General features: G+C 37.6%; 1 long non-coding RNA gene across 3 annotated transcripts; it reads right to left on the minus strand.

Annotated features, from left to right (window-relative positions):
• Positions 1-1,660: 1,660 nt before the first annotated feature.
• On the minus strand, positions 1,661-91,672 carry LOC109027654 (uncharacterized). 3 transcript variants are annotated; one of them, XR_010134608.1, is made up of 10 exons: positions 91,605-91,650; positions 70,097-70,154; positions 50,103-50,231; positions 49,345-49,489; positions 31,841-31,897; positions 29,785-30,030; positions 27,170-27,232; positions 23,947-24,242; positions 23,345-23,429; positions 1,661-2,711 (listed from the first exon to the last, which is right to left on the minus strand). It is a non-coding gene; the product is annotated as an uncharacterized lncRNA (long non-coding RNA). The 3 variants fall into 3 exon arrangements; XR_002006682.4 differs by lacking the exon at positions 70,097-70,154 and having other exon boundaries at positions 91,605-91,672; XR_010134609.1 differs by lacking the exon at positions 27,170-27,232.
• Positions 91,673-144,179: the final 52,507 nt, after the last annotated feature.

Consider the following 144,179-nt stretch of genomic DNA (forward strand, 5'->3'; position numbering starts at 1 on the left):
CTGTTTAGATTGTCAATGATGGGCATGTGGATTTCCATTCATGACATTTGGTATCTGTTGGACTCCAGCTATAAATAGCTAAAAGGCCAATGAGCATACATTCTAAATTCTAGTCCAATTCTTATTTTGTAAGAATTCATATTGTTTTGATTGAATATGTCAAGTAGTATCCTTGTAGGGATATTGTCTGTATTGAGATGATTTGGGATATTTTCCTTCAAGATTATGATTTCTGAAAAGAGTTAATAAATATAAACTTATAATGCCCAATTAGCACTGCTGCAAAGGCTTCTGTGTCTTGGCCTCAGCCTACAACATTTTTATTTTTAAGGTCTGTATCTCCATGATGCATTGTAATAATATATTCTCTATTTTCGCCCTTCCTCAAATTGCCAAGTTAAGTATAGAATGCCCAGTTAAGTTTCAATCTCAGATAAATGACAAATAATTTGTTAGTGTGAGTATGTCCCAAATACTTATGGGCATACTCACACTAACAAATTATTTGTAGTCCTCTTTTAAGACTTGGGACATACTTATATTAAAAATTACTTGTAGTTTGTATGAAATTCAAGTTCAACTGGGCATCCTTGTATTTTTATTTGCTAAACCTGACAATCATAAGTTTCTCTACATTCCTTTCAAGTTGTTTTCTGGGAGCCTCAGTTTCTAATTTGTATAGAAGGAGCTGTTTTAGTGGGAGTGAGTGTATGTGAGGAGGGTTTGGTAACACAGAAGTCTCCCGGATCACTTCACAAGGCGGTACACCTGTGCAGGACAGTGATAGCTGCACAGTTTTGTCTTGGTATAATTCTGGCGTTCTTGAGTCAGTGGACAAATGGTTTGGGGATTCCTCTAGTTTCTTCCAGCTGGACAGCTTGTTCTGTGGCAAGGACTTGGCATTTGTGGGTCTTGGTTGCATTTTTCAATCCAAGTGTATCCATCTTGCTCTTGGATGTAAGAGTTCCCAGATTCTGAAAATTGTAGTTTGAGGTGGCTTTTGTTAATTGTAAACATTTTGCATGAGAAATTGGGAAAGGCTGACTCTGAGGCTTTTAGCCAGAAGTTATTGGAAACTCGACTCCTGGCACTATTTGTGTGTGCTTGGACTACAACTTCTGAAGCATTGTCAGAGGCCCAAAATGAAAGGGGCAATCGTTATTTTTGGCCAAATGAATCCTGCCAAAATGGGATCAACTGAGATGTCTAAATCTACGTTTACAACAGCAAGGCATATTCTTTGGGAAAAGGCCATGGAGTTGCTGGATGCAGGATTGTCACCTAAGGATGTATTTCAAGTGATGCTGTAGCTTTTGAGCTTTTGCGTGTCTACAGACGTATGTTGGAATGCCTCAGGGTTGTTGGACCCAGTGTTGGTTTTGTCCCAATAAGGGACAGATTGTTGAAGGTCTACTCACCTCTTGCCTGTTTTACAGCCACTTGATACAACAGAGGCATTTTTAACAAGAATTCCTTCTTTTATGCTCCTCTGAGTAAATGGTCAATCATGCCATCCCTCACACCACTTAGCATTGCACTTAGATACAGGACCATCTGCTGCTGGTTGTTTGGCAATCTTCAGAGCATGTAAAAACAGGCAAAGTACAAGAAAACATCATCAGAATTGGTCTTGACACTCTTAGTTCAACCAGTTCCCAGCTACCAGCTCTTCTTAAATAAGTCATGCATTTAGCTCAGTTCAAAGCATAAGGTTATAGATCTTGCTTTTGTGTAAATGTGCAAATGCTTCATGCTGTGTTTTATCTTCCCAAACACAAGCCACCCCACCTGCTTTGCCTGTTTGATTTCTTCCAGCTGGTTTCCCATTTGTCTTAATTTACTCTCAAGGTTTTTGCCTTATTGACTTATCAAGGAAGCCTAGTCATTTATTTTACAAAGATTATCTCTTTATGGCTGTACAATTTGATGAGCAGAACACACATTTGGTGTTAATTATATTTACTTGGGTTTAGTAGAACAAGATGATGGATTTTTTTATAAACTCCCTAAGAGACAGGGACTGCCGAGGAACTCATGTGGAAAGAGTCCTTTCTTCTGCTACTGTTCATCAGAGGTGTTGAGACAAGCTGGGATGATGCCACACAACCTGCAACCTGCAACCTGCAACCCCAAAAGTTCTTTTTGAACTTCTTACCCTGTTGACAAGCTGTTGTGGGAAAGCAAACCTCTGGAGGAGAACTGCTAGACAAAAAGGTGTTCATTTGAGATCCAGAAATGGGAGCATTAAAGAGTTTTGACCTGGATCCTGTGTAGCTGAACTTTCTCTTGTTCCAGGCCCACCCCATTTTGTTTTGTCCCATTCCAAATGGGTTCATTGTGTTTGAGTGGAAATATACTCTGCTGGGCAAGAAGGGAGAGCTGGAAAATTTCTAATACATTAGTGACTTGTACCCCAGAACTTCATTTTTCTTGACCTGTAAGATAAGGTCAGTAAGTGTTTAGGTGGGGACTAAACAGCTGAAAGAAAGAGATCTCAAACTACAATGCTCTTTAAAAGACAGTGGCTTAAATTAGAGGTTTGTTTCTTCTCATGTCATTGTTTTGAGGTGGGCGTTTCAAGCTGGTTGGGGGTCTCTGAATCTCTAAGCTATTCAAGAGCACAGTTTCTTTCCATCTTGCCATGGGGTCATACTTGAGGCCATTTTTCACACATGCAAGGGCAGAGCCGGGTCTTGGCAAATTCAGCCAGCCTGCAAGAAGGATGAAAAGAAGTCCAGGATGAGCAGTTGTTTTTCAATAAGTCTCACACACAGGAGCTTTTGTTCTTTCCCTCAGATCCCATTAGTGAGAACTGAGTCACATGACTGTCGCCACATGGGAAGCTGAGAAACATAATCTTGAATAGGGAAGACATGCCCAGGAAAAAAGGGAGAATGGAATTTTGAGGACAAATAGCTATTAACCAGAAATATCATTATCTATAGTTGTAAAAGTCAAATAAGATAATAAGTGCTAAGCACCTGCTGATGTAGAGTATTACTGAGGATGTAATACTCAATAAAAAGCTTTTTCCTGCCCTCATTTATGTTCTTCTTTAGAGATTGATAATTATTAGAAGAAGAGGAGGGGCAATTAGAAACATGATGCACAGCTCTAAATACAGACAGGAGAGGAATGGGAAGAACTGAGCTGGGTCTGGTATCATTTGAAATTTAAATAACTTTCATTCCTGAATGATTTAATTAACTGGTTACACAGTGGAGGCTGAGTACAAAACAATTCTCCTAAAGAGCCTCTCTAAAAACATAACAGGAGTCATCCATTTTTAGTTATAGGACCATGAATTGTCTTACAAATAAACTTTCCAACATAGTTCTTTGGAAATTATAGGTGTTAGATAATTGCTAGCTCAATATTTATTGTTCAACCATATTCAACATTGAAAGTCCTAAGATAAAAAGCTTAAGTGTGGATTAGACTCTGGCTGGAGCTTTGTCCATTGAAAAAATTCATATGTGAATTTCTGAGTAAGGCACTATCCCAAGTACTTTGATTTCTTTTTCTGTAACTTTGGAACAATCCAAGGATTTGGATGATACAAGCTCAATAATACATGTGAAATGTCTAAGTCATACAAAGTCCATTTAAAAATTTTAAAGTATTACTATGCTTTAAGGTCAGAAAAAATAAAAATTAGGGTGTTTGGCAAAAACAAAGTTTTGTGGAAAGTAAAATACATAATAGACTTCTATTTTAATAACTGTGCTTAATAAACTAATCCCCTTTGTTATAACACAAAACTCTTTAATTCTTTGAGAAAATATATACATACTTATATGACTTGAAGGATATATATTGAGATTATTTCTGGTTGATGTATTTATGAAGGGCTATTATTTTCTTATTTGTTTTTCTAATATTCTCTGTCCCCAAGAAAATTAATGTGGGGAATTGGAGGGCAGAAGGAACAAGACTTGATATAATCATGCATTTTAATAGATCTTCTAACTACAAATGTTCCAAAAGCCTTTTCATATTGTCTGGAATCACAACAATCCAATATCCCCATTAGGTGACCAAGGAAAGGAGGGTTGGGATGATGTTGGGTGTTTTTTCAAATGTAAATCTATTATGTATGGCTCCCCAAGATAGTTGTGGGAACAAAATTGGAACCTGTAACGCATCCATTAAAGGCCTCAAAACTCATGAAATTCATTGTTCATAGAAACATAATGAGTGCAAAAGGCTGACATTTCCTTTGCCATTGTTTCTTTCTTTAATGCTCCCTAGTGCCCCATATTCCTACAGGAAACAGCTCCCCACTCCTTCCTCTTAATGGACATCAAAAGGCTTAGAAGCTATTTGTACATACACCATATGTGCATTGTAGAGACTGAAATCAAATCTTATTTCAAGTTCCCAAGTGGGAATTATGGGGGGGACTTGTCAGGGTTACTCCAGGAAATGAAGGTGAAGGTTATCACATTTATTTTCCATATCCAGAAAAATCTCATGTAGCCTATCTCCAATAAGAGATTTGCCTTTCAAAGTTAACTCTATATTTCCCAGAGAGAGTTCATTACATTTCTTCAAATGCCTTCACACTACAGGAACTTGAGGGTGGAAGAGGAGGATGGAAATTACCAGGTATAAATGAAAAACATTTATTTATGTAGTCCTACTTCAAATAATGTTGCTATTCTAATCTGGGGTTCTGGCCTCACTCTTTACCATAGCATTTGTTCTTTTCTAAATCTCATTTTCTCATTTTCCCTAAGTTGGTAGCAAAAACAAATTTGGCCATACAAAGCTCAATAGTAATACTGGCTCACAAGTAGAAAAATGTGTATCTTCTTGTCCTTTATATGGTTTCATTTACCTAAGGGAGGGTGTGTGGAAAGAGTGGGGTAGAGGGATTCTAATAAGTCTACAACTTTATTTATTCTACCTTGTTTGAGAAGTCGTTCTTTAAGACTTTAGGTGAAAAGTGTTTGATATCCTCTTTCTGCTTACTTGTCTATGACTCAAAAATATAGTAAGGGAAGATAAATGTGTATTCCTGGTAATTCTTTCTGTGAGGTCCATTTGAATCCATATTTATGGGGGTTCACTGGTGACAAGAAAGTTTGATCTTGATGAGATCAAATCTAACTAAGAAATCTCAATGTTTTTGGTCAATGTAAATAAATTTATGTCATTGTTGTCCAAAGTGTATTTCATAAAACACTAGTTCAGAGGCATTATTAATAGGTATCACACAAAAACTAGCTAGTCTCATTTTTTCAGATGTCCAAGAATTACTTGTGAACATACTCCAGTAAGTAAAATACGAATCCAGATAAGAGAGATAAAAAACAAGAAAAAATGTTGAGTGAGAAACCAGTAAAACTAATAATCTTCTTAATTGTTAAGAGGCCATGCAGCCTAATGCCTGAGTTTAAGAAAGGATCTTTTAGAAAGGAGGGTGTATTAGTCTGGACTCATGTTGATAATAAAGACATACCCAAGACTGGGTAACTTATAAAGGAAAGAGGTTTAATTGACTCACAATTCCACATGGCTGAGGGGGCCCCACAATCATGGCAGAAGGCAAATGAGGAGCAAAGTCATATCTTACATGGCAGCAGGCAAGAGAGCATGTGCAGGGGAACTCCCTTTTTTACAAAACCATCAGCTCTAGCAAGACTTATTCACTATCACGAGAACAGCACAGGAAAACCCCACCCCCGTGATTCAATTACCTCCTGCTGGGTTCCTCCCATGACATGGGGGGATTATTACAATGCAAGGTGAGATTTTGGTGGGGACACAGAGCCAAATCATATCATTCCACCCCTGGCCCCTTCCAAATCTCATGTCCTCACATTTCAAAACCAATAATGCCTTACCAACAGTCCCCCAAATTCTTAATTCATTTCAGCATTAACTCAAAGGTCCATAGTCCAAAATCTTATCTAAGACAGGGCAAGTTCCTTCCGCCTATGAGCCTATAAAATCAAAAGCAAGTTAGTTATTTGCTAGATACAATGGGGGTAAAGGCATTAGATAAATACAGCTGTTCCAAATAGGAGAAATTGGCCAAAACAAAGGGGTTACAGGCCCCATGCAGGTCTGAAATTCCTGCAGGGCAGTCAAATCTTAAAGCTCCAAAATGATCTCCTTTGACTCCATGTCTCACATCCAGGTCACAATGATGCAAGAGGTGGGTTCCGACGGCCTTGGGCAGCTCCGCCCCTATGGATTTGCAAGGTACAGTTCCCTTCCCAGGTGCTTTCACAGGCTGGTGTTGCCTGAGGCTTTTCCAGACACACAGCGCAAGCTGTCAGTTGATCTACCATTTTGGTGTCTGGAGGACAGTGGCCCCTCTTCTCACAGCTCCACTGGGCAGTACCCCAGTGGGGACTCTGTGTAGGGGCTCCAACCCCACATTTCCCTTTTGTACCGCCCTAGCAGAGGATCTCCATGAGGGCTCCATGCCTGCAGTAAACTTTTTCCTGGATATCCAGGTGTTTTCATATATCTTCTGAAATCTAGGCAGAGGTTCCCAAACCTCAATTACTGACTTCTGTGTACTCATAGGCTCAACACCATGTGGAAGCTGCCAAGACTTGGGGCTTGCACCCTCCAAAACCATGGCCTGAACTGTACCTTGACCCCTTTTAGCCACAGCTGGAGCAGCTGGGATGCAGGGCACTAAGTCCCTATGCTCACACAGCAGGGGGGGCCATGGGCCTGGCGCAGGAAACCATCCCCCACCCCCTGCCCGTGGGCCTGTGATGGGAGGGGCTGCCACAAAGGTCTCTGACATACCCTGGAAACATTTTCCCCATTGTCTTGGTGATTAACATTCAGCTCCTTGTTGCTTATGCAAAGTTCTGCAGCAGGCTTGAATTTCTCCCCAGAAAATGGGTTTTTCTTTTCTATCGCATTGTCAGGCTGCAAATTTTCCAAGCTTTTATGCTCTGTTTCTGCTTGAATGCTTTGCCACTTAGAAATTTCTTGTGCCAGATACCCTAAATCATCTCTCTCAAGTTCAAAGTTCCACAGATCTCCAGGGCAGGGGCAAAATGCCTCCAGTCTCTTTGGATAGGGAAGAGTGACCTTTGCTCTAGTTCCCAACAAGTTCCTCAATTTCATCTGAGAGCACTTCAGCCTGAACTTTATTGTCCATATCACTACCAGCATTTTGGTCAAAGCCATTCAACAAGTCTCTAGGAAGTTCCAAACTTTCCAAAATCTTCCTGTCTTCTGAGCCCTACAGTCTCTAGAAAATTCCAAAATTTCCCAAATTTTCCTTTCTTCTCCTGAGCCCTCCAAACTGTTCCAACCTCTGCCTGTTACCCAGTTCCAAAGTCACTTCCAGATTTTCAGGTAATTTTATAGCAGCACCCCACTCTACCAGTACCAATTTACTGTATTAGTCCATGCTCACACTGCTAATATATACCTGAGACTGGGTAATTTTTAAAGGAAAGAGTTTTAACTGACTCACAGTTCCGCTGGGGAAGCCTCATAATCATGGCAGAAAGCAAAGGAGGAGCAAAGTCACGTCTTACATGGCAGCAGGCAAGAACGCATGTGGAGGGGAACTCCCTTTTATAAAATCATCAGATCTCGTGAGATTTATTCACTATTATGAGAACAGCACAGGAAATACCCGCCCCCATGATTTAATTACCTCCCACCAAGTCCCTTCCATGACACATGGGGATTATTACAATTCAAGGTGAGATTTGGATGGGGACACAGAGACAAACCATATCAAAGGGTATACAGGAGCTTATTCTAGTACAGGATATAATCAGTAGCCTCTGTCTAGAAAAGGAAATGCAAACCAAAAACCTGTGAGTCTCCTTAGATTTAAGTATAAAACAATCTTGTGGGGGAATCGTCTCTAGAATGAAAATAAGACCTGGAACCTGGGAATCAGGCCCCAATTAGGAGAGAGGTTGCTGCCAGGTCACTATGGAGTCATCTATGAGCTATGAATATGCAAAATCATGCAGACTGTTTGGAAAATTGAAGTCATTTTTTATACTATCTATAATTTAAAGAATTACTTCATTGTGCCTGATTTTCTAGAGATGGGATTATTACTTTGTAGGGTGGGTAGAATTTCTATTTTGGTTTTGGAACTACAGACTTAAGATAATACAGCCATCACAGTGGGTTTCCTAGACCACACTTCTCTTAGAGGCAATGAGTCCCAGAGAGCAAGAAGAGCACATGTCTTGATCTTGGCTGCCTGAGAATCCTATAGAAGCTTATCATCCTTCTCCATTCCAAGACACACACAAAGCCCTATAGGAAATATCAAGATTGCTGTCTTTGGATGGTGACATTTCCTCTTTGGTTTTGTGTTTTTTGTGTTTTTTTTTTTTTCTGAAAGGGTGAAAATGATGCCTTACTTTTTATATTAATAAGAACTCATGAAATACATGTATATTGTAAAAAATATAATTTACTACCAATACATCAAGGAAAGTGACCAAAAAGAGTTTTACTCTAGAAATGTTTGAAATGTAAATTGAAGACACTTAGCTAATTTTTTAGTGGTAACTTTGATAAAATAGGCTTAGGCATGGTTCAGACATGTTAAGATATTTTAAGAAATGTGGTTTAAAAACATGCAACTTTTATTTTGCCTTCTATTTAATGCTACCTAGGGTTTCATGCTTAACTGCCCCTTCCTACAGCTATGCTATTTCACAGAAGCCCTCCACTTGAGAATACATCTGATCAAAACCTCCAAACACTTCAGGTTTTCTCTAATTTTAAATGTTTTTTTTTTTTTTTTTGGGAGATGGACTCTTGCTCCGTCACCCAGGCTGGAGTGCAGTGGCTCGATCTCTGCTCACTGCAAGCTTCACCTACTGGGCTCATGCCATTCTCCTGCCTCAGCCTCCCAAGTAGCTGGGACTACAGGCACCCGCCACCATGCCCAGCTAAGTTTTTTGTATTTTTAGTAGAGACAGGGTTTCACCGTGTTAGCCAGGATGGTCTCAATCTCCTGACCTCGTGATCCACCCACCTCAGCCTCCCAAAGTGCTGGGATTACAGGCATGAGCCACTGCGCCCAGCCCCTGTTATCTGTTTCTTTAAAGAAACATTCAACAGCATCATGAATGCTCTTAAATTTTTTCAGTGTATCAGGAAAACAAGGGAAAGCTTATTACAATATGATGTTAAAAATTCAGATTGTAATGTTGACAAAAAAAGCCTACCATGACCTACAGTAGGCATGAGAAAAGACAAGGAACCAAAAAATCACTTTCTTCTCTTACACTAATCCTTGCAAACAAGTTAACACAGAAACAGCTTTAAGTTTAACAAAAGTAAATGACAAAACAAGCAATTGTAAGGTGTGTGTGTATATATAGGTATATATATCTTGCAATTGCCTGTGTCTATACCTATCTATATATATACATACTTATTCCCCTACATATATAGCCATATATATATTTTATATATATATGTATTTTTTTTAACATATTTGGGATTTCAAAAGTTTGGGAGAGTATATATTTTATATATACACACACATATAGAAAATATATATATATAGAATATAATATATTCTAATCCCAAATATTTAAATGCTTTGCCTATCTTGCATGAGCAAAGGGATAAAAATGCCTTCTCTTTGGAGTCCTAGAGACCATGTCTCCAACTTTCATGTCCTGATGGGGTGATGTTCTTCCACTCCTGTAAGAACCCTAGCTCTGGCACAACCTCAGCTGTGTATGCTTCCCTCCATTTCTTTGAAATTTTGGCTTTCACACAGATCCCTGTAAACTTCAAAGGAAAAGGAGAATCTTCCTACTTAACCAACTATTTGTCTATCCTATGCCTGACTTCTTTCTCCTCTTTGTTTTCCATCAACATGACCATACATTGAACACCTACAATATGCCAAGCATTGTGCTAGGTGTTTACAACATGCACTCTGTTTTCCATGCTATCATCTTAAATACTCTTATTTAACCCTCTCTCCTGAGGAGTACTGCCTTTAGTTTCCATGTCATTAGAAGCCTTTCTCTACCTCATCAAGCTGTAGATACCCCAGAGTAAGATGGAGGTGAAAGAGTGTGGCATAGTAGAAAGAGCATGAACTCTGAGAGAATTATCCTTAGGCTTAAGCCTTGGCTTCTCTATTTCCTACCCATGTGTCCTTGGATGAGTTATTACTCTCTTTCAGCCTCAGTTTTCTCATCTACTATCTATCTGAGGGTAACAATACTTCAGAGCTGCTAGAGGAATTCAATGAAATAACATGTAAATTTCCTTAAAATATGCCCACAGCATGGGAAGCATTTAATGAATATTAGCAATTCTAATGTCTAAGTGATAGCTGCCAATTCATTAGATATGGGCATGCTCAGAATGGTCCATTGACTTATACTTGCCCCATTATGTATATATGAGGACAATAAAAAGTTGCCCAGTTGATTTTTTATTGCTCTCTTATATGTACATGCATTATGTAGACAGCCTGCTCAATAGGTCTTTATTATAATAATGAAGTATGCAGTCTAATGTTTCTCTTCATTTGTATAAGCTTTAAGAAAGCCCTGTTTTTTCAGCTTTTTTGGTACATAAATTCATGGCAGTTTTGTTATAATCCCCATCATTTTGTTTGATTTTCCCTGCATTTCTTAAATTAAGAAATATCCATAAATTGATATTAGCTGTAACTAACTCATGGTGTTCCTTCCTTTTGCCATTTCCTCCCTTTCCATCTTCTTGTAATTTAAACTTTCCACATCCTAGAGTGAGAAATATGAGTCCCCAGTTTTTCCACAGCTTCAATAAGCAGGCTGGAAAATGTTTTAATGGACTGCTAGAACCAATGACTATTAGTGGTTTTCCCCCAACTTCCTGAAGGTTTTCCTGTCCAACCCTTCTCTCCCTTTCATGTCCTCCACATCTTATCAGTTGTAATGAATTGAACCCGTAGTAGCAGTGCTAGAAGAGCTGTTTCTTAGTTTAAATGGTAGTCATACTATTTTGCAACTAAAATTAATTTTATACTCTTTTAATGAATTCTTTATTTTCCTTGTTCTGTTTATTTTGAAATGAAAACTCCTAAAATATTTTTCTCTGTACACTTAGTTGTACCCAGAGGAGACAAGAGATCTAGAAATATCCTTAATGCGTACCTGGAAATTCTTTCTATCCCAATATGTACCCAGTTTTTAAAACATTTTTCCCATATGTAAGTGTTACTCAAAAGTTTTCCTAGAAAAGTCATATTCTGGGCATGCTATGTTTTTGCTGAAGTGTCTAGGCTTTGTTTTTGTCCTGTCAGGGATATGACTTGTGAGTTTTCCTTTATCTGTGAGAGAAAGTTGACCTTTTGTGCTAATTCCATTTCCTGGTGAGTCAGCCTTCTTTCTTTTGGGCTTGCCTATTGCTCAGTGCCAACTCTTACATTCCACTAATTCAGCACCTGTCCCTTCTTAAACAGGTTGTTCAAACCCCCATACTAGCCCCATCTTTGACCCAGTGACTTCTTTGTGTGGCCAGTTATTTAATTTTTCAAAGCCTCTGTTTTGACATGTGAAGAAAAATAAAAATAACATTATCCTAGCAGGGCATATTAAATAATGCAAATGAGGGTAACTACCAATGATAAATTTTACTAGGAAGGAGGTAATGCTGAAACAATGAGAATTTATCTTATCATAAAAATTTAACTTGTGGGCAGCTCCAAATAAGTAGCAATTTCCCTTTTCTTACTATTTTCCTCCAGGAATTTGGGCTGAAATTATTCAGGATCCATTTTCCTTCACGTATTTCCATTTCAAAAACGGTAGAATGGAAAGGAATAGAAGTAAATTTGAAGGATTTTCAAAGCTTACTTAGGAGTTTGGCATGGAGAGGGGAAAGCTGTCACAGCTATTGATGAATTTATTCAGTAAATACTGAGTGCCTGCTCAGTGCTGCATCACTGTTTCTATATGAAAAGGAACTATCCCTCTGGGACAGTGTTTCCTTAGTGGGGTTAGCAGTCCAAGGAGCAAAGCATATGTGTGTTTCTATAAGCAATGGAAAAAGGATACTCCAAGAATCCTATATATGTAGCTGTTCGCTGATTCCAAGAGGGCAGCTAAGACTTTTTGGAAATAGGAATAGGAATCAACCTAGCACAGAGCTTGGCATATTGTAGGTGTTCAATATGTGGTCATATTGAGGGAAAACAAGAAGACAGGCATAGGATGGACAGATGGACAAATGATTAGTTAAGTAGGAAGATTCTCCCTTAAAGGTATGTCTCTACTCTGCCAACCTTTGTTAAAAAAAAAAAAAAAAGGAAGATATTTAAAAGTAAAGAGTTTATATGAAGTCTAATTAGAAGGTCTTGTTACACTCTGAAAGAGTGCCAGAATATCAGAATATGAACCATAAGATCATTATTTTCTTTTTCTTAACTTTTTTTTTTCGTTTATGTCTTTTTTTTTTTTTTTTTTTTTGAGATGGAGTCTTGCATTGTTGCCCAGGCTGGAGTGCAGTGGCACAATCTTGGCTCACTACAACCTCCACCTCCCAGGTTCAAGAAATTCTCCTGCCTCAGCCTCCCTAGTAGCTTGGATTACAGGTGCACACCACCATGCCCAGTTAATTTTTGTATTCTTAGTAGAGACAAGGTTTCACCATGGTGGCCAGGCTGGTCTCGAACTCCTGAAATTAGGTGATCTGCCTACCTTGGCCTCCCAGAGTGCTGAGACTGAATTGTATTGAAAGCCGTTTCTGCATTTATTGAGGTAATCATGTGTTTTTCATCTTTAGTTCTGTTTATGTGATGAATTACATTTATTGATTTGCACATGTTAAACCAACCTTGCATCCCAGGGATGAAGCCTACTTGACTGCTGTGGATTAGCTTTTTGGTATGCTGCTGGATTCGGCTTGCACGTATTTTGTTGAGAATTTTTGCATCAATGTTCAGCAAGGATATTGGCCTGATGTTTTTTTTGTTGTGTCTCTGCCAAGTTTTGGTATCAAGATAATGCTCGCTTCATAGAATGAGTGGGGGAGGAGTCCCCGCCCTGCAACCGACCCAGTTTTTTGGAATAGTTTCTGTAGGAATGGTATGAACTCTTCTTTGTACATCTGGTAGAATTTGGCTGTGAATCCATCAGGCTCTGGGCTTTTTTTTTTTTTTTTTTTTTGGTTGGTTGGTTGGTTGGTAGGCTATTTATTATTGATTCAATTTTGGAGCTCATTATTGGTCTGTTCAGGAAACCAATTTCTTCCTGGCTCAGTCTTGGGAGGGTGTATATGTCCAGGAATCTGTCCATCTCTTCTAGGTTTTCTAGTTTGTGTGTGGAGAGGTATCTATAGTAGTTTCTGATGGTTGTTTTCATTTCTGTGGGGTCAGTAATATCTCTTTCATCATTTCTAATTGTCTTAATTTTTTTATTAGTCTATTTAGTGGCCTATCTACTTTAATTTTTTTAAAAAAACAACTCCTAGATTTGTTGATCTTTTAAATGGTTTGTCTCTGAATTTCCTTCAGTTCAGCTCTGATTTCTGTTATTTCTTGTCTTCTGCTAGCTTTGGGGTTGACTTATCCTTGCTTATTTAATTCTTTCCATTTAATTTAGGTTGTTAATTTGAGATCTTTCTAACTTCTTGATGTGGGCATTTAGTGCTATGAATTTCCCTCTCCACACTTTCTTAGCTGTGTCCCAGAGATTCTGGTATGTTGTATCTTTATTTTCATGATATGCAAAGAACTTCTTGATTTCTGCCTTAATTTCATTATTTACCCAAAAGTCATTCAGAAGAATATTGTTTAATTTTCATGTAATTGCATGGTTTTGAGCGATTTTCATAGTCTTGACTTCTATTTTTATTGTACTGTGGTCCAAGAGAGTGTTTGGTATGATTTTGATTCTTTTTACATTTGCCGAGGATTGTTTTAATTATGTGGCCAATTTTAGAGTATGTGTCATGTGGTGATGAGAGAGTGTATATTCTGTTACTTTCCAGTGGAGAGTTCTTTAAAGGTCTATCAGATCCATTGGTACAATGTTGAGTTTAGGTTCTAAATATCTATTAATTTTCTGCCTTGATGATCTAATATTGTCAGTGGAATGTTAGACTCCCACAGAATAATAGTGGGAGACTTTATGTCTCTTTGTATAGGAGGTCTCTAAGAACTTGCTTTATGAATCTCGGTGCTCCTGTTTGGTGCATATATATTTAGGACAACTATGTCTCTTAGTAGAATTGAACCCTTTACCATTATATACTTTGTCTTTATCTTTGTTAGTTTGAAATCTGTTTTGTCTGAAATTATAATTGTAACCCCTGCTTTTTGCCGTTTTCCATTTGCTTGGTATGTTTTCCTCCATCCCCTTTATTTTGAGCTTATGAGTGTCATTACACATGAGATGGGTCTCTTGAAGACAGCAATACCATTGGATCTTGCTTTTTTATCCAGCTTGCCACTCTGTGCCTTTTAAATGGAGCATTTAACCCACTTACATTCAAGGCCAGTATTGATAAGTGTGGATTTGATCCTGTCTTTGTGCTGTTAATTGGTTATTATGGTGGCTTGTTTGCTTTACAGTGACACTGGTCTGTGTGTCTTTGTATTAGCTGGTAGCAGTCTTTCCTTTCTATATTTAGTGTTATTTTCAAGATCTCTTGTAAGGCAGGTCTGGTGGTAATGAATTCCCCCAACATTTGCTTATCTGGAAAGGATCTTATTTCTTCACTGAGGAAGCTTAGTTTGGCTGGATATGAAATTCTTGAAGATGATGTTTTTCTTTAAGAATGTTGAGTATAGGCCCCCACTCTCTTCTGGGTTGTAGGGTTTTAGCTGAAAGTTGCACTGTCTGATGGGGTTCCCTTTGTAGGTGACCTGCCCTTTCTCTTTAGCTGCCTTTAACATTCTTTTATTTTGACCTTGAAAATCTGACAATTATGTGTTTTGGGGATGATCTTCTTGTGGAGAATCTTGCAGGAGTTCTATTTCCTGATTTTGACTGTTTGCCTCTCTAGAAGGTTGGGGAAGTTTTCATAGATCATATCCTAAGATATGCTTTTCAACTTGTTTGCTTTCTCCCCATCCCTTATAGGGATGCCAGTGATTCATAGATTTGGCCTCTTTACATAATCCCATACTTCTCAGAGGTTTTGTTTATTCTTTTTCTTTTTTATTTATTTTTGTCTGACTGCTTTGTTTCAGAGAACCAGTCTTCAAGTTCTGAGATTCATTCCCCAGCTTGGTTTATTCTGCTGTTAATACTTGTGATTGCACTGTGAAATTCTTGTATTGTGTTATTCAGCTCTGTCAGACTTGTTACGTTCTTTTTTATACTGGCTATTTCATTCTTTAGCTCCTGGAAAGAAGTCTATGGACTATACTCAACCTACACTCCAGTTAAAGGAACATCTACACACAGAGGTGAGAAAGAACGAATACAAAAACTTTGGTAACTCAAATGGTTAGAGTGTCATATGTCCTCCAAATGACTGCATCAGTTCTCCAACAAGAGTTCTTAACCTGGTTGAAATGACAGAAATATAATTCAGAATATGGATAAGAAGATCATTGAGATTCAGGAGGGAAGCAAACTCCAATCCAAGGAGAATAAGAATCAAAATAAAGCAATACAGGAGAAGCTTTCAGTTGACTCAGGGTGCTCTGTCCAGGGAGTTGCCAAGTTGCTATGGGCTTGATAGCTCTGGTGGGGGATGGCTAGAGGCCCGGGCCTGAAAGACCTGGAGATATGGGATATGGGAACAAGCACCCATGTAGCAGTCTGGCCACTTTTCTGTAGGTCTGCTTCAGTCTGCTTGGGCCCGCTCCAATCCCTAGTCACATCAGATTTTCCAGTACCTGGAGGTATCACCAATGAAGGCTGCGAAGCAGCAAAATGGCAATCTGGCCCTCTCTCTGGGAGCTCTGACCCAGAGAGGTATGTGCCTGCTGCTGGCCCAAAGGCACCTGTAGGAGGTGGCTGGAGACCCCGGCTGGGAGATCCTGCCTAGTGAGGAGGAACAGGATCAGGGACCTGCTTTAAAAAGACATCTGGCCACATTTTGGTAGAGTAGATATGCTTTGCTGGGCATTTGCTTCAGCCCCTGGTTGCCTAGACACTCCAAAGCCCGATGGCTGGAATGGCTAAGTCACCCAAACAGCAGTGATGGTGGCCCACCCCCTCCGTGAGCTCCATCCCTGGGAAGTTACTAATCTCTGTTGGCCAGAGAACACCTTTGTGGGAGAGGTGGCTGGAGGCGCCCCAGTTGGGAGTTCCTGTCCAGTGAAAAGGAATGAGATTGGGGACCCGCTTAAAGTAGTAGTCTGGCCATGTTTGGTACAGCAGTTGTGCTGTATTGGGGGATCCCTTCTGCCCCTGGTTGGCCTGGATTCTGCAAAGCCTGAAGGCTGGAACAGCTAATGTACCTGAACAGTAAAGATGGAGGCCTGCCTGTTCCCCTGGGAGCTCTTCCTTAGGGAGTTACAGTGCTGGTACCAGTGGCTGGCCAGAATTCTAAGCTGTGGGTCTTATCTTGTGAGGTAGCATGGACGTGGGGCCTGCAGGCTGTTGCTTCTCAGCCCCCTGGATTCAGCCTCTTTTCTATGGGTATGTACAGGGGTCTAACCTCCCACTTTGCTGGAGCTGCAGCTACTTTTGCTGGAAAGCCCAAGTATCTAAGGCTCCAGTGATTCCACGCATGTCTGACTGGTTGCTCTGCCAAGACTCCATGTAGCTCTGTCAGACTGAAGTCCCTGGTAGACTGGGTTCACAAGGATATCTCCTGTCCCAAGGGTTGCAAAGATCTGTCGAAGAAGCATGGATTCCTCAGGTGGGGGAGGGTCCCCTGTCTCTGTTTTTCTCCCAGATGGGCTTTGTCCTGTCTTGGTTTTCTTTGTTCTCCATGAGTCAAGTTGTTTCCTTGATTACTCCCTTTGTGAATACCGGGATGTTTCAGTTGAAGGTGTTGTATTTACTCACCCCTCCCGTTTCTCTCCATGAGAGCTACACACAGTAGCTGCTTCTAGACAGCCATATTGGCCATTTCCATCCATTGTTTTCATCTAGAATCCACCTTCTTTAAAAAATGAGTTTTCCTTCAACTGTGCATCATTTTATTTTCGAATTGAGCCTATTTTGAGCACTTAATATTTAATTTCTAGCACTTAATATTTACACAATTACAGTTCATTTGACCTATGAGTCATTATATTTATCTCTTATGTGTATTTATACCCGTTCTAAAGCTTGGTTTTATGGTCTAATTAAATTAATGGGATATACTTTATAAATAATACTTAGTGAAGATGATACAGTTAGAGGACCAGGATTCTAGGTCTAGCCACTAACTAGCTGTGTGAACTTAGACAAACCATTTAATTTTATTTAATTCAGAAAAATGTATGAAAACAAAGTAGCTCAATCTCACTGCTCACATAACTACTTGTAAAGAAATACATGTACAGAGTTTGTTCTTCTTTTTTATCATTTCAGGAAATGAATAACATGAAGTGAAGTCTTCATCTCCATTCCCAACAGTCCCCATTCTACTTCCAGAAAGAGTCCCCATTCTACTTCCAGAAAGGTAAACATTGTTCATATTTTGTTATGAATTCATTTTGCTATGAATTCTTTACAAATCAGCATACTAAAAGATGTTTGAGTATTTCCTAGTAGATGCAGATCCTACCATAAAACTGTATGCATATAATATTTTTAAAGAGAAATCATTGTTTTAGAGAACATTTAGGGAGTAAAGAGTACGTGTTAAAATTTCTTTGAAATGCTTATCTATGACTAGAAGCATTGCTTTCTTCTACTCTATACAGATAGTAAATTCAAAGGCACATTTGGGGACAGGATTGTGGGTTTTCTCAAATAACCTTCTTAAATAGGTAGAGAAAGCACCTCTAGTCTTGGTTTTTTAGAGAAATTTTTAATATTATGTTCAATTTTTTAAGGCAAATAAAGTAAGCTGGGATATGATTTTTATTTATCAAGGTAATTATTTTCCCTAAAGTTTAAAGAAAACTTTAAGGAACAAATAGGTGTAGCTGGAGCAAGTTTATTGAGGTATAGATACACCACACCACTAATTTCATAGTGTAGACAGTCCTCTCAGAATGGTATCAAGAGTTCTTTGAAAGGGCAATACAGTTTCCGAAAGCCCCACAGGAAGACCTGGGTAGTGACAATAGTACCATCTCTTCTGGAAACCTGACTCTGAAATGAATTATACTCAGGGCAAAAAGCATTCTTCTGTATTTGTAGGTAGCCTAAAATGTACATCACAGCTGCCTGGGCTAATTTTATAGGGCTCGTGGAGGCTCCTACATTTGCTATTCACAATGGCAAGATGAGCTCAATATTTGAACAAAAAAAGTTAAATTTACCAACTGTAGGATTTATATTCTCAGAACAAAAAAATAAATGAAACCTTTAAGGGAGCTTAGAAAGTACAACCATAAAGAAATAGTCATGAGTCATTTCTTCAGTTAAACCAGCATCAGTACTCAAGTATGATTACTATATTAGAAAAATCATCTTTAAACTTCTGCTTGTGTATATTCGTGATCACCAATAAAAAGGTTCTACCAAAGGGCCAGTGCACCCAGGTGTTCATGTACATACAACAGCATATCATGATGGACACTAGAAGCCTCGCCCTACAGTCTCTGCTCTTAGGTTCCACCTCTGACCCTCACTTGTTGGGCTTATCTTCAGCAAATCTTTAGCCTCTCTCTCCCTAAACTGCATCATCTGAAAAATAGAGATGACAATAGTACTTGGCTCACTGAGTTGTTATGAAAATTAAGTTAGTACATGTAAAACCCTTTTCTGGCACATGGTAAGTGCATGTAACACTGTTCTTTTTCTTATTCAATGGGTATATACCAAGGGAAAGGTTTAAATAAAAACATTAAGTTAAATAATTTATTCAAAAGCCATGCCACTGTTAAATTAATACAGTCAAAACTACAAATAAAAAAAGAACATGCAAAATATTTTAAAATATTGTATAAAGGCTTATATGTACAAGCTTAAAAACCATTTATGAATCAATTTGTGCATAAAAATTGTATACATGCAGAGACTTGGGCCAGAATGGATATTGTTGAATTAATTTCAAAAATACGTTTTACAGCTTTTCCAAAACTCTTTAATGAAAAGTCAGCAAGAAGATAATGAGAAAGGACCAAACAGATGTTGGCTTCTGCTGAAATTTGCCAAACTTTTACAGCATCATTATGATAGCTTTCCGTTTAGGTCACCACAGTTTAAAAGTAAGTGGGACATTTGGATCTAGAAGAGAGCAGTGATGATTAAAGAGTTGGAAACCCAGGCTTAAGAGGAAGGGACCATGGAAATGATGTTGGTTGGCCAAAAGAGGAGAAGGCTGTGGGTGCCTTAATTACAGTCTCAGTATATATAATACACCATGTAAATGAACAGATGTTGTTCTGCAATGAAAATAGAACAAGATGGGAGCACTGTGGCTCTGATTTGAGAACCATCTTTGTCTATAAAGAGTTTTTGAATAACTAAACCCTGGTTCACTCAACCAATATCTATTCATTTCCTCTATTTTGTGTACCATATTAAGTATAACAATTGATAATTCACATATTTAGACATATTGGGTGGAATATGCTCTATAATTGAATTGTATTGCAGGAGACTTGGTGACCTATACGCATTAGAGCATGGGAAAGACAGGAAACTAGGTTGGGGCAGTGACGCATTTTGGATTCCCACTTCTGTTTCACAAGGATGCATTAGTATCCTGACACCACCACAGAAGATAGCTAGGTGGGAGTCTGCTTGTTGATACATCAACCAGAAGGACTGCCCTGGGGGCAAGTAGAGTGCTTCTTCCAGCTCAAGGAATTATGCAGTGAGCAGGCTTTCCTTGCAGGCCCACCTAGCTCCCCAAGGGAGGACATTCTCTTTTAGAGCCACAAATAACCAGTTTTGGATTACCCCAAAAGACATCTATCTATTTAAATGGTCTTTCCTGTAAATAACACTTCACTTCTGATACCAAATGTGTAGGGTTTATTACCAGTTCCTAGCAGACACCAACTTGGTGTCCTAAAATGCAATTAAATTCTAACACTATCTATCTATCTATCAGAAATTAGATCCCACAAGATTGTCCACACTTCACATGCCAATAGCAAGTCCCAGCCTCCTGTACTTCTGACTGACCAGCTATACACTGGGAGTTTCCATAACTCTCATCTCAGTTTCAGTAATTTGCTAGAATAGCTTACAGAACTCAAACATTTACTCAATTTACCAGTCTATTAAAAATAGTATTTTGTTGAGAATGTTTGCCTCTGTGTTCATCAGGGATATTGGTCTGTAGTTTTCATTTTTTATGTCCTTTCCTGGTTTTGGTATTAGGGTAAAACTGGCTTCATAGAATGATTTAGGGAGGATTCCCTCTTTATCTTTTGGAAATTGGTACCAATTCTTTGAACGTCTGGTAGAATTTAGCTGTAAATCTGTCTTTTTCGGTTGGCAATTTTTAAATTACCATTTCAATCTTGCTGCTTGTTATTGGTCTGTTCAGAGTTTCTATTTCTTTCTGGTTTAATCTAGGAGGGTTGTATATTTCTAGGAATTTAACCAACTCCTCTAGGTGTTCACAGTAGCCTTGAATGATCTTTTGCATTTCTTGGTATCAGTGATAATGTCTCCCATTTCTAATTGAGCTTATTTGGAACTTCATTCTTTTCTTGGTTAATCTCACTAATCTCACTAATGGTCTATCAATTTTGTTTATCTTCAAAGAACAAGCTTTTTCATTCATTTAGTTCTGTTCTGATCTTTGTTATTTCTTCTGCTGAGTTTGGGTTTGTTCTTGTTTCTCTAGTTCCTTGAGGTTTCTTGTTTCTCTAGTTCCTTGAGGTATGTGACCTTAGATTGTCTGTGCATAAAGGGTATCCAAATTAGTAAAGAGGAAGTCAAACTAGCACTGTTTGCTGATGATATGATCATATACGTAGAAAACCCTAAAGACCCCTCCAAAAAGCTCCTAGAACTGATAAATGAATTTAGGAAAGTTTCCAGATACAAAATCAATGTACACAATCAGTAGCAATGCTATATACCAACAATGACCAAGCTGAGAATCAGATCAAGAACTTAACTCCTTTTATAATAGTGCAAAACAAATAAGAATACACCTAAGCAAGGAGATGAAGGACCTCTATAAGGAAAACTACAAAACACTGCTGAAAGAAATCACAGATGACACAAACAAGTGGAAACACATCCCATGCTCATGGATGGGTAGAATCAATATTGTGAAAGTGACCATACGTCCAAAAGCAATCTACAAATTTAACGCAATTCCCATCAAAAAACCACCATCATTCTTCACAGAACTAGAAAAAAAAGCTAAAATTCATGTGGAACCAAAAAAGAGCCCATATAGCCAAAGAAAGACTAAGCAAAAAGAGCAAATCTGAAGGTATCACATTACCTGACTTCAAACTATACTATAAGGCTATAGTCACCAAAACAACATGGTATTCGTAAAAAATAGGCACATAGATCAATGGAACAGAATAGAGAACCCAGAAATAAAGCCAAATACTTACAGCCAACTGATCTTTGACAAAGCAACACAAAAACAAAGTGGAGAAGGGATACTGTATTCAACAAATGGTGCTGAGTTAATTGGCAAGCCAAAGGTGGAAAAATGAAACTGGATCCTCATCTCTCACCTTATACAAAACTCAATTCAAGATGGATCAAAGACTTAAATCTAAGACCTGAAGCCATAAAGATTATAGAAGATAACATGGAAAAAACCGTTCTAGACATTGTCTTAGGCAAAGACTTCATGAACCCAAAAACAAAGATAAATAGGTGGGACTTAAACTAAAAAGCTTCTGCATGGCAAAATAATAATATCAGCAGAGTTAACAGACAACACACAGATAAACTAAAAAGCTTCTGCATGGCAAAATAATAATAATCAGCAGAGTTAACAGACAACACACAGAGTGGGAGAAAATCTGCACAAACTATACATCTAACAAAGGACTAATATCCAGAATCTACATGAAATTCAAGTCAGCAAGAAAAAAAAAATCCCATCAAAAAGTGGGCTAAGGACCTGAACAGACAATTCTCAAAAGAAGATGTAAAAGAAGATGTACAGATGGCCAATAAATATATGGAAAAACGTTCAACACCACTGATTATCAGGGAAATGCAAATCAAACCACAATGTGATATCACCTTACTCCTGCAAGAATGGACATAATCAAAAAATGATAGATGTTGGCATGGATGTGGTAAAAGGGAGCACTTTTACACTGTTACACTGTTGTTGAGAATGTAAACTAGTACAACCATTACGGGAAACAGTGTGGAGATTCCTTAAAGAACTATAAGTAGATCTACCATTTGATTCAGCAACCCCACTCCTGGGTATCTACCTAGAGGAAAAGAAGTCATTATTTTATTATTATGTGTATACAAGTATCTTTTAAAAGATACTTTTAAAAGATACTTGTATACACATGTTTATAGCAGCACGATTTGCAATTGCAAAAACATGGAACCACCCCAAATGTCCATCAATCAACAAATGGATACAGAACATGTAAATATATATGATGAAATACTAATCAGCCATACATGTAAATATATATGGTGAAATACTAATCAGCCATAAAAGGAACTAATTTTAAGGTGGATCTATGTCACAGTTCAAATTCAGTGTTCAGTGACTTATTGCCTAAATGTACAATGATCTATCTAACTCTTAAATGAGGCCAGAAGAGTGAGCTGGTAAAAAGAGGGCTAAGATCCTCCAAGAACTGAGTTCCTGTTCCAACTCTGTCACTTACTATTTGATTATCAATGGGCAATTTGTGGAATCTGTTTTAAATCATGGGCACTCAGGGAATAAGTGTTGGGCACCAATAGCATCTACTATAGAAGTTACTCAATATCTTCCCTGAAAGCCTTTGAACATAGCTAGGCCTCTAAATAGTCTGCTTAAACTCCAGTTCTTTTGGAAAATGGCAGAGAAAATGATTATCAGATTTTAAGTCTATCAAAATTCCATTCAGCATTGAATACATATAAAGTATAAGGTGAGTTACGAATATATGCAAAAATTTGTATTCAAAATATAAGACAGAAAATGTTCATTTTTATAATTTACTCTTATAAATCAGTCTCAGTAAGGCAGCTGGGGTTCTCTTCCTGTCTCAAATATTGAGCCCAAAATTTTCCCAGCTTTGTGACAGTATTAGGTTCACACCAACTCTTTTGGATGCCTTCCTCTCAAAATCAAATTCAATATAGAGGGTCAGAGACTGAGAAGCCTAGGATGAGCCAGAAAGTTTGTGATTGGCACATACTTGCCTGGGGCCCAAGTCACCAGAAGTCAAAAGTTTCCTCAGGAAATAATGTGTTGTCAAATGGCCATCCTCCAGTCAACGGGGCCTGTTAAGTCAAAAACACATCAGTATTATAAAGCACCACACACACTGACTCATTTAGTCTCAAGATATGCAGGATCTAAATTATTATATCCCTTTTACTGGTAAGGAAACCACGATTTAAAACAGATTACATAAATTGCCCATTGATAATCAAATAGTAAGTGACAGAGCTGGAACACAAACTCAGTTCTTGGAGGATCTCAGCCCTCTTTTTACCAGATCACTCTTCTTTTCTTCTGGCTTCCTTTAGGAGACTAGATAGATCATTATACAGTCAGGCAATAAGTCATTGAACACTGAATTTGAACTATGGCATAGATCTACCTTAAAATGAAGCTAAGGTAAAATTGCAAAGTACCCACTTTTTATTAGAAAAATAATTTGATTGTAATTTCTTTTGTTTTCTAAACCTGAGTGTTCACCTTTCTTTTCTCCTGTATCCCTATGGCCCTCAATCAAATAACATTGGAATAACATTTGCTAAGTGTTTTGTTATCTGTTGCTGCATAACAAATTACCTCCAAACTGAGAAGCTTAAAATCATCATAATTATCTCACAGTTACTCTGAGTTAAGATGCCAGGGGTAGTTTGACTGGGTGGTTCTGACTCAGGGTAGGTATCTCTTGAGGTTGCAGTTAAGTTGTTGGCCAGGGCAACAGTCACATGGGGCTAGAGGACCCACTTTCAGGATCACGCAAGCTGTTGTTGGCAAGCCTGTTTCTTGCTGGCCCGTGTCTGTCCATCTCCATTCCTTGCCATGTGCTGCTTGAGTGTTCTCAAGACATGGCAGGTGGCTTGCCCTGAGCAAGAAATCTGAGAAAGAGAGGTCAAGGTGTTAGTCGCTAGCGTTCTTTTACAACCTCATCTCAGAAGTAACATACCATCACTTTCGCCATATTATTTGATCCCACAGACCGACGCTGGTATGATATAGGAGGTGACTTCACAAGGGTGTGAATTCTAGGAGGTGGGGATCATTGGGAGTGCCTTGGAGGCTGGCTATCACACTAAGAAGCATACAAATGTAGGGGCATTTTATTCCCTCTGTTGCTTCTCAGAGGCAGAACAGGGGATATGGAAAGGGGATGTGAAAAGGGATGTTTTTTCCATGTGTATAGGTACCCAATTCAATATACTTATTATGTCATCTTTATTAGACTGAGCTCAAAACAGATTCTAACATAGATTTGATAAGACATTAAGATCCCATCTCTATACTCAAAGAGCTCAATCTAAAAGACCAAATATACCAAAATATATAAATCAAGAGAAGTTCAGTAAGAGCTCAAAAGAGTATAAGGGGTGTTCATATAATGATGGTAAGCTGCTGTACACTTGGGGAAGAACAAGACACAATACCTAGGAGAAGTGGCATTTCAAATGAGTAGAATTTCAGAGTAAAGATCAGGGCAAAGAGAAATCAAGAGAAAGGAGATAAAAGACTCCAAGGAGCGAAACTCACTAAGAATCTTTGAATCAGAAATTCTGGTAATCATGGCTTAACAACTATGGAAGTCCATCAGGGAAAACTAGTTGCATGTAGTTTGATATAAAAGTAGCTATTTGTAAAGCCTCTGACAGGAGCATACCCAAAAACAAGGAAGAAAAAGATGTTAGATAGACTCAGCTTCCTGCTGAGTTTCTCCAGTGGCTTCCCATTGTCTGCAATAAGTTAATGCATACTCCCTAGCATTAAGACCTTCAGTCTGGCCTGAACCTTGGGAGCCTTATTCCTAACCAGCATCCTGCCTCCAGGCCCCCAGTGATGCCCCAGCCTAATCAGGCAAACCCACCCCCAATATTTCAACGTAGTTTCTTTCTGTTTTCCATAAATGTCGGCCGGCTGAGAAATAAAGTGAAAGAGTACAAAGAGAGGAATTTTACAGCTGGGCCTCTGGGGATGGCATCACATATTGGTAGGTCCGTGAAGCCCACCTGAGCTGTAAAACCAGCAAGTTTTTATTAAGGATTTCAAAAGGGGAGGGGGTGTAAGAACAGGGAGTAGGTCACAAAGATCACATGCTTCAAAGGGCAAAAAGGAGAACAAAGATCACATATTTCTGAGGAAACAGGACAAGGGCAAAACCAGAAACTGATAAGGGTCCAACAAAGATCACAAGGCAAAGGGCAAAAGCAGAATTACTGATAAGGGTCTATGTTCAGCAGTGCACGTATTGTCTTGATAAACATCTTAAGCAACAGATAACAGGGTTTGAGAGCAGAAAACCGGTCTGACCTCAAATCAGGGTGGGGGTTTTTTCCCCACCCTAATAAGCCTGAGGGTACTGCAGGAGACCAGGGCATATTTCAATCCTTATCCCAACTGCATAAGACAGACACTCCCAGAGCGGCCATTTATAGACCTCTCCCCAGGAATGCATTCCTTCCCCATGGTATTAATTATTAATATTCCTTGCTAGGAAAATAATTTAGCAATATCTTCCCTACTTGCATGTCCATTTATAGGCTCTCTGCAAGATGAAAAATATGACTATTTTGCCCAACCCAGCAGGCAGTCAGACCCTATGGTTGTCTTCCCTTGTTCCCTTAAAACCGCTGTTATTCTGTTCTTTTTCAAGGTGCACTGATTTCATATTGTTCAAACACACATGTTTTACAATCAATTTGTACAGTTAACACAAATATCATAGTGGTCCTGAGGTGACGTACATCCTCACCTTATGAAGACAACAGGATTAAGAGATTAAAGTAAGACAGGCATCAGAAATTATAAGAGTATTATTTGGAAACTGATAAATGTCCACGAAATCTTCACAATTTAGGTTCCTCTGCTGTGGCTCCAGCCGGTCCCTCCTTTTGGGGTCCCTGACTTCCCGCAACACAGCCTCCCCATTTCCTTATCATCCCAGGACACACCAGGCTGGGTCCCAGCTAGAAAGGCATACTTCTTTACCCATTCTGTTTATTCTGCATGGAATAGCCTGCACATCTCTTCTTCACACCACTTCCTCCTTACCTTTCCACATTCAAAGGTCACTTGGCCTAGAAAGATTTTTCTGACTCTCTTCTGGGCCCATCCTCATCCCAGCTGTAACATCATCACTATAAATGCATTGACATCTGGCATGGCATATACTCTACATAATTGATTCTAAAAGGAATATTCAAATCCTACAACTGAAGGCATGATATAGTTTGACATCTTTTTTCCCTTGGAAAGGAAAGTAAGAGATAAGTTAATGGTGCCTTAAACTTGATGGAATTTACTCATTTGCATATTTACTCCTTCCTTAAGACTAAAAACACCTTCTGGTATGAAATCATTTATTTTATATCCCCATTGCCTGTCACATTGCCCTGTATAATAAGCTCCCCATGACCATGAATGTAGGAGGCTGATCCTTACATAGCTAAAGGAAACATCACTTCTTTCTACCTAGTTCCAGGAATGGTGACCCTGATTACCCATGTCATTTCATTTAAAAAGGTCAGCATAAGGTGAATGAAAATTGTGTGGTATGTTGACTTCGTTACATCATTTGACCTAAAAACTATGACCTCCTTCCTTTCATGTCATATATCTCCAAATCTTTCTGGAATTAATCTCAAGTTTTCAACAATGGACTTAGAACTCTAAATATATACAGTTGATAAAATGCCCAATCAATGAAGTCAGGCCTGAAGTCTAAGCTTTAATATTTATTAGCATGTGACCTTTGTTGGTTAACCATCCTGAACCTTAGTTTCATCTTCTGTAAAATGAGGGTAGTACAACTCACCTGTCAGGGTAGTTGTGATACAGCTGCAATGACTGGAGGAGCCCCAGGGTCCTTGGTCTCACACTGATTTAGATAAAACAACACAGACACACATGGAGTAGTTTTAAGGAGCAGAAAGTTTAACAAGCAAGCAAGAAAGCAACAGCTCCCCTATACAGAGACAGAGGGAGGGAGGCTCCAAGAGAGACACCCTGTGTGCAGCAGAAAAATGGTCAGTTATATTGGAGGCTGGAGGAGGCAGTGTCTGATTTGCATAGGGCCCAGGGGATTGGTCTGACCAGGTGCATCATTCACGTAGCCCACGGAAAAACCTGGTCCTCCCACCTTAGTCTTTTAATATGTAAATGTGGGCTGCCATGATGTCCTGAACATGTTGAGTTATCTGGAGGTGGCCATGACACTGGGCACACCTTGTGATAAGAGGAAGGTGGGAATTGCCATATTGGGTAGACCCAGTTTCTAATGGCCTGCATTTGCATATCAAAGCTTGCTGGTCTGGGCCTTCAAGCTGCCTTTCTGTTAGAAAAGAAATGGTTTGGGGGTTGCTTCTTCTTACAGGAAAATTACCACTGAGAACCTTTACCCTTTCTAGCTGCCTAAAAATTATTTCTTAATAAATCCTGTATTAGTTGTAAAGATTAACTCTATTAACAAATATAAAACATCTAAGATGGGGCCTGGGTATAGTAAGATATTCAGTTAATTTTAGACCACTGCCTGGCACATAACAGAATGAACAACAAAAATAATGAGAAGAGTCTACAGGGTTAGGTGAGCAATGTAGGCTTAGAAATCCATTCCAACATCATATTAATTGGGCACTGAGGTAATTGCCCAAGTTAATGATGTCAAAATGCAATGGACAACAATCCTTGTGGAGGATTTATTCTGCTTAAGTTTCTCTTTCTCTCCATGTATGAAGTTTGAATCTAGTTTTACCTATTGTTTTCCTATTGACCACAACATTTTTACCACGAAAACATGGAATTTATAACAATTTGACCATATATTTTTCCTCATATTATTTTGGGGACCAGACTGTTGCTTTGCTTCCAGGCGTTGTAATTTGACATGTACTCTACAACAATCTTTAGCCCCCATTAGCTCTTAGTGAGACTATTTCCTCTAAACCTTTCCCATAGGTTTCACAACTTTCTTTTGAATGTTCTCCAAAAACTAAATCCTTACTTTGTTTAACCATATTTCCCCTTCTCTTCTATTGCGCATTTCTCTATGTTGAGAAGTCTTTGAGAAAGCAGGGAGTCCCTCTGCCAACTGATCCTATACTAGGATAGGCGTGGGTGATGAAGGCCTTCTACAGGTCATTTAGAACTATGGGAGCAGGGCAGTAGGTAGAGCACAGAAGAAAGGAATTACGACATGTCAGAGAATTAGGGGAAAAGAGGAGCAACAATTCTGATTTGTTGCCATGCAAAGACGGAGAGATTAAGATCAGAGGGGATGTTCCATATCAAGAGGATGAAGTGAAGGGATAAAGGTCCAGTTTACACAAAGAAGTTTAAAAGCCAGATGCAAAATCCCAAATCTTCATCATATACTGATAAGCCTTACCACACTAGTTGGAAAGGAGGTTCTAGACATCAACATGGGAAGAGGTGGAAAACCCCTTTGATCTTTCATAATGTAGAAACAGAATCCCAGAACAATAAAACAGACAACTAATCCTACTATTTTCTGATCTTTTGGCTCCTCTGAATCATTTTATAAACTTAGCTACTCTGTGGGGGCCTAATCCTTGTCCCAATAGTCCACGTGGTTGAATGGCTGCCTGATCCAAATGCTTTGATCATACCGGAGTCTTGGAGTCTTTTCTACCCTTTTTATAGGCACAACTTTCAGAAATACTTTCTTCAAAAGTCCTGTGCTTTGATAAACAGGTTTAAGTGCTATAATCACCAGGCATTTGAATGCAGATTAATTCATAAACCCAGATAATAGGTCTTGTTCTGTCATGTTGTTTTTAGACAAAAGTTGAAAGCTTTGAAGAATGTGGAGAAACTATGAAATTTTAATAGCCTTGGGGCACAGAAACTTAACACAAAGAAAGAATCGTCATTCATTCAAAGAGTATTCATGGCCTTGGTGGAAAGATTGATGACAAATTCTGTGATTAATTACAGTTGTTGAAGAAAGCTAGAAGAAAAAAGGCACCAAGAGTTCTTGAGTTAATCAAAGACAGCAATTTGAATAAATGGTCCTAAAGTCCACAGTAATTATTTGGTTAAATGAACCACATTGTTACTTTGAATTGTAAGATTTTACCTTCATCCTGAAAAATAAAAATAAAAAATAAATGCCTGGCTGAACATTATTGATTTGATAGGGAAAGTATCAGTTATTTTCCTACATAAAAGGGACTCATAAAATCTGAGGGTTGTGATATTTAGGTTTTCTTGCCTGAGGGAAGGTCATTTCACAGTAACCTCTGGAAAAAATGACTATATATTATGATTAGTAACTTATCCATAAAAAGGATAATGATATGGTTTTGCTGTCTGTCCTCATCCAAATCTCATCTTGTATCTCCCATAATTCCCATGTGTTATGGGAGTGACCCAGTGGGAGATAATTGAATCATGGGGGCGGGTCTTTACCTTGCTGTTCTACTGATAGTGAGGAAGTCTCACGAGATCTGATGGTTTTAAAAATGGGAGTCTCCTTGCACAAGCTTGCTGTCTCTTTGCCTGCTGCCATCCACATAAGATGTGACTTGCTCCTCCTTGCCTTCTGCCATGATCGTGAGGCCTCCCCGGCCATGTGGAACTGTAAGTCCAAGAAATCTCTTTCTTTTGTAAATTGCCCAGTCTCAGGTATGTCTTTATCAGCAGCATGAAAACAGACTAATACAAATAACATAACAAGAACAAGAATGAAATAATTGACATGAAGGACTCACCTGAACAATTACACCAAAAGAGCATCTTCTTCTTTCTCTAATCTACACAAAGCCCGTCCACAACAGGCCAATTCTATCAGAGACAAGGCTGATGGGAAGGTTCAGAAATAATTGCCAATTTTCCTCCTCACGTTTCTACGGAATCTTTTGGAGAATAGAAAAATAAATTCTTTATGACAAGGCAGGGGTTCTCAAGCCCTAGACCAGTACCTGTCCGTGGCCTGTTAGGAGCAGGGTCACATAGCAGAAGGTAAGTGGCAGGCAAGCCAGCATTACTGCCCAAGCTCCGCCTATTGGCAGATCAGTGGCAGCATTAGATTCTCATAAAAGCATGAACCCTATCGTGATCTCTGCATTCAAGTTATCTAGGTTGCGCACTCCTTATGAGAATCTAATGCCATCCCCCATCCACCCTGGTCCTTGGAAAAATTATCTGCCATGAAACCGGTCCCTGGTGCCAAAAAGGTTGGGAACCGCTGTTGTAGTAAGTTTTCAATAGGTAACTTGCATTCAACAGCTTGTGGTTATAGCTTCCTGTTTGGCAGAGGAAAAGGATATCTCTATATATAGATATACATATCACAGATCTTAGAACTTTAAATATCAACTGTATAGAACTTGACTACTGAGCTTGAGCTTGCCACCATTCTTAAAATCATCAGCTCTACTGCCATGCTGTTTTTTACATTTATATATTATAACTTCATCTTTAACAAAATACATATATTAGCTATTTTTCAGTGTGGATTTTATGTGGTAAGTGTTGAGATCTAAGAATGTTATCTGTTTCCCAAGTAGCTTGTTTTTCCTGAGTGAAAATTTATGAACCCTACTTATGTTCATTAAAATTATACTTTAACCTTATTAGATCTCTGCTATGACTAGAAAATAATTGTTAACATAAAATTTCTCCCAAAGTAAATGGATAGTTTAAAAAAAATACTCCAGTAAAGTACTAAGTCATGAAAACTATATTTTCTCAACACTTTTTTCTAAGATGCATAACATGCTTTAATCTTTTATAAAATATAAACATTCTTTCATAATATATGAAAGAATTAAAACAGTGCATTTTATGCGCTTGAAACCAAAAGTTCCCAATCTTCCTGCTCGTTAAAGAATGGAAATTAGACTGCTAGTTTTTCTTACTTTTTTAGCAACGTAACTAAACATGATTTGGATATTAAGTCTCATTTTGGATAATCAAAATACATAAGCATGTGTGTGTGTGTATATATATAAAATAAAACTTAAAAAATATGTATGTGTGTGTGTATATATTAAGCTTGTGAAGTCCTAAAAGCCTGGCAGAGTGGGAGAGACATGTAGCTCCAGTCCCAGTAAAACAAACCACATGGCTAATTAAATGTGTTCTACTGATCTCTCCACTAACTGCTGAAAAATACATATACAGATTTTCAGTTAATCAGCTAATAGTTTGGCATTCTGCGTGCTATATCTTTCTCACCTATTGTTGTGATTAACTCTATGATTTTAAGCTTTTATTTGTAGATTTGCACTTTACAGACTTCTAAGTCCTTGAAGCAAGCAAATAAAAAAATGTAGCTCAATGAGAACACTGCAAGTTATTGAGAACACTGCAAGTTATAAAAGTGGTCCAAGGAGTTTCACTATTTTTTCCTTGCAATGTCAGAACAGGATGAAAAGCAAATTTGAGGCTATGTTTCTTTCCCTGGAAGAACTATATATATAGTTGACAGGGACCTACTCTCTTTTCACCCTTGCTGACTTACCACACTGTCCATCCAAGACTTGCTCTCTTTCCCAATCACTTCTTCACGAAACTCTCCCTGAAAAAGTAGAGGTGAAATATAGATATTCAAATTTTCCCACCATTTCAGAAATCACAACTCTTCCTAAGAGAAGGAAGGAAACATGAAAAATGGACAAAAGGCTGATCTAGATGTGCTTAATTTAGCAGTCATAGAATGGGAACTCCATATTTGTATATTTTATATAGTTATGAATATTACATAGTATAGGATGAAAATTCAATAAATAAATGTATTTATTTATTAAATAATTAATTTAATAAATAAATGTATTTATTTATTAAATAATTATTTAATAAATAAATGTATTTATTTATTAAATAATTAATTAATAAATAAATATATTAGCCAGTTCACTTATTATCAACTAAATATTGAACCATGGTGAATTGATTTAGGACAAATACAGAAATAAGGATATTTAAGCCAAACTTCATTCAGCTCTGTTGTTTAGTACAGAAATATCATGATTTGATGAAACAAGTTGTTTTCAAATATAGTTTTACATGATGGGAAAGGTATATCAATAAAATATAAACTCTGGGTTTATTATTTTTGACTTATGAATGCTAAATAATAATTTATCTTTTTACTTAAGTAATAATAATTTTATTAAAAGGCCTGGTTTGGCTGTAGGCAAAGAATTGATTACTTGGAGCAAAAAAAAAGTGACGTGTTGGCTCTCATCACTTTCCTATAACTCATGAATATTCACATTTTCCAGAAGATTACTGCCCTTGGTGATTTGGGCTCTTCCTTTTCAAATCTATTGTTATATGTATTTTTCTTTTAATTAAAAGAAGGCAATCAAGACTGTTTAACTTAGTTTAAGAAAAAAAAAAACTCTTGCCAAGTTTCTTGAACCCCATTGCATACATGCAAGCTTAAGTTAGAACAAAGACATGACATTATTGTATGGAGTCTAGTAAATGCTTCTATTGTGTCCTCAATTCTCTTCCTAAATGTCATTCTCATTTACTTATATTTGTCTCTGTCTTCACAGGTTGCTCACACGGAAAATCAGTTTATTTTCCCCTGGTGCAAAGAACAGTAGTTTCTCCAAAACTGAAGCTGGAAATTATCTGAAATATCAGGTCCGCCGGAAAAGGGACGTGAAGCCCCCTTTGTAATTTCTGCATTAGCGTGCTCTCCTGGCAAGCAGGAAACTTCATCAGAGAAGTCAGCCAAGGAACGTCTTTAAATGGAAATTGTGCAAACGAGGAGCAAATGCATTAAAAAGTTGCTGACGGGCATGAAATGCTTTGATGTGAAGACGGAAAACTCCAAGCAGGAAGGATTTTAACATTTTGAATCTGATTGACTCTGTGGTTTCTCAGCACAGTTATTCCATGGGCTAAAATAAATGCAGAAATGGTACTTTCAGACCACAGCTGCAGAGGGGATCGTGGTGAATTTCAATGAAAATCTATTTGAATCTTGAGGTTCAGATCTTAAAAAAGCAAAGGACATGAGAGAAGTAATATTGTTACTTGAAATTTCATTGCTTATATCTAAAAGAAACTCCTATTTTTAGGAGAAATGTTGAATCTTTGCAACATGGTAGATGCTCCCACAAAACTTTCTCCTGAAATAGGAGATAAATGTTGGAAAGAGGCAATTTATTGAGTATGCTGATAGAGGTGGAGTTCAGAGACAGGCAAGCATACATAAGAGTCATGATGTTTTTCATTATTATCTTTACAAATGAGTTTCTTACAGTGGTCAATGACAAACCAATTTCGTTCAAAGCTTGCTTCAATAGGCAATGGTTTGATGCCAATATGTTAGCTATTTACTTTGACCACCGTATGCATTAAAAAGAAGAAAAATTAAGAATACTCAAGCAGAACCTCCAACTTAGATAGCACTTTCCACAAAAAGTGATGGAGGGATAGACTGAAGTTAAATGGGATCAGGTATGTGATGAGATCTCAGAAGTGTTTGCACAATAATGCAGATACTCATTTTAAACAGAGTCATAAGGATTGGAACTAATAAAAATAATAGAATAAAATACCGATCAAGAATGTGTCCTCCTGAGTATCTGGGTTTTGAATTCTGGCTCCACAGAACTTGTCAGATATATGACATTAAACAAGATACTTCAACATGCTGTGCCTTCATTTTCTTAGCTGTAAATGGAGATTTTACTAGAACTCTATAAGATTATCATGAGAATTATATTAATATATGTAAAGCTTTAGACATAGTAAGTATATGGCACCTAGTAAGCACTCAATTAAATGTTAGTTACCATTAGTAGCAGTGTAGAATTAAAAAACAAAAACTGCAAACTGTAAGTTAGGCATCTGGCTCTGCAAACCAGTTAAATTCCCCAGACCTTATTCTGGCCATCTGTAAAATGAAAGGGTTGGGCTAGATTATCTCTAAATTTCCTTCCAACTTAAAAAACATTGTTCAAAAACACGTTTTAGGAGTACGCAAAGTGTTTCAGCAGAAGGCGATGTTTTAGCAGAATATTTTTAAAGGCACTTAATCACTTTCACAAAAAATGTGTTTCATGGCTTGTACTTCCTCCTCAATCAATTCCTGTTGGGACTTCACTTGCTGCTATTCCACCGAAGTGGCTCCTGTCAGGGTCACAGGATTTCTATGTTGTCAAGTCCAATGGTCACTTCTTTAAACCCTTGGTACACCCAGTAGCACCTGACACATCTGAATCTGATTTTTTCCTTCTTTCTCCAGTCACCAGCCTTTTTTTTTTTTTTTTTTGAGTCTTTGTCTTCTAGGCTGGAGTGCAGTGGCGCAATCTCGGCTTACTGCACCCTCCACCTCCCAGATTTAAGGGATTCTTGTGCTTCAGCCGGGCGCCACCACACCAGACTAATTTTTGTATTTTTAGTAGAGATGGGGTTTCTCCATGTTGGCCAGTCTGGTCTTGAAATCCTGACCTCAGGTGATCCACCTGCCTCAGCCTCCCAAAGTGCTGGGATTACAGGCTTGAGCCACCCCGCATGGCCGAGATTGTCTTTTTAATAAACATTTTATTTTACTCCTCTACTTAAAATCCTGAAATGGCTTTCCATGACATTTGTGATCTAGACACTTTTGATCTTATTTTCTACCATCTCTTCTTGTTCTTTGCAATCCCTTCAGCCACAATGGCCTTCTTTCTGAACTTCAAACACTCCAGGCTTATTCCTTGGATTGGTTGGTACCTTTGCTTAGAATTTTCACCTTAAATCATGGCTGGCTCCTTCTTGGCATTGTTTCAGTATATATGTCTCCTCCTCAGAGAGGCCTCCCTGATTAAATAGTACCCACTTCACTTAGTCTACCTTGCCCTGTTTCATATTCGTAATGAAACGGTCTTATTTTTACCATGTCTATCTCCCTCAAAGAAAGTAAGCCCCATAAGAACAGGGATATTATCTGGCTCAATGCCAAGGACAGGTCCTCAATAAAGTTATGAATGAAAAGATAAAGAAGCCAGTTCCCCTTGCATCATGTTCAAAGTGTTCTCTGCCTTCCCTAAATTTTAATCACCCTTATTGTCAGTTCCACTTATTTGATATCACACATCATCCTGTATTATTTTTTCCTACATATATGTCTTTTTTCTCCAATCATATGATACTTGTGGGATGAGACTATGAGACATTTCAGGTGTCTCACAAGTGATGGGCCCTTGTTCACAATTATTCACTAAATGTATGTTAAAATATTTAAAGGGAGACAAATTGACTAGTAATTTACAAAAACCTAAATTATGACTGGTCAAAAGGAAGAAAACAAAAAAGTGCTTAAATGTTTCAATAAAAACATGTCCATCCAATGGTTTACATTTTCATAGGCAGTGGGAAAAGAATGAGAGTTGGACTTCAGTTTTTAAGTGGGCAACCCAAATTGTTTTGGTTCTTTAAAAAAATGGATTTGTTACTTATGTTAGGAACAATCTCTCTCTAGTCTAAATAGAGATCTAAGGAAATGCAATCTAAAGAAAATCTAGTCTTGGTTGAATATATTTTACTTTATATTTTACATACCTTATTACAGCGAGTACTCACAGGCAAAAGTTCCATTGTATACATTGAAGTCAACAATCATTTGTCTTTTCTGGACTTGACACTCTGCCATGACTCCCCACCATTGTACTTACTGGTTCAAACTCCTTAGCAGGTCGTACCAGACTGTCCAGGATTAAGTCTTTATTCACACCTTAGTCTTACCTCTTATTCTGTCTCCCTTCAAGATCCTCTTTTGTCCAATCCCCAACAGACACACATTCAGCTCTAGACACAACAAAAAAGGCAGGCCCCATGATGAACTCTATCACTATCCCCTCTACACTGTTTTCTCTTATACATCCTGATCTCTTACCCACCTACCTAGTTAGCCTGGTTTACTCTCCTCTATTAGGTTTTTGCCAAACTGCAATTACTTTTGCACCAACCTAATCATCTTCTCTAGCAGGCCTTCCCTACTGCTGCCTACCTTCTTGCCCAGATTGAATCAGGCCCCATCTATGGATTCTCATAGTACCTGTGCTTACCCACCATAGAGCACATATCACATGACTGAAATTTCCTTACCCAAGATCAAATAAATGAATAGCCCAATTCATTTTTTAATACTATGCTATAATATGAAGGTTTATGCTCCCCCCTCAAATTCATATCCTGACATTCTGATGCCCAAGGTGATACTATTAGGAGACAAGGACTTCTAGTGCTCTGTTGTTCCTGATCTTAGAAGGAAAGCATTAGCTTTTTACCACTAAGTATAATATTAAGTATAGATTTTTAGTACATACTCTTTATCAATTTTAGAAAGTTCCTTTCCATTCCTATTTTTCTTAAAGTTTTAATCATGAATGGGTATAAAATTTCATCAAATGCTTTTTCTGCATTGATTAGTATAGTTATATGATTTTTCTCTTTTAGCCTATTAATATGGCCAGCTATCTTAGCTGATTTTCAAATATTGAACCAGCCTTGTGTTCCTGGAGGAAGCCCATGGTTCTGCCCTCAATAATAAAATCAGTGACCTTAGAAAAACAGCCTGATAGAGCATGTTTGCCCTTTTCACCATGTGAGTACACAGTTAAAGGGCCCCATCCATGAGGGGTGGGCCCTCAAGCAGACACCACTAGCACCTTGTCTTGGTCTTTCCAAGCCTCCAGAACAGTGAGAAATAAATTTCTGTTGTTTCTAAGTTACCCCATCAAAGACATTTTGTTTCAGCAGCCAGAACATACAAAGACACCCTATAATACCAAAAACAGGCAAAAATGTACAAAAAATGAAAGCTTTAGGCCAATATCCTTCATGAATATGCATACAGAAATTATTAGCAAAATATTAGCATATAGAATTTACAATATATAAAGAGAATTATACTCCATGACTCCGTGACCAAGTGAGGCTTATTCTAGGGATGCAAGGCTGGTTCAACATTTGAAAATCAATGAATGTAATCAACCATATTAACAGGCTAAAGAAAATAAATCATATGATTAATCAATGCAGAGAAAGTATTCAACAAAAATTTTATACCCCTTCATAATAAAAACTCTTAAAAAAACAGGAACAGAAGAGAACTTCCCAAAATTGATAAAAAACATTTACTAAAAACCTACAGCTAACATTATGCTTAATGGTAGAAAGCTGAATGCTTTCCTCCAAAGATCAGGAAGAGTACAAGGAGGTGACTCTTGCCACTCTTATTCAAAATGGTGATAGAAGTGCTAGTCGGTACAATAAGTCAAGAAAAAGAAAAGGCAGGCAGATTGAAAAGATCCTAAATTAAAACATAAAACTATGAAACTTGCAGGGAAAAAGCACAGAAAATCTTTGCATCTAGGGCTAGACAACTTTTAGATTTGATACCAAAAGCATGGTCCAAATCAGGAAAATTGATAAATTGTGCTTCATCAAAATTAAAAATCTTTTGCTCTGTAAGGACAATGAAAAGATAAGCTATAGCCTGAGATAAAATATTTTCAAATTACATATCTGATAAATGAGTGCATAAAGAAGTCTTAAAAACTCAATAGTCAAAAAATTAAAAATCCAATTAGAAAATGGGCAAAAATCATGAAGAATAATTTTGCTGCAGATGGTGTACAGATGACAAATAAGCATCTGGAAAGATGCTCAACATGATTAACCATTAGGGAAATCCAAATTAATACCACAGTATAATTACAAAGCTCTCAGAATGGCTAAAATAAAAAATAGTTGACTACACCAAATGCTGGTGAGAATGTGGAAAAATTGGATCACTCATATGTTTCTGGTGGTAAGATAAAATAGCCTGGACACTGTGGAAAACTGTTTTGCAGTTTCTTAAAAAGCTAAGCATGCAAACACCATACAACTGCACTCCTGGGCATTTGTCCCAGAAAAATTAAAATATTCACAAAGAAACATGTACATGAATGTTTATAGCAGTTTCATTCATAATAGCCACAAACAGAAAAAAAAACATGTGTTTCTTAATTAGTGAATAAACTATGGTACATCTATACCTTGGAATACTACTTGTCAATAAAAAACAAACAATTGCTAAATAAAACAACCTGAGAAAATCTCCAGAGAACTATACTGAGTGAAGGAAGAAAAATCCCCAAAGATTACACACTGTATGTCATTTATATAACATTCTTGAAATGACACAATCACAGAAATGGAGAATACTGGTCACTAGGCATTAAGGAAGGTGTGGAAGGACGTGGTGATGGAAGGAAATGTGTATGGCTGTAACAGGGTAACAGAGGCATCATTGTGATGATGGAAGTGTTCTGTATCTTGTGTTTTTGAATGTCAATATCCTGGTTGTGATATTGTACTCAGTAGTTTTGCAAGATATTACCACTGAAGAAAACTAGTTAAGGGTACACAGGATTTTTCTGTATGATTTCTTATAAGTGCATGGGAATCTACATTTATCTCAACGTAAGTTTCATTTTAAGAATTATATATTTTCTGAATCTTTAATAATGTGTCAACTAGAATTTAACTGGGTATATTTTTAAGATAGAAATCTACCTTACCGTGCCCTTTGTCACTTGAGTAATCATATATTACATGACTCAAAGGCACAGAAATCCAGTAAGTAAAGAAAAATGGTGTCTATTTATCTGGAGACAGGGTCTCACTCTGTTGCCCCAGCTGGAGTGCAGTGGTGCTATCATAGCTCACTGCAGCCTCAATCACCTGGGCTCGATCTCCTCCTGCCTGAGCCTCCCCAGTAGCTGGGACTACAGGTGCCACCACATCCAGCTAATTTTTTATTTTCAGTAGAAATTAGGTCTCACTCTGTTGCTCAGGCAGGTCTCAAACTCCTGAGCTCAAGCAATCCTCCTGCTTCAGCTTCTGAAGTGCCAGGATTACAAGTGTGAACCACTGTGCCCAGTCATGGCTTTTTCTGTTGTCGTTGGGTTTTTTTGGTTGTTGTTTTGTTTTTGTTTTTAAGACTTGCACTGTCACCCAGGCTGGAGTACAGTAGCATGATCCTGAGACACTGCAACCTTTGCTTCCCAGGTTCAAGTGATTCTTGTGCCTTGCCACCTGAGTAGCTGGGACTACAGGTGTGTGCCACCACGCCAGGCTAATTTTTGTACTTTTAGTAGAGATGGGGTTTTACCGTGCTGGCTAGGCTGGTCTTGAACTCCTGCCAGCCTCATTTTAAAACAAATTTTCTAACCAAAAGTATACTCACAGGTTGAATTCAATGGCCCAGAAAAAAGTGAAAGTATAATTGCCTTTATAATACAGTGCAATAGACCATAGAATATTTAAATCTTTAAATGGTTTGGCATTTCCATTGAATTGTTTACATTCTATGCAGACTTGTATTAGTGTTAATCCATTAGCAAACACTAAAATTATATAAGTGCTATTAATTTTATTAGGAAAGAAAGAAGTGTACTTCTTTCTTCTGATATGAATCATGGTAGCGCTTGGATGAACATTAGAGCCTATCCAGCACAATTTTTTCACCTTAAGAGGAAATGGAAGTAGTTGAAATTTAAATGTTGCATCAAAGATGATACAGCTAATATCCAGCACGCAAAGCCTCCTACATTGATTCTTAGATATACTTAGAAGTCACAAATGCAAAAGCCTTTTACTATTGTTACGAAACACAGCAAGGAGACATTTATATTCTGTATTGTGTAAAGTCATCCTGGAGTTGGGGATCCAGCCTAGAATTGCTGGGCATCAGGGACAGTGAAGTTGCGCAAGCATGTACATTGTCTAACACATGCTTGAAGTTATATTTATCTTCAGGACATCCGATTTGACTCCCGTTCATTGGCCCTATATTTTTATTGGTTTTAATTAACTATGTCCTTTAGCAATACTTACCTCTATCTTTCCCTTTTGCATGTGTCAGGGTAATCTCAAGTATAAGTCACCCAGAGAGGAAGAAAATATTTTTTGTTTGATCTTATGTTTGTGGCTACTAATAGCAGTATTAAAAATTAAAGTACAACAAAATATATAAGATTACAGAATCCTAGGAAAGTAAAATAGGAATGTGAAAACAGATCTAATGAGGTATTATACCTCTAGCAGAGAGCCCCCAATCTCTTATCATGTTTCTTTAAGTCATTAGAATTGTCCTGCAGGCTAAAAAAGAGCTTCGTTCTGATGATGGCCCCAAATGCTTTTTTCTCCCAATGATGTCAACTTGCAAAGTTTGGCACATTCTCTTACAACATTCTAATGTCCATTAATGACCTCTTAATGCTAATTGGTACACATTATACCATCTGTAAATTTTAACACATCCATGTTATTTTCAACAATACTTGTGTCTTCATCCTATTCTGGTATCAGATAAAGCCACCCAGGCAAAGGAAGCCTTCTTAAAGCAACACTGGTGTGATTTTGCTCAGTCTGAGCAAGATATTCTTTGCTGAAAAAAACTACACCTAGATGGGTCGTTTAATTCAACTGTGTGAAGACACTAAAGGATTGATAATGGCAAAGCAGGTTACACAAAGTTTACTGCCTATTTGATTTAAACAATTATTTAGGTGTAGATAAGAAAATACAACTTACAATGGGTTTGTGGGATATAGTTTAGAATTTGCTCTAAAGAATCTGGGATGACTATAACCAGGGCCTTGGTTCCAGTCTAGCCTGGAGTCCCTTCCTTGTGTCATCCAAGTTCACAATTTGTCTTTGTGTGTTTGGTGCAGCTTCAGTCACAGTTGGGGATAAATTGGGATTCACTGTTCACATTCTGAATATGGGTCCTTGTTATATACAAAAATGTTTCTAAATATGTTATTGGTTACATAGTAAATGAATTGGATTAGGAGGTCATTATTAACAGGTCTGACATCTGTGGGCCTGTCTAGCAGACAGGATGCAAACAGACAACAGAGAGCCTCAAGGAAACAACAAACAAAAATCAAAATGAAACAAAAATATCTGGCCATAAAGATGCACAAGATGAAGACTTTCGGAGTAGACTTGTAAATTGGAGCGAACAGTGGGTCCAGGCACAGTGGGAGCCCCACCCACACCCCGTAACAGTCCTTCTAACCTTCCCCATCCAACATTCTTGCCTACTCTGACAGGGAAAGGACTGCAGTTAAGGGCCCAGTCCTACTGTGGGATTTCTCCTGGGAGCGCGCTGGTCATGAGAAGTGAATGGAGTTTCTCTTCATTCCCTACGAAGAGAGAAGAGCCCCAGGGGTCGGTGAATCTGAAGGATCAGCTGCAGCGGTCGGGGGAGAAGGTAGAGAAGGGCGAGGCTGACCTACACCTAGACAGAGGTGCCCAGCTCTTATGCGAGCAGCAACAGGGACCTAGAGCCAGCCTGACGCTCACCCCAATGCACACACACCAATCACCTGCGGAGGCTTTCTCCTGGACTTCCTCCTAATCCAAGATGCAAGGCTCAAATGTTAAAATATTAGGTATTGCTCCAAAGTTGTCTCACTGCTTAGAAATGCCTGAGACATCCTGCAGGGGGCCGACCTCCTCTCTCATCGGTGCTCTCAGCCCCTCTGCTCTCTCCTTCCGGTTGGTGCTCTTTGAGCAGCTATCTCCACTTTCTGATTATCCTGAAGTGAATTCCTAGTTGGAATCCAGGTGGAAAAAAAATCTAACAGCCAAAACGTGGACTCCTTAAGGTTTTGTGCATACAAGTGATGTGAGGATGAATGAAAAGAAAAACATTTATCTGGTAACTAATGTTTTTATTTGTTTTTGTTTTTTGAGATCGAGTCTCACTCTGTCGCCCAGGCTGGAGTGCAGTGGTGCAGTCTCAGCTCACTGCAACCTCCTCCTTCCCAGGTTGAAGTGATTCTTCTGCCTCAGCCTCCCAAGTAGCTGGGACTACGGGCACATGCCACCACGCCCAGCTAATTTTTGTATTTTTAGTAAAGATGGAGTTTCTCCATATGGGCCAGGCTGGTCTCAAACTCCTGACCTCGTGATCTGCCCACCTTGGCCTCCCAAAGTGCTGGGATTACAGGCGTGAGCCACCGTGCCCAGCCACTAACGGTTATTTTTGTAAGAGATAAATAGCAACGACTATTTTTTGTGAGAAGCTGTACTTGATGAGTTCTTACTAAATTTAAATATAGAAAGTATTAGCTCATCCAATATAGTAAATCTCATGTGGACAATAAGTAGTTCAGAAACAGATTAATCACATTGAAATAATTATTAACCTAATTCTTTTAAAATTATTAATAACCATTAATATTCTCTTTTAAAAATTCATGGTCAGGCGCGGTGGCTCACGCCTGTAATCCCAGTACTTTGGGAGGCCAAGGTGGGTGGATCACTTGAGGTTAGGAGTTTGAGACCAGCCTGGCCAACATGGTGAAACCCCATCTCCACTAAAAATACAAAAATTAGCCAGGCATGGTGGCATGCGCCTGTAATCCCAGCTACTCAGGAGGCTGGGGCATGAGAATTGCTTGAACCCAGGAAGTGGAGGTTGCAGTGGGCAGAGATCATGCCACTGCACTCCAGCCTGGGCAACAGAGCAAGACCCTGTCTCAAAACAAAACAAAAAAAAAATGCACTAAACTCTTTCATAACCATTCTATACTTAATTCTGATAGCAATACCACTAGGCAAATATTTCTATTCTTACCGATACTTTCTACCTCAGGAAACTGTGAGTTCTGTGAAAGTAAAGATCTTGGAAAACTTTTTGTAAGTCTAGACTGGGTGCCTAGGCTTAGTAGAGCATTCAGCAGGTAGTTGGTAGAACCAGTAGCTGAACCAAGGACTTGAAAGTTTATTATTCAGTTTGGAGATTGGAAAATTTATCAGCTACAAATACTGTGAAGACTAATTAGTAATAAGCTTGACATTTTACTAAATGCCATAATTCTTTGTATTTCAACTTCCACTTTTATTCTTATCAGCTGAATAAAAAATTTTTGATTCCTTAAAGAGAAAACTAATGAATATTTCTATATTAACCATAAAAATATTAACATTCTGCAAAGTAAGGTTTAGAATGGCATTTCATCAGAAATTAAATTGAGCCAATTAATGTGAGAAGACTTTTATTTATTCTGTATGTATTTTTTTTTATGTAGGAAACAATTCAGTTAGCTTAAACTCTTATTCAGAAAAGTAGAAGAACATTGCCTGGTAGATCCAGACCAGAGTTTATTTCTTAGGGAAATATGTAGGTGTAAGGGTTGGGATATCTGATTAACAATTCATAAACCTTTTGCAGAAATCCCTATCACTTAAACATAGGAATACATTTGTCATTCCTTAGGACTTAATATTTACATTAAATGAAATACATTTGTCTGTTTTTCCTTGTTTTTAATTATTATTAATCTCTTGGTTCTAGAGAGACAATATGGCACAACTATTTCACATTGACCTAGGATGGCTGTGCCTTTGGACTTCATACCAGGCTGTCCTATGATTCACTAAGCATTCTCAGCCATTCTCAGGAAAGGATTTTCTGCTTCTCCATAACCAAGCATTCAAAAGATGCTGACATGCCACAGTCCTCACACTTAGATTCCATATCTATATCACTGATGTGGTCCTAGAAACTTACTAATAACCAAAATTTACGGATCTAAATATTTGTTACCTTTGGCCACAATGCTGCTCTCTACCCAGATCTGTCACTGTCAGGACCTGAGAGTTTATTCAAATAGTTGAACAGCTAGAAAGGTGGTACCACTTGTTAGATTGCTTTATAGCCTCCAAGACTATGGATGAATAGTTTTGAAGGAATGAACCATGAGTCTCCTCCTGGCAAATCTTAAACTCTTATATAGTTGAATGGTATTTTTATATTGGCCATAAAAGTGTCGTCTAAGTAGTTTTTAAAAACTTTATTGGAGGAAGTCGTATTTTAGGAAGTATTTGAATAATAGAGACTGTTTTCAAACTGGAAGACCAAAGAAGGACATAAAGAAAAAAATGGTTCCAAGCACAGATGTAACTTGAAAAAAGCATCTGAAGCTGGAGTCGAATTATCAGGCAAGGACTGTAAATATATTTATCTAAGACAAGTGGTCTTTGATGAAGATGAGGAATTTATAAATTAATAGAGATAAAAAATTAGTTAAAACACTCTAAACCCTTAGTACTTTGAATAAGCTATATGCATTCCTTTTAGTTTTGTTATGCATAGCATTGAAAAGAATGGAATGAAAGGAGACATTTGAATGTATTTAAGTTTCATGAAATGATACTTGTAGTGCTTCTAAAATAGATAATTGTTTTACAGTATAAGTGACAGAAAACAAACTCCCCAAATAGAAGCATGAAATCCATTTGAAATAGCTAAATCAGCCAAAATTTGTATTACTAACTTGCAGTACGTTCAATCATTTTGTCAAGCACATATTCTCTTTATTTTCTTGACTTGGATATTTGAAGGAAGATGTAATCCATATGGTTTTTATTCTTTTACACTTGAGATATTAAAATGGGGCTCAAACTAAGTATTCACATATCAAGAGCCAGTTATTTCTCTTAAAACATCTCTTTTCTGGGTGAAAGTAATTCACATTATATTATAGCCCAAAGTTGTTAATTCATACGTCCACTCCTAGTCCAGAATACACATGTTCTCTTAACATATCAGAAGATGTTTCAAGTTTTACAAACAGCCATCCAGCACAATTAAAGATAAGTTCTTGCCTTGTCTGTCACTATTAATGACCACTACAAGCCATGAAAAAAATCATAAACAATCATTCCTATTTGGCTCTGAATTTCAAGGCTCAGTACATTTTATTATATATATCCTAGGAGATTTCAGATTTAGAAGTTCCTTTATGCCTCTTATTCAGTTTTTATAATTTTATTTTTATCAAATATAGAGGATGCTACCATGTGCTCTAAAAGGCAAACAAAATAAAAAACAACACAAAACCAAAACACAGAACTATTTATGAGTATAAAGCCTCATCTAACATTATAGTATCCCTTGATTTCCAGATCATCTTGTCTTGTTCATTAAATTTATTTTATTTGCAATGGTTTATGTCATTTCCCTCCTCAATAGATGTCTTCATTGCCATTTTTTGTAGAAAAAAAAAAACAAAGAGAAAAGAAGAAAGATCACGTTGCAGCACTGGGAGCAGATATCACAGGCTTCCTTGCCAACAGACTTCCCGAAGGCACAGTTGGCACATTGTCTGAGATGACAGACAAGATGCAAGGGACTCCTGTGACCCTTACTCCTTCCCCTTACAGGGGAAGCTTCTGCTGTGGCTGGTAGGATGGTAGCTTTAACTCATCCTCCATAATACCAAATGTCACTTTGTGGGGGTAGCCTTCTGGCACTGACACTTGTTTTTGTATGCCATAGTTCAAAGTACCACACTACGAAATAGCTGCAGAATGTGCCTTGTAACATTTAGTCACAATAAGGGCATTTACATTCTTCCCAAATATCCTTTCAAAAAAAAAAAATCAGTAGATTCACACTCTTGAGTGAGATGCAAAATTGCATAGGGTTCAAGATATGTTCTTGGTCCTTAGAACAGAAAACATATTCTTCTTGTACTCTGTTTAGTGAGTTCAGTTAAGGCTATTACTTTCTGAGCTGTTTTATGAGCCAGGAGTCGGCCCACTGCTGTCTCCCTTGACTATACATTCAATAAACAGAATGTGATTATACAAAACTAAATTTTCCAGAACCATTATTGAAAGTGCCATAGGAACGTCTAATTAATAAGAATACTATAGAGGAATAATCAGGATATTATGAATTAAATCCTGTCCCTCCAAAAGATACATTCAAGTACTAAGTCCTGGTACCTGTGAATGTAACCTAATTTGGAAATACAGCCTTTGCAAAGGTATTTAATTTAAGGCTGTACTAAATTGGGGGAAGATGCTAATCCACTATGACTAGTGTCTTTATAAAAGGAAAAAATTTGTACATAGACGTGGAAACAGAGACACAGAAGAAAGAACATTATGCGAAGACAGAAGTGGAGATTGGGGTTGATGCTGCCACAAGTGAAGGAACACCTGGGCTATGAGAAGCTGGAAAAGGCAGGGAAGGATTCTCATCTCAAAGTCTTTGAGGCAGCAAGGCCCTCCCAACAACTTGATTTTGGACTTCTACCCTCCAGAACTCAGAGAGAACAAATCTCTCGTTTTAAGCTACACAGTTTGTGGTATTTTGTGGCACTCCAGGCAGCTAGAGGAATAAGTCTTCGAAGCTTGCAAGGGAGTTCTGGAGGCGTATCACAGCGTCCACCTCAATGGATTAATTTGTAGTCATCAACACAAATAAATCTGGATTTTCAAAAGGGATTAAGCATGTTTTCTGATAAACTAAAATCTCTATGTTATACAGAAGATGCACAATCACTAATGAAGTTACACTTACACAACCTAAGTGCCACAAAGAATCCTCTTCCAGAAATATCCTTCCAGGAGAGGCCATCTCTCAAGCCTACTATTTGTTACACTCTTCACTGTAAGGATTGCATAACCTATAGCGCACTGAATGTGAAGAACATGTGCAAAATCCTGGTATTTCAATGGTTAGCGCTTTTCAGGTATGGCTTTATAAGATAAGCACTGACGACAACCGCTTATATTCAATACAAAGAGTTTTGTGTTTAGCCACTTGAGAACAGGGATTACTTTAGATAGATCTTAGTATTCCAATAAACTGGCACAGTATCCGCCACATAGTGAGTGCCAAAAATGGTTGAGGAAGTTATAGACATTAAATATGTGTAAGTGGTTGGTTAAACATGAGGGAGATAACCTGTAACTGAAAACTGAGTAAAAGTATCAGGTTGGTGAAAAAGTAATTGTGGTTTTTACAATTACTTTTAATTTACGTGACTTTATATGTATGCAAACAACATAGTTTGCAAGGATATTCACATACATTATTTAATTTTCAAAACAACAGTGTCAAATAGATATTATTGTGTTTCATGGACAGGAAATTGAGGCTCAGGTAATTTCAAGTGAAATCCCCAAGATCATATAATTAATAAATACTGTAAAAACGGTAGAAGTGACTCACATTTCCAATCTCCATGCTATCTCATATACTCTAATTGCCTCTTGGGGAAACATAGGCTGGAAGAAGACCAGGCCTCACTGTAAACTGTCAAGTGCCCAGAAATTATTTACTTCAACTGTTTCTATCACAGTTTGTCCACTTTAAATGGGGTAGAGATTTTCCGAAACCTCCTTTCTCATTTGAACAATCTGAGAATACATGTGTTTATGCTTAAATCATACCAGAAACTGTCAGGCAGAACAGTTCCTTTGTAAGCCCAAGGATTATACAACTTTAGTTGTATAATTTAGTTGGATGATTATACAACTAAAATTTTAACCAGATACAGTCCCAAATGAATTATGTTAATTCACTCTATTATTTCTCTTTTTAAGATTACAGAAATTTTATGCCAATTTTATCTACATTATGCTGCAATATTCTAAATATCCCTAATTAAATACCAACTATTTTGATGAAATATTTTCTTTAAAGTCATCATTTATGATCATCTGATATGAAAACCATTCCTACTAGACACCGGATGCTTTAACTGCCCAGCATTTCTCTAATATGAAGTAACAGGTCCTGAACTCTGCCCCTACCAGCATGTCCTTCAAAACCATCACTATGGGAGGAAGCATAAGAACAATGCAGCTGTGTCTTCTGGGCCCAAGCTTGGTGAATCCCAGTACTTTCCTAGGAATCTGGAATTTGGACCTGAGAATCAGAGAGATGTCAGGGGTCATTCAAGCTGCATCACATAACTGCAGTGTTCTAGGAAGGAGGTCCAGGATGCCTGGCTACCAAATTCCCTAAAGCTCGTCGTCTTAATATAAAGTTGCTTGTAAGATATTCTGAAAGACTAGCCAGAAATAAATCAGCCAAAAACTAATTCTGAGAGCATGAGCCTGACCAGAATAAAATTTAACTACCTCATTACAAACGAAATTTCAAAACTCATTTGGACATTTCATAATGAAACCCATCATCTATAGTACAAGCCATGCTATGGATGACAAAAAAAATTAATAAGTCACACTTAACACTATTGAACTGTATACTTAAAAATCGTTAAGACAGTAAATTTCATGTTATGTGTTTTTTATCGCAATAAAAATTTCTTTAAAACCATCCCCCAAAAGTAATATAGAATTAACATACTGGTTATGAATATAGTATTTATCCAGTTGAAGTTTCCTCTTTCCAGTTGATGAGGATTTAAATTTGTTGGTCATGACAAAGAGATGAGGCTCCAAATGTGGCCCTGAATAACAATAAATTGTACTCTCGAAGAAATTGATATACACTAGCAGTGATGTGCCGGTCAAAGTTTAACAATCAGCTCTCAGACAATAAAAAAGCTCTGATTTTGTAGCATTGGTCAGTTTCCATGATATAAATATTCCCATCATGGCCTATTTCAAGCTACTTGTGTGGCATCAGTCAACACAGAGTTGTGAAGAGATGCAGACAACTGGCTCTCCTGAGAGGGCTTCAGCATACCACGGGGGTCATGGAAAACAAAACCACCCCAGATATCTCCTGTGTCATTTCATTTATTTCAGGCTCAAAATGTATTGACGTAAGGAAATGAGCCTAACAAGTATGACATGGCTACTGTGTGCCAGACCCATTAAAAATGATCTAATTTTATTATGTTATGTATACCACTGAATTGTACATTTAAAGGGTGAATTTTATGCTATGTGAATTATATCTCAATTTAAACAAATGTTCTGTATAATTCCTCATCATACAATTGACTACATTTCAGGAAAGATTTTTTTCCTTATTAAAAAAAATCCTTTTAAGTTCGCCCAAATGAAAGATTGCAGACAATGAAAAGTCATTATCTTTTTCATCATGGGCACTGTTGTTACCTGAATGCTTACCTAAACTGCATGCTGTAGCAATTTATAGTGTTCACCTCTGGGGCACAAGTAACAAGAGGGTAACTTGGAAGTTTCTCCTGGTAGCTTAATGTTGGGGTGCAGTCTGTATACCTGTCAGCAATTTGCCTTTCATGGAAACTGATGTTGGTATTTGTAGAAGGTTATTGGTCCCAGCAAGAATCACAGTCGATAAGTGTTCCAGTTGTGCTTCAAAAGTACCAATGATGTTATAGAAGATGAGAGCTTCAATTTTTATCTGTATGACAATTTAAATATATTTAACAATTCTTTTAGAAAATTATGTTCTCATTATTAAAACTGATGCAAGTTACAATACTAAAATCATAAAATTCTGGACTGAAGAATGCCTACAAATTTATTCTGACATATTTCTTTTATAGATGAAAAGAGACGCCGGGCGTGGTGGCTCACGCCTGTAATCCCAGCACTTTGGGAGGCCGAGGCAGGTGGATCATGAGGTCAGAAGATCAAGACCATCCTGGCTAACACGGTGAAACCTCATCTCTACTAAAAATACAAAAAATTAGCCGGGCGTGGTGGTGGGCACCTGTAGTCCCAGCTACTCGGGAGGCTGAGGCAGAATGGCGTGAACCCAGGAGGTGGAGCTTGCAGTGAGCAGAGATCGCGCCACTGCACTCCAGCCTGGGCGACAGAGTGAGACTCCATCTCAAAAAAATAAAAATAAAAATGATAGATGAGAATTATCTAATAATAACTCTTTTTTCTTCAAAAGAGAACTAGAACTAGCAACTAGAGAACACATTAGTTACTTGAACCCTGGCTCCAGCTTCCTCCTCACCACCCTGCCATGTGGCATTGAAATTCAGAACGTTTTTCTAAATTCCTACCTTAATTTCCCATTCCAGAAACAGCAGACTTCTTCAATGAAATCTTCTCTGTTTTGTACATTTTCCGTATAGTAGTTCCCCCTCATCCACGGTTTTGCTTTTCACAGTTTCAGCTACCCAGGACACCATCTGAAAATAAGTGAGTAGAATATATTAAGATTTTTTTTGAGAGAGAGATCATATTCATGTAACTTTTATTATAATATATTGTTATAATTGCTCTATTAGTGTTGTTAATCTCTTACTGTGCCTAATTTATAAATTAAACTTTATCAAAAGTATGTATTTATAGGGGGAAACATAGTATATATAGTGTTTGGTATGATTCAAAGTTTCTGGCATCTACTGGGGATCTGGGAACGAATCCACCTCTGTTATAGGGGGACTACTGTACATCTAGATATTTACATCATTAAGAAACAATGCTTGGAACATACTAGGTTATCAAGAGTTAATGCATATCTTTCAACTTAATATGGTTCAGCTCTGTGTCCCCAACCAAATCTCATCTAAATTGTAATTCCTACATATCAGGGGAGGGACTAGATGAGAGATGACTGGATCGTGGAGGTGGTTTCCTCGATGCTGTTCTCATGATAATGAGTTCTCAGGAGAGCAGATGGTTGTAAAGTGTGGAACTTCCTCTTGTCACACTTGTGTAAAAGGCACCTGCTTCCCCTGTGCCTTCCCCCATGATTGTCAGTTTTCTGAGGCCTCCCAGCCATGCTTCCTGTTAAGCCTGCAGAACTGCGAGTCAATTAAACCTCTTTCCTTTATAATTACCCAGTCTCAGGTAGTATTCTTTATAGCAGTGTGGGAACAGAATAATACACAACTCTCAATTTCTTGCTTCTAATAATGAAACTTACAACTTATGTTGAATCTAGTGTCCACAGTTTCAACTATAAGTTTGATTTCATACTATTCAATATATATGAATACACACACATTAACATATGTATATCTACATACTACCTCAAACAGTTGTTTTTGCACTGGTTCTGCCTTTAAAAGTAATTGGCGGCTGGGCGCGGTGGCTCACGCCTGTAATCCCAGCACTTTGGGAGGCCAAGGCAGGTGGATCACCTGAGGTCCGGAGTTCGAGACCAGCCTGGACAACATGGTGAAACCCCATCTCCACTAAAAATACAAAAATTAGCTGGGCATGGTGGCATACACCTGTAATCCCAGCTACTGGGGAGGCTGAGACAGGGGAATTGCTTGAACCTAAGAGGCGGAGGTTGTGGTGAGCCAATATCGCACCGCTGCAGTCCAGCCTGGGCGACAGAGCAAGACTCTGCCTCAAAAAAAAAAAACAAGTAATTGGCAATAAGGTATAAAAGTCGACAGTGTTACATGCTAGTCAGCAAAAGGAAAATTTTAGATTCCAACCATATCATCACCAATATAGCTAGTAATAGTGGCTAAACTTTCTGGAGCACTACATTTCATACCTTAAATGACTGTCATAATTTTAAAAGTAGGAGCTCTTATTAATCCCATTTTTTACTCAAGGAAATTGGGAAAAAGAAAAGGTAGCTTGCCTACTACTACATGTTGCAGCCCAACCTTGAACCCAGGTAATCATCTCTACGGCCTTGGGCACTTAATATGAGGTCTACACAGCCCTCATCAATGAGGTCTAATCAGCCCCTCCCTAACCTTTTACAGTTGCAAGAAACGCTTTCTGAAAAGCAGATGAAGTACTGGGGGCTAAGGAGGAGTGATGGAGATGCCAGAGAACAGAGGCTCCTACATTCCTTCCTTCTCTCCCTCATTCCCTCTCTTCTAGGGGTGGAATTAATGTCCATCTGCCCCTACAGTCCACAAACTCCTTAGGAGCATAACTATAGGACTTTACGGTATTCAGCATCGTATCTCCAGCATCTAGTATAATACCAAGCACATAATAGGCATTTGATATTTATAGAATGAATGAATCCTTTCAGGTTTTGAGTGTTAAATGAAAATGCACAGGACATGAAGAATTTACCACAATATCTCACATGTTCTAGGTGCTTAATATTAGTTACTGTTATTCTACTGTTCCTATCTACTGTTACTATTATTTGTCTATAGAATAACATTAAGCAGAGTAAAGGTTCTATTTCATTGCTCCATTGTTTATTTTATTGATCCCCTGTTACCTGATCTTTAAATGGGTCCCATTTTATTCACAGAACAGAGTCAACCTGAGTGTGAGGATGGTCATTATTATTCTCAACACACATGCAACAATTACTTTTCAATGAATTTTTAGAAGTGAAATTGCTGGGTCAAAGTGTATACAAAATTCTAAGGCTTTTGATTTTTATAAAGAGAACCACATTTTTTAAATCTCTGATAAAAGTTAATCATCATGACTCAAAATAGATTTGCCAATCTATTACCCTGGAATAAAATGATTCAATAGAAGGGAAAAGCTATTTGCACAAGGAGATTTCTTTCAACTCATTTCAATTGTCAACAAATACAAAATTACTGAAATATCCAGCAATAAGGTAGTGTTTAAGTTTCTAAACATCAGCATAATGGAACATTATACAGCCATTAAAATAAGTCTAATGACTATATAGCAACATGGAAATGACAGAAACATGGGGAAATGTTTGACACTAATATTAAGTGAATAAGGAGAACAAATAAACACTGAAAGAAAATTTTCAAAACTAAAAATAGTAATGATGAGTCATCTTTTTCTTTTCCAAAAGCAATTGAGAGAAGTGACCACATTCTAATAAGCCTTTTGTTTATGTCAGAGAGGAGTGGGCAACATAAATTGGATCATTCTGTGAAATCAAAACTAAGGTTCACTATTTTTAAACCTGCCATTAACGTGTACTACATGGTTAGCTGGCAATAAGTATTGTAAAGTAATTAATTTAAAATGTTAAAAATTGAGTTTCCAACAAATTAGTGAAACTGAATTATAAATTCATTCTTCTCACATCTATTGCCATCAGCCTTTTGTGTTGGTATAGCACTTTGTGTTAACATAGCACTCAGAAGGCATGGATGGTATTTATAGTGTAGGCTATTAAAATATTGTAGTAATGCAATGAAGAATATCCTTGTTCTAATCATCTTTCTTTCTAGGAAGCTGGTTACAGCCCATTTGAGTTCTCTTTACCATCTCTGGTGGGGAGAGCATGGGGATATAAGTCCTTTCTATTTCGGCCTAATTATCAATGGCTCAATCTTAAGTCCAGGCAAGAGGCTTTTGAGCAAGTATCAAAAAGAAGTACTTAAATTCTGAGCATGGAGCCATTTTGAAAGTTGGAGATCCTTGTCAATTACCTAACGTCTTCAAGTCTTCACGTCCTCAGCTACCTATGAAAATAATACCACCTAATGTTATATAGAGGCTGTGTGGATTAAATGAGGGAATAGGGCAATGAGCCTGCCAAAGAGGAGGCACTGCCATGCTCATGCCCTCCCCTTTCTATGCTGAAAGTCCATAGCAAATGCTCCTCAGTGGCTCTTACCGCTTTCAGGTCAAGGACTCTGGGAATTTTAGGGGATCTAAGGACCCACTGTATAGAAAAAAAGCAGACCCACTCACACAAAATGCAGCACATGATTTCAAGGGTTACACAAACCTCAGGGAGGATCTTCCATGGACTGCCTAGGCTTCCACAGATCAATGGTTAGGAAATCCTAGGTCAGTACAAAGTCCCCAGTGAGGAACAGTGAAAGCAAGTGTGGAAAATCACAAGAACAAAGAGAGTGGGAGGTGAAGGATTGAAGGAAAAAAAAAATAAGTAAAAGAAGATAAATGAAAAATGGAAAAAAGGAAAGATGTGGAAACTTGGTTTGGGAAGAGAGAATATGTAAGAAATATGGACCCATTTGCAAGCCATTGTCCCTGTTGTGGCCTTAGAAACATTTGACAACAAAATGTACCCTAATCCTAAATATAATCAAATTCTAAAAGCCAAATTGACCTTCCAGATGTTGAGGATGAATAATTAAAGTCAGTCCTTTCCCAGCCCCACATTCAGTGCATTATACTGATGAAGGTTTGCTTTTGTGCTTGGCTTCACTGCTTTAGAATTACAGAACCACCATTTCTGGAGGCTTCTTTGAACCACATTCACAAACAGATTAGCTTAATTATTTACTGCTTTCCTAACTCAGATGAAATGGTTCTGTTAAGGAAAAAAAGTTACTCCCAGAAAAGACAAGACAATATCCAAGCCAAGTGAGAGCTCTCTGCTGGGTCTTTGCTGCCCTCTTTGTTGCCGTTTCAGCCCAGATTCAAAGGCAGATTTCTGGCGTATCTGTTTTCCTGCTCTTCTCCCTTCCCTATTGTTAGCCTTCCCAAATAAAGGAAGAGGGCCTACTTCACCATGCACCCTCAGGGCTGGAGTCAGCAGACCCCAATGTAGTGGCAGGTCTCCCCTCGCTCTCACATGGCCTTGTTTCCTGCCTCTGGGCATAAGTAGAATTTTCTGTCAGTGAAACCACCAGAATGGGATTTTACCAGGGTTTATACTTCAACCCAGTGGTTCCCCACCAGAGACCATTTTGCCCCCAGAAGTCATTTGCAATGATTGGAAACATTTTTGGTTGTCATAACCAGTGAAGAAAGGGAAGATGGCTACTGGAATCTGGTAAGGAGGGGCCAGAGATGCTGTTAAACAATGCACTAGACAGCCCCCTAGCCCCCACCACAATAATAAATTAGCCCCAAATCTCAATAATGCCAAAGCTGAGAAACCTAACTCCAAAGTTAGAATATGGACATTTGAGAGAGATGTTTCCATCCGTAATTCTCTTGCCTCAACTCACACCACCACAGTATTTGTCTAATGTGTCTTTCTCCTTAGCTACACACTCAACTCTCTTATGGACCTAGAAACGTCATTTAAGTGGGCTCTCTAAAGAAAACAATATAGTATGCTCCCCTATTCTTATGAGTCTGGTGCCTAGGAAGAAAGATGACTGAAATAAACTCCAGAAAGGAATCCCCAATGCCACTTAAGAACCAACTGAGTTTGAAAAGATACTTAATCTCTTTGAGCCTGAACGTAATAAGACAGTGGATCTTGCAAGGGTGTTGGGATTAAACAATATCTATCTGTGTCTGATCCAGTGCTTGTTGAAATAGGTGCTCAATAAATGCTATTAATACTTAATATCAATCGACTCCAAAGTGTATTGTACATCATAATTAACCTGAGGATATTGTTAGAATTCACATGCTCAGGCTCCATCCCCAGAGGTTCTGATTTTCTATGCCAGGAATGTTTGTCTAGCATCTGCATTTTGTAGAAGACAACAGGTGGTTCTGATCTACCTAATCCATGGATCACATAGGACAAACGCTGTTGCCCAGGGGTTGGCACTGAACTTCGCCAAATATTCTGAAACAGACACACTGGTTCCTGGTTCCTTAACCTCCAGAAAGGTGGCAACACTGGGACATTCTTTCTTGCCTCCCTTTTCTCTAGAATCTAAGTTTCAGGATAATTAATCTGATGAGTTATTTTTCCCAACATGTTGCCCTCCTCTCTCTCTGTTAGCTACAGACTCATGGATGTTTTTATCTCTTATTCTGAAAAGAAAATTTGGCCAAATGAGCCAGCAGATAACAACTTGGGAAAGAGGAACTGATATATGCTGACTTACCCTTGGAGAGTATCATGGTGTCAAAAAAAAAAAAAAAAAATCTGGCTTTAGTGTCAAACAGACTGGAGTTTCTATCTGAGCCCTGCCCTTTGCTTACCCTCTGAGCCTCAGCATTCTTAGGTGTAAAATGGGAATGCAAACACCTATTTCCTCCACTAGCAGGTGTTCTCAATTAACTGCTCTGCATGGGTTGGTCATTCTGGGATTAGTTCCTCTTGTATATGGCCAACAATACAAGTTACATATCCATTCTTCCTTTTTTGCTACCAGAATTCCAGCATTTAGTGAAGGGAGGGAGACATCAATGTACCCAGTTTAAAAAACAACATCCTTCATCCTTATTTGCAGCTAGGAATGGCCATATGACATAATTCTGACCAAGAAGACCCAAGATGAATTCAGCTGAGGGTTTCTAGGAAAGTATTCTTTTCTGTCCCCTTCTTGTTGCTTTCTCCTTTTCTTCCTCCTCTTATTATTATTCCTCTTTCCACTATTGGAATGTGGGAGGCTAGGGGTGGCGTGGCCAAATTGCATCTGTGATGACGAAGGTCCATGCTAAGGATGATGGAACAAGAAGCCTGAGTCCTTGGTAGGGTCCGTAAAGCAGCTGTATCCGCCTTATACTGTCCACCCCTAGACTTGATGCTACTTGACAAAAATAAGCCTCTATTTAAGCCACTGTTATTGGGTTTCGGAATACATACGACAAAACATAATCTCTAACCAAACTACTGCCCCTGGAAGAGAAGTGCTTCATCCCAGCCAGAAGATCACTGGCACTGGCAACATCCAGCCTTTCTAGGCTAAGCCTCTTGTTTTTGTAGCTCTCCTCTTTGCTTGGACTTTTCTAACTTGGATCTGCCCCCTGGAATATTCTGCTGCAAACTGGTTTATTGGGTGATTTTTTTCTCCCTGCTATTTGCCCTAAAAATCTTTGCTCTATTTTTCTTTCTGAACTCACTTATCTTCCTGGTTCTGATGTCATTTTTCTGCCAGAATGAAATGGGTATGTCCCTATAAGGAAGGTCTTCAGAGCTGAGATTAGGGCATGGAGTGAATTGCAAAGGAGTAAAATTTAAGGAGGCACTCACTCGCAGGTCGCAAGTAAAGGGTTGGTATGTTAAGAAGTTGAGTAAGTACCTACTTAAATTGCCTCACAAACCTCATCCTATTTGCCCTAGACTGACTGTCCTTCCCCTCTACACTTATCCAGCCTTGTCCCCACTACCGCCTTGAAGTTCAGTGCCTTTCCAACTGAAGTTTTTTACTACTATCTTTTTGTGAAATCTCTATAATGGATACAGTGTTTATTTAATGTTATGTAATAGAATTGAAAATACCAGAAAGCATCCGACATAGAATAAATATCATTACTTTTGTTTCAGCTATACAGATAAGTATGAGGTGTACAGGTGCATTACTAGGTAAAATGTAATACTCTAAATTATAGTCCAATAATTTTTTTTCAATTCTTTTTCCTGGCCTATCCTCCACCTCCATCCAGGTGTCTCACCTTCTACTCACCATACAAGCTATCTACTAAATTTCACCTGAAAACTTAGCTTACATAATTATGCTTATATAACATTTAGCATATATTAGCTACAATGAGCTTATGTATGTGCTGCTATGTAATGTCCCCAGCCCCCCAAAGTCTAATGTTGTTCAAAATTATGGATTCCTTCATAAAGGTATGGACCAATGTATCACGAGTACTTAACAGCTTATCTTTACTGTTTATATTATAAAAGATTGTTCACCTTCTTATGACAATTAATATTTCCACATGTATTCCTTTGAAGAAGTGGACTTGATAATTTTAGAGTTTTGCTATCACAGTGTAGGTCAAGTCTGTATTTTTATTTTAGGAGCTTTTGGGAACATCAACCTAGATTTTCAAAATTTTCTCTCTGAAAGAGCCACACCTCAAATCTTCTAACACTTGAGGTTTCTCAGCTCTGCTAGAAAACATAAAAGGTACCTGAAATTCTTAGAAGGACTCAAAGTAACAGGAACCTTGATTTCTACCGTTTAGATTGGCGCTAAAATCTTCACAAGGGCTTATTAGGGTTTATGTTATCTATTCCATTTGAGAAGCCAAGCATCACACAAAGCCAATAAAAAAGTAGGAGACATCTACTGTAATTCTATGTAACGTATGAAACAAATGAAATGTATTATCTCAAGGATACAGACCTTAAGACTACAACCAAGATGAGGAAGAAAAAGTGTATGTAATTGAAAATGCAGCAAATATATCAGAGTTACCCAAATAGCTGATAGAAGGTAAAGTACATCATTGCAAGATGTGGCCTAATTGAGCTAATTTATCACTTTTGCACCTTGGCATACCAAAGGCAATTATGTCCACACAAGTACCAAGGACAAAAAGATGCAAAAATTAAGAGAACATTTTTAAAATTTGGATTTCTGATGCTCGAAGCCCTAATTAAAGTGTTGTCCACTCCCTAAGTAACAAATGCTTGCTGTACCTGGCATATTTTAGGCTCTCAGTGAATGTGTGTAGAAGCAATGAATAAATCTTTGAACAAGGATATGTAAATTCAGATACATTTTTCTTTTATTTTTTAAATTTTAGAGACAGGGTGGTCTTGCTATGTTGCCCAGGCTGGTCTTGAACTCCTGGCCTCAAGCAATCCTCCCACTTCAGCCTTTCAAAGTGCTGGGATTATAGGGGTGAGTTACCGCACCTGGCCCAGATACATTTTTGATCCTTCATATATAGCAAGCTACCAACAACAATTCTGGATTTAAAAATCTAACAGTATTCATAAGAGTATCTTTTCTATTCATTTGTAATCATATTGGAATTCAGGAGAGTCAGGTTCATATTTTTTATTCATTTATATTTTTCCATTAAAATGCTATTGGTAACTAATAGCTCTGTAGAAAGTAATTGCATTTGAAGCCATTTGTAAAATAAGTCTTTCATCTTTCAAGCAACAATTTGTTTTGCCAAGAATAAAACTCTTAAACACAAACACATTACAAATGGACTTTTCTTTAATTATGTTCCAAATGTGATTACTTTGCTTATGTTATTTCTATGTTCTGCATTTGTATGTAACTCGTACTTTACGTTGTTTCTCTTCTTTGTTCTCATGTTAGAGAATTTGAAAATGTGGATGATACAAAAATCATTATCATAGTGTTCAGTGGCCTGGTATACCTACAACCCTCAAATTTAATTCAACATTTATCCAGCATGTACTAATTGCTCTGCACGCACATTAATTGGGAACCTATGGTATTCTAGATGCTTCACAACATAAATTTATTAGATGCCTCCTATTGGCCAAGGTTCAGAGCTGAATTACATACTGTTCCTACCCACACAAGGTTCACACTAATTAATCTACCATCATATATAACACGTGAAACAAAATGATTGGCTATTTTACTGCTGTTTCCCAGCTTCCAGTTGAATATTTAGACAGTTCATCTTGAGAAGCTTGTTCCATTTGTCCCCAAGCTGGATGGTTGGCATTGTGTTCAAAATGTTCTTGGGCTAAGATCATGCAAGCCCTAACAAGAAATGAGTTTTCCAGAATCGTCAACATGAAATGGCAAGTAATTCTGTGCTCACTTTTAGCGTGTGAAACCTCAAATGTCATTTTTCTAGTTCTCTGGGTTTCTGTCTGCCACTGTGTAAATAAAGGGGTTGGCAAGGTGATACTGACTACTCCTCCAGTTCTCATTCTACAGTTCTATTTAGACAGCTCATTTGATCACTGGACATTTCTATGTGAGAATCTATGAAACAAGCTTGCTGGAACCAACCTCTTAAAAAGTCCCTGTTCTACAAAAGGTTATCATGTCCACCCACAGACAATAGGAATTCTTTTCTGGTCATGAAAGAATGTATTCTCCTTGTTTACAGCAGTGCACGTCATTTCTGGTAACATTGAGGCTATAAAGGTTTCCAAAGATTTGCAGCAAAGTGTGACAATTTGTGCAAGGACTATGCAAAAGGCTTAAGTTCTATATGCATATAGGGTTATTTCCATCTCTATTTATTGATACACATGCATGTCTATATGTATTTATGCCTATATGTGCATAGCATGTAATGAGTTATATATGCATAGTGCCAGGACTATGCTCATTTTCACATATAATTCTCACAACAAACCCCAAAGTGTTTGTCCAGTTTTCCAAAACAAAAAACTGAGGTTTATAGATTGAACATAATTTGCCTAAACTTAACAGTGAGAAAGGGACGGAGCTATAACGTCAAGTTTATCCAACTCTGAAGGAAGGACACTAAAAATTTACATTCATATAAATATAAGGATTTCACATGACATAAGTTGTTAGAAACTGGACTGGTAAAAGATTGAGAATTGTTTCAGTAAGAAATATGCACATCCTGTAGGCATTAATTTGCTCCTGAAAGTCTACCATCCTTATGCTCATAGAGAAGCCATCTATAGTAAGGCAAGACTAACCAGAACTGGAATACAATCATTAAGAAGCTACATATAAATATTGCTAAGCTTACCCCTTACTAACAAGGATGTTATAACATAACCACAACAATGTAATGGAAAATTAACATCTAGGAAAGCATTAGCAACACCTTAAAACACATAAAACAATTATGATGGTTGCCTCACTTCTGTACTTTCTTTGGTAAAATTTACAGCAATTCACATTCCACATGTTCTAACACCAGTACACAAGATAATGGCGAAATCTAGGTTTGTGAAACAGCATATATACATTGCTTCTTTGTTATTTCCAATATACTTATATAACCAAAATTAGTAAATTACTTTAAATAATTGTGTCCAGTTAACTTCATACAGTTGGTATCCCCAAAGTATCTTGAGAGATGCAAACAATGCTATTAAATTAACAAGGAGCAGGTTTGCATTTCGCTATGTAATATTTTAGTGCTAACATAGGATTTCCATAGTACCCTGCTACAGGAATTATACCTATTTATTCTGGGGCCAGAGAATTTGATGTATATTTAATGTTAGCCTAAGAAACGTAAAATACAGTCCATACAATGTCTAATGTGTTTAGTTTTCTATGCATTTGTATGAGTTATTCATAGAGATTTACCTGGAGATAAACATTGCATTAAAACATATGAACACTTTAAGTTAAATGTTTTGCTTTCCAAGTTACTGAACTGGTTTCCAAAGGACTTTGCCATTCAGAAGGATGAAATATATAAAACATATACATAACCCTTTTAATATGAAGTCCAATCAGAAGGGTGGTAGTATATTTGTTTCTATAATTAAAAAATTGTGGTCCCCACTGATAGGGACAGAAGAGAGGGAAATACTGAGTAGACGAATGCTACCAGGAAAGGCCCCAGCCTTAAGCCTGGCAACCCACAGTCCTAAATGAGAACAGGCATTCTTGTTTTCACGCCCAAAAAGTTGCCTTCTGGCCTACTACACCCTTGATCTTGTACCCATATAAACCCCGAACCCCAAGCTCCAGGGGCAGATGAGCAGATGAATGGCAGAACAGCATGGCAGAGAAGGAGAGTAGAGAAGCAGCATATGAACACTGAGAGGAGTCTGGCTGGGGACAATCAGAGAGGAGATCGGCCAATGGACAACCAAACTCCAGGGAAAGATCATCTTCCCACTCCATTCTCCTTCCAGCTCCTCATCTATCCCACTGAGAGCCACCTCCACCGCTCAATAAAACCCCTGCATTCATCCTTCAAATCTGTGTATGACCTGATCCTTTCTGGACACTGGACAAGAACCTGGGTACCAAGGGGAGTCCACTAAATTGCTTAACACTTAAGCCGTCTGTGGACTGCAGAGCTAAAAGAGCAAATATAACACTGGGGCTTCAACAGTCACAGGCACCCAGCCCTAGATGCTGCTGTGGGGCCAAAGCCCAAAAGCGCTCACCCTAGTTCCCACACCTGCCCATCTTTGTGCTCCCCCTCCCATAAGGGTTTGAGCTTGCAGCAGCCAAACAGAGAGCCACATCCCTGTCACGCGTCCTGTGAGGTGGACCAGGGAACTCTCCCATCTTACTACCAGTTGTTTTATTAGGTGGCCTCTAGCAGGTTGCTCAGTCTTTAGATCAGAGTTTCTCAATGAGCGGCAGAGGTACAATAGGGGATCTGTCACATTGCTTTTTCCCTTGCCAAGTATTTTAGAATCTTGAGATTGAAAAGAGTAGGGCATATAAATTTTTCAAATTATATTGAGCATTTTAATAGATTTTCAAAAACAAAAATATTCTTATAACAATACAGACTAAAAATTGGTAGAACCTCAATTGTTGGCAATATTTATAGATTTTATGATTTCAACTAGGGGGTAGAAGACATAACCTGTCTAGGAGGCCATTCCATTTCTATTTTCACTAGCCATGGACATACATGGACTTACATTTTTTTAAGAAACACAACTTTAGATGGCTTTTAAATCAGCTCTAAACATTCTCATGCTCTGTGACTTATGGTTTAGGCACTACACCTTGATTCCTGAATATACTATTGGATTATAACTGAACTGTTTTGCTTTTCACCCTGAGTTTTACAGGAATTTGAGAATGCTGGTCAGATGAAAAAGTACATCGTACTGGAGATTCCTGAGATAATTCTAAAACCGTCCTGAAAAACAGTCATATAGGAGTAGATTACAAAGACAACATCTGCTAGGGAAATATACATCTTTGAGACATCTTCTGACTAATAAGTCTCCCTGTTATTTGAAAATGAAAGGAAAATGAGATCTGGAAGCCTAAAATATCACAAATGTTTTGGCACCTAATATTTTGGTGTGCTGAGCCTGGTCTGACTCACAATAACCTGCAAGAGTATATTGTGTACATCTCTATGCAACAGCTTGAAGTCACTCATGATAGGAATCTTTATGCCACTGAAATTAGCAAATGCTACAAATCAAGCCTCTCACCTCTACCCCCAAAGATAGTTGTTAAACATTTAGTAACATTTATGGAGGAATGAAGGAGGATTCCTTAAGGACATTTGTTTTTGAGTTTTCCATGTAATAAAAATGCCATAGTTTACGGTTTGTTTATTCAATAACTTTCTCAATAATGTTTATGAAGGGGATTTTGTTTTCCACCTGAATGAGAAGGCAAACTGAAGCATATCTGAAACTCTGCATGTAGTTGTGCTTCCTGTCCTCAGGGGAGATGGCATAAGGATAGAGATAGACAGCTTCTTGACAGGGACAACACAAAGCCTGAAAGAGATGCCTGAGAAGGTGCTGGGAGCAGTCTCCTCTATGGAATAAGGCAGGCAGCAAGGTTAACAGGTGCCACCTTACTAGGGAAGGAAATGTAGGAACAGTGAAAGGAACTTATGAATTCAGACAACAGGTATCAGCTTACAGGAATCATTAGCCTGACAGGTAGTAGTAGGTGATTCAAAAAAATTTAAATAAATTAAAAAGTTGACAGAGGTACAAAGGAAGCAACATTTCAAACATATTTCTCGTCTCTGAGGAGGGTATCTGGAATAAATTCAATTCTCTTCATAAACTATGCTTTTCTTGCCAAAACAAAATAGATCACAGCTCTTATCCATGCAGGAATTCCTTTGGTTTGTATGTAGAAAGGTAGCTCACCCTTTCAACATTATCCAGAATTAAATGTAGCCTTTATAACCCTTGGAAATAACAATGTAACACTTCTTCATAGGTGAGTAATACATGACTTTTTCCAAAATCAACCATCAACCACAAACACTTGGCTTGCCTAGTGTTTTAAAACTGGAGAATATTAGGACAGGCTTATAATGGCAAATATTCCAGCTCACATGCCCACACAAAACCTAACTGTGCTTTTAGGGAAAATGACCAATATGTGCTCAAGGACAGTATTTTGTTCTATTTAACACATTGCAAAAATCACCTCGTATCTGTAAAATTATGTACTATTTCTCTCTCTAGCTTAATCTATATCCTGACCTATCCATGCAGGAGAACTTTCTGTTCCCATTAAAATCTGATAGAGAATATACCTTTTGAATGAAAGTGAGGTGGGGAAATAAGCTAATGACCCATGGGCTATATTTCTAAGGTCTTAGCCCAGAGGTGACAGAATACAGGAGAGGTTAGCTCCAGCTGGTATGTAACAAAGCTAGAACAAAGTAAGGCCAAACAACAAAGCCGATATGTGTATGCAGGCTGCTAAAAATCCAGTAATGAAAGCAATTTAATGCTTGGGCCCCAAGTGTTTCCTTTTGGTCCAGTGGCTGATGACACACTGTCTAATAGGATGGCAACAGGGAAAATTAGTCCTCCAAGTCTCCTTCTGTTGGGAAACAAGATTACTCTCTCTGGATTTTTCAGTTCCATCTACAGTGTGGTTCTCAAACATGACTGTACACTGGAATCCCTTGGGGAGCTTTAGAAACTAATGATGCCTTGGTCCTAGCCCCAGAGATTCTAATGAAGCTCTTCCAGGTTCAGTCTGGGCATCAGGATTTTTAAATGTTCCACAGTTGATTCTAATAAGCTAAAGCTGAGTTGTTGATTCTGCGGCACAAATAGACTAAGTAGTGCTTCTCAAATTCTACCCCCGTAGGTCTGAGTGGGGTCTAAGATTCCATAGTTCTAACAAGCTCCCAAGTGATGCTGGTGTGGTCCAGAAACAAGGCTTTGATTAACAGGGCTCTAGATCAGCAGTCAAAATGAGGTTCCTGAAGCAGCAACAATGTCACGTGGAAACCTGTTTAGAAATGCAAATTATCAAGCCCAACCCCAGATATACTCAATCAGTCATGGGGTGGGGCAGGTGGAAGAGTAGCAAACTGCAGTTCAACAAGCCCTCCAGGTGAGTTTAGTGCCAGCTAAAAAAACCACGGGTCAGAGCGGTATTATTCAAAGTGTGGTTATCAGACCAGCAGCAGTAGCATTGCCAAGGAGTTCATAATATGAATTCAGGATTTCAGGCCCCACCCCAAACTTGCTGGATCAGAAACTGCATTTTAATGACATCCCAGGTGGTTTCTATGCATATTAAAATGTGAGAAGCACTAGAGTCTTGGCAAATTTCCTCCTCAAAACCGTTGCCCAGAATGACAGATAAAAAACCACTCATTTGAAAAAAAAAAAAAAAAAAAAAGCCTAACGACAACGTTAATTATAATTGTAATATCTGGTAGGTTTCTTTTTAATTACAAAAAGCCCCACATTTTTATAGTGACAAGTTTTAAAACATGGAAAAACCTCATCCAACAAATGGAAATCACATGTGATCCCACCAAGCAGCTAAAACTATTGATAACTTTATTCTTCCACCCAAAGAACTGTTTCTAAAGAGAGAATAAAAACAAGTTATTGAAAGAGACAATATTATCCTGCTCCAACAGACACTTGGCAATGTTTTAACTGAAACTTTCACCTATCAGTGTAACTTCCCAATGGGTTCACCTAGCCCGCTGCCTAGACAGACCTGATTTATCAAGACAGTGGAATTGCAGTGGAGAAACAGTAACTCACGTGGTGCCAGCTGTGCGGGAGACCAGAATTTTATTACTCTGTCTCCTGTAGTTAAAGATAATTTTGTGGGTAGGGGCTTGGGAAGTGAGGAGTGCTGATTGGTCAGGTTGGAGATGGAATCATAGGGGGTCAAAGTGAGTTTTTCTTGCTGTTTTCTGTTCCTGGGTGGGATGGCAGAACTGGTTGAGCCAGATTATCAGTCTGGGTGGTGTCAGTTGATCCATCCAGTGTAGGGTCTGCAAAATATCTCAAGCACTGATCTTAAGTTTTATAATAGTGATGTTATCCCCGGGAGCATTTGGAGAGGTTCAGACTTTTGCAGCCAGAGGCTGCATGACCCCTAAACTGTAATTTCTAATCTTGTAGCTAATTTGTTAGTCCTGCAAAGATAGACTGATCCCCAGGCAAGAAGGGTGGGGGGGGGGGGGGGGTGGCTTTTCAGGAAAGGACTATTATCGATTTTGTTTCAGAGTCAAACCATGAACTGACTTCCTTCCCAAAGTTAGTTCAGCCTATGCTCAGGAATGAGCAAGGACAGCTTAAAGGTTAGAAGAAAGATGGAGGCAGTTAGGTCTGATTTCTTTCACTGTCATAATTTCCTCAGTTATAATTTTGCAAAGGTGGCTTCATCTTTAGCCCAATGTGACAAAAATATGAGTCTCTTGTTTAGAATAATGTTGGTTACTGAAGGAGATACCATGACATCAGCTCCTATGGTCATCTTGGGAATAAGAAACCTCTTTGCCATGTTTGAGAATGTTGAAACCAAGTTATTTTGTTCTAAGTTAGAAGGTCAGAGCTCAGACTTAAAAATACCAGCCAGTAACGAAAAACAGAGCAGCCGCATTTAGGTTACCAGCAGTGAATAAATTCCCAGATAGTTGAAACACCGTTGTATACTGGTGACCTTTAAACGTATAATGAGTAAATAGTTTGGGGGAAAAAAAAGGAATTCACATGGATCTCAAATTGTATTTTCTTTCCATCTGTAACAGATCAGCTTTTCTGTTAGAGGTCAGATTGTTAAAATTTTAACAAATTTGGCTGCTTAGAACATCTATGGCCTTAGCTGTCAAATCAGAAGCCTAGCAAAAGAAACTGGAGCTTTCATGTAATAACCCACGATTTCTGGTTCCTTTGTAGTAAGCTAGACTGGTGAAAACTAAAATTTAAACTGTTTCTTTTTGATATGATTCTTGCTTTAGAAAGCTGTCAAGGTATTCAGCAATGTGCCAATTTTCTTAAATGAGTCTGAACTTCAAGACCCTTCCCTTACCTGGGTGAATATCTTTTGCATCAAATCCCAGTGTAAGAATGAAACTACACATTGGGATAAGGAGCTGGAACAAATCATACTGTTTCTGTACAAAGAGCAAAACATACTGGACACAGCACACAGTGATGGGAAGTAGAGTAACTTGAAAACTAGAAGATGAAGAGTTTGGAGGGGGAGTCAGGGCTGGGGGTTATAATAGAAAAGACATGTGGATGGCAATGCCTGTCAAAGAGGCACCAAGGAGAAGGGGATTGCCGAACTGTGTTAGGAAAAAGGTCATTGGATCTGTTAGAACATGTGGAACTGGTTAATTGCCTTATAATCAATATAATAAAATTACATGTGTGGCTATTTGATTATCATTACCTCATTCCAAAGAAATACAATGTTAATTTTCTTAGTTTTCCTCCAAATTTGGAGGACATGTTTGGGATGGTTTAGTTGAAAACCAGCTCATATGACATGTATAAAATTCACTGTTAGAAACCAAAACTGAGGTGGCCTCAAAGGCTTGGGAACAACTGATTAGGAGAGAATTGATATTAATATAAAACATTATGGGCCAAAAAAATGTTCATATAAACCCTAACTTGTAAGTCCCAAGAGTAGGTTTTGACATATTGCTAAGCTCTATCTCATATGGGTAACTTTATCCGAAGAACTTCAAAGGCAATAGCAGGTACATATTTATTTACTATGGTTAATATGGAAACTACCTAGTATAAAATTAGAGAAGTCTGGAAGGGTGTATTTTGCAAATGGAACAGAAATATGATACTGAAGTTGGTTTAGGTAAATTTATCAAGTCCGCTCTATAACTTTGGCAACTAGAAAGTGTATTCAAGACCAAAAAGAAATAAAAAAAGGGTCTGTCACAGCATCACTTTGCTGATTTTGAGTATTCTGCAGAATACCAGTGTGTGTAACCCTTAATAGCCAGGAAGCGTTGCATTGGGACTTCTGACCCAATGTTGTAGGACTTTCTCCTTAGTTCAGCTAAAAACGGAGTCCTCGTCATATGACCATGGGAGATTAGGCTCTCAGACACTTTGAAGAGAAAAATGGAATGTATTGGGCAAAGAGGGAGGAAAAAAAATGGGAAACAGTCCTGCCAGCTGGCTTCCCACCTCACAGATTGAATCCCAGATTCCACCTGGAACAAGAGAGGCCAGGCTCCTCCCCTCACAATCAGCGCAAACTTCCCAAGGCTCCACCCCAGTGCACACTCCTACCAGTGCACAGACCAGAAGAAATTTCTGCCAAGAGGCCCTTTTCACTTGGCTGTCTTACCAACATGGCAGTACACTTGGTTTTCACTTACATTCTTACATCTCTGCCATGTTAATACAGGAAAATACTGGAGTCCAAATAGGAACTCTCCAGGAAAAGATTTCTTAAGGGCAAAAAGGAGAAATGCAAGCACTTCCTACTTGAGAGACCCCTAACATAGTAGCCTACCATATTAGCTTTGAGACACAAGAGCAAGAAGAGGATTCCTAAGAGGACTGGAGCAGCAGCTGAGATTTCCAAGGTCCTCCAGTTGGCTATAGTGACAGTAACCATTTTTCCTTACCCAGTGGTTTTTCTCAACTTAGCTACACATTAGATTCACCCAGAGAGCATTCAAGCTAAAATCTGATACCCATGTGGTACCCTAACCAATTAAATAAAAATCTCTGTAGTTGTAACCCAGACATTAATATTTTTAAAGCCCCCTTGGTGATATCAATGTTGAGCCAATGTTCAAAACCACTGCCATGGCCATTTCCCAGAAATAAAAGTTAACCCAGAGAACTATAGAAAGCTTTATGAATCATGCAGAATAATTATCATCATGATCATCTAACGCTCCCCAATAGGGCCCTTCAATTAAGTTCAAAATTGGCTGGACATTGGGTCAGATGGGGAAAATCAACTAAACAAAACAAAATTATTTGATGGAAATTTAGCTTTCTGCCAACTGCATATTTGAGTATTTGTGGCCCAACTTCAAATGAAAACAGAAGTGTTTTTTTTTTTTTCTAACTGAATCATGGTATTCACAATATACAGCTTGACAAACAGTGCTTGTGGGCAACCAAGCAACTTTAGAGATTCCTTTTTGATTAAAAGTACACTGTGGACATTTACTTAATTCATTTCCAGAAAAACTCTGGAAGCTGGGCTTGATTCTTGCATTAAACAATCTGTGGAATTTGAAGAGCAACCCAAAACTCTCTAAATTTTAATTTTGTCACCTCTAACTAAAATAAGTTTGGACTGAATGATCTCAAAGATCTTTTCCATCCCTTGACATTCAGATTCAACGATACATAGTTTTCTCCTCTTTCCAAGGCATTTGCCCTCAAATCACTTAGATTCATATGATGATACTATTTATTTTCACTAGTTAGGCTGCATCTAAATGACAAAGAGTTGCACAATAACTTGATTCTTTTGCATGGCATGCAATACAATAAGTATAAAAAATGCTAAGCTTTTCACAAAGGACAACACAAACATTAAGCACCATCCATCCATTAAGTGTGAAGAGACATCTCCAGTAGAGGCCAAGAGAATATTTGCTTTCAAACAAGACATCACTTCTCTATAAAAATTATTGTCTTAGGAGGTACTCACTGAAGGGAAATTGCTGGCCCTGGAGGCAGAGATGTGATAAGATAATGATTTCTATTCTTTCATTTCAGCCAAATGGTAAATAAGTCACAAATGAAATAACTTTGGCACTATTAATTCTCAAAAGCAGATTTAGACAGAGACTTCAATAAGCCTGAAATCAGCACTTAATTTTTCATTTTCTCTTTTCTGGGAGCCTTCAATGGAACAGTTTTAATTCTAAATTTAAGATATGTTGCCAAAAACTGATTGAAAAAACATGGTGCTTGAATAAGATGTTTAGGTAAGTTTAAAAAACTGGATATGAACACTGCTTCAAAGGAAAATGAGTTTTACACTACACATTTTTATCCTTTTAATACAAGACTCCTTTCTTTTGATTTTGGAACAACTTGATACCTAAAAATATATACTTTTTGGTGTTGACTCAACAGTTTAAGAAGTATAGGTCAAAGTTTAGAATTTTAAGAACTACATTTCAAATGGAAATAGTTTGCATAGTTTTAACATTCTCTTTTCTTTCCCCATTTCCCTTAATAATATTGGACTTAAAAGTTATGCTGCTTTCTGTTTTCATATCCTCAGACATGGATGATTTTACCATTTAGAAATTCAAAGAAAAAATGTTGGAAGTGGTACGTATTTTCTAATCTATATTTCTCTAAGATTTCAGGTAACCTCTTTCCATTTGAGTGAGCACATTCTATCTAGTGTTTCTCAAAACAAAATTACTTAGATTCAAGTAGATTGATATGAATATTACTGAGTAAAGAATTCTTTTACAGATATAAGGTCTTAAGATGCCAAATGAAGAAAACATTCCTTTTCCAATTTATTCCTACTGTATCCTAAACAGGCTACTGACTAGCACAGAACTAGATGAAATTGAATCTCCAATTTGAGTTGTGGTCACCAGTTTTAATTATTCTAACCTAGATTGAATCCCCTTGAACCAAGTTTGTTATAGTCAGAACTAGGCTGAACTAACTTACGTTGGATTGAACCACGTTCATCAATTTTCTCTTGGTCTTAGCTTTGTCCAATGCCTGCCTGTAGAATGAGACATGCCTGAAATGAAATGTCTGTAACAATGGTACATTGGTACTAAAATAATTGGATAATACTGAAAGTGGGGTTAATATCAATTATCGTTTTGAAGAAAGGCTATGCAAAATGTAAGAGATGATCAGGATTCTGGGATCAAAAGTCAAGTCAGGAAAACACACAGTTGGTGCTTACAGAGCTAGAGCCAGGGAAGATGAATCTGAAAATGGGGAATCCAAGAGGTAGAAGAAAATACAGCAAGGAAGTTATATTGGTATAATCTGAGCATACACTGGGATTTTTTTTTTTTTTTTTTTTTTTTTAAGCAAGCTGTCTTGGAGATGTGAAAGGGCGTGAAAGGGCAGGAAAGAGCCAGGCTTCTAAAAAAAGTGAGTTAAACTAAACATTATCCTTGAACTCAAGCTGAGAAAATAGGTACAAAGGCTTACCTGGCAGAAACCTGCTACAAAATGTGGGTCAAAGTGGACTTTTCAAATGCACTCCTGTTTTCAGTGTCCCTTTCGCTCCCCAGATACCATATCTCTATAGTTTTGGAAGCCTAAACGTTCTGGTTTCTTAGTGACTGTGGGAGGTTTCAAGGCTACAGCTACTTAAAAGAGTCTTACTGAGCAAAGTCAGCAAGATAATAGATCAGTCAACATAAAACAAGCCTAGATACCTGTTCTTAACGTTGTGGCAGAACTGGGCAAAGAAGACATAGAGGTACATACACCTGGTCTTCAAACCAAAGATTTCTCCCAAGTGTGGGGTGCCAATAACAGTAAAATGGAGTAAACCAGAGATCGTATGAATATTTTTTTCTTTCTTTCTTTTTTTTTTTTTTGAGACGGAGTCTTGCTCTGTTGCCCAGACTGGAGTGCAATGGTGCGATCTCTGCTCACTGCAGCCTCTGGCTCCTGGGTTCAAGCAATTCTCTTGCCTCAGCCTCCCAAGTAGCTGGGATTACAGGCACCTGCCATCATGCCCAGATAATTTTTGTATTTTTGTAGAGATGGGGTTTCACCATGTTGTTGGTCAGGCTGGTCTTGAACTCCTGACCTCAAATGATCCACCCGCCTCAGCCTCCCAAAGTGCTAGGATTACAGGTGTAAGCCACTGTGCCCAGCCTGTATGAATAACCAGACAAAACTGAGATCCATTGAGCAAAGCAGAGAAGTTGTAGGTGGTATCTGTAACACCTATACTCCCAGAAGAAGGGTCAGTTCTGCTTGAGAGCATAGAAAAATTTGTAAGTAATTACGCAAATTCCTCCAAATATTTTAATGAGGTCACTCTGAAATAAAGACATGATTATAAGCCCAGGGTTCAAAACAGTAGTTTTGATTATATTATACAGCCAAATGCTTCCTGTAGAAGCTGCTGTTTTGTCTGAGATCAATAATGTCCTAAGAAACAGCTGAACTAGACCTTCTCGGTCAATCCATCATCAGGACTTGTGATGGAGGGGACTTAGAGTTAACAGTGATTCTGACAGTATCATTTCCCAAAGTACTTGGGAATCAGGAATACATATAGTTTCTCAAGCATACTTGATCCATAAGCATCTGAAATACATTTAAACTTGGTTCCGCAAAGCAAGTCATGGCATAGGAAGGGTGACAATGGCCTTGCCATGCAGGTGGCCCTTCACTGTATGTAGAGTTCTGTGGCTTTTTGAGGGCAGCTCTTGAGCTCTGCCAGATAATGTTGTCATGCAGTCTGTACAGTGGCACCACCATGCCTGCTCTTTTCTCATCTTCTAGTAGGTCCACCAATACCGAGGCTTCCCTTACAACTGTGACATTAAAACCAATTTAAACCAGCTAGGACTATTTGAGAGAAGTTCATTTAGGTCTGAAATATTAAACTAAAATAACTTTAGCTAATCCTTAAGAGGCAATCCTAGGGTTGCTGTTATTTAATGAATAATTACTTTTGAAGAGGTTTTGTAGACTATATTGCTGAAATCTTACCTCAAGGAGAGTAGTCACTAATTCTGAAATGAATGAATTAGAAAACAGTCAATGCCCAAATCTCCAAATGGCCTTATTGCTTTCTCCCACTGAGCACCTCTGATGAGGCCTCCCTTTGAGGTCTTATCAAATTCTCCCAGATTTCAAGATCTTTCTGAACCACAATTACTCTTTTGTGTCAGATTTGATATATTTACCATCTGTTGCCTGTTTATAGTGAATACATGCATGCAGTACTATGTATATACAATGTGTGACTAGTTTACAACTGATTTGGTCAAATGGGAATCAAATGAAGGTGAAATTTTATTCAAGGATATATGTTTAATTTAAATCATTTTGCTTATGACACAATCATTGTAGGTTGATTAAATAAAATGATTAACCTACTTAAGAAAAAGCTTGTTCATTACTTAAATCTCAATGACATCAATTTCATTTAATAAAAGTTTTTCATTTATTTACAGGACTGAAATAAAACCCTGGTAAAACTAGATTTTAAGACTCAAAGCAGTGTAGGCCATTCCTGTTATACAGCTGATAATGTGGGGAAAAATCAGATCTTTAAGTACTTCATATATATATATATATATATATATATATATATATAATGAAGTGAACATTATAATTTTGCAATATGAATTGGCATTGGCACAGAAGTGATTTAAACAACCGGCTTTACAAATTAGGAGACTCTCATGTGTTTAATGATTTCTTTTTTAAAAAAATGAGAGTAAGGGCTAAATGTAAAATTTAGGGGCTTTTGCTAAGTTTGTTTCATTTTAATCTTTCCCTTTACCAAAATAAACTAGTACAAAGAAATGCAAATATTTGAGTGTGTGCTAAAATAAACATTGCATCAATCATGTTTGAGGAGGTACAGAGGTAAGGAGGTCAACCGCCTGACTGGAAATGACAGGTGGGGTCATGATAGGGAAAATACAAGAAGGGACCTTCACGGCCAAAACCTCAGGGCTCCGCTCTCCTGAAATCAACCACATGGGAACCTCAAAGTTCAGAAATCACTGCCAACAGACTCCTAGCCTAGGAGGAAAAACTGAGCTTGAAGCTCAGTTGCTGCTCACAGTAGCCCCCAAAGGGTCCCAGTTAACCCCTCGTTTATTAGTCTAACAATTCTATTATCTTAGCTAATTTACATATTGTATTTTATGATTGTATGTTGCTCTTCAAGCTATTATTTTTAAACTCAGTTTTATTTTCTTTAATCTTCAGTTTCTAGTTTTCATCGTTGGCTTTCTAACGTTTATCATTTGTTATTAATTCTTGGCTTTTACTTTGCCATTTTATAGTGCTCATTTTATACCACTTTATCTTACTGTTTATGTTATCTTGGTTATTTTATCATCTTCTTTAAGATGTTACCCAACTTTTATAACTGGCAAGCAGAAATATTGGCTAAAGGCAGGCATCTGGGAGGTCAGTCCAGGCCCTAAGCAAGAAGAGGTGAAAGATGTTCTTTCTTCCTAGGGGTTTTACAACATCTCTTCCAGATCTCCACAACTGATTCCTAAATTCCCTTCCTAGACACATCATTTCATTGTGAAATCAGTTTGAAAGAAGGATGTGACCACTATCATGGACCTTTTACACTAGGCAACCCAATCAACACACCAGCCCCAGATATGGCCGCAGCATAAGGCTAACATCCATAGCACACATTAAGAGCTTAATTATTGTGGTTACCTTCTCTCATGAATTAGCCAATCCATTTAATGAAACTGGGGAAAACTTCATGATGTCTATCCTATAAAATTGTTGAAATCTAGGTAAACTCTGGGAACAAACTGCAGTTTACCAGAAGAAAAGAGGTCACAATCATTGGGATGAGAACGAAGTCCAATTCAAGGAGAGAAACTGGCCGACATTCTCCAGGCTTAATCTTTTGTTTTCCTCTATAATGAAATGGTTTCATTCTTTTTCTCTTGCTACTTAAATAACAATCTTTTGGAAAACTCAAATGACATAAAGTTCTAAGAAAGAAAGTAAAAACGTGATATCCCACCCCCCGAGATACCACGTTTAAATAATCACCATTAACATTTTAGCGCCCATCATTTCATGTACTTCCCTGTGTACAAATATCCACAGGCATATGTCCTTTTAGATTTAGGCACAGGTCATTTAGATGAACAAACTAGTTGATAAACTTCCATGTACAGACATATGTACACATACAAAGATATACATATGTATTAGTAAGGAATGGCTAGCAGTGATGCCACTATAACACCCAAAAATAAATATTATCTTTTTAGGTCAGCTGTATTTCTGCTCAAAGTTATCTTTACTCTTATATTCTGGCTGAGGAAGAGGTTGTTGCACTTGTAATGGCAAAAGGAAAAAGAATATGGTGACACTACTTCACTGAGACCCAGGCAAGAGTTGCCCTGCTCTAGTCCACACTCTTTAGTCTGATCTGGCCTTCCTCTAGTCATGTGCCTCTTTATGAAGAGAGCAGTCTGAAGGGCTAAAGGTCATGGCTTCTCTGAGTCCATTTATCTATTCCCATTCCAATGTACACTCTGCTGCAAGTCCTGTGATCGTCAGAACTCCTCCCCAAATAGGCTCTGTGAGGGCCCGCTTCTAAGGGCAGGCAAGGCTGTAGGAGCACGTACCCGTTAAGTCCGAGAGAGAGCCAAGGGTTGGCTGCTTCCACACAATGTGGGTGGAGTTTGAAAATGGGGTTTGGAGTGTTTTCAGAAATGAGCTGGAGCCCTTCTTGGTATGGAACAGATAAAAATCAGGGGTCCTACTTTCTTTCAGAAGCATAGTGTTTAATGCAACTTAATAAATCATAGATTTCCCACTAAATTAAAATACATTTTTACATATAATCGTGTCTTGATTCTCTGTTCTGCCCCACTGATGTATTTTTCTATGCTTATGCCAAACCATACTGATTTCATAAGTAGTTCTCATCTATATTCTAATATTTTGTAAGACAATTCTAACCTCATTTTTCCCAAAAAATATTGGTGATTCTTGACGATTAATTTTTTCAAAAAAATTTATATTATTATTTTTTTTGAGACTGCGTCTTGCTCTGTTACCCAGGCTGGAATGCAGTGGAGCCATCTTGGCTCACTGCAACCTCCGCTTCCCGGGTTCAAGCAATTCTCCTGCCTCAGCCTCCTGAGTAGCTGGGATTACAGACAGCTGCCACTATGCCCAGCTAATTTTTATATTTTTAGTAGAGATGGGGTTTCCCCATGTTGGCCAGGCTAGTCTTGAACTCCCGACCTCAGGTGATCTGCCCATTTCAGCCTCCCAAATTGCTGGGATTACAGGAGTGAGCCACCACGCCTGGCCCCAAAAATTATAAAGTATCATTTTTGGAAACTGAGTACAGAAAACTCTGTTGGCATTTTAACAGGAATTACATTGTATTTATATGTTTATAAAAATAGAACACTGATATCTTTATAATATTGGTACGTATTTCCATCTAAGAATATGATATGCCTTCCAACTATTTAAAATTATTATTTTTCGGCTCACACCTTTAATACCAGTACTTTGGGAGGCCAAAGTGGTAGGATTCCTTGGGGCCAAGGAGTTCGAGACCAGCCTGGGCAACATAAGGAGACACCATCTTGTTGAAGTGGCAGAACAGGAGAGGAGGAACCTGGGTGCCAATGGTTGTCATATAGGGTAAGTTCAGCTGTGAGAAATGGATAACTGAAAATAGCAGTGGCTTAAAACAAGTAAGAACTCCTCTCTATTGTATAAATGTAGTAAGTCAAGGGCTGGTAAAACAGACCCGCAACCATTGGCACCCAGGCTCCTCCTCTCCTGTTCTGCCACCTCAACAAGCAGCTTGTGGCCCCATGGCTGCTTCAGGGCCAATTATCATGTTTTAATTCTAGAAAACAAGAAGAAGAAAATGGAAAAAATCAAGGGCAAGTCCCCTTCCTGGACAAACATTGCCAAAAGATGCGTATGCTACTTTTGCTTGCATTACAGTGGTCAGAACTTAGTGATATGGCCATGAGTAAATCCATGAGAGTCTGAGAAAGTGTTTATTCCGGGAAATCATGTGGCCAGCTAAAATTGGGATTTTATTATCTTTAAAGATGTGAAGAACAGATACGAAGAACAACTGGCAGTTACTTCTACAAGCATCTACTCTACGGACATTTGGATTTTTATCCCTTAACGTGTTCACTGTAATGAACTACACTGAACAGGTTTCCCAATATTGAAAACTCTTGCATTCTTAGAACAAAACTTCATCATATTGTATAATAATACATTATTTCAATAGATCTCCAAAATATAAATTACCAAATTTGACCCAAGAAGTAGAAAACATGAATAGACCAATTACCAAAGATATTATTACACTTGTTAAAATTCCTCTTGTAAAAAAACAGACGAGGACCACTTGGTTTTCTGACTTAGTTCCATCTATATATCAAAAAATAAAGTAGACAATTCAAATGTCATTTAAATAATCCCAGATCATAAAAAAGGAAATATTCCCAATTCATTTTATTAATTATTTTAATATTCAAAACATGTTAGAGTTCTAAAAACTCTATTTATATGCAAATTTTAAGTAAAATAATAATAAGATCCATAATAAAGCATTGGTTCGGGAACCAAAGGATGCACCCACTAGAAGTTTGTCAGTTGTCCTTTATCATGGATTAAAAAAAAAAAAAAACAAACTAGATCTCCTGAATACCAGTGGATTGATTTAAGGCATAGCTACGGATGTAGAGAGCTACAGGCTCTCTAATAATCTCTGGAGAAGTGAACCCTATTCCCTGAATTTTTATTATATTATTTAACTTCTATAAGCCTCCATTTATAATATTGGAGTAATAGTGGTCTTGGGACAATTTAATAAGATAATGCAGCCAAACATAGGGACTCACATTTGTAATCTCAGCACTTTGGGAAGCCAAGGCCAAAGGATCACTTATCTTGCACCCCTGGCTATAAAATTCCTTGCAGTAAGTGCTGCAAGATACTAAGTTCCCATGCATTTTAAAACTGAATTTTCTGTTTTCTGCTTTGATTCCTTTATTTTTTTTTAAAAAAATAACTTTGTATGTCTTAATAGTCATACTCCTTCAACACAGATACTAGAAGATTGTTTGATGTCTGATATCAACTGAATACTATAAATTGTAAGTTCTATATATACTAGGCACCAATCTAAATGCTGACTTCTTTCAAAAAATCTAAATAGAAGAATCCTTAATGATATTTTCCAAAACTACACACATAGATGACTTACATGATTTGGGTTTAGAGGTTTTTTTTTACGGGTCATTTTCCTAGAACTATATGAATTAACTCGAAAATCATCTAGTCTGTGAGATTTAGAAATACAACAATTTGAATAGCAACTAATAGAAACATATTTTAAGTAACAAAAGGAGTTACAGAAAGCTTAATAACGAGCTTCTTTTTATTATCACCCTGGATATATTTCTTAGGCCACAGTTGAAGTAACTCTCTCTCACTGATCTTAAAAAGTTTCCTCCTACTATACTTGGGCACATAACAAAAATGTCTCGAGCACAGGAGTTAGGATGGCTGTGATGGATCAAGGGACTCTCCACAAACTACCTTTGAATGTTCAGTGAATTCTGTACTGACCTATTAAGAGAGGTTTCTGCTCTCATTAGGATCCAGTAGGTTTCAGGTGCAACTACCCCTCTACTTTACTCTTCCCCCTCCCAGAGAACTCTGCCAAGAGCCATGTTAAGACTGCTTTCTTCTTTAACTACTAATAGTCTTGATTATAGGAACAGAATTTGAGTATCAAGTTAAGTTCTAAGAACTTAACATAAGAACTAGCTATTAATGTATTTGCAAAATTTGCATTTTAAATCCGAGGCAAGAACAGGTCAGGCAGAAATGGAATCCAAACACCAAATTGTTAAAAGTTGTAAGTCCATTTCTCTTGTTAGTTGGCAACTTAAACCACTAATTCTCTAATGTTTTAGAGCAGAAGTTGGTAAACTGTTTCTGTAAAAAAATTGTTTCTGTAAATTGTTTCATAATCCACATTTTAGGTTATGCAGGCAATACTGTTTCTGTTGAAACTATTTAACTATAATCTAAATAAATGGACATAGCTGTGTTCTAACAAAACTTTATTATCAACCTGACAGGCCAGATTTGAAATGTTAGCCAGTTTGCACACCCCTACTTTAGAAAAATTCAGTCTTTATACCTTCCAGTTACAAGATGTATCTGTTTTTGTTTTTTTTTAATAAGAGAGTATTATTCCAGATGTCAGGTGGCTCATACAGAAATTTGTCACCAACATACTAAGTTGTACAAAATGTTGGCCAACAACTCTAAATGCTCCAGACCCTTTGCACTAACAAGATTACCATTTAGTGTTGTCTTAAACACACTGAAAACAATATTATTTCATAAGAAATAAATCACAGAAGATAATGCTGAAAAAATAAAGGGGGCTAGCCCTTCATCTTTACTGACATATGGACACACACATTCTCCTAAAGCAATCTAAATATTTTTTTCTTCATATCAAATTTATTGTAACATCAATCTCATGGAAAAGTGAAAGTAGCTAAATATATTTACAGAATCAAGATATGGCTGAGTTGATATTGAATGATGGGGGCTTCCTCTTTAACTGTTCAGGTTAGAACAATTTATGGTTGAAATTACTTTGGCTGTTGCCATGATTTCCAGCATATTATGGTAAAAAGAAACAAAACCTTGTAGGTAGACACATATAAAGTCCTATTGTATTTTTATTTCAGTTGCTCATTCACTTTTCATGAATTTTTTTAAGATAAAGTGATAAGCTATTTTAGGGGTATAGTGGTTCACCAGAAGCTACAAGGATATTAAAAAACGAAGGGCACGTAAACAAATTATTAACTCTGAAAAAAAAGTGAAGACACAAAAAAACCTTCTATTAAAGGCACCTGCTGACAGGTATTTCTGCAAATGTGTAAAAATAATGCCTTATTTATTTGCTTGTGTTATACACAAGGAAATAGGTTTTATCTAGTCATGAAGCATATTAAACTGCCACTCTCCCCCCTTCTGTAAACATTCCAGTGTCTCATTAACAATGGCACCAGAACTTTATCTTCAAAAAGCTTTTTCTATTCATGTGGAATATTTTATGGTTAGATGCCCAATTAATCTGCTATAGTTTAGCTTTATGAGGTTCAAATGTCTGTTTCACTTAGCTGTTTACTTCTAAATGGGCCAGAGCTCTTTAAAATTTAAAGAGTAAGAGGAGACCTTAGGGATGTACATAAGGAAAAATAGCATGTCCTCTAATATACTGATTTTTAAATCAAAATAATATAAATGATTATATGAAACAATTTTTCTTCTACATACTTGAACTACACTTCCATTTGCCTTAAATATATGGCTGTGCTCCAAGTTCCAACATTTTTTCATTTTCTATGTTAAAGTTTGCTTCTTCATGACATTTATACCCTTCAAATATTTATAAATGCTACCATGCTCTTGATTCTCTGCATTTAAATCTGATTCATACTTTCATGGATATATGGATATGCTGCAATAAAACAGAAGTCATTAAATGACAAGGCACCAATCTCTTTTTGTTGGTAGGTTCTAAAATCCTTCATCTCATTCCAACAAGGAAGCTTTTAACTCTATCAATTTCTGACCATTAACTCTCATCTTTAGTTTTTTATCCCTTCAAATGTGATGATCATGTACTCTAAAGCAGCTTGGCAGATTTACAATACGTAAATATTGAGAGAGTGAGACTTCATGGCAACTGATGTAAACAATAAATGCACAGCGATTATTTTCAGAAACAGATGCAGGGAATGTCCACAGATGTTTGGAGTTTAGTCTCCTTTAAAATGTTCTATTTGAGTAATGATGTAAATAAACAAGTATCAATGCAACTAAATAATGAAGACATTTTTCTGTTGGTTATGCTAACACCATGCTGCGTTCTCCCAAGTTGTGTGTTTTAAGTGTATTTTTAACTCCCAGATCTGGCATTGGCCAAAAAACTAAGTGCAAATGCTGCTTATTAAAAAAATACCAACATGCGGATTTCTATTCCAGAAAAAATGCTTGGTCTATGTTTTCCAAAGTGGGAAATTATAACTTTCACTATCAGAAATTCTATCTTTAATAAATTAATATCCCACTGCATTTCCCCTCAAAATATAAATATCAGTATCTAGTTCTTGGGTTGGAAGTATGATATGAACTAAATTTCATGAACCCAAAATGTATGCATCACATCTTCTACCAAATGTTTTTATCAGCTAATTAATCTACACAGCTAACAATCTGCAAGGATTGACGTCAGGTTGTTGAGAACTTCCGTATAGATAAAAAACTAATTCAATTGTGTGCACATGAGATATGGTATATTCAAAATTAGATATCAAATGAAGAATAAGTAGTCATTGGAGAATCAGCCTTTGAATAAACTGGATTCTGTTATTTCTACTTTCAAATCACAGTTAGGGTAAGCTACCACTGCTGCTTACAGATAGCTAAACCTAAACTCACTTGTCAATGTTAATAGCATTTTTGTTTATCAGATTTTCTACACAGTTTATTATATTGTTTACAAATAAAAAAACAGTTTTACTTCTTTCTTTTAAATATGAAGTGTTGTTTTGCCTTATTGCACTGGATAAGAACTCCCATAAAATGTTGAATAGGAGTTAAGAGTTCATTTTCTGCCTTGTTTCTGATCTTAGAGCAGGAAGCATTTAACCTTTTACCTCTAAAGATGATATTAGCTACAGGATTTTCACAGATGCCTTAAATACATTTTCAGGTAACAAAGTTTTCTTCAATTCCTAGTTTCCTGGGAATTTTTATAATGAATGTTAAATTTTACCACACATTTTTCTATATCCATGGAGATAATTTTATAAAGGATTTTTCACCTTTGTTAATTCTGTGAACTTCATTGATTTTCAAGCATGAAACCAATCTTCCACTTCTGAAATAAATCCAACTTGCTCATAATATCTTCTCTGTATATTGCTTGATTCTTTGTTAAGAGTGTTTGTACCTATGTTCATAAAGGATATTGGCCTATACTATTTTTATGTCTGTCTGATTATGGTATAAAGGGATTGCTGACTTCTCCTGGTTATCCTTTTTTAAATGTCCCTAGGATTTGTAGTGACTCATGTTTCATATTAGTAATTTGTCTTTTCTCATTTTTCTTTATGAATACCCCTATATATTTTTAATTTTATTGATGTTTTCAAAGAATGTGCTTTTGTTTCATTGATATTTAATTAACTAATTTTGATCTTTATTGTTTTGTTTTGCTTTTTGAGATGGAGTTTCGCTCTTGTTGCCCAGGCTGGAGTTCAATGGCAAAGTCTCGGCTCACTGCAACCTCTGCCTCCCAGGCTCAAGTGATTCTCCTGCCTCAGCTTCCTGAGTAGCTGGGATTACAGGCGCCCGCCACCATGCCCAGCTAATTTTTTGTATTTTTTAGTGGAGACAGGGTTTCACTATGTTGGCCAAGCTGGCCTCAACTCCTGACCTCAGGCAATCCACCCACCTTGCCCTCCCAAAGGGCTGGGATTACAAGTGTGAGCCACCCCACCCGGCCTTGTTTTGTTTTTCACTTATTTTGGGTTTAATTAGCCCTTCTCTTTTCTAGCCTACTTAAGTACGGGGCTTAGAGAGTTTATTTTATACTTCCTTCTACTTTTTTTTTGTTTGTTTCTGAGACAGAGTCTTGCTCTGTCCTCCAGGCTGGGGTGCAGTGACGCGATCTTGGCTCACTGCCACCTCCGCCCCCATCGTTCAAGTCTTATGCCTCAGACTCCTCAGTAGCTAGGTTTATAGGTGAGTACCACCACACCAGGCTAATTTTTTTTTTTTTTTTTTTTTTCCCCCAGTAGAGTCAGGGTTTCACCATGTTGGCCAGGCTGGTCTCAATCTCCTGGCCTCAAGTGATCCACCCGGCTTGGCCTCCCAAAGTGCTTGAATTACAGGCATGAGCCACCATGCCTGGCCTACTTCCTTCTCTTCAAATAAACATTTAAAACTGTAATTTTTAATCTAAGCACTGCTTTAGCTGCATCTCTCAAAATTTGATATTCTGTGTTTTAGGTGTCATTTCATTACATTTTCTATTGACTTTGCGATTTTTCTTCACTGACCTTGTGTTGTTTTAATGAAAAGTGTTGTTTAATTTTCAAATTTGAAGGTATTTCATATAACTTTTGGCTAGTTTTTTTCCATTTAGTTGTGATCAGAGAGCAAACTGCATGATTTTACTCTTTTCTATGTGTTAGGACATATGTTATAGCCCAATACACATTCTATCTTGATAAATGTTTCATGTGCACCTGAAAAGCATATTGTTTATCAACAGACACAGAAAAAGCACTTGAGAAAATTCAATACCCATTCATGATAAAAACCCTCAATGAAGTAGCAGTACAGGGGAGTTTCCTCAAGTTGTTTAAGAATAACTGCAAAAAGACCTACAGTTAGCATCATATTTAATGATGAAAAGCTTTTCAAGTAAAATCAGGAAAAAAGCAAGGATGTCCTCTCTCACCACTCCTTTTCAACATTGTCCTGGAAGGTCTTAACTAATACAACAAGACAAGAAATGAAATAAAAAGTATACTGATTGGAAAACAAAAAATAAAACTTGCCTTTCTTTCGTAGATGACACTATTGTCTATGTAGAAAATTTGGAGGCGGGGGGGGGCGGAATTCACAACAAAAAGCCTCCTGGAACTAATAAGCCTTTGTTGCAGGGTTGCAGGATATGAGATTACTATACAGACAGCAATTGTTTTTCTATGTTCCAGCAATGAGTAAGTGGAATTTGAAATTAAAAACAATAGCACTTACACTGGCACCAAAAAAATGCAATAGGTATAAATCTAACAAAACACGTACAAGATCCATATGAGGAAAAATACCAAACTCTGATGAAAAAAATTGAAGAACTAAATAAACGTAGAGATATTGCATGTTCATGGATAGGAAGGCTAAATATTGTCAAAATATCTGTTCTTTCCAACTTGATCTATAGATTCAATGCATCACCAATAAAAATGCTAGCAAGCTATTTTGCAGATGTAGACAAACCAATTCTAAAGTTTATATGGAGAGGCAAAAGACTCAGAATAGCCAAAACAACATTAAAGGAGAAGAACAAAACTGGAGGACTTACAATACCTCAGTTTGCAACTAATTCTAAAGCTACAAATAATCAAGACTATGTAATAGTGTTGAAAAATAGACAAACAGATCAATGGAACAGAACAGAGAGCTCAAAAGTTGACCTATATAAATACAGTAAATTGATCTTTGACAAAAAAGCAAAGACAATACAATGGAGAAAAGATAGTCTTTTCAAAAAATGATGCTTGAACAAATGTATATCCACATATAAAAAAATGAATCTATATACAAACTCTATACCCTTCACAAATGTTGACTTAAAATGGACCACAGACCTAACTATAAAACACAAAACTATAAAATTCTTAGATAACATAGAAAAAAAAATCTAGATGGCACTGGGTTTGATGATGACACCAAAAGCACAGTCCATGAAAGAAACAATTAATAAGCTGGACTTCATTAAAATTAAAAATTTCTGCTCTGTGAAAGACACTGTAAAGAAAAGAAAAAAGATACACCACAGACTGGGATAAAATATTTACGAAAACGTATTTAATAAAAAACTGTTATCCAAAATATACAAGAACTCTTCAAACGTAACTATAAGAAAACAACCCGATTAAAAGATGGACCAAAGACTTTAAGAGATACCTCACCAAAGAAGACATTTAGATGGTCAGTAAGCATATGAAAAGATGTTCCACAGCATATGTCATTGAGGAAATACAAATTAAAATAATGAGATACTAGTACACTAATCAGCATGACCAAAATCCAGAAGACTGACAATGCCACATGGTGGCAAGGATGTGGAACAGTAACTTTCCATTGAGGGTGGGAATGCAAAATGATACACCCACTTTGGATGAGAGTTTGGTGATTTCTTATAAAACTAAACATACTCTTACCATATGATCCAGCAGTCATGCCACCATTTAGCATTGTCAGTCTTCTGACATATGATGTGGATATTTAAACAACAACAAAAAGACTGGGAAGATAGAAAGGAAGATTTAATCTAGGAAGTTCATTTTTAGCCTTAAAATACTGAGTAGCTTACAAAAAGTCTTCTCCTTTTTTCTTCATAGTGAATAGTTTTTATGTTAGGATGATTTTATTGTATATGCACAATAATGCTGGATTACACTGACTCATCCATTCCTAATTTTGAGTGTGTGAAGATCTTGATGTTGTGCCGTGCAGATCCAGATGTCAGGCATTTTGCCATACTTACCAATATAGGCAGCTGATTATAATTATTCACTGCCATGAAATTGCTGCTCAAAAATTTTCCCATTCAAGTTGATGAATCAAGATGTTGTTTGGGCTAAGCTTTTCCCAAGAAAATGGTTTCCAAATTCCTAATACTTTGACCTCAAGAATATTTAAGAAAAAGGCTGCTGTGATGTATGCGTGGGATTTATAGTAAGTCTATTAGAGATAGAACTTTTTCATAAGGAAGAACTGTCAAACCAAAATATAAACATAGGCACTAATGAGATTGTAACCCAAACGTCAGTTACACAACACCTCATTAATTTCACTTATCCTTTCATCTCCAAACAGGTCCATGGGTTTTGTAAATTTAAAAAATAAAAACCTCCCCATGTTCTCTACCCGTTCGTATGGCATGGGGAAGGAGGGTGAAGATCTTTATATCTGTGGCTTCTTGATCTAGAATTCTGCTTTCACACTTGCTCTCTCTCTTCTGTTCCAACCTAAACTTGAAACAAATCTTCTCTGATTTCTACAGAACAAATAAATAAGCAAACACAGTAAGAATTCGAGGGATTATTTGTCGGGCGCGGGGGCTCACACCTGTAATCCCAACATTTTGGGAGGCCGAGGCAGGTGGATCACCTGAGGTCAGGGGTTGGAGACCAGCCCGGCCAACATGGTGAAACCCCATCTCTACCAAAAATACAAAAAATTAGCCGGGCATGGTGGCAGGCACCTGTAATCCCAGCTACTTAGGAGGCTGAGGCAGGAGAATTGCAGTGAGCCGAGATGGCGCCACTGCACTCCAGCCCGGGCAACAGAGAGAGACTCCATCTCAAGAAAAAAAAAAAAAAAAAAAAAAAAATTGAGGGTATGGTAGACTTTCTTAAATGATTCCTGGAATAGAGCAGAAAAGAGTTCATGTTACAGCCACAAAAGTCAACTTCAAATGAAATAATAGGTATCATCTATCTTAAAATTTCATTTGGTTACATCCCCACCAGGCTTGCCACTGGCCTTTCACTTTATGTAATCCTAGCTCTCATCATCTTGTTGGTTTTTCTCTCCATGCTTCATTTTATACATTCTCTCATTGCCCTTCTCCCTCTCTGAAGAAGTAACAGGTTCTTTCCCGGTCTCTCATAGCTATAGGCACTGTCTGCCTTTTCCCCAGAACCTTGGTGCCAGCCAATACCAAAGCTCTGGGAATCCAACTTCCTATTGGATGGGCTCTTGAAGTAACATTTCCAATTCTTTCTAAGAAGAATTCTGGTGACTGTTGTTAAATATGTACATTTAATTTTATTTTATTATAGTCTCAGTCTCTCATTATGGAAGAGGTAAGAGAACATTATCCAACACTGTTAAGCACCTACTATGTATGGAAGGCTAGGCACACAGCACTGACCTTGGTACTATCGGCAAGGCAGCTTGACCTAACATACTCAAGAAATTCTAACATTTTATCTTCAGTAGCCATTTAGATTGCAAACATGACGTTTTCAAGAATACGACATAAAAAGATTTGTAAATATCCTTTTTCCCTGTAATATGTTCCATATTAAGGGGCCAAATTTGCCAGGCTTACACAAGAAATGTCTTTCTCCTCTTTTGATGTGCTTTTTAAATTTATTTCTGCTTTAGTAACAAAACAAAAAAGTCACTGAAAATAAAAATTTAATTCCATTCTTTTAACAAGCAGCTGTCAGCCATATTCTTTACTAGGAAGTGAAGGTTGGAAGATTTTAGTGGAGAAGGAAAAGTTACATCAAGTACAAGAAATAGGCCACGCATGGTGGCTGACGCCTGTAATCCCAGCACTTTGGGAGGCCAAGGCGGGTGGCTCACTTGAGCTCAGGAGTTCGAGACCAGCCTGGGCAACATGGTGAGACCCCAGTTTCTATTAAAAACACAAAAAAAATAGCCAGGCATGGTGGTGCACACCCGTGGTCCCAGCTACTTGGGAGGCTGAGCTGGGAGGATTCCTTGAGCCGGCAGGGTGGGGGTTAGGGGGTGGGGAAGGTTTCAGTGAGCTGCGATACCACCACTGTACTCCAGTCTGGACAACAAAGCCAGACCCTGTCTCAAAAAAGAAAAAAAAAAAAAAACAGGTAGTACAAGAAACAGTCTTTGGTCTTAGGAGAACATTTATGTAGGCATCAGGAAAAAGTCAAGAGTTCACAAGAACATAATAAGTGTTAAGGATTCACTATACAAGATGCTACAAAACACATCTAAATTGTTAAGGCAGTATCAGAAAGAATACCCAGTGTGGAATGAAGTTTGACCTATAGATGGAATCTCTAGCTGGCAGCTGAAACTTGAAAGTATTATATGTGTATGACTACTATACTGACCCAGCACGATACGTGACTTAATTGAAATATGATATTTTTATCCCCACAATTTTCCTCTAAACCTTATTCAATAGGAGCAGTTTCCTCTAGCACCAGGTCAAAGACTGACTCTTGGATAATAAACAGTCTTACAGTCACTTTAAGTCTTTAGCTCTCTGCGTGCTGGAGCCAGCTCCTACAAGCTCAATAGAGCCGATTGTGGTTGTTTCTGCCCAACTCCACGTTTAATGATGTCAAATTAACAGCTCCAGGTACGTTATAACTTCCCTATATACACTGCCAGAAGTGCTAAAAATTGAGGATGGGAAGAGGAGTGCTTTTGTGGATGTTTTTTTTTTTTTTTTAAGAATCAGTTTTTCAGCACAGCACTGGTTCCATGGCAAACAAACATCCCTTAGTCCCAACAATTTTTAGAAGTACAGGCAAATCCCAACATTGCTCTTCTACTGGCTTCATTACCAGCAGCAGCTAGCATATTTTGCCTTTTAAATAGCCCTGTTGGGAGCCACACTACCAAAAGCCTCAATGCGGGAGCAACATATGAATTGCCCAAGTATCCTTGGAAGCCTCATCATTAGGTTTGATGATAGGGAGCAGGCACCCTGCCTCCAAGGTGTATAGCTCATAACATAGCTTTCTCCAAAGATATCTTCTCCCCTGAAATCCACTCTCTTCCAATCCACACTCTGCCTCAGTCTTATATCTTCCATCTGGTGAAGGGTCCAAGAATTACGGAACTGATGAATTCTACATTTAGGATCTGTCTTGTGAAATTCATCTCTATTTTTTCTTGGTATCTTGCTCAAAATTCAATTTTAACATTCTGTTTCAAGAGGTCAGCATAAATAATGTCAAAGAGAAGGAAATCCCACATATATGTATATATATTTTCTGTTTGGGAGGACTACCAAAAATAAGCTCAAATGAGAGAATATATCAATCTTGTATTTTGTGGTTATAGTTGTTATTGTTGGGTTGTTTTTGTTTCTTTTTATGGCAAAGGTAGTCAAGTTCATGGGTTAAAACTCATTTAATTTGGAAAGAAGAAAACTATACTAACTGGACACCACCCTGTGCTAGGCCCTGTGCTAGGCTGGGCAGCACTTCTTAATGTGCAAAGGAAGCCCCTGGGGGGTCCATGTTAAAATGCTGATTATCATTAGGTCTAGGTAGAGCTGATATTTTTATTTCTAACAAGTTCATAGGTAATGCCCATGCTGCTAGTTTGGAACTTCTTTGAATAGCAACGGGCTAGAGAATATATATATACACATGCACACACATACATACATATACATAAACATATGCACATGTATATTTACACATGAAGATTCAAGAAAAAATTAAAACAATTCCATGAGATAGATGTTTATCATTATCTGTATTTCACCAATACAAAAACTGAAAATGAATGAGGTTGACTTGCCCAACCACATAGATAAATGGCAGAGGGGATTCAAAACCACATTTCTCTTCCCTTTTTTCATTGGTTGACATAGCATCCAGAAGTTGTTACTGTTTTTAAACTATAAACTGTAATCAGGTTAAAAAAATAAGTAACAATGTTGAATTTCTTTTTCTCATAATGTGATTGACCTCCCCATTTTAGTAACTGTTCAGATTCTCCTATTTCATGTCCCTGAGTTTTAATGGATTTAATCAAAACTATTTTCAAATACTAGTTGCTAGTACATATAGTCTACCCACGAAATATCTTCTAGATGCTTGGTCCATGACTAAATGGCACAAGTGCCTGTATTAAGAGAGGTATTTTGTACTCTGCAATGATGTATCTGACCATTCAGTTTCTCTCATTATACTAGCTAGTCTTCAGGCTTTCTCATTATGCTATTTAGCGAAGAGATGTTCTAAAACCTTTATTGACTCTCTTCATCTCCTTCACTTATAATGAATTTGTACAGAATGCTACAGCCAAGGAACACAAAAGCTGAGCCCCAAGAAAAAAAAAAGTGATTAATGTGGACTTTCCCTAAAAAGATGGTATTAACAACCTCAGCCTACAAATTTCAATTTTAAAAGATAACAGTCTAACTCCCCGATAGCTCACAAAGTACCTTGGTTACATATAATTTGTTTGTACAAAATTGAAGATTATTAGTTAAATAATGATTCTTTTAATCTTAGCATTTACACATGTATTTTTTTCAATTGTTGTCATTGCTACATAGACTCAATCCCTTGGTCTTTTCCTTTAAGCTTTTTAAAAACTAAATGAAGGAAGGAAGACAGAGGACGTGAGTCACATGCTAACAAAAATAACAAAACAGTGTTGGCCACAGATAATTTCCTGAAACCGGTATGAGAAGGAATAAGCTATGTGAAAGAAAAACATTGGCAAGCCATTTTGTGAAACAGTAAAATTTCCAAATATAATTGAAAAGAGAAAAATCTTCCCAAGCAAAATACCCATTTCCGAGCCTAAGGCAACAAATAAACAAATGAAGGGTGGGGAAAGTTCAGCCTTAATATTAAAAAAAAAAAAAATTCAACTTTGTTTTCTAGATATCTGATATGATTGAGGAGCTGTTTTAAGAAAAACAAAGAAACAAGTCAGTAAAATTTCCTTTTGTTATATATATATATTATGATATCTATATGAGAGATTTAATAAAGTGATAATGTATGCTGGGTTCATTGAGTTTTAGCTTTGGAAACATCTTCTTGGATAAATGGAGTTTAATAATCGGAACTCTATGTAATATATCAAGAGACCCAAAACAAACACACAACATTTGATTAGCTCAACAGCTGCTAAAAATCATTTTGATAAAAGTCAGCCCCATTTCTGATTTAAAATTTTTGTTAGCATCAGGATGAAAAAGCATGTTATTTATATGCAAAAACATTAATCTACCTAAAATAGCTATTTGCTTGCTTAATAGAGGAACTATTAGGCAGCCCATACATTAAAATCTGGAATAGACAAAGGATGCTCATAATCCCAGTATTTTGAATTTTTCTAGGATTTTCAACTATTATCAAAATATAAAGGAAAAAGAATTTTGCTAGTCTACCTAGAAAATTCAAGATAATCAGTTGAAAAGTTATTAGACTACATAAGAAATTTCAGTAAATCAGATAGATACCAGATAAAATCAAAAGAGCAATCACTCTTTGTCATGTCAGCAATACCTGGTTAAAATATAAGATAGAACAAAAATAGTAGACAAGAACGAAAAATATATAGAAATGGTCTTTTTAAACAAATGAGCAAGAACCATGAATGTCCTTTCTGAGTTATTCATTTAAACAACATGAACAAATGGTGAAATTTTCCTTGTTAATGGATGAGGAAATCGACTATTATTAAATGTTAGATCTTTTCAAATTTATAATTGTGAAGCAATTACACCAAAATGTCAAGGGGGCTTCTTTTGAAATATTTCTAGATTTAATGTGAAAGAATAAATGATGAAGAGTTAAGAGCATTTTGAAAATGAAGAGTAATGGGAGAAGAGAGTTTAGCACTACGAAATATTAACATGTTATGAAGTTCTAACGAGGTGAAGAGCATGGTACTGTCAAATACGTAAGAATCAAGAAAGTAATAAATGAGGCCGTCCAAATGAAGGAGAAGGAGATTTGTTTGAGAAACAGTTCTGAACAATTCCAAAATAATGATAGTAAAATGTAAAAAAACACCAAATATTATAACATAAAAAATAAAATTAAAAAGCAAATTTGTCACTCACAGAAGAAAAAGAAAAGCAAAAGCTCAAAAACAAAGGAACAGATTACTAGATTTAAAGATCTAAATTTTTTTTATTTCTGCCCATTGTAAAACCTCAGAAACCTAAATAGTAAAAACAAGCTGGATAAAATATATACAAGATAATTCAACTAAGAGCATGAACTGAACATTCAGAAAAATAAAAATACACATGGCTAACACAAATAATGTTCACCTTTAATAATCAAAGATATAGTAAAATTTAAAGAAAATGGCATACTTTTAGTTCTTTAAAATAGTTAACATTTTAAATGATAGGCATAGCCAATAATACATTCTTTGTTCTTATGTTTTCTCAGGTTGATTTGGAAGTTAACCATTCAGTAAAACTGAGCTGCCAAGTTGTAACGAAAGCAAGTCTCGTACAAAATTCTCCCACACTTACAGTTATATAAACATTCATTAACAAGTAGGCAAAAAACAACCTGTACTGTAGTTTCACTGAAATGCCAGCATTGTCCTTTTAAGTGATCAGCCGCCCCGCCAACATAAAAAAATAACTGAAGCCGATTATGACAGCCTTCCAGAAGCAGGGCCTAGTACCCTGATAGTTAGCTCCAGACAACTTGAAAAATTCATAAATCAATGGCTGGCCACAGGACCATTTAGGGATCAAGCCTTGGGCACTATTTTAAGGGTATGGTAAGGCCTCACTGGTTTCTTATTCCATAGGCATATAAATATGCAGAATGTCTCTAACATGTTTTTAAAGAAATCATTTCTCCTGAAAACTTAAAATTTTACCAAGCAGTGAAATTATCCTAATTTATAAGCCACCCACTTCACCAATACAAGCAAATTTCTGCTCAAACTGCTAATTTCCATATGGATTGCTAATCGAAACACAAAAAACAGAAGCACTTCTATTAGCCTCCTGTGGAATATGGACTTCCTGATCAGAACTCCAGCTGGCTTTCTTTGGACTTCTGTACTATTGATTAGCACTTGGGTAACTGCTTAACCTAAAGTGATCAGCATATTCTATATAAAGGGAGTTATAAACATTGAATACCAGATGGTTACTCTTCTTCCACATGATTCCTCTTCTTACCCTTGTATTTTCTATGCATTCTGTATTTCTATGGAGATGACTGGAAGTTCCGCACAGTTCTGGCTCTATTCACAGTTCAGGTTACATTCAGCTTAGGTCCATCAACACTCATTTTGGTAAATCACAGCAAATGTCAAATTCTTCAAACCAAAAGAAAATCCCCAGTCTGTACAGATTGATAATTATTTCTTTTTATGAAAATTTCTTACATACTCTGCTGAAAAAGATTATCCTATTTTTATGTTTTTGATGGTAGTCTAGTGTTTCATAATCTCAAACTTATTTCAACAGCCTTACCTCATTGCTCCCAGAGCCAAACAAGGTCAATGAGTAGTCCTTGGCAAGATACTCTGCATTGTTTACAATGCCGCAGCTATTTGCAATGATACCTGCCCATGTCGCCATCAACCTCAGGCTGCCTGCATCTTTGCCAGCAGCCATCAGTGGAGAGAGGAACTAGTACTTCAAAGGTCTCAGTACAGCTCATAAAAGAGCAGGGGGTTGACCCAAGCCAAGATGAAAATTGTATATTTGTCAGTTATGTTTGGCTATTTTGACAAGCTAATCCATAGAAACTCAAGACAACTGAGAGGAAGTCCACATTTAGTAGCCCCAGAGAAAGCTACAAATAAATGTAAAAGAAAACTAAAGATCTCCAGGGGAAAATACTTAGTATCTCCTCCCCATCGTAGGAGAAAAAAGGGAAACAAGCCAATAGTACCACTTATGATTTAAAGAACTGACCACATATAACAAAAATGTTAAATATCCAGGGAACAAAAGTGAAAAACTGAATGAGGGAAGGAAACCAAGCATTCAAAAGAGATGATGAGTAAGGCGGTGAAGAGCTAAAGGCACTGCAAGTCTGGGGCACACTGAGTGTGAGAAGAAACTCTGAAGGGTTTAACAGGAAACCAGGATTTCCAGGAAACTAGAAGCCAGTTGAAAATTGATGCACATTTCAAGCCATTTCAAACAAGAAAAGGGCAAAATTAAATATGGGTTCAAAGGACAATTATACATCCAAAGGCCACTGCCCCAACAACTTGGAAATCCTTATACACCTAGATGAGAGTTCTTTTACAATTCCTAGATACTAAAATGTTATCCACCCCAGTAGCCAGTACATGGCTGCAGAAAAGGTGAAGCTATTATCAGATTTTATGCTTATACCCAAACTGTTTCAAAAACAATATAAGGTTCCCTACAAACAATAAAATATTGCAACATGAGAAGAGAAATAATTCAGGCAAAAAGACAAGGTAGAGCTTATGAAACAAAGCCAAGAATAAATAACACACAAATCTTTACCAAAACATCGATAACAATAGTTCCCAGTGTTTTTTAGTATGAGGTCACTTTTTCTAAAATCAGAAATTTTCATAGATCACCCCCAAATGACAATATGCCCCCCACAGCCATGATACCCAACAATTCTATTTATACAAGTAGACATTGATGAAAAATGCAATAAGCTACAATAAATTCAGTTATGTGAAACTGTATTTTATGAATCAGAAGTGTACCCATATGAATAGTAATAAATACGTAAATATTATTTTATTTAATAACAATATTGGAGATCCTTATCAATTCATGGATCTCTGCAAAAACCCTAATGCCCTGATTTAGCCATTCTATTTGTTTTCTAAAAATCTTTGCATCCTGTGTCTTCACAAATACAATGGAAGTTTTAATGGAAATTCAACAGGGAATAAAATGTGCCATTAAGACCTATTTTACAAACTACCACCAAAAGAACTTTTGCTTGGGGTCTGTGGAAAAGGCCCTTTATGTCCCCAATTATCAGTTTCATTATCTTCACAAATAGACAGCCCCCTGCCCAAACCTCCACAGGTACACAGTGACACCCAATTTCATTTAGGTACAGTCATGTGACTGTTAGTCAATGAGATGTACACAGAAATGGGGTGAGCAAATCTCCACAAAGCAAGCGCTGTGTGCTTTGCCTCCACTTTTCTTGCTGGGTAGAATGCAGGCAGTACTGACAAGGATCATACCCTTGGGCAGCAGAGGAAAATAGCTGGATGGAACCTGGGACTTTGTGAATTAATGGAAATTCTTTATTAAAATTCTGACTATTGAAGTTCTTTTTAGAATAGAACAAACTGTTTTTAAGCCATTCTTAATTTTGTATTTTTGCTGTCACATGCTTTCAGATAGTAATTTCTAGTTAATACTGTCTCTAACTATCAAAAGTGTTCAGTTTTAATATTCAGTCTTCACTACTCTTAGAAAAATCACATACAATCACAGCGAACTTTACTTCCTGTAACTTTGCAGTCTCATTTCTTGTCCTTGTCATTAGTTCCTTCTCTCCTTTCCCTGCAACCTTAGACACTAACTCTGCTACCACCTTGCTGGTCTCATCTTGATTATGCCTTACGGTAATTTGGGCTTAGCTTTCCCGATCTCGTATATAACTGATGTGTGCGCTGGGATTTGTTTTCAATAGAACTGGGTTATTTTTCTGTATATTTCCCCCATTTTTTTTCTTGGTTTTTACCTTTGTTTTACTGGAGCAAATCTTCAGGTAACCTCCTTACAGAAGTACATAAGAGAAAGTTTCTGAAAGTCTGAAAATAGCTATATTTTACCATCACACTTGATTGCCAAGTGACTAAGCCTAGAATTTTTCTCAGAGCTTCAAATGCATTGTTTCATTGCTTCTCAGATCTTGTATTGTTGGTGAGATGTCTGATGTCAATCTGGTTCATTTTAACATTATGAATCTTAAATATGGTTGTGTCCAGTCCATCCTAATTATAAAGTTTTAAAAAAAACTCCTTGTGTTCTGAAATTTCAGATATAAATTTTTTCAGCATCCTGGGAACCCAATGGGCCTAAAGAATTCTGGTGCTTTAGTACTGAAAACTTTTCTTGCATATTTCCATTGCTAACTTCCTCCCACTCCAATTCCCTCTCTTATTTCCCAGAATATTAGGTCAATGTCAAGCTTCTGGGATTGAACCTCTATGTTTATCTTTTTAAAATTTTTTTCTTTTCTCTTTTTTCTCTTGTTCTGATTTTCTTAGTTTCATCTTCATAACTGTCTACTGAATTTTTGCAATTGCATCTTCAAGACAAAATATCTTATTTTGTTCTCCATTGTTCTTTTGTACTTTTCTAGTCTTATTTTTCGATGCAATATCCTCTCAAATTTTTAAGCTAATTGCATAACTAGGTTCTTTTAACATTCTCCTTTTTCTGAATTATCTGTTTCTTCTAAAGTAAATGTTCTTGTTTTAGTTATATTGTGCTGCTGGTTTATGTTTTTTGTTATCTTTGGCTGTCTTCTTATGAAGAAGAATAGTGGACTGGGTTGATTTTCTAGGATATAAATTATGAGTCCCCTCTGCTGTTATCTTTTATTTCATGGTGAGGTCTTTCAAACAAAGATGGGTGGACCTTGTCTACTGGCAGGCTTCATATTGGCGAGGGCAATAAAGGAAAATGAATTTAGGCTGAAGAGGGGACAGAGCCTCCAAATGCAGTGATGAGGGCTTTATTCCCGGAAGACCTAATTTTATATCTGTAGTTCTTGATGTCTTTGGAGAAGAGGCTTTAGATTTACTTTGTTGTTACTCTTTCATCTTTTCTTTTTAAGTGTTAGGCTGCCTAGAAATGCATGAGCTCCACCTGTACTTTTTAATGAGTTTTGATGCAACTATGTAAAAATTGTTATTTTTTGGCTTCTGGAGGGAACAATGTTTAGACACCTTTTAAGTGCACTTAAAAACATTAAGAAGTAAAAATAAACATTTCAAAGAGCTGAAAATAAATGTCATCACAGATACTGTCACTAATTTACTGATTATTGATCACAGGAATCCATCCTGAGCCAGAGGGACAGCAGCACATGGTAAAACACAAACAGTCCAAGGTGTACAAAAAAGCCTTCAGAACATCCACCTGCAGACTGAACACCACATGTTATAGTTAGGAGCATATTTGGGGCTTTGCTAGTTACAAAACTCCATTGGGTTTTCATAAATACACTTTATACTCAAGGCTACTGGAGTAAACCATATAATGACAAGATTGTCTGGAACTGAATGTAATTTATTCATATTGTTTGCAAGGGGAAAGTATTGTACTTAAAATAATTATACTTGTAGTTTTAAAGGTGTTTTTGGGTATCACTATATTTCACTCAGAAAGAGTAAAAGCAGCAACAGAAAAATTTTAAATTGGTTTCCTGTATAATATCTATGCATATACACACAAAACTCTGCAAATGTGTTATTTTTACTTTTTATTTTTTGAGACAGGGTCTCATTCTGTCACCCAGACTGGAATGTGGTGGTGTGATCACTGCTCACTGCAGCCTCAACCTCCTGGGCTCAGGCAATCCTCCCATCTCAACCTCCCAAGTAGCTGAGACCACAAGTGTGTGCCACCACACCCAGCTAATTTTTATATTTTTTTCGTAGAGACAGAATTTTGCCATGTTGCCCAGGCTAGTCTCGAACTCCTAGGCTCAAGTGATCTGCCCACCTCAGCCTTGCAAAATACTGGGATTACAGGTGTGGGCCACTGTGCCTGGCCAAATGTGTTATTTTTAATATAAATCCACTGTTTATTTTAGGATTCCTCCCCCCCTGAATTTAATGTGATTCATTTACCTTAGGCAATGACTTATTTGTATTCACTGACAGGCTGCACAGTGGAAAAAGGTCTTCAGAGTGACTAATAAAAGACTACATCCATCTGTCTACCCCAGTATAAAACATGTCTCCTAGACATTTTTCTCTATCCCTACAAGTGAAACAGAGGTACAATCCTATGACTACTCTTTCACTCTTTAATTGATCAAATGAGAAACTTTCTCTTCATGGAAGCATTAATGAAGGAAATTCAAACTGAATTCATGATGTCCAACAAACAATCCACCTTTTTAAATTGAGATATAATTCATACCATAAAATTTGCCCCTTTGAAGGATACAACTCAGTAGTTTTTAAGTATATTCACAACGCTGTGCAATCATCACCATTATCTAATTCTAGAATGTTTTCATCACCCCCAGAAGTCACTCCCATATCTATTAGCAGTCACCTCCTAATCTCCTTTCCCACTCCCCAGACCGCCCCATCCCTGTCAGCCATCTCTGTCTCCATTGACTTGCCTAGTCTGGAAAGTTCATCTCAACAGAATCATATAATATGTGGTCTTTTTTGATCAGCTTTTTATTTCACTTAGTGTAATGTTTTCAAGGTCCATCCATGTTGTGGCAGGTATCAGCACCACATTCCTTTTTACTGTCATATAGTATTTCCTTACATGGATATACTACCTTTTATTTATCCATTCATTTGTTGATGGATACTTGGGTTTTTTCCATCTTTTGGTTACTATGAATGATGTTGCTTTAAACATTTGTGCACAAGTTTTTGTGTGGACATATGTTTTTTTTTAATTTCCCTTGGGTATATGCCACCTAGGAGTTAAATTGCTGGGCCATGTGGTAATTCTATGTTGAACTTTGAGAAATATTTTTAAAGCACATTTAAAACTTTTTACTGTATATACTGAGTGGAATAATTTTTTGAGCAACATTACCAAAGAGAAAAAAATGTTCCAAACATAAATAAGTCTCATTATGACAGAACTTTGTAAAAGATGCTGTTTACTTTGTTTTTTTCAGTCTGGACAACAGAATTATGACTGTACTATGTATCCGTAGGTAATAATACCAGAAAGGCATAGGGCTTTATAAGGAAAAAAGTCAGCAGAAAATGCTTAAATCCTTAAAATTAGAATCTGAAGATATTACTTTGAAATACCTAAGATTACTCTTAGTATTCGCATATGCTTATTTATCACAAAGTATATACAATGAAGTCTTACAGTCAACTTTCAATTCTTCCTCACACAATATGTAGTACTTATTCTAGAATAACTACAAGTATAGTCTGTCCTTGTCTGAATTTTTTTTTCTTCTAGGTTCTGCTGATAATTCTCAGTATTTTATGTCTTTCTTGTCCTGAGCCATGTTTCACTGACAAATAACATTTCCAGAGACTTTATTCTCTGTGTCTTTCAATTGCTTAGATTTCACTTTAAATACCAGAAGTTTCTAGAGAGGATTCTTTTTCTCATTAGGCCTACAAAATTCTTGCTAACATAAGAAAGGCTGTTCACACTCTGTTAACATGGCGCTGGAGCTGTGTAAATTCCTTTTTGTTGAGCATTCTTCTTTCAGTGGGTCTTAGTCTTGGCCATTCTGTGATGAAATGCTGTTTTAGCCTCTTGGTGAGAAGAATGACGTACAGAATGTGAGCCCAGCTGGAAACATCCTTCACAGTACTGAAATACAAGTGCCAAGTCCAAGTACTTTCTGGGTAACATCACCTACCCTCCCTGGCTGTGAAAGCTAAGAGATAAGAGTTTCTAGCTGATCATTTTGCAGTGGATTTTCCTTCCTTAAAAGGAAGGACTTTTTTTCTAAAGAAAAAATCTTTTTTGATTTTTTTTCTAAAGAATCAAAATTTATAGTTTAAAAAAAAAAGTACAGAGGAAAAAAATTTAAATACTTTTGGAATTGAATGTTTCCCAATCATTTTTTTAAATGTTGTCTTCACTTTTTTTCTTCTTTAACTACCAATGCCCATGTAATTTTTTTTCTTTCATGAGGCATCAGTATTCCTTGCCTAAAGACAGTGTGTCTAATGAGTGACTAGAATCAGGTAAAGAAGAAACTTCTCCTGTCTTGAAGGAGGCGTGTCTGTTGGGGAGGAGAAGGGAGTTTTCCTTGCTTGCTATACACTGAAGACTGTTCCCTTGCCAAGTATACTTTCATTGTCTAAGATAAATCCTAATTGCATAATCGAAGGAGAATTTGCAGACTTACTGTGAATGACCTTGTTGCTGCTATTCTGTGGTGTCAATATAATAACACAGACTTTACAAAATATCATTTTTTACTTTACTTTTTTACCCCTGTAGGCATTACAAAATATCATTTTTTTACTTTACTTTTTTGCCCCCATTATCAAACCAAGGGTAAAGGAGTCATTTACTTTGGTGACACCTACAGGCACATTCAGATAAAAACATTCTCAACCCTCCTTTGTAACCAAAACACTCTCATTGGTCCAGTCAGGAACCCCTGTGTGGATTCTGAATGGTAGGTAGTGGATATCGTCTCAGATTCATTTGAGTCTTAAAATACATCAGTTTGTCTCCAAAAGTCATCTTCAAATGTTTAGAAATTTTCATTTGGCTATTTGGGTTTGATACTGAACTACAACAATGTAAATGTCTTCAGCTGGCCTATGCCTCATTCCACCAGCATAAATGTTGCCTTTTACAGGCCATGACTGGATGAGCAGAAACTGCTGAAGTCTCTCTCACCAAAATCTCTCTCACACACGCCCCCCTGCTACCATCATACTTCCTGAGCTGTAGAAGCTGAACCTGTTCCAAGATGTAACAATTAGATAAAATGATAAACTCCTCAAAAGTGGCCTGGATTCCCAGTGTTGGAAGACTATAGAAGACCACTGGGATTGAGTAACCTTGAAAGAAGTTCACTCAGACAAGCTGTTAGCACATCTGAGTGATCCCAGTGCAAGTAAAACTGTGGGGTGGCAGGTATAACTACAACAGGCAAAAAGAGCAGAAGGAAATGGGTTCACCAGAAAGTGCAACTCCTGCAGCAAGGAATTGACCAGGAAACCCACGATAGTGCCCTATTAAAGAAAGAGCCTGCCATGACAGAGAGCCCATGACAGCCAAGTAAGCTCTACAAACAGTACCAGCTAAGTACATGAGACTCTTTTTGTCTTCTAGGTCTTAATAGGTCTTAATCCTCTGTCCCATCTAGCCCTGGAAGATCCAGAGGCACATCACCACCATGACATCTTTCATGTCAGAAGGATATGGAACAAGAAAGAGAGGAGAGACTCACCACACCTCTTGCCCAAACTTCTAGGTCAGGCCCAAAAGAAAGGGAAAAGCTTTAAACTGGATATCAGAAGTTTAGTTTAGACCAGACTGCGCTTTTAATACCTGAAAAAAATGAAACTGAAAGTGACCATAAAATATCATGAGGAAAAAGGAAGGAATATCTAACAGAGAGGTTTGCAAAACTGGTAGGAGAAAAATGAAGCTATTTTCTAATTTTATCCTGCTGAGTCTAGCCCATTAGATTGTAGATCCAGCTGGGATTTTACTTTCTAATATCTTTTTAGTGAACAAAGCAGGTAATATTAGGGATTGCCCAAGGGAAAAATATATTGCGGGGGGGAGGATATTTTTGTCCATGTTCAAAATTCAGGAAAATATCATAAAGGGTATATCTCTATTAAAGTCTATTTACTTTGCTTATTTATAGTTGCAAATTTACATAAACTCCATTTAAAATTTTCTTCCACATCATGTAGAATTTTGCCTCTGTTCAATGAGGAGGGCAAACTGCAGGGACGTCTTTTATGGACTCTTATTTTGCCCCCTTCAACCAGACTGTTGATCCTCCAACTCCTCCTTGCTCAGAAGCGAGGTTTTCTATGTTTGACCCAGTACAATTTAGTATCAGTAGTCTGAAGCATCTGCTTCTGTGAAGGCTAATTTATCTTTGCTGAAGACCTCATGAGTTTCTTATCCCTGACCCTCATGAGGAAGTTCCCATGGTCAGAACGCACTACTGTGTCTCCAAATGGCTTTCCTAGGAGACTGTCTTGCTTGCTGATTTACACTGATCAGACATGAGGATTCTGAAACTTCGCAAATATTTATCAAAAGGATTTACAGATGCTTAGTTTTTATAGCTGCTTGTTGATGCAACTGCCACATCAGCTGCCTAAAAAATAAAATGGGTTACTCATCAGACAGGGACATAAATGATAAAACACAAAAGGCCCACTAATAAATTATACAACCTGCTGTGGACCATGGCACAATGAAGGCAAGGATCCAAGAAAAGGTTTCTTGAATTGTTTTTTGGTCCCTGGCAGGGTGAATTATGTTGTTCAGGTAAGAGTCATGAATACAAGAATAGGGAGAGAGTGCTTTCAAGAACTGATTTACTGATAGGAAGGACCAGGAAGTGGTGATATATGTTGCACAAATATCTCCTTCCTTGTTCTTTGCCACACACAAGGACTGACCACACTCCTGAGTCACCCAGCAGCTACTGCTTTCTTGTTCGCCTTTCTCCCATCTTTCCAGCTTCTTCCACTATGACTCAGGCAACCCTCCAGATTCAAAGACACAGTGGATGGGGCAGAGCGATTTTTGTGTGTCCTTTTCTCTCTCCTGCATCCCTCTGAGCACATCATTGCCTTACATATCACCACCACAAGACAGGAAAGCCAGGGCCCATCCAGTGCCCACTGAAGGTGGCTGAATATACTTGGAGCACAATTCTGGCCTGGCTGGAAGGTGAAGGGTTAACAACAGGAATAAGCAAATCTGTCCATTCCTGAGCATGTCCTTCTCCCATCCTCCCACTCTGTCCTTTACTCCATCCCAACGGTCTTCTTAAAAAGCACCTCTAGGGAAAAATCACTACCAACATCTCTAAACCAACTAAACCCATCAAGAGGGTCACCCTCACACATATTACTGTCTAAGCAACTATCGTGCCTTGGGTAACATGAGCTTAAAGGGAGGAGCAGTATAGCATCTTAGGGATATAATCATTAAAAGAAAAAAATATGTTGTATTACTTCATTTTCTGTTGCTTAGCATATGAAAAACTGGGTAATTTATACAGAAAATGAATTTATTTCTTAGTTATTCCTTACCTGAAAAATCCAAGGTCAAGGGGCCATATCTGGTGAGAACCTTCTTGCTGGTGGGCATTTTCTGAGGAATCCCAAGGGCACACAGGGCATCACATGGTGAGGGGGCCAAGTGTGCTATCTCAGGGCTCTTTTTCTCTTATGAAGCCACCAGTTCCATTCACATGATAACCCATTAAAACCCACTAACCAGTAATCCACTAATCCATTCAGGAGGGCCAAGACCTCATGATCCAATTACCTCCCAAAGACCTCATCTCTCAGTTGGAGGTGAGGTAATCACCACTATATTGGAGATTAAATTTCAGTATGAGTTTTGGAAGGGAAACTATTCAAACCATAAAAGGTGTTTATTGGAAAAAGCAGAATTATTAAACCAAAAATAAAATTTGAGAGTAAGCATATGAAATGTTCTCATACAGCAGATACTAGAAACAAAAACAAGAGGAAAATCATTAAGCAACAGGTGACGATGTTAACATGAAAAACCAAAGACTGAACAAAATAATAGATTGCCTATCATGTTACATACAGCTGAAGAACTGGAAGATTAAGTGGAAGAAGCTCACCTTCTCAAAGGTGGCTACAGTGTATTCCCCAAAGTATTGCTTAATCCATCTGAAATAATTTTCTGTTCATTACAATCCAATGCAATCTCTTCTTTCCAGGAAATCACTTATTTATTCTTGTTATTCAAATGACAGTCAAACTACCTTCACCTCCGATTCACATTATTGAACTGGAAATATAATATACCATGACTAGCATCTGCATTCAGACAGAATATTACCTCATAGATTTTAGATTTTGGGTAGGTTGATGGTGGGTGCCTGACTACATTTGTGTAAATAATGTCAACTCTGGCGATTGTCTCTAATCCAAGATGGTTTTGTCTCCAAAGCTAGTAACATTTTCATTTCTAGGAATTGAAATCACCACTGGTCAACACTCTATCTTTCCCACAACCGACCCCCCGCCCACACACCTCAGAAAATGGCAGACACATTTCTAAATGAATAAAATATAAGTCCCTTTTCATCTGATACTGTTATATAGAACGAGATTTGACATGTTTAAGGAAACATCTTTGCTAGTGTTAAAGGCTCATTCCTCAAAAATGAAACACAATGGACAGTTTTAAGAGTTTGAAATATTCATTTTTAAAAATATCAGGCACATAAATCAATTTGAACACGTTTTATATACTCTTTTGGTTTGGAGGGAAATAATTTGTACCAGGACTATGTCCAAGTCCTACATATAGCCTCAATACTGGTTTGAAATGCCTTAACAGGCAGGGTCCCACAACCTCAGCCCCACCACCCAGGTACTGCAGGTGTTGTCACGAGTAGCTGTTGGAATTACAAAACATTTTTCCTGAAACTACAGAATGTCTAGTTATGCCTTTAAAATTGTGGCATCAGATACAATACATAGCAGGAATTCTCAAATAAAAAATGTCATATTCATTTCATTCACAGAAGTTTATTAAACACTTACATGGGCCAGGCACATTTTATATAGGAAACATGCCCATAGTCATTAAAATAATTTATTTGGAAGAAAGATTTTAAAGGAGGAAAATCTCATACTTCAGTTGTTTTAAAACCACAAATATGACAGCATTGGCTTTCAATGCAGTTAATTTTAGTCCCTAATTCGCAGATAATGATAGCACCTTAAACATGGAAATGTTTTTCTCCAGAAGAAACTCTGAAATGGACTAGAAAAGTACTGAAATACATATCTTGTGTAAGCAATTAATAGGAAATGTTGCAAATCAGGATCAGATTTGTGCTGTCCTTTTGCTTTTTACAGTAAAATATAATTTATAATCCATGTATAAAATGCTGCTTTTGCTATGCATGGACAAGTGGATAGAAGAAACTACTCAGTCATGTGATGCTTCTACCAATAAGGCTTTTACAATATGTACATTCTATATCTCAATGATTGATACAATTTTGGAAAGAGAAGAGAGAAAATAAGGATTTAATTAGTCTGTGGGTTGAGTAACATCCAAGGATTAATACCTCTGCTTGAAGAAAGGGATAATTTTCTGATGACATCATTCATTACAACATGCAGGGTATAAAGAGAGGACACTTCAGTCATTAGCCATGCCCTGTGAAATGCAGAAACAAGTGCTTGCCTCATTTGCTCATCGTCAAGTTTTGGCCTTTAAAGATGTTCAAAACTGACTACTTAAGTCATTTAAAATTAAACACTTAGCCTCAACCCCCCTCAGTTGGCTTAAAATCTTAAACTTCTATCTGGCAACTAAAAATATTAAATAAGAAATGTGGCTGGCCATGGTGGCTCAATCCTGTAATCTCAGCACCTTGGGAGGCTGAGGTAGGCAGATCACGAGGTCAAGAGATTGAAACCATCCTGGCCAATGTGGTAAAACCCCATCTCTACTAAAAATATAAAAAGAATTAGCTGGGCATGGTGGCACACACCGGTAGTCCCAGCTACTCGGGAGGCTGAGGCAGGAGAATCGCTTGAACCTGGGAAGCGGAGGTTGCAATGAGCCAAGATTGTGCCACTGCTCTGTAGCCTGGCAACAGAGTGAGACTTGGTAAAAAAAAAAATAAATAAATAAATAAAATAAAAAAGAAAGAAAGAAAGATAGACAGACAGACAAGTTTTTAAAAAGGAGAATGTGGAGACAAATTTAAACCAACTTAACATAATAAACAAAACCTAAAGAAATGAAAAGAAACTGAAAGAACAAAAATGAATAAAAATTAAACATATAACAGATGTAATAGAGATAATCAAATGCCCAAAGGCTGATTTTTTAAAGACTAATAGAAAATTTTTTAAAATCACATGATCATCTCAATAGACGCAGAAAAAGCATTTGACAAAATCAAGCATTCCTTTATGATTCAGACCCTCAGCAAAATTGGCATAGAAAAGACATACCTTAAGGTGATAAAAGCCATCTATGACAAACCCACAGCCAACATTATACTGAACATGGAAAAGTTGAAAGCATTCCCCCTGAGAACTGGAACAAGACAAGGATGCCCGCTGTCACCACTTCTATTCAACATTGTACTAGAAGTCCTGGCCAGAGCACCCAGACAAGAGAAATAAATAAAGGGCACCCATATTAGTAAAGAAGAAGTCAAACTGTCGCTTTGCTGATGGTATGATCATGTACTTAGAAAACCCTAAAATCTCATTCCAAAAGCTCCTATAACTGGTAAATAAATTCAGCAAAGTTTCAGGATGCCAAATTAATGTACACAAATTAGTAGCTCTGCTATACACAAACAGCGACCAGGCTGAGAATCAAATCAATAACTCAATCCCCTTTAACAGTATCTATAAAACATATAAAATACTTAGGAATATACCTAACCAAGGAGGTGAAAGAGTTCTACAAGGAAAACTGCAAAACACAGCTGAAAGAAATCATAAGATAAAAAAACAAATGGAAACACATCCCATGCTCATGGATGGGTAGAATCAATATTGTGAAAATGACCTTACTGCCAAAAGCAATCTACAAATTCAACGCAATTCCCATCAAAATACCACCATCATTCTTCACAGAACTAGAAAAAAAAAATTCTAAAATTCACAGGGAACCAAAAAAGAGCCCAAAGAGTCAAATTAAGACTAAGCAAAAAGAACAAATCTGGAGGCATCACATTATCCGACTGCAAACTGTACTATAAGGCTATAGTCACCAAAACAGCATGATACTGTTGTAAAAATAGGCACATAGACCAATGGAACAGAATAGAGAACACAGAAATAATGCCAAATCCTTACAAGGATTTGGCCTTTAAAGATGTTCAAAACTGGCTATTTAAGGCATTTAAAATCAAACACTTAGCCTCGACCCCCCTCAGTTGGCTTAAAATCTTAAACTTCTTCTATCTGGCAACTAAAAATATTAATTAAGAAATGTGGCTGGGTGAGGAGGATCACGCCTGTAATCCCAGCAGGTTGGGAGTAGGGGACTGACTGATCTTCGACAAAGCAAACAAAAACAAAGTGGGGAAATGACACCCTTTTCAACACATGGTGCTGGGATAACTGGCAAGCCACATGTAGTAGAATAAAACTGGATCCTCGTCTCTCACCTTAGACCAAAATCAACTCAAGATGGATCAGAGACTTAAAACTAAGACCTGAAACCATAAAGATTCTAGAAGAAAAAATCATTCTAGATATTGGCTTGGGCAAACACTTCATGACCAAGAACCCAAAAGCAAATGCAGCAAAAACAAAGATAAATAGATAGGACTTAATTAAACTAAAAAGCTTCTACATGGCAAAGGAAATAATCAGCAGAGTAAACAGACAACCCATGGAGTGGGAGAAAATATTCACAAACTATGCATACAACAAAGGACTAATAGCCAGAATCTACAAAGAATTCAAACAAATTAGCAAGAAAAAAAAAAGCAATCTCATCAAAAAGTGGGCCAAGAACATGAATAGACAATTCTGAAAAGAAGATATACAAATGGCCAATAAGTATATGGAAAAATGCTCAATATCACTAAGTACTAGGGAAATGCAAATCAAAACCACAAGGAGGTACTACCTCACTCCTGCAAGAATGGCCGTAATTTAAAAATCAAAAACTAATAGATGCTGGTGGGGATGTAGTGAAAGGGGAACATTTTTACACTGTAGGTGGGGAGGTAAACTTGTACAATCACTATGAGAAACAGTGTGATTTAAGATTCCTTAAAGAACTAAAAGTAGATATACCATTTGATGCAGGAATCTCACTACTGGGTATCTTCTCAGAGGAAAAGTCACTATACGAAAAAGATACTTGCACACATGTTTATAGCAGCACAATTTGCAATTGCAAAAATATGGAACCAGCCCAAATGCCCATCAACAATGAGTGGATAAAGAAAATGTGGTATATATACACCATGGAATACTACTCAGCCATAAAACGGCATGAAATAATGACATTCGCAGCAACCTGGATGAAATTGGAGACTATTATTTTAGCTTAAGTAATTCAGAAATGGAAAACCAAACATCATATGTTCTCACTCATACTTAGGAGCTAAGCTATGAGGATGCAAAGGCATAAGAATGACACCATGAACTTTGGGGGACTCGGTGGGGAAAGGGTGGGAGGAGAGTGAAGGATAAAAGACTACACATTGTGTAGAGTGTACAGTGCTTGGGTGACAAGTGGACCAAAATCTCAGAAATCACCACTAAAGAACTTACCCATGTAACCAAACACCACCTGTTCCCCAAAGACATACCAAAATACAAAAAGACGGCCAGGCACGGTGGCTCACGTCTGTAATCTCAGCACTTTGGGAGGCTGAGGTGGGTGGATCACTTGAGGTCAGGAGTTGAAGACAAGCCTGACCAACATGGTGAAACCCCATCTCTACCAAAAATATGAAAAATTAGCTGGGCATGGTGGTGGGCGCCTGTAGTCCCAGCTACTCAGGAGGCCTAGGCAGCAGAATTGCTTGAACCTGGGAGGTGGAGCTTGCAGTGAGCCGAGATCACAGCACTGTACTCCAGCCTGGGCGACACAGCGAGACTCTATCTTAAAAAAAAAAAAAAAAGACTAAAAATAAATAAATAAATAAATAAATAAATAAATAAAGTTAATGAGGCTGAGAAACCAGGAAAAAGAAAGACAGACTCCAGTAAGATTGAACAAGACGACCAGAGGAAATTCACAAACATTAGAAATGAAACGAGGGACACAGTGGCAAAGATTAAAAGGGTAGTCTGAACAACTTTATACCACTAAATTTGAAAACTTAGCTAAAATGAATAAATTCTTTAATAATTTAACAAAATCAATTCAAGGAGAAATGCAAAAAGACACTGAAACACACAAGTTAATAAAATGGATCAGTTTATAATAATTCTACAAAAAAACACAAAGACTAAATGACATGACACGCAAGGTCTACCAATCATTTTAAGGTCCATATAATATTAACCCTAGAAACATTAATCGAGAAAATAGAAAAGCAAGGAATATTTCGCAATTTATTTTCTGAATCTAGTAGTAAAAACTTGATCCTAAAACCTGAGAAGGTTTCTAAGTGAAAGGAAGATTACAGTCAAATTCATTCTGAATAGAGATGCACCAAAATGGAATTCTAGCAAACCAAATGTAGTAATAAATACAAAAGGCAAAACATGTTGACTAATTTGGTTTTATCTCAAGAATAGAAAATTAATATAATAAAATCAATGATTCAACACATTAACAGGTTATGGGAGAGAAATTATACAATCATTTCAACAGGTACAGAAAAAGTATTAGATGAAATTTAGTACCTATTCATGATTTTTAAAGAAATTCCTGGAAAACTCAGAATAGAAAGGAGCCTAATAAAATATTTCTACAGAAGCCTATGGTAAACATGGTACTTGATGGGAAAATGTGAAAGCATTTCCTTGATAAGAGAATAAACAAGACCAGCATGCCTGCTATTATTCCATAAAAAGCTAACAATTATACAGTGCTGATCCTATGCCAAACAGGGCTCTAAGTGCTTTGCATTTAGGCAATGGATAGAGAATTTGGTGGGGTTCAAGACTCTGACTTAACTTTCTCAGAAATGCAACTAGCAACTAATTTTCTGGTGACTTATGGATACTACTAGCATCTCTAGAAGAGCTGCTTCAAGCGAACACTACCACCCTCCCAAGAATCTCTGCAGTGTAAAGTGAACCTTGTTGTTTATTGTGCGAGATTAGGCAATGCAATATTTCTGATGAAAATTTGAACTCTTTGGAATTAGACTGGCTTCATTTTTCTGAAAACAGCAATAGTGATCTACTTTACAGCAGAACACAGAGAAAATCTGTCTGTGTGTGGTCAGTACTTTCTGGTCCTTTAAGGAAAAACAACATACAACACTAAAATGTTGTACCTCCTACTTCACAGTATTTTAAAAAGGATCTCAGAAAAGATCATATGTAAACACAACTGGTTAAATTTAAGATGGTCAAAGGATTGGATATTCTGAATTTTTTTTTTTTTTTTTTTTTTTACTGTATCCCACTGCCTGCCTAGCCCCAGAAATACAACAAACTCAGAAAAGAAAGGGAGGGAAGAAGGAAGGAAAGACTGACTCGATAACCTAAGGAAAAGTAAAGCAACAACTATTGCTCTTCAATTTTATTCAACCTTTTATAATACTTGATATTTCAGATGCTGGGAAATGTGTCATATTCAGTTTGATTCAGTAAATGTGTGTTAAGCACCTACAATTAGGCACCGTGGTAGGCACTGGGTATAGAGATGAAAAAGGCATGAGACATTCCCTGGAGAGATGTGAGGTTAATGGAAATTGGAAGCATGTGTATTTCCCTCCAGGCAACTAAAAAGGTGCTTTGCAGACATCTGAACACAGATCAAGAGACACTTTCAAAAATATGAACACTGCATGTAAAAAGTTGAATACCAAAACGAATTTTCTGTCAGCATCAATACAACAAACCTATTCCTGGCTTATGAAGAGAAAGAAAAAGGATCAGACTCTAATACAAAATAATTTGAAGAATAATTAAAAATATGACTGATTTGAAGAAGAACAGCCTTATCTACATTCACCTGGTCATTTGGGGGAAAGAAATATATGTATATATAATGTGCTATTACAGGAGACTGCCTTTTCTAAAAAGTTGGTTGTTTTGTTCTCAATGTTGTTTGAGTTCAGCTGCACATATTGGATTGGTGACATGACCCTGAGCATAGCAATTCAGGCTCTGACCAAACAGAGCTGTCATGACCAAAATGATAATCAATTACCAAGGACATAGTGAAGAGATGTCCACACTGGACTGGCTGCAGGACGTAACAGAGAGGGAATTCTGCAAAGTTAGAACACTTGTTGGTTCTAAGCCTAAATAATAGCTAAAATGTATAGAGCCCTTATTATATTCCAGGTTGTATGCTAAACCCTTATAGATATTATTTCCTTTTAATCTGATGGTTTAGATTTGGGCCTGACAAATGCCTATATGTAAACTCAGGCCATACCATTTCGCTTTCTGCTCATCTGCCATGGCAAAGTCTAGCGTTATTGACATTTAGGCTATGTAATTCTTTCTTATGGGGGACTGTCCTGTGCGTTGTAGGATGTTTAGCAGTATATCCCCAGCATCTAGTAGATGCCAGTAGCAGAAAAAAAAAAAAAAAAAGTTTTCAGATGTTACCTAATGTTCTCTGACAGTGAAGATTGTCTCTGGTTGACAATCACTTTAACAGAGGAATATTTATTGTCATGAGAAAATGTCCACAATGAGCTAAAAGATGAAAGGAGAAAGCTCCAAAGCACTATGACAAATAGGCCTGCCCACTCCCCTCCCGGCTCTCTCCTCCTCTCCTACCTAGCACCTCTTTTATACACACATATGCATAGTAACTTTTTTAAAAAGGACTGAAAGGATATTCACCAAAATGTATTAAAATTATTTGGGATGGTAAGATTATAGGTTTGTTTGCATTCATTGATGTTGTTCGAGTTGAACTTGCATTCCTTTTATCATAAAGAACAAAGACAGTAGTCTCTAATAGACATCACTAAATGGGCCTCCAGCATCTACAGAACAGTGTCTACTTCCAAAGCAAAGGATAGTCAATGACTAAGGATTGCAATGTAATTATTGAAATTTTCTAAAAAGAGGGCTCCCCTACCCCACAATACTGAGCGTTCGCTGCAGGGATTAAGAAAGGTTGGCATACATGGAGAATGGATCTTCCCTATTATGCATGTCCCCCTCGCCAAGCCATTGGCCTGGCTGCTCAGGATTGTTTGAAAACTTAGGATTCCAGGTGGAATTCGCCCCTAGTCAATTTGGAACAAGTAAACAGAAAACCAACATTCCTGTGGTACTCTGCTTAACAAATATACTCAACAGGAGTGTTTGTGTGTGAAGAATGTGGAAAGAAAATAAGCAATAGTCACTTAGGAAACATATGGTTCTGAAAAACACAGGAACCATTCCATTTCCCCACATTTACCAGGCCTCAAATGTACACACACACACACACATTTCCACAGAAATCTTTAGTTGCTAATAAGGCCATTTGAAGAAGTAGGCCCGAATGAAGAAGGTCCCATTCCTGACTTGGAGGAGATCCTTGGGACTCACAGTTAGACCCGGTAGGATCATTTTACCAATAAGACTTTTCTGTGGCACTTCAAGGTGAAGTTCTTTGAGTATTGAGAATGTGCTGCTAAGAAAGGGAAGCAAAAGAGTGCACAAAGCAGTAGCCAAGGACACAATCAAACTTCGCCTAGTTTCCTATTCTCCACTGCCTGGCCCAAACACTGATATACAGCTAGTTTGGTTGTAAATAAGTCTTTCTCAAAAGGCTCAATAGAAATCAACCATTGTAGCCAGAAACTCTATCTAAATGTAAGTCTTCCAAAACATTTTCCACATATAAAACATTTACTTCAAATATTCAAGTTTCTACTCAAGTCAGCTATAATGAACTTTGATGATGCCTTCCCGAGTAATCTTCAAAACCCAGGATTCTTAAATGACAGGATTAAATCTCTTCCAGTGCTGTTCTTCTAAGGCAAAATGCTTTTGGATTTCTCATTACAGACAACTGTTTTTACTTATAATCCCATATAAATGTAAAAATACTTTTTATTATCCATGAGGATGTGTGTTTTAGATTCATGTAATTTTTTGAGAGATGCGAGAAGAATATCAAAACTATAATATTTCTCTTACACCTCATAATCTTGAAAATTCCCAAATGATATTTCTTAAGGTGCTTTGAGAATTACGGACTCCTTAAGGTTAGTCCCTAACAACACACTGGGAAGCTTGCTAGGGGAGCATATGTGTAACTCCTAGTGAAACAGGAAGAAGAAGGATTACTGTGTCTTTGAGCCCACTGCCCCAGGGTAGATTGTCCTACCTTGGGAGGATATGTCTTCTGTTGTGTTTTTCAGGGGAGAAAGTGCAGAGGGATGAAGGAAGAAAGACTTGCTGAAAAGATTCAGGAAACAGAATAGATGTTTTCACAATACCGTTAGAAGTAAGACCGAGTGATTCTCAGGGGAGCCAACTTATTTGCCTGCTCTTTCTTAAAGTGTTCAATATGGTGATGAACAGAGAGAATGCTCACCTTATCTGCCAAGAAAGCCAACGTTTTTCCCTGCCAAGTTTGAAGAGTAGAATTAAACTCATTAAGCTTTTCTAGATCCAACTTGTATCTCATTCTGATTTTTCTTTCTAGCCTAGATAATGTGACTTTAAAAAAATGAACTGTTTTATTAATTTAATGTGACCTTGACAGCTCTGTGTAGATTGGAAAAAGAGCCTAAAGGAAAGCCCAGTTCTGCTCACTCTAAAGAAAACAGTGATTTTAGGAAAGAAGATGGAGTAGTGGGGAAGAGTCAGGTCCCTGGAAGGTTTTACTTTACAGGCTTCTCTGCTCCTTAATTGGATCTGAGCCTTGTAGCCCCTTGAGAAGACTGAGGTAGAAATCGGAAGGGTGCTCAGTGGCTTGGACCATGGCATAAAGGAAGAAAAAAAAAGAAAAGAAAAAAAACACACATATACACAAACATAGATACCCATACTAAAATAGTAACCAAATAAAAAGCCATATAAATGTCTAAACCATGCAAATCACAAGATGACCACATGTCACCACTTCAGGGTTTCCATCTACTACCAAAACAAGCATATGTATGAATCCATTGATAACATATCCTTTGACCCCCTGCTCTGGTAGAGTGTTACATCTTAAGAATTATTTTTAGCTGATGTCTTCTTTCCTCTGCTATAACTTGATATTGTACACTCTCACACTCGCTGTCTCTCTCCCTCTCCAGCTTTTTCAGAACAAATAAAAAAACTTTAATTCTGTTATTTAAAAGACTTACAGTTTTGGAAGAGTCTCCAAACCTAGCACTAACCATCAATTCTTGGTTCTTACCATCAGAACCATCCTCCCCTCTAAAGTGGCAGTAGCCCTGGCCAACTTTGCCTATCAGTGCTGCCTCCATAGAATTCTGCCTTGATGCGGGCACACCATGTATGTGTCTGTTCCAGCAACAAGAATTCATTTAATCAGAAAGTTTGAAAAGTTGAATATTCTAGTTAACTTTCTGAGAAACGATTTCAAACGTATAAAGTTATGTTTTTTCAAAACATACTACTTTCTGGCTGCAATTTGAAGATAACAAATTTGCCTAGGTTTCTGTAAGTGATAAGAATCTAGCAAGAATCTAAACAGATGTCAGGCTTTACGGGTTAAGTGATATTTAACTACATTGCCTTGCTTCTCTATAAATGGAGATCATCAGTATTTTAAGATTAAATGAGATGTATGCCATGTCCTGGTGCAGGATCTGAAATCTAGTAGGTACTCAATATATATCAGTTTATGTTAACTTAGTTCTTCCTTTGTATTTAACTCTAATTTCTTTTCTGTTTCTCTTTAGGGTTAAAGGCAGCTCCATTTACAGAGTATGACTCTTATCTGGATGGGATTTGGGCTGTCTTCTATCTTATCCTTCATGTGGTTTATTTTTTGTTTTGGAATCTTTTAATGTCAGATGTTGCTAGGCAATCTTTTCTGGCTTGATTAATTTAGTTCTAGTACAAACAAAAATATATCCAAATCTCCACTAATGTTGTTTCTCTTCCAAAATAAATATGTTCTACTTTTGTGTCAAAAGACTTTTGTGATGTGGTTCCAGACCTTCACAGGGCTGTGGGTGATCATAAACTTAGTAGTTTAACTATTTCACCATTCATTGTTAATATAAACCCATGGAGAACGAATAATAAGAAGTGATGAAGTACTGTTAAAATAAACCCTCCATATTAATTGGATAGGAAAGCACATGAGTTTCAAATTGTAAGCAGACAAAAAAGAGGTGTGATTTCGTTTTGGAATTCATTCTGAATCTATATAGTATGGGGAAAATATGACCTTTAATTTCCAAGGAAACTCTGATATGCCATAATGTGGGCAGAACATAGTAACAGGTTTCAACAATTATTTAGGTGAATAATCTTGAGGTTTGAAAAATCTACACAACTTTTAAAAGTTAGCAAAGGAAAGCTTGAACTGCTTTAAATTACTGTTCACCAAAGGGAAACTAAAATATTCTGGCTTAAAAATTCCGGCTAAGAGTGTTGGCTTTAGATCTTTCAATATTTAATTTTGAAATGTTTTCTGATTTTCTGGTTCCTGATATCTAATTTCATTTGTACAGGCTGTGGAATATTGCCAGGATCATTGCTTTTGGTATTTAAAAAAAAAAAAAAAAGAACACTATTTAAGGGAACAGCATTCAGAACAATCTTCTCTTATCCAAGGCTAATTTCCAGAGTAGCTTTCTGTAAGACTGTACCGTATTTTATAGCTACATTAAAATGTCAGAGGACTCTATGGACTGTTTGATGCTGATGGAGTTACACTTTCAGAAATACTCACTGTGCTGGACAGAAGAGCCACAGCGCTGAGAACTACACTGCTTTTGTTATTAATAGGAGTGTAAGAGGGGAATTCAGTAAAAAGGGCTAGCATCCAAGTTCACAGTGGATCTTTTCTTCCATTGAAATTATGGATTATAATCAATGGCTTAGAAGGAACGAGGTTGGTGAATCTCACAGAAGAGTTTTTGAGATACTTCTATTACACAAAAAAGCTTTTGAATGAGGCAATAAGCTTTCAAATGGAATGGCCTCCCTCAGATATTTTACTCATTTCCAGTTAGTCCTCAAAAATGAACAATGCTTCTAACTGAACAATCACAGTATTTCAACACACCCAAGGCAAACTGGGGAGGAAGAGCTGAATTATGATGAAAGCCTGTACTATTGTGACCTTTCCCATGACCATAATTGATGGATGTGCCCCTGAAACACTTTGCAGAGCTGTTGATATATTTAGAAGTGTGCCTGTGACTCATTATGCTCATAGTATGGCAATAAATGACTATGAAGGCCAACTCAGTGCCCAAGGATATGGTTCTTTCATGTAGAATCATCGTCTGTAGAATATACAGTTGGGTCCTTTTGGGAATTGTGTAAGCTGGGCTCAGAGCTCTGTAAGCCCAGCTTTATTTTTTATCAGAATCAATATCAAATAGTTAATATCAAAATGTTTCAGCATCCATTCTGGTATGAATAAAAGTGAAATGCTACGAATATTTTACTTAAAAGCTTATGACGACTTTGGTTTCTGCTGGGATGTACAAATGAGGAAAGAATGTCACTTCTACCCTATCAATCAGAAAAAGCTAGCTATACTACAAATCTTAATTTTTCTTGAACCTAGAGAAGTGAAGTTTTAGGCTAATTAGATACCTAAGAAAAGACAGGTGTCTTCAAGAAGAAAGAGAACATGAGCATGGACTTACTAATGAGAGCAGAAGGAAGACAGGGCTGGCTGCCATACAAGTAAGTAAGACAAGTTCCATTAAAATTTAATACATTCTTAAAGTCTAAGAGTAGGCCACTATGAGAATACAGAACTTCTGGAAATTTCAGACAGAAGGGAAATCTGTACCATCTCATTCTTCTCCGTGATTATTCAATAACAAAACAGAGCCCCTCTCCCCACTAGAGTAGCAGAAGCTAAATGATAGGCAATAGCAGCCTATCACTGTGGCAGTGACAAGAATAGAGGCAAACTATCTCCAAAATACGGGTGCACAGAGAAGGTCTAATGATGAGGTGGTACAGTAATATTAATAAAAACCGATGGCAGACCCCACCCTGAACACAAGGTAATGATGGAGGAATTTGAAGTCAGAGATACAGTGAATAAAGCCATAGTAACAACACAACCCAAATCTGGCTCAACTTTTTCGTAGAATGACCTAATACCCCACAATGACAGCCTAGCAGAGATGGGTGTGCCCATTCCAGCCATAAATACTAGTTTCTTGCTGTGCTGTTCTACACATATCTGGCATTCAGTGAAAAATTATGAGGCACACACAAACAAGGACAAAACAACACACTTACAAGAGAAAAACAATCAACAAAGTCAGAGATGGCCTGTATAATGAGCCATAACATAGCAAATTTAAAATTAACATGACATGTTAAAAACTCTAGCCAAAAAAGTAGCCAACGTGCATGAACAGATGTTGAATTTCATAAGAGATAAAAATGAAAAGAGTCAAATGGAAAGTCTAGAAACAAGTACAAAGAAACAGAAATGAAGACTGCCCTGAATTATCACTTAGGTAGACACAGTGCTGAAGGAAAAAAAAAAATCAGTAAACTTGAAAATACGTCAACAGAAATTACCCAAACTGAAACACAGAGAGAAGGATAGTGGCTGAAACAGGAGAGAGTGTACGAGGGTGCTATGATCTGAATGGATTCCCTCCCAAATTAGCTGTTTCCAATGTGACAGTATTAAGAGGTGGGGCCTTTGAGGTGATTAGGCCACAAAAGCCTCTCCCTCATGAATGAGATCACCCGCCCTTATAAAAGGGTTTAATGGAGGGAGTTTTTTCCCCTGTTGCCCTTCCACCTCCCACCACACGAGGACACAGCATTCCCTCCCTCAGGAGGATGTAGCCCTCAGACGCCACATGCCAGTCTCTTTACCTTGGACTTCCACCCTCTGGAACTTGAGAAATTTCTGTTCTTTATAAATTAGCCAGTCTGTGGTATTCCGTTATGGCAGCACAAATGGACTAAGACAATGGGCTATGTACCAAATGGTCCAGCATACACCAGCTGAAATCCCAGGAGATGAGAGAGAGAACAGGACAAAATAAATATTTGAAGAAATAGTGGTCAAGAATTTTCCAAAAATATTAATAAAACATCGAATCATAAGTCCCAGAAGCTCAGAGGTTTAAGGCAAGTAAAGCACACACACACACACACACACATCATATATAAGGTGGGGAAAAGTAAAAAGAAAAAGAAAACCTTAAAAACAGCCATAGAAAAAAAGGCACATTACTTAAAGGTAAGTTTACAGAAAGGTAAAATTGACAATAGATTTCTCATTAGAAAGTACTAGAGTAAGAAGACATGATAGAAGAGGGAGTAAAAATCTAAGGCTGAGTGCGGTGGCTGATGCCTGTAGTCCCAAGCACTTTGGGAGACTGAGGCGGGTAGATCACTTGAGTCCAGGGGATCAAGACTAGCCTGGGCAACATGGCAAAACCTTCTCTCTACAAAAATTTTTTAAAAAAGAAAATTAGCCAGGCCTGGTAGTATGCGCCTGTAGTTCTAGCTACTTGGGGAGCTGAGGTGGGAGGATCACTTGAGCCCAGGAGGAAAAAATCCTTGCAACTGAGAATTCTATACTCAATGAAAATAGCCTTCAAAACAGAAAGCATATTAAAGACTTTCATACAAAAAAGAAAATTCATTACCAACAGCCATGTACTATAAACCGTTAAAGAAAGTTCTTCAGGCAGGAAGAAAATGACACAAGCCAGAAACTTGGATTTACACAAAGAATTAAAGATCTTTGAAACTGGTTAAAATGAAGAAGAACAAAAGGCTTTTTCCCATTTTAATTACTCTAAAAGAAAACTGACTTTTGAAAGCAATTGTAATACACATTTATTGTATATGTAGAGGACATATAAAAGTAAAATCTATAGCAACATGAGCTCAAAGTCTGGGAGGTGGAGTTGGAAATATACTGTTGTAAAGTTCTTACACTATTCATGAAGAGGTAGACTACATGAAGGTAGACTGAAATTAATTAGAGATGTATATGGCAAATGCTAGCCAATGAGATGAAAAACATTTTTAGAAAGCCAATAGTGGAAATAATATAATGAAACAAATAATAAGTCAATAGTGGAAATAAAATGGAAATGAAAAATACTTAATTCAATATATAAGAAAAAGAGAAGATAGAGTAGAAAACAGCAAGACTGTATGTTTCAATCCAACCATAATGGTAATTATATTACAATTATATTGAAATGGTCAATGCAAACTAATTATAAAATAAACATAGATTTAAAAAGAAAAAGAACAAGATGCAAATGCATTCAATTGACAATAAGCTCATTTTAAGTCTAATGACAAAAAGGTAAAAATAAGTATATGGGGAAAGATATACTATGCAAAAACACTACTCCAAAAAAAGTTGCAGTGACTACGTTAATGTCACATAACGTGGATTTCAGAACAAGGAATATTTTTAGGGAAAAAGTGATATCATATAATGTCAAACGGGTCAATACACAAAAAAGATTTAACAATGCAAAGGCAGGGGTGCCTAATGACAAAGATATGACAAGCAAAATGAAAGAGGAGACCTAGAAGTAGAAATGGACAAATCCAACATTACGGTTGGAAACTTAAATACTTTTCTCTTCCTTTTTCTGTAATAAAACAAATAGAAAGAGAACTAATAAGTCTATAGAACCTTAGCAAAACTAGCAACCAACTTCTGTGAGCTCACTGGTATTTACAAAAACCACCAAACAGCACCCATTCTTTTGCACAAGGAACATTCAACAAGACAGGTCTCATTCTGGACCATGAAGCAAATCTCAACCTTTGTATCAGTCTCAAATCTTTGTATGTAAAATCATACAGACTGTATTCTATGATACTAAAAAAAATTAATCTAGAAATTGATAACAAAAACATATTAGAAATTCTCACTTATTTGGAAATTAAGCAGCAGAATTATATGTAACTCATGAATTAAAGAGTCAAAAAGGAAATTAGAAAATATTTTTCTTTTTTTTTTTTATTATACTTTAAGTTTTAGGGTACATGTGCACATTGTGCAGGTTAGTTACATATGTATACATGTGCCATGCTGGTGCGCTGCACCCACTAACTCGTCATCTAGCATTAGGTATATCTCCCAATGCTATCCCTCCCCCCTCCCCCCACCCCACCACAGTCCCCAGAGTGTGATATTCCCCTTCCTGTGTCCATGTGATCTCATTGTTCAATTCCCACCTATGAGTGAGAATATGCGGTGTTTGGTTTTTTGTTCTTGCGATAGTTTACTGAGAATGATGGTTTCCAATTTCATCCATGTCCCTACAAAGGACATGAACTCATCATTTTTTATGGCTGCATAGTATTCCATGGTGTATATGTGCCACATTTTCTTAATCCAGTCTATCATTGTTGGACATTTGGGTTGGTTCCAAGTCTTTGCTATTGTGAATAATGCCACAATAAACATACGTGTGCATGTGTCTTTATAGCAGCATGATTTATAGTCCTTTGGGTATATACCCAGTAATGGGATGGCTGGGTCAAATGGTATTTCTAGTTCTAGATCCCTGAGGAATCGCCACACTGACTTCCACAATGGTTGAACTAGTTTACAGTCCCACCAACAGTGTAAAAGTGTTCCTATTTCTCCACATCCTCTCCAGCACCTGTTGTTTCCTGACTTTTTAATGATTGCCATTCTAACTGGTGTGAGATGATATCTCATAGTGGTTTTGATTTGCATTTCTCTGATGGCCAGTGATGATGAGCATTTTTTCATGTGTTTTTTGGCTGCATAAATGTCTTCTTTTGAGAAGTGTCTGTTCATGTCCTTCGCCCACTTTTTGATGGGGTTGTTTGTTTTTTTCTTGTAAATTTGTTGGAGTTCATTGTAGATTCTGGATATTAGCCCTTTGTCAGATGAGTAGGTTGCGAAAATTTTCTCCCATTTTGTAGGTTGCCTGTTCACTCTGATGGTAGTTTCTTTTGCTGTGCAGAAGCTCTTTAGTTTAATTAGATCCCATTTGTCAATTTTGGCTTTTGTTGCCATTGCTTTTGGTGTTTTAGACATGAAGTCCTTGCCCATGCCTATGTCCTGAATGGTAATGCCTAGGTTTTCTTCTAGGGTTTTTATGGTTTTAGGTCTAACGTTTAAATCTTTAATCCATCTTGAATTGATTTTTGTATAAGGTGTAAGGAAGGGATCCAGTTTCAGCTTTCTACATATGGCTAGCCAGTTTTCCCAGCACCATTTATTAAATAGGGAATCCTTTCCCCATTGCTTGTTTTTCTCAAGTTTGTCAAATATCAGATAGTTGTAGGTATGCGGCATTATTTCTGAGGGCTCTGTTCTGTTCCATTGATCTATATCTCTGTTTTGGTACCAGTACCATACTGTTTTTGTTACTGTAGCCTTGTAGTATAGTTTGAAGTCAGGTAGTGTGATGCCTCCAGCTTTGTTCTTTTGGCTTAGGATTGACTTGGCAATGCGGGCTCTTTTTTGGTTCCATATGAACTTTAAAGTAGTTTTTCCCAATTCTGTGAAGAAAGTCATTGGTAGCTTGATGGGGATGGCATTGAATCTGTAAATGACCTTGGGCAGTATGGCCATTTTCACGATATTGATTCTTCCTACCATGAGCATGGAATGTTCTTCCATTTGTTTGTATCCTCTTTTATTTCCTTGAGCAGTGGTTTGTAGTTCTCCTTGAAGAGGTCCTTCATGTCCCTTGTAAGTTGGATTCCTAGGTATTTTATTCTCTTTGAAGCAATTGTGAATGGGAGTTCACTCATGATTTGGCTCTCTGTTTGTCTGTTGTTGGTGTATAAGAATGCTTGTGATTTTGGCACATTGATCTTGTATCCTGAGACTTTGCTGAAGTTGCTTATCAGCTTAAGGAGATTTTGGGCTGAGACAATGGGGTTTTCTAGATAAACAATCATGTCGTCTGCAAACAGGGACAATTTGACTTCCTCTTTTCCTAATTGAATACCCTTTATTTCCTTCTCCTGCCTGATTGCCCTGGCCAGAACTTCCAACACTATGTTGAATAGGAGCGGTGAGAGAGGGCATCCCTGTCTTATGCCAGTTTTCAAAGGGAATGCTTCCAGTTTTTGCCCATTCAGTATGATATTGGCTGTGGGTTTGTCATAGATAGCTCTTATTATTTTGAAATACGTCCCATCAATACCTAATTTATTGAGAGTTTTTAGCATGAAGGGTTGTTGAATTTTGTCAAAGGCTTTTTCTGCATCTATTGAGATAATCATGTGGTTCTTGTCTTTGGCTCTGTTTATATGCTGGATTACATTTATTGATTTGTGTATACTGAACCAGCCTTGCATCCCAGGGATGAAGCCCACTTGATCATGGTGGATAAGCTTTTTGATGTGCTGCTGGATTCGGTTTGCCAGTATTTTATTGAGGATTTTTGCATCGATGTTCATCAAGGATATTGGTCTAAAATTCTCTTTTTTGGTTGTGTCTCTGCCCGGCTTTGGTATCAGAATGATGCTGGCCTCATAAAATGAGTTAGGGAGGATTCCCTCTTTTTCTATTGATTGGAATAGTTTCAGAAGGAATGGTACCAGTTCCTCCTTGTACCTCTGGTAGAATTCGGCTGTGAATCCATCTGGTCCTGGACTCTTTTTGGTTGGTAAACTATTGATTATTGCCACAATTTCAGAACCTGTTATTGGTCTATTCAGAGATTCAACTTCTTCCTGGTTTAGTCTTGGGAGAGTGTATGTGTCGAGGAATGTATCCATTTCTTCTAGATTTTCTAGTTTATTTGCATAGAGGTGTTTGTAGTATTCTCTGATGGTAGTTTGTATTTCTGTGGGATCGTTGGTGATATCCCCTTTATCATTTTTTATTGTGTCTATTTGATTCTTCTCTCTTTTCTTCTTTATTAGTCTTGCTAGCGGTCTATCAATTTCGTTGATCCTTTCAAAAAACCAGCTCCTGGATTCATTGATTTTTTGAAGGGATTTTTGTGTCTCTATTTCCTTCAGTTCTGCTCTGATTTTAGTTATTTCTTGCCTTCTGCTAGCTTTTGAATGTGTTTGCTCTTGCTTTTCTAGTTCTTTCAATTGTGATGTTAGGGTGTCAATTTTGGATCTTTCCTGCTTTCTCTTGTGGGCATTTAGTGCTATAAATTTCCCTCTACACACTGCTTTGAATGCATCCCAGAGATTCTGGTATGTTGTGTCTTTGTTCTCGTTGGTTTCAAAGAACATCTTTATTTCTGCCTTCATTTCGTTATGTACCCAGTAGTCATTCAGGAGCAGGTTGTTCAGTTTCCATGTAGTTGAGCGGCTTTGAGTGAGATTTTTAATCCTGAGTTCTAGTTTGATTGCACTGTGGTCTGAGAGATAGTTTGTTATAATTTCTGTTCTTTTACATTTGCTGAGGAGTGCTTTACTTCCAACTATGTGGTCAATTTTGGAATAGGTGTGGTGTGGTGGTGAAAAAAATGTATATTCTGTTGATTTGGGGTGGAGAGTTCTGTAGATGTCTATTAGGTCCGCTTGGTGCAGAGCTGAGTTCAATTCCTGGGTATCCTTGTTGACTTTCTGTCTCATTGATCTGTCTAATGTTGACAGTGGGGTGTTAAAGTCTCCTATTATTAATGTGTGGGAGTCTAAGTCTCTTTGTAGGTCACTCAGGACTTGCTTTATGAATCTGGGTGCTCCTGTATTGGGTGCATATATATTTAGGATAGTTAGCTCCTCTTGTTGAATTGATCCCTTTACCATTATGTAATGGCCTTCTTTGTCTCTTTTGAACTTTGTTGGTTTAAAGTCTGTTTTATCAGAGACTAGGATTGCAACCCCTGCCTTTTTTTGTTTTCCATTTGCTTGGTAGATCTTCCTCCATCCTTTTATTTTGAGCCTATGTGTGTCTCTGCACGTGAGATGGGTTTCCTGAATACAGCACACTGATGGGTCTTGACTCTTTATCCCACTTGCCAGTCTGTGTCTTTTAATTGGAGAATTTAGTCCATTTACATTTAAAGTCAATATTGTTATGTGTGAATTTGATCCTGTCATTATGATGTTAGCTGGTGATTTTGCTCATTAGTTGATGCAGTTTCTTCCTAGTCTTGATGGTCTTTACATTTTGGCATGATTTTGCAGCAGCTGGTACCGGTTGTTCCTTTCCATGTTTAGTGCTTCCTTCAGGAGCTCTTTTAGGGCAGGCCTGGTGGTGACAAAATCTCTCAGCATTTGCTTGTCTGTAAAGGATTTTATTTCTCCTTCACTTATGAAGCTTACTTTGGCTGGATATGAAATTCTGGGTTGAAAATTCTTTTCTTTAAGAATGTTGAATATTGGCCCCCACTCTCTTCTGACTTGTAGAGTTTCTGCCAAGAGATCCGCTGTTAGTCTGATGGGCTTCCCTTTGAGGGTAACCCGACCTTTCTCTCTGGCTGCCCTTAACATTTTTTCCTTCATTTCAACTTTGGTGAATCTGACAATTATGTGTCTTGGAGTTGCTCTTCTCGAGGAGTATCTTTGTGGCATTCTCTGTATTTCCTGAATCTGAATGTTGGCCTGCCTTGCTAGATTGGGGAAGTTCTCCTGGATAATATCCTGCAAAGTGTTTTCCAACTTGGTTCCATTCTCCGCATCACTTTCAGGTACACCAATCAGACGTAGATTTGGTCTTTTCACATAGTCCCATATTTCTTGGAGGCTTTGCTCATTTCTTCTTATTCTTTTTTCTCTAGACTTCCCTTCTCGCTTCATTTCATTCATTTCATCTTCCATTGCTGATACCCTTTCTTCCAGTTGACCGCATCGGCTCCTGAGGCTTCTGCATTCTTCACGTAGTTCTCGAGCCTTGGTTTTCAGCTCCATCAGCTCCTTTAAGCACTTCTCTGTATTGGTTATTCTAGTTATACATTCTTCTAAATTTTTTTCAAAGTTTTCAACTTCTTTGCCTTTGGTTTGAATGTCCTCCCGTAGCTCAGAGTAATTTGATCGTCTGAAGCCTTCTTCTCTCAGCTCGTCAAAATCATTCTCCATCCAGCTTTGTTCCATTGCTGGTGAGGAACTGCGTTCCTTTGGAGGAGGAGAGGTGCTCTGCGTTTTAGAGTTTCCAGTTTTTCTGTTCTGTTTTTTCCCCATCTTTGTGGTTTTATCTACTTTTGGTCTTTGATGATGGTGATGTACAGATGGGTTTTCGGTGTGGATGTCCTTTCTGTTTGTTAGTTTTCCTTCTAACAGACAGGACCCTCAGCTGCAGGTCTGTTGGAATACCCTGCCCTGTGAGGTGTCAGTGTGCCCCTGCTGGGAGGTGCCTCCCAGTTAGGCTGCTCGGGGGTCAGGGGTCAGGGACCCACTTGAGGAGGCAGTCTGCCCGTTCTCAGATCTCCAGCTGCGTGCTGGGAGAACCACTGCTCTCTTCAAAGCTGTCAGACAGGGACATTTAAGTCTGCAGAGGTTACTGCTGTCTTTTTGTTTGTCTGTGCCCTGCCCCCAGAGGTGGAGCCTACAGAGGCAGGCAAGCCTCCTTGAGCTGTGGTGGGCTCCACCCAGTTCGAGCTTCCCGGCTGCTTTGTTTACCTAATCAAGCCTGGGCAATGGCGGGCGCCCCTCCCCCAGCCTCGCTGCCGCCTTGCAGTTTGATCTCAGACTGCTGTGCTAGCAATCAGCGAGACTCCGTGGGCGTAGGACCCTCCGAGCCAGGTGTGTGATATAGTCTCGTGGTGCGCCGTTTTTTAAGCCGGTCTGAAAAGCGCAATATTCGGGTGGGAGTGACCCGATTTTCCAGGTGCGTCCGTCACCCCTTTCTTTGACTCGCAAAGGGAACTCCCTGACCCCTTGCGCTTCCCAGGTGAGGCAATGCCTCGCCCTGCTTCGGCTCGTGCACGGTGCGCGCACCCACTGACCTGCGCCCACTGTCTGGCACTCCCTAGTGAGATGAACCCGGTACCTCAGATGGAAATGCAGAAATCACCCGTCTTCTGCGTCGCTCACGGTGGGAGCTGTAGACCGGAGCTGTTCCTATTCGGCCATCTTGGCTCCTCCCCTCTAGAAAATATTTTTCTTTGAAATAAAGTAAGAATACAGTGTAAAAAGATTTGTGGAAAGCAGCAAAAGCAGTGAGTCAAGGAAAAAGTACAGCCTTAAATATACTGAAGAGAAGAAAGGACGCTCAAAATATGTACAACTATGATACATTAATTTCCCAAAAAGATAAAAATGGGAAAAAAGGAAAAGAAAGAGCTTAAATCAATTATCTAAACTTACACCATAACAAAAACAAAAAAAGGAGCAAATTAAACCCAAAACAAGCAGAAGGAAGGAAATAAGAAAGATGAGAACAGAAAAACCAGTAAAATTTTTTAAAGAGAAAAATGGAGAAAAAAATCAGTTTAGCCAAAAGCTGGGAAAAACTGATAAACCTCTAAGCAGAATTACAGAAAAAAAGAGAGGGAGAGCAGATACAATTACAAACACCAATATTTCAACAACTCAGAAGGGATGAACATATTTCTTGAAAAATACTAATTACCAAAGCTTACTCAAGAAGAAATACATAATGTAAACAACTGTCTATCTCAAAGAAATTGAAATAAACTTTCCAACAAGGAAAATTCCAGGACAAGTTGTATTCATAGCAAACTCTACCAATAACTTAAGGAAGAAATATGAATTATCTATAAAATCTTAAAAAACAAGAAGGGGGCAAACACTTTCCGACTCATTTTGTGAGACCACCATTACCATGATACCAAACCTAGATGAAGGAATTATAGTGAATAGAAAACTACAGACCAAAATTCTTTATCAACATAGAGGCAAAAATTCTCAATAAAATCTTAGAAAATTGAATCAAGCACTGTATACAAAAGATAATACATCACAACCAAGTGGGTTTAAACTAGGAATACAAAGCTGTTCAATATTGGGGAGAAAATCAACATAATTTACTGTATGAACAGTCTTAAAAAGAAAACCACGTGAATTATCTTGATAAATGCAGAGAAATCATATAACTCAACAACCATAAAACTAAAAACTCTCTGCCAACTAGAAATAAAAGGGAACTTCTTCCCTTTTATTGAAGTTAAATAATTTTAAAAGTAATTTTATTTTTTTTCAATTTGCATGCCTATTTATTAAATAAAATTAAAGACAAGGGAATTAGAATAGCCCCCAAAAAAATTGAAAAAGAAAAAAGTGAAGGCCATACTGCCTGATTTCAAGACTTTCTATAAAGCAGTAATCAAGAAAGTATGGTATTAACATAGAATAGAAACATAAATCAATGGAACAAAACAGTATTTTACCAAAACAAATATGGTCAGTTAGTTTTCTTGCCAAAGGTGCAAAGGAAATATGAGCATGCAGGAATAATTTTTTCAACAGATGGCACTGGAAAAATTGGATATCAACATGCAAAAATTAAAAAAAATCCTTCCACCCTTATCTTGTATTATAAACAAAAATTAACATAAAATGGATCATAGACTTAAATGTAAATCTTTATAAAATACCTACGAGAAAACATTTGTGATCTTAGATTAGGCAGTGATTTGCTAGATGCAAAACCAAAAGCATGTTCTATTTTTTAAAAATTTAGAAATTAGGTTTATCAAAATATAAAACTTCTACTCTTCCAAATATACTGTTAAGAAAATAAATACAACCAATTGACCTAAATAAGGTCTTACTGAAAGACATGTCAGAGAATGACATCAACAGGATGGCAGAACAGCCATCAGCCTAATTCTCATCCCAGAAGCACTGATTTGTCAACCATCTGTGGATAAAAGTTTTAGGAGCTTCAGGATCTAGATGGGGGGTTGTCACAGCCTGGTGGAGCCCAAGGCCATGGAAAGCTGCTTTGACAAGGCAGGCCTGTGCCCTGGGGTAGCAGACCAACCGCTTGATGCAGCTCCACAATCAGAAGCAGTAACCCATCACCCACCATCAGCTCCTTTTCACGCAGTCCCAGAGGGTGACCCACCCACCCAGTACAGAGGGGTCACACCCACCCATACCCTCCAGTAGTTACAGGCCCACTGATTGTGGACCCGACTGCATACACAAACACAGCCACATGACCAATGGAACAGAACAGAGAGCCCAAAAATAAATCCACGCTAAAGTTTCTGCTATGCAAAATAAGATCTGGAGAACGTTTTTAAAGCCATGTCAGATAAAGAATCTGTATCTAGAATATGTAAAGAATTCTCGAATAGGTAAGAAGATAATTTTAAAAGTAGGCCAAAAAACTGAACGGACATTTCACCAAAGAAGATATACAAATGGCAAATAAGCACACGAAAGAATGTTCAGTATTTAGTCATTAGGAAAATGTCAACTAAAACCATAATCTGATACCACTACCCCACTCATTGATTAAAAATTGAAAAAAAAAAAAGGAAAAAACAGACAACATGGCAAGGATGTGGAACAACTGAAGTTCTCAGGCGTTGCGGGTGGTAATGTGAAATGACACAGCCACTTTGAAAAGCTGTTTGGCAGTTTCCTAGGAATTAAGTATGTACTTAACCACACAAATCTAAAAATCTTGCTTCATGACTCTTACCCAAGAAAAATGAAAACTTCTGTCCCCACAAAAACTGAATGTTTACAGTGGCCTTTAGTCACAATCACTAAAAACTAGTAAAAGCCCAAATGTCCTTCAGCTGGTGAATTCATAAATACACTGTGTTTATCCATACAACGGAATACAGATATAATTCAGCAAGAAAAACAAATTTGTAATACAGATGAGAAAAATGAATTTCAACTGTACTGTGGTGACAGAATCCAGACCCGAAAGGCCTCATACTGTATGATTCCATTTAATTGTCATTCTAGAAAAGGCAAAATTATAGGAATAAAAGGCAGATCAGTGGTGGCCAGGCACTGAAGGTAGGTAAGAGTGATCTGGGGGGGCTTTTGAAACTGTTCTAGATCTTGATTTGGTGGGGTACACATTTGTCAAAACACATGGAAAAATACACTAAAAAGGGTGAATTTTGTATATAAATTATACCTTAATAGAACTGACCAAAAAACACATAGGAATAAACTAAATGCCTCTGAGATTTTTTTCAAGTCTAGTGGATCAATATGAATAAACATGGTCTGAGAGATAGAACCTACACTAACAGAACAAATCTCATATAGGCTCTATCCAAAGCAATAAGTACTGATCCAGTCTAATAATGATGATGATGATGAGGCTAAATATCATAGCCCACACATTCCCTTGCTACAAAAAAAAAAAAATATGCTCATAAGATCTTTTTATCTCCTAAGACCCAAGATCAATCCTCAGCCCCCACATGGTCATTTCCATATGACTTTGTCTGTCTCCTGACTTGACCTACTTTCCCAGCCAACTCTGATCTTTCTTACTCCTCTTTGTTCTCTGGTACTCCCAATCTGTCATCAGCAAAATCCACAGGTATCCTAAACATTTTATGTAAATGTTCTCTTGACCGTCTTGCTGTATCTGAAAGCTGAGTTCCTTTGAGGACACTGCTTCTCTTATAGCCTTAGTCGTCTCATGGGTTGCTGTTTTCTCTCTCAAATCTCTATGCCACAAGGCCAGCAGTTTCAATAGTTGTCTTTCTTGTGCTTAATGCTCCTTTCAAATCATTGTTCTTCTCATATCAATAGAAACTTCTAGCAATTTGAAAGTAACCTCTGACATCCTAGTACCCAATACCCCTCCCTGTTGTGGTCACCTACTGACATCCATCTCATGGGTATTTCTTGAAGAGTTTAGCTTGTGGCTCCCTCTGTCCCTTCATCACCAGTGTTTTCACAGTTCTTCATATCCCTGTAGAAAATCCTTCCCCTATCTCAGCCTTTACGTCTCATGATCATCACCTCACCTCCAGTAACCTTGATCCTTCCGTGACTCACTCTCCAGTCATACCTCCAACAACCCTTCCACCTTCTCACTGTCAGCTGATAGCCTCATTTCTCATTTCATGAAAAACAGAAGCAGTAAGAGAATGTCCTCATTCTCCATCCAGTGGTCTACCCACCTAACTGCATGTTTACTGTGTACTCCACCTTCCCCACTATTCCTTCAGATGAATATGTTTCCATCTAAGCTCAACCCTTCCACTTGTGAACTAGTACTCAATCCGGCTCACACAATAGAGGAAGTCACTCTTGCAGTTGGCTGCTATCACTGTCAGAATAAACCAACAGTCGAAGAACCATCTGGACACAATCAACTTTCAATTTCCTCTATGAGGATTACACACTTTATGCACTCTTCCTCTTCATTCAGTCTACCTCCTATCCCATCATCTCCACTCCCTCCTGGCCTGCCAACATGAAACAATTTTAGTGTTTCTTGATCAGGGGTAAATTGTACCTGTAGATGTCTATCTGGTGGCAAGCTGCACCTAAACTCCCACCCCAAAAGGCTACATAAAGCAGCAGAGCACAGATTCTTTGGTGAGATCACAATTCAGCCCCATCTATAAAGCAAGCACTTACTGATTATCTGACCTTAGACTCTGCACCTCACCCGCCTCTGTGCATCTCAGGTAACTTCATGCTTGCTTGGCTTTAGCCAACTGCTCTGACTTGACACATTGCTGCTGTTTATTCTCAGCTGGACCTCTGGCCAGCTAAGTAGACTATGTTCACTTTTTCAGAATAAATCAAGATGCATTATAGCACATGAAGAGATAAAAATTGCAAAAGGAAGCATTTAGCAAAAGAAAAACAGGCATTTATTGATCTCTTTCCAAGAGTCTGCCCATCTAACCCTGTTTCTCAGTTTTATGAACACTCACACAGCCTTGGCAAAAAGAAAAGGTGATGCTCAAGAGTACCTTGCTGCATACTTCCCAACTTTAATTCAGGTACCACGGGCCTTAGATAGCAATCTCCCAGCTCAGAGCAGAACAATGATTCTACTCAAACCACTTGTCCTCTCACCAAGAGTACAGGCCTACTCTACCTCATGCACAAAGGATGGGCTCTGTTTTGCTACAGGTGGTTCTGGTAAATAGGATCAAAATGACTGCTTTATTATCAATCAAACCACATAAAGTTGGGGTCAGGGCAGAAAGGACTGGACACCAGTTCTGGATATAACTGACTCATTTACCAGCATGCCTCTAAAATCCTTTCCCAGGCAACCCATCCCACCCACCTTGGTTCATAAACTGCCTGTGCCACATTTGGTCTCTGGTTTCCCCTCACAAATACTATTTTCCAAACTTACATCTGTTTATTTCTTCTTTACTGCTGCCATGTCCCTTAAATATTCTTCTCATGTCTAAAAACTCCAGAAAAAAATCATTAGCTAAAATTAACTAAGCATATCAATGATTTTAAATATAGGCAGTGTTTTTATTCCTGTGTTATAAATCAGGAATCTCAGGTTCAGGTAATTTAAGTAGCCAAAGGTCATACAAGTGAAGGTCAGTGCTCAAATATGAATTTGGGGCTCTTATTTGAACCCCTCTTACTTTCCATTAGACCATGCTGCTCCTAGTAGCGGTGAAGGAAGGACACAAGGCGTAACAGTCTATGAGGCCAAAGGCAGTAAGAAACAGTATGGAATTGTGTGTGGCACATAGTAGGTACTTGTGCTGAAAACAACATTGAGTTACTCAATGAATATACAATTGATTCCCAGATTCCATGGGCTTCAAACTCATTTCTACAATCCATCATTTCCTATTTCTTCTCCCTGCTAAGCAGAGCCTGCTGCCATATGGTAAGTTTGCCAGTAACAGTCTAGCTGCTTCTAACCAGGGCCTGCTTTCCCTTGGCTTTAGCACTCAAAGCTCAACTTGACCTTGCAAGGAAAGTGAGCAGGGTGCAAGCACCTCTGAGGACATGGCAGACAGCTGCAGTGTGGCTTTGACATTTACAAGAAATGAAAGCATCTCTATTTAGAAAACTTTTTTAAAGATACAGAAAAAGTAAGTCTAAAAATAGCCAAGATCTAAAGTTCCCCAAATAATTAATATCATGTCCCCATAACCTAAAGGATTCTCTTGATTTCAGTGGAAAAAAACTCTGCTTTTAAGTTTGAGAGACCTTTTTTCTTGCGGAGAACTGGGCAACATATTGTCTGATTGGGTAACTTCTTTGAAGCCTGCCTTTATTAGGAGTTAGCTGTTAGTCTGCTTTTCCTTGGATCTCAAATATTTTAGTTAAAAAAAGCAGTATTTTTAGTATTGCTGATTTATAGTTATCAAAATGCTGTGATTGCAGATCATGCACAGTGCATCCATCTGGGCAATTATCTTTTGGTTCTAATGGTTAGAACTGTTTTTCTGAGGTGTTAGAGTTCAGGTTCAATTCAAAGCATCCGTGATGCTCTTCATACTAGACCAGGATCTGCCTCTGTAAGACAGACTCAATTCCCTTCTCTTCTTTTTTTGCAACAACCACAGCCATTACCCCAGCCTCAAATTCAGATCCATTGGTTCAGAAGCCCTAAGGAAGGGCATTGATTTCAGAGAGGAAGCCCAACAACATGTGCAGGATTTTTTGCCCTGGATCCAGTGATATCTTTGAGAATCAGAAACACTTATTCTAATGTATTTTAATTTACTTTTCAAATGGAGCATTTAAACAAAAGCTGTTTATTGAGTTCAAATTCAGAGCCAAGTTGTGTGTAGAGAGAGTCTTAATTTTTCATAACAGGACATGTTTGGCTCTAATGTGTGGGTTATGAGTCAATATATCAAATTTGACTAAAGTATTTGCTCTAAGTAGGGAGCAAGCCATTTAGCATTACAAATCCTGAACTTTTTGCAGGAAGGAGGGAAATAACTTTGATTTCTAAGCTCTCTTATTAAGATGAATCAAAGTTGATGAATAAACTTTCTGGATTGCTTAATACCTTCCAGATATCAGTATCAAGGCCTTGGCAAGGCAGGTGAAAATATTTCCATGAGCAAGAAGCAATTGAGAAGGGCTTCCTCTGTGGGATAAATTCTTGGTAATTCCTGTGGGAAATTTTCCTTTATCCTAACATCTTTTTTTTTTTTTTTTTTTTTTGCCTTGCCCTATTCTCAGTGTTTTTAAATACAAAAAATATGACTTTCTACTAAAAACTGGTAAATGAAGTTGGAAAAATACAAACACACACACACACTCACGCACACACACATGGTAGCCCTTTTATTGCAGCCATGTACGTAGCTTCGCTGAAGAGTTGACAAGATATATTGTGCAGCCACAGAGAGACACCACATCTTCCTTCCTCCCAGCACAACTTGTACAGTGATTAAATGTGATTAAAGTCTCAGGAACTTGGACACAGTCATATCTATTTTGGTACCACTGTCTTGATCCATTCCTACAGCCAGAAGGGAATCACCCTCTTTGTGTAAATATTTGCTTTGTTGGAAATTCTCAAGCAGAAATTAATAGTATACATGCTTCAGGAGGAGTAGTAAATCAAGCATGATAAACAACTCCTAGGCAGTGTTTAGACTGGCCAAAAGTCATCTTAAGAATCGTGCACAATGATAGAATACCACGTTTGGCATCTATACACCAGATCTATCTATAAACAAAAAGCAAAATGGAGATCTGTCAATTAACCAACTAGTCTGATTAATGGGATCTGTCAGCATAGGTGGATAATAAATGACTAGAAAAGTACCAAGTCTCCACTCATTCTATGTGGTGTAGACACAGTTAAATGAATCATGAATGTTTAGTGCTCTTTATAGCAGTTAGCGAACACACTTGGAACTTGTCTCAAAATTAGTTTTGATCTCTTGTTTGAAGTCAGATGCCAATATTCTAGACCCCTATGACATCATCTATCACAGACTCCTGGTTATCGAAGAGTTGAAACTAGTCAGATAGAATTGGCATGAAAAGAATTTTCAACAGAAAACAGTCATGTTCAAGGAACCCGAGCCTAGGATTTCAGGAGTTCAAAGTTTCAAGTATTTTTATAAAAACATACATACATACACACACATACATACATACATGCGGAGAGAGAAAATGAAAAGCAAGAAGACCTTTTCTTCCTTAATCCAAATCCAATTTAATAATTATCCAGGGTATTCTCAGTAAAAACCAGGTATTTATGCCTCTATATGTATGTCACCAAAATGGAGCCAGCTTACCTGAAGGTCCTCTGAGGCTGTCACTTTCCTCTAGTGCTGTCCCATAAACCTGAAGGATATACAGTAACAAAGGGGACAATTCCGTGGGATGAAAATCTTATTTTAAATAACTTCTCTATACTGACTTCAACCCAAATGAAAAAACTATAGTTTTTTTGGAATTTTATTCCATTTCTGTTGTCTGATTCATAAGTGTTGTTAAATATTTACCAGGAACCTGCCAACAGTTTCTCAACATTAGTTAATCATAGGTAATGCTATTCCATTAACAACTCAATAAACTTCTTTAAAGTTGTACAAGGTAAATTTCAGTACCTTAACACTGCTAACCCATCCTTGTAGAATAAATATTTGCTTTGAGTTTCTCTATGCCAAGATTTATGGGATCAAGTAATCTAAATCTCCTTTTGTAAATAAGGTGTGCCCTCAAGAGGATGAGAGTGCAGACTCTACAGTCTTGTCTGCCTTCTCTCCACAGGTCCTTGAATAAAGCGTCCCATGTCTCCAGATAACAGACTTGGGGCACTTCTGACCAGTATCCCAGCAGCAGAGGCTTTGGGAAATATTTTCAAGATGGTTCAAGCCTCCCTTCCACAGATTCTCTCACATCTGCCAGCCTGAAGTGGGCTGTGTTGGTTCATGTCTACCAGGACACTAAATGGCTGAAGGCTATTTTTTCTATTCTAATTATTGTCGCTTCTTTATAACAATTTTTATAAAAGTCCAGCCTAATTTCTTTCCCAGCACACATGTATCTTCAGACACACATCTAAATCCAGGCTTTCATGATTAATCCTACTCTGAGTCAGCTGGGATAGAGCTCTGATGATGGGTTATCCTACATGGTCATTAACTGCTGTTTGCACAAACACATCACTCAACGAGACTTCCAGTGGATCTACCTTGTATGCAGAGTAGAAAGCTGCTTGTATGGAGTGACTTCTCTGTTGCCTGACTAACCACATGCAAAAATAACCTTTCCCACTCACTGATACTGAATTCTCCCAAAGAAGATAAGCCATCCAATCAACAACTCTCATAGTAAAGCACATGGCAAACATTATAACTGTATTACTGTATTATAAAACTGTATTATTAAAGTCTACTCTTTCAGAATACTTGAGGAAATTAAAAAATGACAAATTCTCATTTATGTTCAAATCACTTACATCAGGTTCTTCTGGAGAATATATTCTGTTTGACGGAAGAGGAAGGAAGAGAGGATAAATTATGTTTACTGGAGAACTATCTAACCCAGACTTTGTACTAGGTGCTTTATGAAAATTATCTCTTTAATTTCTGCAACCACAATAAGCCATAGATAACCCTGTCTTTGCTTCAGAGATGATTGTGCCCAGTCTCATAGGAGTTAAGCAATTTTTCCCAAGTCCTATAGCTGGTAAATAATCAGTTTAAGATTCAAGTAAATCATTTTATCAAAGCAACATTGAGGCAAGAAAGAAGAGTATGATATACAATTTTTAAAAGCACATATACCTACACATTTCCTGTAAGGAAAAAAATATATTGAGGTGTATGATAAAAATTAGGCCCTCAGCTCCTTGAAAAAGAATTGTTTGAGCCCTTATAAATCTTCACCCACTTAGTGTTCAAATAAATATTCTTGTAAAGATATCTTCAGGGTGAGAAAAGCCATAAACAAACTCTATTGTCATTTCCAGCATTTATATCAGGACTAATCACAAGGAGCCAGTGTTAGCCCAATCCCCCTCACCTAGATCCCCCTCACTCTTTGCCAATACGCAGTTTTTAATCTGTTTCAGGAAGGAGTCCGAGGCGCTTTGGAAATACAAATTAACCTGAAAGTACTTCCTAAGGCATTACCAGAAATCATGTTTTAGATTTCAAGATGACTTGCATTGTTCTAAACTTCCAGGCTGTGCCAATGGCCACAAAGGTAAATGGGGCATTGGCACAACCATGTGAAGGACTAAGTTGCCACATGAAGCAAGCACACTCTTCCGCATGAGTCACCTGAAAATAAAAAGAGAAGAATAGCTGGAAAAGATGATACTGTCTGACAACAGCATTTCAAATAAGACACAAAAAACTTGTCTGCGTTTGCTTTCAGGTCATGAAATACCACATGAACTGAATGTATGAGAACCCATTGGCTATGGATCACCCTGATTCAACAACCCAATTAATCATATTCTCAGGTCTATGGCATAATCAGTGTTTCTCAACCTACACTGCATAATAAAATTACCTGAGGAAATTTTTGGCTTTTTGAGTGTTTTTATTTAAAAAGAAAAAAAAAATCAATGCCTGGACCCCAATACCAAAAATTTGGATTCATTTCTATAGGGTAGAGGCCAGGCATTAGTATTTTTAAAAAAGCTTTCCAGGTGATTCTAATGTGAGTCATGGTTGGGCGCCACTGTTAGTTGCATGAAGCGGGTTTAGAAATCTTATCCCTTAGACCCTTAGGGTTGCCAGAGCTGTCATGGCTATGAAACCTGCAAGAATTTGGGCACGTTACTGGTCCCTGAGACTGTTTCCAAATCTCCAGAGTGAAAGCCAGAACACCTTTTAGGCACATGCTTTATCATGGAGGCCTGACGATCATGGTTTCAAAATAAATGTCTGTGAACCTAGATATTTTATTTTCCTTCAATCATTTTTGATTCATATGTCTTTAGAATGAACACTGAATGTAAATTGTATGTGAATATATCTTCCACATGTAACAGCATTACTTCTTTTGACTATGTAACTTAAATTATGTCTTCAGGTTGCCAAAACAATTGGCTCAAAAGTAGGAAAATATTGTTACCTAATATTTGCTGCGTCTCTATATCCCTAAGTTAGAAAAACAGCACGTTTTGATGTTATGTTTGTTCATTTTATTCTGTTTAAAAAAGACCAGCCACCCCATATTTAGAGGGTCCTACTTCATATCAAGACTCAAGTTGCAAGTCTTGGAAACAAAACCCCAAACTTAGTGCTTTAGACTTTTTATACATCCTACCCTATGTTACTGAGAAATTTGTTGTTGTGAGAAGGAAGACTTTAACTTGCATATGTACACATACATGCAAGTATGCTAGCATGATTCCTGAAACAAAGTGTTTACTAGATATTTATTAGGATTGTTTTTAAGTATGAACTTCAACATCTTGATTGAATGATGAAACACGGACATATGAATCAAACTTTGGTATCTGCTCACTATCAAATGCTATAGAATCAAGAAAGTGAGAGCAACAATATTTCCTGTGCAACACACTATACACCTTAAATTTGGAAACATCTTTTGCTTTCATGAAAGTTTTATGATAATTTCTATTTACAAATTTTGAGGGGTGGTTTATAATTCTACTGTATTCTGTATCTGTAATCAAATCTTTGACAAATCAGTTGAATTTTCCCACACAAACATAGAAGACACAGAATCAATAAATAAAAATACTAAGATACTTCACAGAGCATCTTTTGACATTTGTAAAGAATTTTAGAGTACAAAGTAATTCTCTTTTAGTGAATGCATGGATTATACTATTATATAGAAGAGCACTACTTAGATCATAGTAGAGAAGGATATATCTATGACCCTATGAAACTGATGCTGCTAGTTGTTACCAATATTTACCCTCACACTTCATTCCTTGGGGTAGCATTGTGCCCTGGCACAGGTGATAGAGTATGACTAGACTGACCAAGTCATAATTTTGTTCCTTATTCCCCAGACTCCCTTGCAGCCAGGTATAGTTATGTGGGCCAGTCCTGGCTATGAGAAGTACAGGGAAGTCTCCTGGTAGGCTTCTGTCGCTGTGCTTTCCTGACAAAAGGAGATAGGCACAAGAGGCATAGCCCATTCCCTCCAGCTTCCTGCTTAATGAGGTATCCTGTAATTAACTGAAGTTTCAGAAGCTATCTTGTGACCATAGGCAGCAATCCTAAGGATAAAAGACAACAAAACAAGGACAATTGGACTAAAAGATAAAAAGATCCTGGATCTTTGATGGAAGCATCAGGGAGCTAAGTCAATGCCAGCAAACACCTACTCTGGACTTCCTATTATATGAGAAAAGTAAACTACTTAGGAGAAAATCATAATCCCCATGTCTGAAAGAGATTTTAAAGCATATATTTTCTCACAAATCACCACTAAAGAACTTACTCATGTAACTAAATACAACCTGTACCCCAATAACTTATGGAAATATAAAATAAATAAATTTCATATGGGATCAAAGAAGACCCTGTAGAGCCAAGACAATCCTAAGCAAAAAGAATAAAGCTGGAGGCATCACGCTACCTGACTTCAAACTATACTACAAGGCTACAGTAACTAAAGCAGCATGGTACTGGTACCAAAACAGACCTATAGACCAACAGAACAGAACAGACCCCAGAAATAACACCACACATCTACAACTATCTGATCTTCGACAAACCTGACAAAAGCAATGCGGAAAGGCTCTTCTACTCAACAAATGGTACTGGGAAAACTGGCTAGCCATATGCAGAAAACAGAAACTGGACCCTTTCCTTACACCTTATGCAAAAATTAACTCAAGATGGATTAAAGACTTAAGTGTAAAACCCCAAACCGTAAAAACCCTGGAAGAAAACCTAGGCAATACCATTCAGGACATAGGCATGGGGAAAGACTTCTTCTCTAAAATACTAAAAGCAATTGTAAAGAAAGCTGAAATTGACAAATGGGATCTAATTAAACCAAAGAGCTTCTGCACAGCAAAACAAACTATCATCAGAGTGAACAGGAAACCTACAGAATGGGAGAAAATGTTTGCAATCTACTCATCAGACAAAAATCCAGAATTTACAAGAAACTTAAACAAATTTACAAGAAAAAAGCAAACAACCTCATCAAAAAGTGGGCAAAGGATACGAAGACACTTCTCAAAAGACGACATTTATATGGCCCACAAACATGAAAAAAAAGCTCAACACCACCAATCATTAGAGAAATGCAAATCAAAAACCACAATGAGATACCATCTCATGCCGGTCAGAATGGTGATTATTAAAAAGTCAAGAAACAAAAGATGCTGGCAAGGCCATGGAGAAATAGGAATACTTTTACACTGTTGGTGAGAATGTAAATTAGTTCAACCATTGTGGAAGACATTATGGCAATTCCTCAAGCATCTAGAACCAGAAATATCATTTGACCCAGCAATCCCATTACTGGGTATATACCCAAAGGAATATAAATCATTCTGCTATACAGACATATGCACATGTATGTTTATTGCATCACTATTTACATAGCAAAGACATGGAACCAACCCAAATGCCCATCAATAATAGACTGGATAAAGAAAATGTGATACATATACACCATGAAATACTATGCAGCCATAAAAAGGAATGAGATAATGTCCTTTGCAGGGACATGGATGAAGGTAGAAGCCATCATCCTCAGCAAACTAACACAGGAATGGAAAACCAAGCACTGCATCTTCTCACTCATAGTGGGATTTGAACAATAAGAACACATGAACACAGAGAGGGGAACAACACACCACCAGGGTCTGTTGGAGGGTGGGGGATGAGGGGAGGGAATTTAGAGGATGGATCAATAGGTGCAGCAAAACACCATGGCATATGCATACCTATGTAACACACCTGCACATTCTGTACATGTATCCCAGAATTTAAAGTAAAAGAAAAAAAGAAAAAGAGTTGGAGAGAATTCAGGGTGTGTCCTGGCCAAGGTTACACAAAGAATGCAAGTAAAATAAAGAATAACTACTGGACAAAAATAAAAAATAAAAAATAAAATAAAATGATAACTTTTTTTCTGTCAATGAGAAATAATCTTTTATAACAAGTCAATCATTAGGAAAGACATTTCAAGCTCACTTTCACTGTTGCCCTCATTTTTCTTCCTAATTCCTGACACTAAAAACAACTATTTCTACTACCTCCAACTACCTTAGTTATGGCCATATAAACAGACTCTTTCCCTCTCCCTCTCAAATATATGTGAATATATGTGTATATATGCATATTTACATAGCCAACTAATATATACTCAACTTTCTGAATAATTCCATCCACTTGAAACCTAGTTTTAAATGTGTAGGAAAGCAATTAATATGAGCAACAGAGTACTGATTGCACAAGACATGCTTCTAATATACTTTATTTCCACGACTAGACAAATGCCTTTGCATATATTTTAAGAATAATAAACTGACCACATATCCTCTCCAACTTAACGATTTATGAGGAAGTTGGTTTCAAATAAACCAAAACAGCGTTACCCACAGAAATAGCAGAGAGCAAGGATCTCTTAAAAGGGGCTTCTTCTTCACCACTGTGACTCATCAGAAGCCCGGATTTGAAGAATGCATTTGCCTTCAAAACCTGAAGGCTATTCTAATCCTGACTCCTTGTACAGACTTGGAAATTTACCTAAATTGTTAATGCCCTGGCTACCAAATTGACACAATAGTAATTTCCTCCTGTTTATCTCATAAGATGTTGAGGAAGTTACCAAGAAATTTTAAAGTACTATACATATCAGTGCTATTAAAACATTTTTTATTTCATACACTCCAGAAATACCCAGTTACCAATTTAAATATAACAAGTAGTCCTCTATCTACATAACAGGGTACTATCAGCCAGACAATAAAATAACTAGCTTATTTTAGAGCACATAAAACATCTCATCCTTATATTTTTACTTGGGTGAAACACAAGGTTATTAGCCTCAGTATTTTTTTTTAATCAAAAGTCATTTAACCAAGTAACAATCCGATGGACAAAGAGCCAAGCAGTAAAATTATAAATTTCCTTAAAGTTCTGGAAAAATATTCTACAGTTTCAATATGTTATATAATATGTTTAAATTATTCTAAAAAAAAGTACCCAGACTCTCAATCTGTCCAGTCTGCATTAATCCACAAGAAAACAATAAGACTATGGTATATGACAGTTTATCCATAAAAAAACCATAAAGATATTTGCATAAAATATTTTTAAAACATATTCTAAAAAACATACAAATACAAACCATTTTTAGACATATGCTTATGAAAAGTATTACAATCATGAGCATTTTCATGGTGCTCAGAAAGATAAGATTTAAGTGGTATGGCTATAACCAATTAATTGGAAAAATAGAAAAGCCAAAGAGATCACTTATAAAAGCAATTTTCTAGTATGTCCTGTGTTGAGAAAGGAAATGTATACTACCTACTTTCTAGGAGTCTATAATTAATATTACTTAATCTACTTTACTATTAATGTCATAAAAAGGCAAAGTATAGTTTTCTTTTTCTTTTTTTTATTATACTTTAAGTTCTAGGGTACATGTGCACAACGTGCAGGTTTGTTACATATGTATACATGTGCCATGTTCGTGTGCTACACCCATTAACTCGTCATTTACATTAGGTATTTCTCCTAATGCTATCCCTCCCCACTCCCCTCACCCCACAACAGGCCTCGGTGTGTGATGTTCCCCACCCTGTGTCCAAGTGTTCTCATTGTTCAGTTTCCACCTATGAGTGAGAACATGCGGTGTTTGGTTTTTTTGTCCTTGAGATAGTTTGCTCAGAATGATGGTTTCCAGCTTCATCCATGTCCCTACAAAGGACATGAACTCATCCTTTTTTATGGCTGCATAGTATTCCATGGTGTATATGTGCCACATTCTCTTAATCCAGTCTATCATTGATGGACATTTTGGTTGGTTCCAAGTCTTTGCTATTGTGAATAGTGCCGCAATAAACATACGTGTGCATGTGTCTTTATAGCAGCATGATTTACAATCCTTTGGGTATATACCCAGTAAAGGGATGGCTGGGTCAAATGGTATTTCTAGTTCTAGATCCCTGAGGAATCGCCACACTGACTTCCACAATGGTTGAACTAGTTTACAGTCCCACCAACAGTGTAAAAGTGTTCCTATTTCTCCACATCCTCTCCAGCACCTGTTGTTTCCTGACTTTTTAATGATTGCCATTCTGACTGGTGTGAGATAGTATCTCATTGTGGTTTTGATTTCCATTTCTCTGACGGCCAGTGATGATGAGCATTTTTTCATGTGTCTGTTGGCGGCATCAATGTCTTCTTTTGAGAAGTGTCTGTTCATATCCTTTGCCCACATGTTGATGGGGTTATTTGTTTTTTTCTTGTAAATTTGCTTGAGTTCTTTGTAGATTCTGGATATTAGCCCTTTGCCAGATGAGTAGACTGCAAATTTTTTCTCCCATTCTGTAGGTTGCCTGTTCACTCTGATGGTAGTTTCTTTTGCTGTGCAGAAGCTCTTTAATTTAATTAGATCCCATTTATCAATTTTGTCTTTTGTTGCCATTGCTTTTGGTGTTTTAGACATGAAGTCCTTGCCCATGCCTATGTCCTGAATGGTAATGCCTAGGTTTTCTTCTAGGGTTTTTATGGTTTTAGGTCTATCATGTAAGTATTTGATCCATCTGGAATTAATTTTTGCATAAGGTATAAGGAAAGGGTCCAGTTTCAGCTTTCTACATATGGCTAGCCAGTTTTCCCAGCACCATTTATTAAATAGGGAATCCTTTCCCCATTGCTTGTTTTTGTCAGGTTTGTCAAAGATCAGATGGTTGTAGATGTGTGGTATTATTTCTGAGGGCTCTGTTCTGTTCCATTGGTCTATATCTCTGTTTTGGTACCAGTACCATGCTGTTTTGGTTACTGTAGCCTTGTAGTATAGTTTGAAGTCAGGTAGTGTGATGCCTCCAGCTTTGTTCTTTTGGCTTAGGATTGACTTGGCAATGTGGGCTCTTTTTTGATTCCATATGTACTGTAAAGTAATTTTTTCCAATTCTGTGAAGAAAGTCATTGGTAGCTTGATGGGGATGGCATTGAATCTATAAATAAACTTGGGCAGTATGGCCATTTTCACGATATTGATTCTTCCTATCCATGAGCATGGAATCTTCTTCCATTTGTTTGTGTCCTCTTTTATTTCATTGAGCAGTGGTTTGTAGTTCTCCTTGAAGAGGTCCTTCACATCCCTTGTAAGTTGGATTCCTAGATATTTTATTCTCTTTGAAGCAATTGTGAATGGGAGTTCACTCATGATTTGGCTCTCTGTTATTGGTGTATAAGAATGCTTCTGATTTTGGCACATTGATCTTGTATCCTGAGACTTTGCTGAAGTTGCTTATCAGCTTAAGGAGATTTTGGGCTGAGACGATGGGGTTTTCTAGATATACAATCATGTCATCTGCAAACAGGGACAATTTGACTTTCTCTTTTCCTAATTGAATGCCCTTTATTTCTTTCTCCTGCCTGATGGCCCTGGCCAGAACTTCCAACACTATGTTGAATAGGAGTGGTGAGAGAGGGCATCCCTGTCTTGTGCCAATTTTCAAAAGGAATGCTTCCAGTTTTTGCCCATTCCGTATGATATTGGCTGTGGGTTTGTCATAAATAGCTCTTATTATTTTGAGATACGTCCCATCAATAGCTAATTTATTAAGAGTTTTTAGCATGAAGGGCTGCTGAATTTTGTCAAAGGCCTTTTCTGCATCTATTGTGATAATCACGTGGTTTTTGTCTTTGGTTCTGTTTATATGCTGGATTATGTTTATTAATTTGCATCTGTTGAACCAGCCTTGCATCCCAGGGATGAAGCCCACTTGATCATGGTGGATAAGCTTTTTGATGTGCTGCTGGATTCGGTTTGCCAGTATTTTATTGAGGATTTTTGCATCGATGTTCATCATGGATATTGGTCTAAAATTCTCTTTTTTTGTTGTGTCTCTGCCAGGCTTTGGTATCAGGATGATGCTGGCCTCATAAAATGAGTTAGGGAGGATTCCCTCTTTTTCTATTGATTGGAATAGTTTCAGAAGGAATGGTACCAGCTCCTCCTTGTACCTCTGGTACAATTCAGCTGTGAATTTGTCTGGTCCTGGATTTTTTTTGGTTGGTAGGCTATTAATTATTGCCTCAATTTCAGAGCCTGTTATTGGTCTACTCAGAGATTCAACTTCTTCCTGGTTTAGTCTTGGGAAGGTGTATGTGTCGAGGAATTTATCCATTTCTTCTAGATTTTCTAGTTTATTTGCGCAGAGGTGTTTATAGTATTCTCTGATGGTAGTTTGTATTTCTGTGGGATCAGTGGTGATATCCCCTTCATCATTTTTATTGCGTCTATTTGATTCCTCTCTCTTTTCTTCTTTATTAGTCTTGCTAGCAGTCTACCAATTTTGTTGATCTTTTCAAAAAACCACCTCCTGGATTCATTGATTTTTTTGAAGGGTTTTTTGTGTCTCTGTCGCCTTCATTTCTGCTCTGGTCTTAGTTATTTCTTGCCTTCTGCTAGCTTTTGAATGTGTTTGCTCTTGCTTCTCTAGTTCTTTTAATTGTGATGTTAGGGTGTCAATTTTAGGTCTTTCATACTTTCTCTTGTGGGCATTTAGTGCTATAAATTCCCCTCTACACACTGCTTTGAATGTGTCCCGGAGATTCTGGTATGTTGTGTCTTTGTTCTCATTGGTTTCAAAGAACATCTTTATTTCTGCCCCTTTATTTTGTTATGTACCCAGTAGTCATTCAGGAGCAGGTTGTTCAGTTTCCATGTAGTTGAGCGGTTTTGAGTGAGTTTCTTAATCCTGAGTTCTAGTTTGACTGCACTGTGGTCTGAGAGACAGTTTGTTATAATTTCTGTTCTTTTACATTTGCTGAGGAGTGCTTTACTTCCAACTATGTGGTCAATTTTGGAATAAGTGCGATGTGGTACTAAGAATGTATATTCTTTTGATTTGGGGTGGAGAGTTCTGTAGATGTCTATTAGGTCCACTTGGTGCAGAGCTGAGTTCAAGTCCTGGATATCCTTGTTAACGTTCTGTCTTGTTGATCTGTCTAATGTTGACAGTGGGGTGTTAAAGTCTCCCATTATTATTGAGTGGGAGTCTAAGTCTCTTTGTAGGTCTCTAGGGACTTGCTTTATGAATCTGGGTGCTCCTGTATTGGGTGCATATATATTTAGGATAGGTAGCTCTTCTTGTTGAATTGATCCCTTTACCATTATGTAATGGCCTTCTTTGCCTCTTTTGATCTTTGTTGGTTTAAAGACTGTTTTATCAGAGACTAGGATTGTAACCCCTGCCTTTTTTTGTTTTCCACTTGCTTGGTAGATCTTCCTCCATCCCTTTATTTTGAGCCTATGTGTGTCTCTGCACGTGAGATGGGTCTCCTGAATACAGCACATGGATGGGTCTTGACTCTTTATCCAATTTGCCAGTCTGTGTCTTTTAATTGGAGAATTTAGTCCATTTACATTTAAGGGTAATATTGTTATTTGTGAATTTGATCCTGTCATTATGCTGTTAACTGGTTACTTTGCTCATTAGTGATGCAGTTTCTTCCTAGCATCAATGGTCTTTACAATTTGGCATGTTTTTGCAGTGGCTGGTACCAGTTGTTCCTTTCCATATTTAGTGCTTCCTTCAGGAGCTCTTTTAGAGCAGGCCTGGTGGTGACAAAATCTCTCAGCATTTGCTTGTCTATAAAGGATTTTATTTCTCCTTCACTTATGAAGCTTACTTTGGCTGGATATGAAATTCTGGGTTGAAAATTCTTTTCTTTAAGAATGTTGAATATTGGCCCCCACTCTCTTCTGGCTTGTAGAGTTTCTGCCAAGAGATCCGCTGTTAGTCTGATGGGCTTCCCTTTGTGGGTATCCCAACCTTTCTCTCTGGCTGCCCTTAACATTTTTTCCTTCATTTCAACTTTGGTGAATCTGACAATTATGTGTCTTGGAGTTGCTCTTCTTGAGGAGTATCTTTGTGGCGTTCTCTGTATTTCCTGAATCTGAATGTTGGCCTGCCTTGCTAGATTGGGGAAGTTCTCCTGGATAATATCCTGCAGAGTGTTTTCCAACTTGGTTCCATTCTCCCTGTCACTTTCAGGTATACTAATCAGATGTAGATTTGGTCTTTTCACACAGTCCCATATTTCTTGGAGGCTTTATTGCTTTTTACTCT

This window comes from Gorilla gorilla, chromosome 6 (genome assembly GCF_029281585.2).
Source record: "Gorilla gorilla gorilla isolate KB3781 chromosome 6, NHGRI_mGorGor1-v2.1_pri, whole genome shotgun sequence".
NCBI classification, from domain to species: Eukaryota; Metazoa; Chordata; class Mammalia; order Primates; family Hominidae; genus Gorilla; species Gorilla gorilla.